The sequence below is a fragment of the Brachypodium distachyon genome, chromosome 1, assembly GCF_000005505.3.
Source record: "Brachypodium distachyon strain Bd21 chromosome 1, Brachypodium_distachyon_v3.0, whole genome shotgun sequence".
NCBI classification, from domain to species: Eukaryota; Viridiplantae; Streptophyta; class Magnoliopsida; order Poales; family Poaceae; genus Brachypodium; species Brachypodium distachyon.
This window is the reverse complement of record NC_016131.3, coordinates 20,897,433-20,999,938: the sequence shown is the minus strand read 5'-3', so window position 1 is coordinate 20,999,938 and position 102,506 is coordinate 20,897,433. Positions and strand designations below refer to the sequence as shown.

The window sequence follows — 102,506 nt, the reverse complement described above, 5'->3', positions numbered from 1 at the left end:
GATCGGTTGCGTGCGTTCTCCTCGGATAGCTTTTTTTCTTCTGGAATAACTGTTTTATTTCATAAAAGAAAGTACAGTATCGATACAATTGATATGAAAAAAGTAACAAAGATGCTTCATAAAACTAAAAGCTTCGTCACCGTTATTCGAAATAAACGCCGCATTCGCATCTTGATATTCCTCCATGTATTCAATCACGAAATTGCATGACTCCATCTTTGCATAGGCTAGACTAACCTTAGGCTCCCTTCTTTTCGGCTGCAGCTTCTCCAAAAACCAGTTTCAGATGAATTTCTGAGGGAAGCTGCTGCCACAAGAAGTTCTGAAAAGCTATCCTGATCTCTTTTTTTCGGCTTCTAAAACTGCAATTTATTGTCTGGTTTGAGTTGGAATTGTCCATAACACCCCTGAATTTTGATTGTTCCATGTTTAATTCATAATATCATTGTTATTCACTGTTTAACCAAATAATTGACCAATAAGATGAATTCTGAGCAAAATAAAGTGGTAAATTATAATTAAAAACATAAAGTGCAAAGAAGTTCATTGCATTCTTTCTGTTTACGCACATAGCACATGCACCGTACCTCACAACAAATCTGAAAATTCTCACTATACACACACAATCTCGTTATGCACATGCACTGCTGTTTTTATACACATGTATTTTGCATCCTTTTGAATCATATACTCCAGGCAGCAAATGGTTGGCTACAGAAAATACGCAAAGAGAGGATTGGAGTCTCATGATCTAGACCCATCCATTTTATTGAAATTCATCGCAATTTTTGCTACAACATCAGCAAATGGATGGCTACAGAAGGATTGGAGTCTCACGATCTAGAGGAGGCCACCTGAGAGGAGGAGGGGGGGGGGGGGGGGGCTGCGGGAGAGATGGGAGGGCGGCGGGAGAGAAGACGATGGGGAACTTGGCGAGGGGGTCGCTCGGGTCTGGGAGTAACGGTTCGCAACGGGGAACTTGGCGGTGGCATTTGGATGTAAATACGGTTCGCCGTGAGGGCAAGTCCAAAACTGCAGTGTGGTGAAGCCCAAGAAACTGGTCCAGACCAGTTACTCCGAGAAGCTCATTTTACACGTGAGTTGGGATGGGCTTCTTGTAGCAGCTGTTGGGAAATTTTTCCTTCTTTTGGGTTTCAGCTGCCTGGAACCTATAATCTGGTCTAGAAGACCAAAAGAAGGAGGCCTTATAGGTTTTGCGAAGCTGCATGAGTCGCCCACCTCAAACAGTGAAAACTTAAGATCGTTGAATGCACCATGACTGAAGACACACCCGTTGCAAGGCAAGCTGTGAAACTGCTGCTATGAATCGACAAGGAAAAAGACCAAAAACACCAAAAGATGAGGCATGATAATCACTGACTCCATGGAGTAGACCGCATCGCCTACATCAGAACAAGGACAGAGTCAGTACATCAATCTTCTAGACGACGTCATCTCCACGTCAAGATGCCACCGTGAAAAACACATAAACCTAATAAAAAAAACTAGATGACAGCCAGTAATCCATGGTTCCCATTTCTCAATGCCATATTGGTTGTTAGAGACGAAGGGAACCGATGGAGATCAAAACTTTCTTCAAAGACAGATAGGGTTTAGTCTTCTCCTCCTCCTGAGAGCATGTACAATGTAAGATGTCTAGGTGGGTGTTTAGAAAAATTAACTGGTTTTCGTTAAGCACTGGTGCTTATTTAGACCAAGTAGATGCCTAACTTGGCACCTCCTTTATACAAATAAACACAGTTGCTTAAGAAAGTGCTTGATTTATTTTCGTAATCACTTGTCTAAGCACCTTGCGTTGTATCTGCTTTGATCTAAGCAGACCTGCTCCTCGGATATCTTGTTAAATGAAATGTGACCAGGCCACAAATGGGCCTTTACATTTTCGAGTTCCCAAATTGGGCCTTTACTTCATTCACGTGGACATGGTTTTTTTTTTTTGAGGGATCACGTGGACATGGTTGATTTCTGATTGAAAAGGATTATTTCACTTGCTCCAATCTCTATACACATTTTGGCCATACGACATCTTTAGCGGAGAAAAGGGACGAATTCGTTATTGTACCAGAGAAATGCTCCACTGCTAACAGGTTTCACGTAGAAAAAAGTTCGTATTTCACCCTCAAATATATCTCAAGGGACGCATAACCCCCGGAATCAAAAACCGTTTATTTTTAACCCTGAAATTAAAAAAAAAACCCGGACAAATCACCCCATTAGACGGTTTTCATGATTATGTGGCCAATTTTGGACGGTTTTGTTGTTATTATAATTTTTGACGTGCTGATGTGGCTCCTGTTCTTCCCCTCTGCACGTTCCTCTCTCTGTCCGAGCTACCTCCCGTGCCTTGTCGCCTGGCCCCGTCCCCAGGCCGCGCCGCCGCCTGCCCTGTTGGCATCGCCCTCACCCCTGGCCGAGCTGGAGTTCGAGCCGAAATCCATGGCCTCCGCCCACGCCGCCTTCGAGTCTTCCCGCGCCGCCCCTGCCTCCAGAAGGCACGCTCGGACCCCACGTGCCTCCCTTCGCCCTCACCCGAGCCCGCGCCTGCCCAACTCTCCCTGTCTTCGCCAACGCCAGCACCACGCAACGCAGGTCGGCACGCCAGTCACCCGCGGAATGCGCAACGCAGGGCGGCATGCGGCCGCGCATCTTGGTGTGTGACCTGCGCACAGAAGCGATGTACAAGGCGGCGAGGTAAGGCCTACAACTGCTAGTGAAGCCAAGTGCCACCTCTGCTCGTCGACGGCGACCGTCCATTGCGACCGCGAGAGATCTCCTTTCTTCAATTCCTTCAAGCCACAGCACCACTGATACCTCATGGCTATTTCCCCTCCGTTGATTTCAGATTTGGAGCCCTCCGGCGATCTCGTGTCGAGCGCCATCGCCACTTGTCGGTGGCTGACATCGTTCCCCAGAAGCTGCACATGAGGACATCGTTGAACTGTTGATCCGTTCCTCCCCCTTGTCCAGGCTGTGCTCAGAGTCAGAGAGGTCCACGACGATGCCCTAAACAAGTTTCATCCCCGCCGCCACTAGCTTCCTCGCCGCCTCTATGGCTCTCGCGCTTGGTTGCCATGGCCGGCATCTCTCGATGCGCTAAAAGAGGATTTTTGGTCAAAAAAAGGAGAAATGAAACCAATAACTGCCGCGTCTGAGGTCACAATCCTAGTCAGCGGCAAAACCGTTCTAAATTGACCACATCAGCATGAAAACCGCCTAATGGGGTGAGGACGAGATATAGACTTCTGAAAGTCAGGTAAGACTCGGCCCTAAGCCCCTGACATGTGGTTCGACTGTTTCTAGCCGCATGCCCAGGCCCGAGGACCACTTTTGCACGCCAGATTTGGCTAGCCGTGGGCCATACTATCATATCAGAGCCAACGCATTCAAGAGAAGGCCTTTCTGTGGCCTGTGGCTTCCATACGGACCACGGACCAGTGGGCTACCTGCAAGTGAAGAAGCGGCCCTGGATGTGCCATGTGCGGGCTACCTATAAGGTTGGATCTGGGCAAGGCACGTACTTGGGCCAAATTGAGTGGCAGCACAAGACCTCACAAAAAACAAAAACAAATTCAGCGGCAGCACGTACTTTGTCGCTGGCCTACGTGGAGCAGGTGCAGACGTGAGGCTCCCAGAGGACCTGCAATTGATAATAATGATTGTCCACACATATTTTGACATATTTGGCTTTTGTAGCAGGAAGGAGGTGACGGAAAAACAATATGGTGTCCTGATGTAAAAAAAAGGGTTTTACTATTTATTAGGTGACTGAAAAATAACTATTTTTAATCGATGACAATAACTTTTTAATTCAATCTAGAGATTCATATAAGATTAGACATTGTTACTGAGAAATAGACACTTTCAAAAAAACAATATGGCTTGTATGTACTGTGCACGTGACATAGGTGATACGTCGTACAACAATCATGCGACGTGAAAGCATTATTGGTTTGGTCACGAAAATATCAGGACACTGGCGTGGCGTGACGTGACCACAAATCTCCAAATGGGGCAGTCGTATCATCAACACCACGTAAAAATAGCACGATAACTATTGGCGCGACATGATCTAGCTAGCTTCTACATGCTAGAAACGGAATTGTGGGAAGACATGTCTGCTACCAGCCTCGGCCAGCATCTTGTTTTGTCACCACAAAATTGGCAGAAAATATCTTGTGCCTTCGGGTGGCCACAAATTGGCGGATGGTGCAACCCACCGTGCGCAACCAGATTAGTGATCACAATGCAAACAATATTTATGAACGGATGGTACAACCCACCGTGCCACATTTTACTCCTCGGCTCATCTTCAATCCCCGGTGAAAGCAAGATATATGGCTGCCTATCAAGGGAAAATGCGAATTGCTGCAAGTTGTAATGCGAATCAAACTTACAAGTTCCCAAAGGAAGATATGACAGAGCGGCAGAGCCACTTTCTGACATCTTCGATTAATCAAAAATTTCTAACGCAAAAAACTTGTACGGAGTAAGAAACATAGGCCAAGAGATTTTATCTCTTCTGTTATCTGAAAAAGCCCTATTGGAAGGGACTTCTCTATCAGAGAAAATCTGTGCGGTGGCATGTTCCGAAGGTAGCTGACACCTGACAGTGGTTTTTTAATATGATATCGGAATAATATTTCGGATGCAGACAATACATGGTGGCCATGAAAATACCTTGGCTCCTGGATATAGAACTATATATAAGCGCTGAGCCAGTTTCTGCTTCATTCGAATGATTTTAAGCATATTCATGGTAAGTAGAATATCGTATTTCAAAACCTGAACGTTGTGCTCCGTTATGTCTAATTGTGGAGTATGGCCATTTTGGCGAGGGTTTAAAAAAAAACAAGTAGAAACCGTAGCTGTAACTTCAATGGTAAAAAAAAAAATCCATGTTGGTGCGTCCTGCCAGCATTTCAAGGGTCGCGCAATCTTTTTTCTGTAGAAAGCTTTCTGAAATCCGGGGTCACTCTCAACAATCAGATATGGGCCAAAAGCTGTGGCACAAATTTAACTGAAAGTGACGCTGCGTTTTTGTAAAGTCTTGAGCAGTGAAACATCTCCATTATTTGCTACCCAGAGAATTAAGAATGATTTCCTGTAATAAGATAATTAAGAAAGGTTAACTCACTATATTGTACATTTTCGCAAGTGGTGCGGTCTGCTCAGGATGATAGCAACTTCAACGGACCACAATTCATGATACATAATTTTAGATTTTGACAGCACGCAAATATCTCTCCTGAAATACTCTAGGTGCAGTAATGCCACTCAAAAAGGTGAGATGGACTTTGTCTGTTGTGGATGCAAGAATGCTGGAGCAGGTATATACTCTTATCTTTTGATTCAGAATCAGACAACACTGGTCGTCGCACACACAATAAAAGTACTATCAAATTTCGAATAAGAAAATAAATAATTCATGGTCATTGTATATTTGAAATGTTAGTGTAACAAATAACATTGCAAGAATGGATATCAAATTAAGATCCCGTAAGTTGGCATACTCGGCCTTGAGGGGATGTAGGAGAACGTGGATGCGTTGGACGTTTTCCCTCCCCGCACAAAAAAGACGGTGCTACTGGCAGAGCCTTCTTGGTTCAATAAAAGAGAACAGTGTTTCAGGCTCATCACGACGAATATGGTGTATTGTATACTCCTTCCGTTTCATAATTCTTGTTGAAATATTATATGTATCTAGTCGTTTTTTAGAAATAAATACAATTATTTTGAACAAATTTGAGACAAAAATTATGAAATGAGAGGAGTAACTGCTAAGTAGATTTTTCCAAACCGAATACGGAATTTACTCACGTGCGACGTTCTGCGGTCCGACGGAAGTACGACTTGACGTGGCCAAAGGTTAGTTAGTGACTTTGATGATTTTTCTTCTGAGCCGATGAAGGGCAGGGATGCGCATGAAACTAGATGAATTGATGTGTCTATACAAACATCGTAGGAAAGAAGTCGTACGTATAGCGGACCATATTGTATTCCCAGCCATACGGTACCTAACATTAGGCACTGCATGCCACATCCGGTGAAGATGCACTATCTAATCAGTGCGCTAGTTTGTTCGTATTGTGTAGGTCATTGTGCTATTTTATCCCTCCCAGACTATTTACTTGCTAAGGTTGACAACATCCGTCAAGCGCCCAGTCCGCTGCCATCCAATTCGTTCCCTCTGGCAAGCGAAAAAAAAATTGGCTTGTCATCGCGTCGTCTCCTCCAGGGTGACTCGGGGGCGAACCCTATCGCCCAAGCCTCACCTGTCCTCACACCCAACTCCTCCCTCGCCGCTGCCGGAGGCAGTCGCCGGCATGCCCGGGGCGCTGCCAATGGAGGCTGCCGTGAGCCCTTTTTCATGACCAGGTCAACCGCCTCCCGTGCGCGCATCGTGCTCGTTGCCGCAGTCGCGATCCCCACCAAGATCCACAGTCCTCTTCACCGGATCAGGCGACTGTCGGGCAAGATCAGTCACAGCGCCACCCCCAGCCGTGTCGCCAACCACCAATGGCTCGTCCCCTCATCCTCGTCGCTGGTGGTCACCGAGCGCTTGCCCATACGCCCGTCGTCGGTGACGGGGCCCTCCACGAGCGACCGTTGTCTTTCCACCCGCCACCAGCTGGAATCCAAGATCACCTGGTGAACCTACCAGCTAGCGTCCACCTCCACCAACCCGTCAGCAACCCTCTTCGAGCTCGTTGTCGCACACGCGGTCCCGGCTAGATCTGCAGGCTTCTTCCCGGATCCGGTGTCTGCCGGTACGGATCTGTGGACCCGGATTTCGCAACGCAACGGGTTGCGCTCGTAGTCCCCGCCAAAGCCGTCAACATCGCCCCACCCGCCGCATGCTGAAGTTCGTGGTCATTGTCCCTGCCCACGGAAAGACCCCACGTTCTCCTACCCGGATCTAGAGTCTAACGGGCAAAATCTGGCGGTAGCTCCGCCGCCTCTGCTCGACATCATGTCCATGTTGGTATCACCCTCCACCCCTTCCTTCCATCGCCGTTGTCGCTCAAGCCCTGCACCCCTCCCTACTCAGGTTGCAATTTTACATGATGATTCACGGTGATTAGAGTGATGTTGCATGCTCCTCTTTTCTCTCCCCGTCCCTCCCTCAGACGGTTGTGGCACTTCCATTTGTTGGGAATATGCCCCAGAGGCAATCATGTATGATGTAATTCCCAATGTATTCATAAATATTATTAAGTTGTCCTTGTTTGAACATCTGATATGTATCATTGAATATGTGATTTGATTGTGGAACTATGTATTCATGTTGTTCATACTAAATTGTCCTTAGTCATTGAGGTTGTGCTGGACACATAACCTAGACTAATGTGAAAGTTGGCTGATGACTCGGTTCCACTTGTCATGGGCATGGTGATGTCATTCCAGCTTACACGGACTCGGCTAAAGAGTTTAGCGAGTCGGACTGACCCATATTGAGATGCAACGAGTAGGTCGTCATTTGCATGTCTCAATCAATGTAATCCTTAGACCTGAGGTTATCGCACAATCCGAGTTGTGGATCACCAACTTAGGTTCTGTCAAACGTTGTTCCGTAACAGGGCAGTTATAAAGACAGAGTTCGGGTTGACTGAGAATCAAGCTGTGTGATGTGGATAACCAAGATGGGATTTTGCCCCTCCGACTGGAGAGATATTCTCTGGGCCCTCTCGAGTGATATGATTCGGGAAGCATGGCCATGCGCGACTTGGTTAACTGTTAACCGGGTCGATCGACTAAGAGTTAGTCGGATGAATCGTATATCACAGATCGAGAAGAGAGTTGAACTATTAAAGGGATGACGATTAATCGCCTATAGTTCGACAAGGTATATCGTGAGGCAAAAGGGACTAAGACGTATGTCACATTGGAAGGTACGTCGTCATGACTCGATGGTACTTAGGAGTCGGCACGTTCTGCTAGGAGCCGCTACCGATTGATCGATTGAGAGTCGGACTCCAATCGTGTCCAAGTCGCCATGAGCCTGCGGGGTCACACACTTAAGAGCGGGAGCAAATATTTGGTCGGGTTGGACCCGAACTGAAATTGGGCTGACAATGCGAGTTGGACTCGCAGGGTGGATGGGCCACAAGGCTTGGAGCCCACTTCCACTCGGTATATAAGCAGGGGCGTGGGATGCCTAAGGGGCACGGTTTTTTCACTCTCATGCGTTGAGAACCCTAGCCCCATTCAGTCCAACCGTCGCACCGGACCTAGCAGTCCGCCACCGGAGCTCCTCCTTGCACGTGTGGATACCGGCAGAGGTGCTGTACGTTCAGCACTTCGACGATCGCGGGATTGGATCGGCTGGATCGGATCGAGGGACCGCACTGCATCAAGACGCCGCATCGATAATCCGCAACTGCGCGTCTAGTGGTAATCCTCGTGGCCTTCTACCTCGGCTAGATCTTGGGAGTTTGCGTAGGAAAAGTTTTTGTTTATCTCTACGCGCCCCTTCACCATTCATGCTAACGGTAACCATAGTTTGCATATGGCAGCTGTGGCGGCGGCATCGTTAGTCTAACGGCTGTTGCTGTTGCTTGGACTTGGAGGACTGTATACAACTTGGTTGTTGTGCTCCAGCCTCCAAGATCCATGATTGTGCAAATGGCTGCCATGGAGGCGGCATCCTCCTGCCAGAGATGGCCGCGATAGAGTACGTGTGTGCTGCAAATGGTCGATCTGAGATCCATCCACCTCTAGTTAGCTCCTTCAAAATCTCCAACAAACTTCTGCTTGGTTGCCACCGTTGTCATCCTAATGTCGTCGTATGTGCCCTTCTTCTACACTCCTCCACTCGATAAACCACCCCCTTTTGGGGAGATATCTTTCATTAGTCGCTCTTCTCTTTCTCTCGGAAAAGCCACCCTCCGATGGAGGATTTGCGCGACCTTTCTGCATGCTCGACGAGCCTCCGTCGTCTATTGTTTCCCCCAATGATGACATCAGTGCGGCTTCCTAATGATGATGCTTCGGGTTTCCCACCTTAGTTTTCATGCTTTGTTTTGATCTATCTGGTTATCACTCCCCCACTCTCTGGTGATGTTTGCGATAGTCCTCCTCCTATTGCTCGTGGTACCCAGTTCGTTGATTATAACATAACCTATGTTGTAATGCTGCATAACCCAGCTCATGTTTAGTGGGTACACTGGCGTTGTGTTGTAATCATGTACTGTTTTTTTCCTATGTTTCTTGCTCCGGAAAGGAGTATTGCCCTCGGGGTTCCTTTTGTGGATATATTCAGGTGGGTCCCTCCCAATGATCCCTCGAAAAAAAAACATCCGTCAAGCTTTCTTTGGAGCGCAAAAAACACATGTACTAGGTGAAAATGTCTAGTTGCATGGATTGGAATATTCACAATGGCCTAGGATAAAAACCTTCAAAGAACATAATATTTGCCTACTTCTAAAGTTTGCCTATAACTATCTTCATTCTGGCAGGCGTCCATGGATTCAATGGATTTCTAGCCATTCACCAATAAACATGACAAGTGCCTCCACAAATTCGTGCGTGCCAAAATCATCCTCATGAGCATAAATCTTCTTTGTTGCCTAACCTATTTTGCTCCATTCATAGCAGCAAGGCTACATGTCACCTAACCTCTTTCTCCATCCATAGCATCAAAGATGTGCATACTTTTGGCGAAATGATGGCTTCAAAACGAGCATGGCAAATATCTTCTCTGCTCTACACTCCCACTATATGGCCGAATGGGTGTTAGCCCCGAGAGGTACTTGATGAAGGACTCGAAATGCGCCTTTGTAGCAGGCTAACTATTAACGCATCACATGTTGAGTTGTTGTGTCTCAAAGCTCTCCTGCAGGACTCAACTCTCTCAGACGAAGCAGCGTCGACATTTTCTTGACGAGCGGCCAATCTCTTCCATGAGAGCCTAAAATGTTGTGTTGCCGGCTCAACACTGACCTACCCTTCAAGCTATATGGGAAACATGTGTGCCCAAGACATACAGATTCGGGTTTGACTTCTATCACTCAACTGGTTGAACACAAATGCGAAACTCTTTCGTAGAAATATCCCCACGTGACATTACATGCTCGAGGTGCTCCTCCAAAAGAGAACATATGTTCTTCATTTGCCCTTCCTCGGTAGCTCTCTGGAAGCACCTCAGCATCGAACTAACTACTTTATACTCCTAGTCATCCTTTAGAAGATTTGGGATGCTCGAAATGCAAAGATACTTACCATACATTGTAATATTTATTTCTGACCTCACCCTTCGGACCATCTTTGGTGCCCGGATGTCCATTAGGGTGGTGTTGTAGATGCAGTTGCCAGGCATGAAGGTCATGGCGCTGTAATAAGAGAATATGGTGCTGGCGGCCAAGGAGTCCTGATAGTGGTTGTGGTCAGTTCTTGCATGGCCGTGGTGGAGGTCATAGTTGAGACCGGATCAACGGCTTCGCCAAATGAAGCAGATGAGAAAGAGGCTATGGCGGTACCAACTTCGTTGGAGAAGCCGGTGGTGCCACCCAGGCCGTTGTTTAGCAGCAAGTTGAAGACCATACATAGGTCCTCAATCTTGGAGGCAGAGCCATAGTCGACGATGCTTCTGACAATGTGGCGGCATCCGGTGTGGTGATGTTGCTACTGCCAAATCTGAGGTGATAAGCTAGGATGTTGTTTATTCCTATACCGTTGTCATTTTGTGTTGTAATAATTGATATTTGTTCACTATTTGCGACTTCAATAGTATTATGGTTGTGTGCATCGATTGATGCAGAGGCCGGGGGGAACATCCTCTTTTTTGAAAATAATAATCCCAGAGGACCGTTATGTCATCCCTCACTACTCAAATCACTAGCATGAATCAAAGTAGGCAAACTATGGGAAAATAACTGAAATTCTGGACAACAAAGTGCTATGTGTTGAGAACTTTAGTCGTTCAATGTTTGCTTGTTAATCACCACATTCGTAGGAGTGACAAGAGGCACAATGGATATGAGGGGAGATCGTGAGCTCTTTTTATGTTTGTTGGATAGTACTGTAATATCGGAAAAGTTGTGTCTTGTGTTCGTGACTTCTATTTATAGCCCACTTTAGAAGGGCATTTTCGGTAATTAACTCGCACATCTAGATCCCTCCTCCTTGCTCTAGAAAGAGCATGGCAAAATCGATTCGTAGAGTGACAGAGAATAATTCAAGTGCTTCAATTTGAGGAAAGACCACCCGAAATGAGAGAATCGAAGGGGAGATCAAGCAGCGGGGCTGGAGGTTGGCTAACAGAGTTTATTGACAGAGGAGGAAGAAAAACCACGTGCAAACAATTAGACAATTAAACACGGAACTGGGCCGAGCCATTCAGTCCAAGTAAGACAACCAAACACGAAGTTGTGTTCGCAGATCCTCGGTGAAGTTGGGCTTGATTTCAAAAGTTAACTTAGTCATGAAAAAATGATCTGGTGTTTCATAACATAACACTACTGTATGAGCTGATGGTCATTAATAAGCACAGTAACTCATGCCAAGAGACCACACAAAATATCCCCGATGAGTCCAAAGGCCGACACCTTCGGATCTGATCGCACGTACACACAACCACCGGATATTTGCCTGCTCCTCTCCTCTTCTTATACCCTGCCACCGCCCCTTATCCCCATCCACCCATCTCCAGAAACCCAAGAAACTTCGCACGGAACCAGATCCACCTCACCATGGCAGCCATGGCCACCTCCGCCTCCAGCCTCCTCAAGACCTCCTTCGCCGGCGCTCGCCTCCCGGCGGCCGCCGCGCGCACCCCGTCCAGCGTCGCCACCCCGCGCGCCGGCGCCATCTGCAACTCCATCTCCGCCTCCACCCCTCCCTACGACCTCAACGCCTTCAAGTTCAGCCCCATCAAGGAATCCATCGTCTCCCGCGAGATGACCCGCCGGTACATGACCGACATGATCACCTACGCCGACACGGACGTCGTCATCGTGGGGGCCGGCTCCGCGGGGCTGTCCTGCGCCTACGAGCTCTCCAAAGACCCGTCCATCAGCATCGCCATCATCGAGCAGTCCGTGTCCCCGGGGGGCGGCGCCTGGCTCGGGGGCCAGCTCTTCTCCGCCATGGTCGTGCGCAAGCCGGCGCACCTGTTCCTCGACGAGCTCAACATCGAGTACGACGAGCAGGAGGACTACGTCGTCATCAAGCACGCCGCGCTCTTCACCTCCACGGTGATGAGCCGCCTCCTGGCCCGCCCCAACGTGAAGCTCTTCAACGCCGTGGCCGTGGAGGACCTGATCGTGAAGGAGGACCGCGTCGCCGGCGTCGTCACCAACTGGGCGCTCGTGTCGATGAACCACGACACACAGTCCTGCATGGACCCCAACGTCATGGAGGCCAAGGTGGTGGTGAGCTCCTGCGGCCACGACGGGCCCTTCGGCGCCACGGGAGTCAAGAGGCTCCAGGACATCGGGATGATCGACACGGTGCCCGGGATGAAGGCGCTTGACATGAACATGGCCGAGGACGCCATCGTGCGCCTCACCCGCGAGGTCGTCCCCGGCATGATCGTCACCGGCATGGAGGTCGCCGAGATCGACGGCGCCCCGAGAATGGTGAGAAATGATTACTAAAGTTTTCGCAAAAATAGAAATAAAAAATACGGAGTACAGATCAATGGAATCCGGTTCAGTTCTTGGACTGAGGATTTGTTTTGGTTGCAGGGCCCGACGTTCGGCGCGATGATGATCTCCGGCCAGAAGGCGGCGCACCTGGCTCTGAAGGCGCTCGGCCGGCCGAACGGCATCGACGGGACGCTCAAGAACGCGACCCCGGCGCTGCACCCGGAGATGGTGCTGGCCTCGGCGAACAACGGCGACGTCGTGGACGCCTGAACAAACGGCCTGAGGCGACGCCCTTTAGGGGGTGGGTGACAATCAATAAGATGGTTGAATGAAACAGAGGAGGCTTCGAGACGAGGACTTTCTGTGTGCTTTGTCGACTTGTTTTAACTCCCCTGTTTGTCTCTAGCTTCGTGATGTTAGCGTCTTGTTCATAGCGCTGCCGCCGTGTGATCGGCCTCGTGAAACTCCATGGATCCTTCTGGGACTAGAGGAGCGAATAAAAAGGTTATTTAGTTGTTTCATGGTGCTGGTGCGCTTATTTACTCCGTTACTACTCTGAATGTTTGGGCTATTTCTTGCGGAGACTAATTGTTGCTCCTCCCTTCCAGTTTATAAGGCTTTTTGAACAATATCTGAAAAACCTGTGTTCTATTTTTTCCCCCTGAATTTCAACTAAGGGCCAGTTCGTTTCTGCCCTGGGAAAAGTGGAAATTCAGTTCAATTTCCCCAGATTCCCTCTCAATCCCTGCAGGAATTTCTGCAAACGAACAAGGCCTAAGCAATTTTGATATTTGGTGGTTCATGGTATCCCCTCTAAGTTATCTGAAAAAAAACGGTGATTTTGAAGATAGGCCTAGTAAACTGAAAGAGATGTGGTAGTATTAACCAACAATCTCAATTTTGATATTTGGTGGTTCAAGTGAACAAACAATATAATATCTGAAAAACCGTGTTCAATTTTTGCTCCCCGTGAATTCTATGGAGATGAAGGACAACTACCCTTTCTAAGATATGCCGTTCAGGCATGAAAGCCGTTTGGGTAAGTCGGATCACATGATGAACGATCACAATTATTCTTGTAAAAAAACCAAGTATATATTTTATCGAGTATGTATATGTAAAACAATATATGAAGAGAAGTAACAATGTCATGGTAGTCAACGAATTCAATTCAGAAAACAGCTAAACCCACTTCCTGGTTGCTCCTCTGCCGGCCCAATCGCTCAATTATGAAGTGAACCTATCGGAATACCATTTGTTCCCATTCAGAAACCAAGGCTTTAGGCTATCTAAACAATAAATTTTGTAAACTTTGGAGTTTTGAATACCATGTCTTAAAATCCGGTGCCCGCCCCTGACGATTAATACCTATCTTCATGAAGATTTCAAGACTAGCATTAAGTAGACAAATGGGTTTATATTGTTGTATCCGAACCGTACTTTTTTTAGGGATAAGGGCGATGACTCTAAAATTCGACTTAAACAAAGGCAGCTCGCTTGTCGAGGCTGAACAAACATTTCTATCGGATCGTGTTTTATAACCCGTCTGGTATTGGAGCCAAGATATGTTTAGTTTGAAAAATAGCAGCATGCACCTTCTTCTGCGTGAAGTCAGCTACAAGAATGTCATTTTTCCTCTTGGATAATTGCGCAATGTCTTGAGTTTGATCATCCACGTAGAAACATAGTTCAGGACGAGTGTCCCAAAATTCCTTCTACTCCCTCTGTGACTAATTAATTGTCGCCGGCCTTTTTGCAAAGAAATCCCTATAAATTTTCAAAATAAACCTGCAGTCCACATCTTCATTTAAACGTGGACTGCGCGTTAATTTCGAAAATTTACAGGAGGTTTTTCGCAAAAATTCTGCAAGTTTATTTCGGAAATTTACAGGGGATTTTTTGAAGAAAAAAAATGACGCCGATTAATTTGGAACGGAGGAAATACAATATTAATATTAAGAGATGTAAGAGCGTAAATTAACCTCACCAACGATACAGCAGTAGTCCCTTGTTCTGCTCGAGCTGGAAGATACTGTTAATTTCGAAACTACAGACACGAACTGCACTACTCTCCTAATTTTCGAGAGTTGCATGAGCCATGGGTCACAAACCATAAATAATATAAGATAGATGGACCCACAGTAGGCAGGGTCACATTTTTACCAGACAGGTTGCCCAACCGCTATTTGATTACCGAACTGATCAGAAACGAGACCCAAAAAATGAAGGCGTGAACTTTAAGAATTATTTTCTTTGTGCAAAAAAGGGAAGAAACATTGACTCCACGCAGTAGAGAAAGGCTACACTACAACAGAGATGAACCCTAAACACTTTTATTCCATATAAACTCCTCCATTTCGAAAAGAAAATGTAACCTCCTCTCCACCGCCGGCCAGAGCCACTGCCAGCTATTAAAAGTCAGGGATGGCAATGGGTACCCATTACCCGCGTATCCGGCAAGTAAATCCCCATTAGGGTACGGGTTTGGGACAGAATTTTAACACGTGGGTACGCAAATGGGAAATACTTCATTCCCATCGGGTAGAACGGGTACGGGTATGGGAATGCATAACCCATACCCTTGTACCCGTTCACCCGTATAATAAACTGTCATACATGTGCGATGTGCCATTTACCGTTTTAAAGATATATTATCTTTTTATGTGTTTTTGTTATTTATAGTGTGTTGATATAGTATTGTTGATCACAAAATTGTTGTGGTTTTGAGAAATATGATGATGTTTCTAAGGAACATGTTCTTATTGATCAAATTTTATTAAGGGTATTTTTACCCGCGGGGGTAGACGGGTGACGGGTATGGGAAAAAGTTATACCCGTTGTCGGGTATGGGTACGGGTAACGGGTAAGCTCAAAGAGGACGAGTAAGGGTATGAGAAGGTTCAACCCGTACCCATACGTTGCGGGTGCCATCCCTATTAAAAGCACGGTACAAAAGATAGATTTCTTTTAGAATAACCCGTAACTTTATTCAAACAAGAGAATCATTACAAGTACAATGCTTTGGATCATAGACTCTAGAAACTCTAAGGTAACTTTTATAATTAAGAACTGAAATTTCTTAAAGAAATCTTCTCTGTGATCTCATATTTTACAACATGAAATTCTACTGAGGCTTCAACATAAAGACTGCAATCGAACTGTAGCAGCCACATCATTACTATTATCCTTGCACGAACTTGACTACCTTCAAAGGTTTCGAAAAGCCCCTTGAGTCGCTAATCCAAAAAGACGAGAAGCCATGAGCGTTGAAAAGTATTCCAAAATTACAAAACATAAACCAACAAAAGCACCATGACACACTAACAAAAACTCAACAGATACATGTAAACGGATCTGCGAGTACACAAACCCAAGATCCACAAGATCGGATACACTAAATCCATGGGGATTAAAAATCTCTTGTTCCACAGCAACGTCCGTTGAGACACCACCACAACAGAGTAAGAAACATGGTACCTTTATTCCGCATCGCACCTTCCGCCATGTCGTTGCCGATCAAAACCAAACAATCGATATAAGCAAAACTTCTAAATAATCTTAGAAGAAACCGAAATTCCCCCACCTCGCAGCGCCAATGGGGCGGCCGGAGGCGAGGGAAACCGAAAATCTCCGGCCACTACGGTACAAAAGTAGATGTACCGACGGAAGACCAATCCAGAAGAGGGCCCGTGATAAATATATGAGACGAAGTTCGGCCTGTAACGTCCTGGGCTCGTATACGGTCGCCCGGTAGGCCGAAAATGGAACGGGAAACCTCGAATGAGAAACGAACGTACTTACAAACGGGCTCCTCTTTAGAAACAAGTTAGCCCAAAATAGATTGACTCTGAGCCCGTGTGGCAATGTGTAAGCTTTGTTTCACACGTTCTCAAGGAACCTTCTCGTTTCTTTGTCCCGCTGAAACTTTTCCATCTCGTCTCTCCTTTTTTTTAGGGATCCATCTCGTCTCTCTTGATCTTTCCTGGGCAAACGTTTCACAGAACGCAGCAGTAAAGGAAATCATCCTTTATTCCTTCGATCTACCTTATCAACATTGTCGTTTAAAGACCTAAAGACAGCCAAAGTATCCCATTAATCATTCAGGAAATAAATACTACTACTGAGCTAAAGCATCTCTTTAATTCTCCCCCACAGAAAAAAAGCATCTCATCTAACAGCTGTGCAATAGATTACAACTGCTTAAGCTAGAAACAAAGGTAAAGCATTTGGCTTGAATTTAGTAAAGTGCTGTTCTAATTATATTTGAGGAAGTTGAATGAGATATAAAAAACGGTTTTACTATATCTAGGTTGTTTGATTTAGATAGATATAAGTTGATTCCTCAACTGTTGAATATGATTTGTGCTTTAAGAATCAAGACAGGTGATGAAAAACGAAGAGTAAAATGAGATCTAGATACTAATCCAATGATTCTGATTTGTCAACTTAGATTTAAGAGTTGTGCTTAAAATCAGGCAACTTAGATTATAGCCACACCCTTAAAAAAGATTTTGCTATTTCTAAGGTGACGAGAAAATTATTATTTCTAAGTCGATGCTAACAATCATCCAATCCAATCACTGAGACTCGTGCAAGATTCGTACAAGCACAAATGATAGGAAAATCTTAATCGGATGGCTATGGTTGATCAGGGTCACGTTTGCATCAATTTTGTCTCACTTAATTGACATTTAGCATCATTTAGAGTTGATTTTGCCTCAAAACCGAATGCTATATGTAGAATATTCGACCAAATGAGCAAATTAATACCATGATTAATATGTCTTGCAGAACAGTGCATTAAGGCACAAATTCTTCTAATTTGGATAAGCTGCAGATGAAGAAATATTCTGGAGGACCTGAGCGTAAAGGAAACAAGAAACAATGGCTCATGTGAAGAGAAGAGGGACCAATTTGTGCAAGAAGAGAAAAGGAGAAGGGACCGAATGCAAATATGTCTTAGGGGTTGATCTGAGGATCATCCACGTTCTCTCATTTACTATCATTGTATTCAGATCCGATGACTAACATATGATCTCTAACTAAAAAGGGCAACTTATCAATGGCAAAACCGGAAAAAAAAACCCTGGTGTGACCGTGTGAGCTATGCTCGTATGCCTGGTTGCCTTTTCACGAGCTAAACTCATAAAGCATTTGGCTTGAATTTAATATGCCTGATTTGTACTCAGGATTAGTACTTTCAAGGAGCATAAATCATTATTTTTTTCATCAGATCACGGTTTGAGATAAGTCACCGTTTCACTTCTGATGACAAAGAGTAAACCTGTACCGACCAGATCCAATGCACACTTCTAGTCAAATTATTCCATGGACTAATCATTGAGTCATGCAGCTCTTCCTAGCTAAAAAATTATTCCAGGAGTGCATCCACACACCACAGGAGTGTTTTCCGTTGCATAGGCCCGCAGCGTTTCTCTGCAAGCGCACGATCACAAACCCGTGTCAGATGTTAACGCTAAATGCCAGCTACTACGACCAGGAGCGGTTCTGGCTTACAATTAACGCCAGCATCAGCCAATATTCGCGGACTCTTATCATGGACAGGAACCTGGAAACCCGGGGTTTAGCTAGCCCCTCTTCCCGTTTGTTTTGGACGCGGCCAAGCTAGCGCAGCTAGTAGTACTACTGCCCTACAAGACCCCGTCTCTCACGACATGCCCTACAAGACCCTGTTTTCTATTGCTTGACGCCGCTCGTCACATCTCAATAAGATTCGTGCTCAACCTTTATACGACTATTCAACGACAGTGTTCGTACCTCCACGAGAAGTAGGTTTCAGTGCTACACGAGCCACACATGCTTGGGATCAAAACATCGATGGATCAGACGGCAACTCTGCTTTCTACACTGTAATCCTGTCGGTCGTCTGATTACCTTGACATCCACGAGCCACACACACACACACACATACTGGCCTAGCATTTAAACCTCCTGGACTACTAGTGCAAATCTCTTGTCCGGTTTTCATGGCCCCATCGTCGCTCGGAAACAGAGCAAACAACCTTTGGCAAGCCTAGCGGGAAATGCAGAGTAGAGAACAGAGTAGGTTGGTTGGCTGGTGCCCTGCCTTTACTCTGTTTCGCTCTCGGCAGTCACGCTGCCTTGCCTTGGGTCAAGGTCTCCTAGTCAGATGACAATCAATCCACTCTCCCGGAACGAGCATGATAAGCTCATGCATGTGACAGCCACGAGCAGCAGACGGATACACTGACGATACCAGAGGAGGCCATCATCTCTCTCGAAAAGATGCCAGAAACCAGATCTCAAGCCCGTGCGTGGCAGCGAGTGCCCTGTATCTGTATGTATGCGCCTTAACGCCGCAGCAGTAGTGTATGTATACGCCTTAGCATCCTGTTTGAAATGAAAAAAAGCCGCCGGTGATAAGATAAAATAAAGTCAAAGAGGAGTGTAGTAGAGGCTCTCGAGAAAGGTGAGTGAGCCGCGCGCAACGGTGCGATTTCACCCTACGGACGCAACCAGAGGGCAACAATCCTGTCTTCTCTTCCAGTCCAGCTCGGCTACACGCTTGTTGAGGCACCGGCGTCACTTTAGAACGGCAGCTGCTTAAACAACTCCTGTCAAAGCGCTCTCTAGTTTATAAAAGCTGTTACGCGGTGGTCCGTCTTGTTTTGTGCTTTGCCCGAGACCAAAGCTAAGCACACACTCGTCCGCTCCGCTCCTCTGCCCGTTTGTGTGTGGCTTTGCCGTCGCCATTGCCGTTGCCCCTTCTCCTCTTCTCATCGACACAATCCTTTTTTTCTCTCTGGGTTTGTCGACGATGGGCTCGTGGAAGCGCCGCCCGTGCGTCGGCGCTCTCCTGGCGTGCGCCGCCATTGCCGTTTCTTGCTGCTTGCAGGGCGCCTACGCGGTGGCGGCCCCGTCGTTCGGGGACAACTTCGAGATCACCGGCGCCGAGGACCACGTCAAGACCTCCGCCGACGGGCAGACGTGGTACCTCTCTCTCGACAACAAGACAGGCAAGAGTCACATCACTGTTGTTCTCCAGTAGTACAACCAAACCAAGCTTCAACTCCTTGAGCCTGCATTAGGGAACAACATTGCAAATGTGTAGTCCTGTTTAACTCTCATTTCAGCTGTTAATTCCATTCTTTGGTCTCTTTCTTCCTTTCTTTCCTCAGGCGTCGGGTTCCAGACGAAGCAGAAGTACTTGTTCGGGTGGTTCAGCATGAAGCTCAAGCTCGTCGGCAACGACTCCGCCGGCGTTGTCACCGCCTACTACGTACGTGCTGAAGCTGAACTCCATGGATTTTTTTTGCTTAAACAAAAACTGAGGCGTTGGTTAACTGATTGGGTACTCTTAATTCATCATCAGATGTGCTCGGACCTGGACGCGGCGCCGGAGCGTGACGAGCTGGACTTCGAGTTCCTGGGCAACCGCACGGGGGAGCCCTACATCATCCAGACCAACGTGTACCAGGGCGGCGTCGGCGGCCGGGAGATGCGCCACTCGCTCTGGTTCGACCCCACCGCCGAGTTCCACACATACTCCATCCTCTGGAACCCCAAGCAGATCCTGTAAGCCCGCACACTTTCACCATTAATTCCTTCCTTCCGATTAAGCTGCTTCTGATTGCCATTGCACCAGCGTCATCTTGGGGGACGAGTCGAATTGAATGGATCCACCCACCCATCCCTGAATTGGGTCGCTCCGATAGATACCCACTAGGCCCACCCGCAGACAGTATGCCAAACTCGGCTTCGTTGTAGTACGTGTTGGGTACACCGCCTTGTTTGGACCAAACAAGTCGTGTCGCCGTGCACTGTTCTTCGGTGTACCGCCTTTGCTCGAATCTTTTCTCCCCTCTCGGATATGTACCAACCAAGAGGCTTTCTTTCGGCTCGATCTTGTACTCCAAACTGCGGCAACAGTGGTGGTCGCGCCCGCACGCACATGGGTTCGCTGACTAGACTAGCGCTTCTGTACAGTACACTGGGATCGAGATTCGTTTGCGCTTGCCAAGTTGCCACTGCATTCATTGCCGCAAGAGTAAAGTAATCCTGATTAGTCCTGACAAAAAAGTTCTTTATTTGGGGGTTGGCAGATTTTTCGTGGATAAGGTGCCGATCAGGGAGTACCGGAACTCGGACAAGCCCAACAACAAGTTCTTCCCGATCGCCAAGCCCATGTACGTCTTCTCCAGCATCTGGAACGCCGACGACTGGGCCACGCGTGGCGGCCTGGAGAAGACGGACTGGACCAAGGGCCCATTCGTCTCCTCCTACAGCGACTTCACCGCCGACGCCTGCGCCTGGGGCGCGGCGGCGGGGGCGGCGACGCCGGCGTGCGCGGCCAAGACCGGCGACAGCTGGTGGGACCAGCCGCCGGCGTGGGCGCTCGACGACGGCCAGCGGCAGGACTCCGGCTGGGTGGCCAGGAACCTCGTCATCTACGATTACTGCGACGACCGCAAGAGGTTCCCCACCGTGCCTGAGGAGTGCGCGCTCAGGACGACCGCCTCGTGATTCGTGCGTCGGGTCCTCCCAGGGTGATGTGCGGCCAGGATCGTCCGTCCCCTTCCGTATTCTTTTTTTGGGGGTCTGTCTAGCGGTGTAACTATCAGAGATTTGATTGGTGGGTGGATTATTATTTCTGAAATTTGCGTTCCAGAACACTGTGGGAGTGTGGGGTGGATGGCAGGATGGGCGATTTGTTTCGCGAACACTAGAGTTCGTATACACGAGCATGGGTAGCAAGCAAAAAATATATATTTTGGCTGCGTATACGGATTGACATTGTGCGAAATAGTTCAGACAAAAATTCTGAGAAACGAGAACAGACATGCTGGCATGTCAGGCAGAAGCGGGGGGGCATGGGCGAAACGAAACGCACGTCGAGATCTCATCTCGTTAGACACGCTTGTCAGGGAAAAATAATGGCTCCTGCCACAGATCTGGATGGCCTGGCCTGGCCGGCGCTTCCTGGAAAACCGACGACGTGTGGAGATGCTTCTTTCGTTGGCGCAGCGGTTCTGCCGGGGAAATTTGGCGAACACGAGTATCTCATCATCCTCAGAAAATAAAAGAGATAAAGTGAAAGGCTATTAGCTAGCGAGCATCTGCACGTGAAACTGATCGGCAAAGGAGTAAATGAGAGGACAACCCAGAAAGGACGCGGCTACATTTCAACGGCAAAAAAGTGGCAGCGGAGGGCAGACAGAATCGGGCGGTGCAGATTGATTCGATCGATTGCAGGACAAGACGGTGAAGGTCGGCATTCGCGGTGTTCTTGGAATGAAATTACCGTTTTCACATTTACTAGTATGTGAAAACTTGGATGGAGGTTTAACGGACAATAAAATGATGACTAAATAAAAAGTTAGTATACCGTACTATTTTTTTTGTTAATAGACGGTTCCGTTTTTTCTACCATGGATGTTCGGTTAAAAGCTTGACAATTCAGCGTGCGTAGGTCCGCAGACAACTCTCGCGGTCATGGATAGAAAGCTCAATTGGTCCCCTGGCCAATGAAATATCAAAATGGCCTGACAGGAGGGTCGGAAGATGCCACGTAGCACTTCGAGAAAAGTGCTTAACTCCAATTGTGATGGAGGAAGGGCCTTAGATCCAATTGCATTGGCGGAAGGCCTATGCATAGCACTTTAGGGCAGCCGTGCCCACCCGATTGATTTTCTTTTTCGTTTTCTTCTTATACTTACTCGTTCTGATATTTTTAAAATTTATTTGAAGATCCAAACTAACTCCGATATTTATAAAATTTTGAAATTCTGGGATTTATTTGAGTTCAAATCTTGTTTAATTCAAAATTGCTCCAAAATAATCGAAAATTTTACTACATGTGGGTAACACCATTCTAAACTTACCTTCAAAATTTCATAAAGATGGGAGTTCATTTGGATATTCAAATAAATTTACAAATATTAGAACAAATAAGTATAAGAAGAAAATGAAAAGTAGAAATATCGTGCAGACCCGTTTGCCCTTAAGTGCCCATGCAAATGCCTTCCGCCGATGCAATTGGACTTAAGACCCTTCCTTCAATGCAATTGGATTTAAACACTTTCCACTAATACCATTGGCACAATGTGTGACGTGGTGACTTCTGTGCTTTTCGTCAGATCATTTTTGGCATTTCGTTTGGGAGGGATCATTTCTGGAATTTCCGTTGGTGGGGCCAATGGTGCAAAAAATTCGGCGGTCATCAGACCGTACATTGAGATGTTCCATCGGATTAACAAAATCTGCTGATAAACTTAACGGCTACATTACGTGGGTGCGTTGCGTCTTAACCTAATCGATCTCGCCGTGTATCGGGGCAAGAAACACGTGCAGCCATGTTCAGTGGACGGCGGCAACGCTTTGCGCCTGCTAGCAGGACGATAACAACAAGAACACTACTTCTGACCACTTGGTGAGAAGATCAGTGATAATTAATTCAGTGCCGCAAATCTTCATGTACTGTGCCTAACAGGAAATTGATACTTCTGAAACTGTACCAACACAGTTCGAAGTATAAATATCAGTTGGCTACCAATAAAGCAAAACCGTACCCAATAACAGTGGAGTAGTACTGTAGTACTGTATTCACAGTTTCGAGTTAAGCTTGTTTCTGCGGCAAGCATAAATTGCCATAACGGGGCTACTGTATATTCAATGGCTGCTATCTGAAAAAAACATTGTTAGGGCAACTGGACCTCCAATAATTAGCGCATGTCACGAAGGCAATGTTTTTTAGTCACAAAGAGGCTACTAGGTGGCAGCAAACCGAGCTTGGCCTCCTAAACTGCGAAGTGATACGGCGAACAAGAAATTTGATCATTATTTTAATCCTGCCTAGGAGATCACTAGCAGTGACTTGTACTGAGCAACCCAACATCGGCATTGGGGCCGCTCAGGAAACATAACAAGTCATGCCAAAACCGAATCGAAGCACAACAATGAACGTCGCAAAAATGGATGATACGAAAAGATATCCCGCTTTAAAAAGCATCTATTATTATTCAACCTTGACGAGAGAGAGAAACGATCCATCTCACGATGGTTCCTTTTACAAGCTTCACAACGGTAGCAAGCATACACGCAGAGAGGTGGGCTATGCTAGGTTTGTGTCCTAGACTGGAACGTGCAAGCGCAAACGCCTGCTAGTGCTAGCACACAGCAGAAATATACTCCACCCCAGATATATAGCTGCGTTTGCATGCAGATTTTTGATGATATGGAGCTGGCAGTTGCTCAGAAACCATGAATCTTGATGTGTTCCTTTTTCACAATGCCGGCCTGAGGGAAACAGAGGAAGCCAAAGTTAAGACATCTACATCCATGTTTCCGAACAGCGATGTAACTGAGCGTGACCTGCGAAAACATGAAGCTTTACCTGGACAAGGAAATTGGAGACGTTCTTCCTCTGATCACCCTGAAGTTGAATGACCTAAAGGAAGGAAAACATACAGCATTAATCAAGATAACTAGCTTTAAAAATTATGCAAACAAATGATATGATCAGAGAACACAAGTTTGGTCGTTTCAACACACCTGTCCAAGCTCTGGGTCCTGGACAACAGTACCATTGCAGCAAAACTCTTTCTTAAGATCTTTGAGGATCTTACTGTAGCTGAATTCCTTCTTCAAACCCTGTACTGTGGTCAGACTCTTGCGGCCATTACGCTGCTGGATGCGTACATGAACGTAGTCCTTTGATCCTGCGGCTGCACCGGCTTCCCCAGCATTCGCCTCAGCAAAGGGATCTGTGCGTAGCAGCAAAACAAATCAGTTACACATATTCCACGCACTGCAAGTAATTTCAATGAGAAGAACAAATAAAAACTACAGGCATACCGAAGGCAGTTGGGATCTGAATGTCAAGATCAGACATGAAAACTCCTGGTGAGAGTGGCAAAAGCTACACCAAGAACTGTACAAAGCAAGAAGTGAATCATTAAAACGTGCAGTATACAGAGGTGAAATGCAGCTTTATAAGTTCCCGTTTCAATAATCAAGCAGTCATAGAAGGAAATGAATCATCAGATTGTACAGATATAGAGAACCTTGTTAAGTACAGAACAACCAAATGAGCAAAAGGTGCATGCTAAGGAGAAACACATCAACACAATTGGTAAATGTAATATGGTTTCACTAGTCCACTCAGGCACTCACACCTTCGTTCCATGTATTGTCAGAGGAAATACAGAAATGTGTAGAAAATACAACTATACCATATACATGGCCAACTCGAAACCTTCATGGTCATTCCCATCATCTAAATTATGCACCGCCTATATACTACATAATTGTTTTCTAGCAACCTATTCGTTTCAATTAATTAACGAAGTAACCACCTTTTAGGATTAATGCAGCATATTCCTAGGATTAAAGAAAGGTTGTTGGTTGCAGGAATAAGATGTTGTCAACAGTATGAAGTGCTGGAAAATTAGGGGAAACCAAGAAGCAATGCAAATCTAGCAAGATTCACATGATTGTAAGAATAAAGTGAACATGGGGCCAAGATCCATGACTTCTACTCCATCCCATGAATGGTGACTACTGAGTAAATATTTTGCCTCAACCATAGTACTTATTGTGAAGATTAACCCGTCAAATGGAGAGATACCTCTACCAGAATAGTCCGATCACACCCAAACTGATGACAACATACTTACGACACAAACAATGATCAGTGTTATATTAACATATACATATTACAAAAATTCCCCTTCTCTATGAAATGATAAGACGTACGGAGTACTTATTATTGTAGAGTCAAGATTAACAAAGATTAAATAATCAAACCGAGAGGCAACAATACCAGAAATCCAGAATTAAGGCCCAAAAATCATAGCCAAGATGACAACATACGACACTAACAATAACCAATGTTATCTTGATATATACAATCACTTGCACCGCTAGTATTGGCAAATTTATTTCCTTGCAAAAAATAACAAGAAAATAACTTTCTTTTTCTACAAAATGAAAAGACCTATATGAAGCTCATATTATTAAATTAGTGTTTTTTATGCGATGATCTCAACTTAGGTTCACACAATAAGTAGCATCAGGGTTGGATCTTTCCGCATATAATTTATTGTTTAGCAAATACTACTGACAATAGGAAAATACAGAAATAAGGTAGAATTCTTAAAAAAGGAATGACTACATATCGGCTCTTAATTCTGCTGACCAAAATAGTAAAATTTTTATCACCGTTGGATGTTACTACGGAAGAGAGAAAACATGACCAAACCTCCTTATTTTTTTAGATTACAGGCAATAACCATTCTCCTAGAATTTCCTGGACGATTGTATGTACGAACACATATCAAGGGATATAAAAAAACAACAAGATCCGAGAACACCTACACGGCTCAACCCTAAATCCCTGGACCAGGACCGCAAATCAAGATCAATCAGTACAGATCCTCTGACTAAAAGAGGATTCTGCTGCAGAACGACAACCATACAGATCAAGAATCGACGGGGTAAAGGGGGGCATACCCTCGGAGGTGGTCGAAGAGGAGATCAACCAAGAACTTTCTCGGTAGGATTTGGATCGCGGAGAGGCGCTGGTAGCCCTTGGTGTTCTCCCTCTTCTTTGCTTTGATGCCTCCTATATAAAGAGGAGGAAAGGAGGAGAATTTATAGACGGGCGGAGGAGGATGCTTCTCGGTTCCTTGCCTCCCCTTTCCTCTCCTCTCCCCTCTTTTCTCCACCGTCATGCGATGCTCAGTTCGGGCTATTTTGTGGCAGCCACTTTGTTTGTGTTTCTGTGCCCAAGGTAGGAATTGGAGCACGGGGAAAACACCTCTGTTATAAAACAGACTGCGGCATTGCTGCTTGCTATTGACAATAAAGAGTTAAGTAAAATGCATTCACAGTCGCTGAACTTTATTTCTATTCTTAATTTAGTGACTGTATTTTGAAAATCGAAACTTACGTTCCCTCTCGTCCTCATGAATTATTTTTCAGAGGCAAAATGCAAAAATACGATCTGAGTTGGCACATGCTACGGATCTGTGCGTACAAAATACAGTACCGGTGACTGTATGTGAAATATTTCGTCAAGTTTACAAACCGTAACTTTCGAAATACAATGACTAAATTGAGAATCGAAACCAAGTTCAGTGATCGTGAGTGCATTTTACTCTTAAGTAAATGCAATTTTTTTTACAGAAAAAACGCAAAATATAAAACTAGCAACGCTGGGGAGGGGATGGAGCTTAATAAAAAATTAATCTGCATTCCATACATAGATTATTTCCTTTAGCAATACAAAAGGTTAGTTTTGTTCTTTCTCTTTTACAATGGTGAATGTGGTCCATACTATTGTCCAAACATAACAAGCGTTTTGGCTCCGGTCCCCTCCCTTCTTTCTTGGAGGGATCTTCTCTTCCGATGTTGCGGCCTCTCCGCTGAGAGTCTATGCGAAGCTTCATCGGTGGCATGTTTTGCAAAAGGCGGCGAGACTGAGTTCTGGAAGACGCGTGGACGGCAAGCCTTGTCGTCGTGGCAACTTGAGTTCAAGGCTCTTACGCGTGACGATCTTCTTTTGTAGTTCATTTCCATGTGTACTTTAGGACTTGTAATTGTCTATTTTTTGTTTGTCCAAAATGTAACTTGACTGTAAATGGGGATTTTGACAAGCTAAAAGAATTGCCACGTAATTAAATCTGTACTCCCTCCGCTCATATGAGTGACGAAATGTTGCGTGTATCTAAACTATTTTTATAAAATAAATCAAGCATGTAATTTTTTTGACAGACAAATCTGTAATTTTCACATATAGAGAAAAAAAAGAATCAAGTTTGTGTTTTTTCGTCGCGGTGTGAAGAGAATTGTCGTCGCGTTTAATTCCAGCACGCTACGACAAGTACAACACGGAGAGTCGCAGAGAAAGCCGAGACACGCATGACCGGCGTCCTGCGCAAACGCAAATGTCAGTTCACAACGCAGTGCAGACGCGGTCTTCCGATATGCTATCTGAGATTAGGAGTTAATTTAATCCAGCAGCACAGCAAATGCCATCCGTTTTCTCGCGAATCGGGAACCAATCTCTACGCGGGCGGGCCCCACGAGGAGAGCCGTCGTCCGTCGACGCAGGGATACGATACGAGATTCGTGACGTCCCCCACGGCCGGCCAGCCTCCCAGCTAGCCAGGAAAGAGGCACGCATAAACGCATTCACGTGCCGCGCGTAGCCCACGCATCGGGTTCCCCATTTTGCGTCGAGGACCCCGCGGCGGGGGTTAGCGTTGGGCGAACGCGGCCGGCCACGCACGGCGGCAACTAGCGCCGACAGTGGCGCGGCGGGGGCACGTCGCCGTCTCATGTCGTTTCTGCGTTTGGTTGCGCCGCGGAAGCAAAACACTGCTGCACGCGGAACCCCGTGCGGGCGGGCCATCAGGAGGAATGACGAGGCCAGCCTTCCGGTGGTGACTCTCTGTCGGGAGTAGGCACGTTGAACCTACCTGCGCGTCGGTGTTGAGTGAGGATTCTTTTTGTTCTCACCGCACCGACGTTGTTCCAAATGCTCTTTTGATCGTAGCATCAAAACCAGGGAACAGGGCAGTGCAAATGGTGGCCTAGGTTTTCTCCATGTCAACATTGATGAACACAGGCTTCTACTAGGTGGCTTAACATCAACGACTGTGGTATAACATCCAAATCCTAAATCCGGTTGATTGTCCGGCCTCTCAGCGCTCCACCGAGGCTTGGCTGGCTTCCTTTTATTTAGACGGGCTGTTGTCAAAGAGGTAGCAGGGTGCATGCGCTGGACGCCGCTGACTGTGGGCTTGCGTTTGTTGTTGGTCCATTGTCAGAGATAGTTCCTTGCGTCATTGCGTGGAGGATTGTTGCCGGTTTGGACGGCTGCATGCAAGACGACACGTCTGTTGGCTTGATGCGCTGGCTGCTTGGAGCCTTCGAGAGCAGCTGTGTGCTGGCTCTGTTAAGGCGGTTACCGGCATTCTCGGAGCTTCTTTCTCAGCGTATTTAAAAGGCAAAACGAAGGCCATCCCCGGCGTTGTGAATCGGTGCTACGGGTTCTGTCGTCCACTGGTTGCGGAGGTTTTGCTTTGCCTGTGGTGGTGGTCTCCGTCGGCTGCCCGTTTGCTGCGGCGGCGGATTTTGCCGTTTGTTGGTTGCGGTAGTTCTGCCGTAGGTGCGTGTGATCTCTCCCTTCTCCTTCAGACAGAATACACAGTTCTCTGACAGATAAGCTACACGTGCTATAGCGGCGCCAGCGGGGCCAAGACATTTAGCGGATTTTAAAAAAACATAAAGAATATCAATAAATGAGGCATCATATGACAAAAATATCTTCTTCTTCGCATCAGTAGGAACTCCTTGACACTTAGAAACACTCCTTGACACTTAAAACACCATTTGTAATGCCAGCATGATGGTACCTAACCCTAATAATGCCAACAGTGCATATATTGGGACAATAGCAACATTTAATCTGATACTTTTTTTCAAAATCTAGAAAAACTACAATGAGCTGAGACATTGCTTGAGATGCGATGGAATTTAAGGCACACCTGTGAAAAAGCCCCAAAAATAATTATCGCAGGGACAGCTTAGCGCGCTAACGATCCCAAAATATAACGCTATAGCGTGATTAGCGGAGCTAATAACGTTTTTCTTAGGTTAGCCCTCTCCAAACGCTATAGCGTCCCTCTAGCAATGCTATAGCGCGCTATTTAAAACTAAGAGTCTAGCATTATTGTAATATAAAAAAAATGCTATTAAAATGCTCATGATAATTTCCTGAGGATGTAGAATCTGATGTTGTTAGTTTTAGTGTTGAATCTTTTTTTCTTTATAGAGATGGATTTTTGGTGCTGGCAACGCTTCAGGATGAGTTTAATCTGTGTAATACGCCGTGTGCCCTTGTTAAATCAGTTTTTTATGAAAATTGGGACTGTGACATCCGGCAACGCTTCAGGATGCGCCGTGTGCTCTTGTTAAATCAGTTTTTTTATGAAAATTGGGACTGTGACATCCTTATCAGCTCATCGCACTCTCTAAACTTAGTTGGAGTTTCTTATCAATCCACTCCATTGCTGTTAATTGCAACATGACAAGCTGCTTCATTTTCAGTTCTACTGCAGTTCTATTTCTTGACGGGAGTTCTTTTTCAGTTTTAGTTATTCTTCTTAAATTTGTTACCTTCAGATGTTGAGTTATATATGCTCTCCACCATGCATGTTCTCCAGTATGCTGCTATTGAAGGGCTGCTTAACATTGCTACGACACTGGTAGCTGTCAACAAGAAAGCACAAGGTTTGTGAACTTCTAATGATCCTTTGAATATGAACTTCATGTATAATTCTATTAAAGTGTACTGCATAATAGTTAGAGATACATGCATATTAATTAGAGATACTGCATGCAAGAGTGTCTACCGGTATCTCATATTGCTCAATGTGGACTTGTGAAGTTTCGTTTCCCGGAAGGAGAGGAGAGGAGCATGAACAGACTTGCAAGCGTACAAATAATCAAGAGAAGTTGAAAAGTTGATACTTTTGGTTATCGATGTTAGGACGAGAATTTTTGGATAATGATGTGTTCAAGAATAAGAATTGTATTTATGTAGTTTTGTATTTTGCACCGATTCTATCAAGTTGATTACTTCTGCAGTATATTCTAGTGGGTTGTTAATTGGACTTGTGGGCATGCTGTTACCTGTAGAATTTTTTTTAAGAATTTAGTTGTGCGTGGCTGATGTACCTGGAAGTGGCAATCTTATAGGTATGCGGGATAAACGGGCTGACCCTGTACATCAATGGCCGCTGCGGCAAGGATTGGTGGCGGCCGGTATGGTATAGGCTACTGCTTCCCGAAGGGCCCCGTTAAGGGAAAATCTTGTTTGCTTATACCTGGATGCGGAGCAGATCTTGGTTGGATAAACGTGCTGTGATGTTATTAGCAAAATGCATATCCTTTTGTATTATTTATATATGCGTTGAGTTCAAGTCCATGCATTTGTTTTGAATTTTTTCAGATGTTTGTTTTATCTATATATGTGTGAGTTCAAGTTATACATTTTGTTTCGACTTCTTCTGGATGGCGTACTGTTAAAAAACTTGTCTGTCGAATTCTTAAGTTGAAGTTCATGCATTTTGTTTTGACTTCTTCCAGATTTTATCTTTTTTTGAATTTCTTTCGGACGTTGTACTCTTGATACATCTTATTAGAAAAATATACATTCATGTGGAAAATGTTGCTTCATATGGTTGTTTTGTGTTTTCGATTTGATGATTCAGAACATATAACATTCAGTGGTACAGAATACCAGAATAATGTAATCTTGGTCAAGTTGGAAAGCATTGGAATTTCTATTTTGACCAACATAAAAAATCAATGAGAGCAGGCATGTTACCAAATTGATTGCTTTTCCTGTAAATAATTATAATTGATGGTGAGTCATCAATGATTGCACTTTTGATGATTAATATTCAAAGAATATTATGTTTGGAATAAAGGTAAAAATATGCACGGTTATGTAGAGATAGAAGCGTATGAAAAAGCATCTGCAAAACGTAGCAATTTGTTTCTGTGTGATTGCGTATGAGAAAATGGTTGCCTGATTGTTTTAGTTTGTCAACGGCGTAGCGAAGCGCGCGAACCGAGCTAATCATTGCTATAACCCATGGTAGCATTACAGTGCAGGAACTGCAGGTTAAATTGGCTGCAACTTGGGATGATACTTGAAAATGGCAAGTCAGACAGATAGAGAAGAAGAGTTTTCTTGTCAGATTTCCCCCACACAAGAAAGTTGAAGATCTGATGGGACTACCATCTATCAATTTACAAGAGGGAGTTGATCAGGAAAGTGTGACAATTAAAATCCTTATTTGGGATGGAGATTTGCCTGATGTGGGTGAACTTAAGAGGTGTGGTTGCAGATTAGAGGCATTCCTCCAAAATGGGTGTCCTCGGGTGTTATTGCTCAAATATCCAAGAGTTTTGGACTGCTCATTGACATTGACTGGGCAGAGGTTTTTAAATCTCTTTATGAAACAGTTAGGGTGAAGATTGCTGTAAGAAACCCTCTAAAAATCCCACCTGACCGAATGGTGGTCATGAGGAAGAAATTCTACCTGCTGCAGTTCACTGTTGAGTGGGATGGAGTAGACATTGACAGTATAATGGGACTGAAAGACAAAGATAATGAAGGGGATGACATGGATGATGATAACATCATGGATGATGAGATACAAGATTTGGAGAAATCCAGGAAAGATGGAAAGAAATCTAAGGATACACTTGCTGAAAAGGAACAGCCATCTAGCAGCTCCCTGCCCAAAACCAACAATGCTGCAAATTTAAACAGTTTACAGGTCCTAGCTGATGCTGGCTTGATTGATTCATATGATGATGAAGAACACACTGAGGAAATGACTTCAGTGCTGAAGTCTTGGTCTATGGCTGAGAATTCTGAAACCACTACTGCAGAAAATTCCAACAATGCTGCTGCTGAGATCCCCTCTGCTGCTGCTCCAGCTAACTCTGCTGGCAATGAAACTCATCTGATCTCTGACTCAGAATCTTTCCCCACCCCCGCAGGGCTCAAGAAATTATTGCTCAAAAAAACCTGGAGGTACCATTGAACAAAGGTAATACTTTTAAACACTCTTTTGCTGCTACTTGCAATGATTCTTTATCTCTTAAAGCACATGATGTTAATGTTTGTTTAGGGCCCACACCTGTTTTAGTTAATAAAACAATTGATCATCTGAAACAATTAGAAAATGCAAGATTATCTCAGTTGGCTGAGGACCACCCTGATATCTTCCTGCCTGTTGACCTGGATGTTACTTTAGAAGATATTTTAGAACATGAGGAACATGACCTGGTAACTGATAACTTCAACTATGATTCCCCTGTAAGTGACCATGATAATGACCTTGAGCAGGATGAGGTTATACATGTCTCTTACAAAAGGAGGAAAGATAGAAGCTATAGAGCCAAAAATTTATTTACTAACTCTGATGATGCAATTCATTATCTGGAATGTTAGGGGGTTGAATGAACCCTCAAAGGTGAAAAAAGTAAAGAGCTCATCATCCTGCTATCATTGCACTGTCTGAAACCAAAAAGCAGGACTTTAGTCCTATGTTTTTGGAGACTCTAGTCAATTTTGGTAATTTTGAGTGGCACTTCCTTCTCAGTACAAAAGTGGAGCACTAGCTCCTTCTATGTTTCTTGTGATTTTCAAAATAAAATTGATAATTTTGCTTGGAGATTTGTGGCTGTTTATGGCCCAGCTTATGATGAGTTAAAGCAGTCTTTTATAGATGATCTGACTAACTTATGTGCTGACTGCCCTGTGCCCATTCTAGTGGGTGGTGACTTTAACTTGATTAGACAGATAATAGATAAAAGGTCTGAAAATATACACCAAACCTGGGCTGATAGGTTCAATAACTGGATAAAGGCAGCTGCCTTGATGGAGCTGAAGCCAGCCAATCGAAGTTACACCTGGTCAAATAATCGGGAGGCCCCAGTTATGGCGGCATTAGATAGAATTTTTTTATCCACTTGTTGGGAGGCTCATTTCCCTGCTTCTTCAGTTGCTGCCTTACCTTGAATTGGTAGTGACCACACTCCCATCTGGGTGGACTGTGGTTCTCATGCCCCTCCACCTAAAAGAATCTTTAGATTCGAAAAATGGTGGTTGGGAGTTGAGGGTTGTGTTGATCTTATCATCAAAATTTGGGAACTTCCCTGCCCCTGTAGCAATGCCATTGATATCTGGCAGGTTAATATTAGAATGTTGAGAAAATTTCTGAAAGGATGGGGTGCCAACATTGAGGCTGAACAGAAAAAACTTAAGGCTAAGTTGATTGCTGAATATGATTTCCTTGACATCCTGTCTGAGTCCCAAAGTCTGTCCACTGATGATTCACTTAGGTTTAAGACTGTTAAGTCTGAACTTAACTTGATCTGGAAAAATGAAAAGACTAAAGCCAAACAAAGGGCTAGAGAAACAGACATCTTAGAAGGTGATAAAAATACTGCATATTTTCATGCAATTGCTAATCAGAGAAGAAGGAAGAAGAAGATCCTCTCATTAGAGGGGCCTCATGGAATTGTTCATGACACTCCAAATATGATTCAAATTGCTGTACAATTTTATAGACAGATATTTGGCAGAGAAGATAGGCTAGATATTAATCTAGATGATAACTTTTGGGACACTGAGGACATGGTGACAGAGGCAGAGAATAGTGTCCTGGACCAACCTTTCTCAGAGGAGATCAAAGAGGCTGTCTTCTCTTCATATGTTGAAGGAGCCCCTAGACCTGATGGTTTCCCCTTTCTGTTTTACCATAAATTTTGGGAGACCATCAAACCTGACCTCCTGAAACTGTTCCATGATTTTGATAATGACAAAGCTGATCTTTTCAGGCTCAACTTTGCCATGTTAACTTTGTTCCTAAAGAGCCAGATGCAACTTCTTTGAAAAAATTTAGACCCATAGCACTGACTAACTGCAGTTTCAAGATCTTTGCTAAAGCCTGCACCATTAGGATGGGGACGTGTGCTGACAGACTTATCTCCATCAACCAGACTGCTTTCATTAGAGGCAGATACATTTTGGATAGTGTGGTGATAGCTCATGAGATAATTCATGAAATCCACCAAAACAAAGAAAAAGGGATCCTCCTCAAACTTGACTATGAGAAAGCCTATGACAGAATTAATTGGGACTTTTTGGATCACATGTTAACACATATGGGCTTTAGCCTGAAATGGAGAACCAAACTAAAAACCTTGATTTACAAGGGCTCTGTGGGGATTAGAATCAATGACACTGAGAGTGACTTTTTTGAAACTGGTAAAGGCCTGAGACAGGGAGATCCTTTGTCCCTAATCCTGTTTAACCTTGTTGCCAATGTCTTCACTCGGATGCCGAACAAAGCTGCTAGGCACTCACACATCCAGGGCCTGCTGCCTGATTTCAGACCTGGAGGGATTGTCAGTCTACAATACGCAGATGACACTTTGATTCTCCTAAAAAATGATCTGAATATGGCACAAAATTTGAAATGGTTCCTTACCCTCTACGAACACATTTCTGGTATGAAAATCAATTACAATAAATCTGACCTGATCCCCCTCAACTTGGAGGAAGAGGAGACCAACTCTCTTAGCCAAATATTTAGTTGTAAATGTAGTGCCCTTCCCATTACTTATCTGGGGTTCCCCTGCACCACAACAAATTGAGAAAAGAGGATTTGCAACCAGTCATTGATAAAGTGATTAAAAGAGCTGCTCGTTGGAGAGGCAGACTACCGTCCTATGCTGGTAGACTGGTGCTCATTAGAGCTTGCCTAGCCAGCATTCCAATTTATCTACTCTCCTTCATAAAATTCCCTAGCTGGGCAATTCAATCAATAAACTCACAGATGGCACACTGCCTGTGGGACAACTATGAGGGTCACAGAAAATATCATCTGGCAAACTGGGATATGATGGCAATGAAAAAGGAATATGGAGATTTAGGGATCCCTAACCCGAGAGACTTAAATGTGACACTGCTGGCCTCTTGGATTCATAGATATAAAATGGACTCTAACAGACTTTGGAAACAAATTATAGAACATAAATATAATGTTACTAACCCAAATATCTTTGCTTGTGATAGTAGAATGAGCCCTGTTTTTGGGAAAGGTGTGATGTGGGCTAGTAAAGTAGCTATGCTGGGATACCAATGGCTGGTGGGAAATGGTAGATCTATTAGGTTCTGAGAGGATCATTTGTTTGGTGGCACTAGCCTTAGTTTTGAGATGTTTATATTATCTGCAATGAACAATTGGCTTCTATGCCTGAGGTCTGTGTTGATGGGGAAATTAGATTATCTTTTAGGAGAAATTTCAATCCCAGATTATTGGAACAGTGGGATGCTCTATCCCAGATCCTCTCTAGTGTGGTTTTCTCCACAGAGGAGGATCAGATGATGTGGAGGCTACACAAGTCTGGTGTATACACCTCCCAATCTCTCTATGCTGTAGTAAATTTTAGAGTAATAACACCTGTGTTTGTGCCTGCTCTATGGAATATTCATGTGCCCTCACAAATACACATGTTCTTGTTGCTGCTAAGTAATAATAAACTTCTCACTAGAGATAATCTTGCCAAGCGACAAGAGCTAGCAGATAAGACCTGTCTCTTCTGCTGTGAACCTGAATCTATACCACACCTTTTCTTTGAGTGTGTTGTAGCCAGGCATTTATGTCATGAATTATCAGAGATTGTTGATAAACCTGCTATAAACTCCTTTGAACAAATGGCTACCTTCTGTCTATGTAACAAAAAGCATGGTGTTGTTAATATACTGACTTCTGGCCTGATTTGGACTCTCTGAAAATTCCGTAACGACTTATACTTTGCTCGGCATTTGTGGCTCAACGTTCAGGTCCTGTGGAGACGATTGCTGCGCTTACTAGAGCGCTGGCACCACTCTGCCCCGAGAAAGATATCCCGGTCTGGGACAAATGTCTCTTACTCATCGAGAACAAGGCGGTGGAAGCCCCTCGACTGCAGCTCTGAAGAAACGGCGCACTACTGTCACGGGCCCTGAAACTCCTCTCCTGCATGAAGTTGCGCTGAAGCTGGCCTGAAGACCCTGAGAGTGAGCAACCTGGGAGTGCGAGGACAAAATTTTCTGCTCTTTTGGCAGATGTTTTGCAGTGCTATTACAAGGTTGTATCGTTTAGTCTCCGTCAAGTTTTAACTCTTTTTGAGGATGTTAGCCGTTTTTCGGTTTCTTGGTCATATCACTGTACCGAACTATGTGGTTTCGTTTCGTCTGAAATGGAACAGGGCAAAAGCCTTTTATCTAAAAAAAAAAAACCAGGGAACAATATCGAACATCCGGCCCCGCCTCACGCCAAACTCAACTCGCGGCCAGCCAGAGCATGTTATGAAAGTACGAACCGAAGACCATTTTTCATTCCAGTAACTTTTCTCTGAATCAGGATACCCAGCATCGTATTCTATTGTTTGTTTAGTCAGTAGCATGCTCTATGTGTGGTTACTTTCGTAATGGGAACGACCTTAACAAGCAAAATTATAAATAAACCAGCCAGCAAACGTGATCCCAGAGATCCCACCAACATATGCGGTACAACGATAATACAGATTTAAACAGACGGGTGCATAAACAGCACAACGGCAAGCACCAAATGACATTAGTGCACGTCTCAGTATGCTGAAAATATCCAATGCTCCAACAACCTCTTCTTAATCAAATGTTCCATCGCTTGTAGTTTTTTTTTCCTCAGAATTGACAGAGCGGCCAAGAAACAGACTGGACGAGCAATCGGGTCGTACTGAGTATTTGACCACTGCTTGATAAAAGTACCACTGGGTTCATGTCCTCAGACCTGAACACAGTTAACAATCATTGTCAGCACACGGCTTAGCTAGCCAAGCTAGCCATGGTGCCACCAAGAAACAGGGAGGATGAGCAATCAGGTCATATATGTTAATGATTTGACTAGAGACCGATCAATGTACCACTGGATTTGTGTCCTTCGACTTGAACACGATTAAGACTCGTCATCGGCACACAGGTAAGCTAAGAATGGCGTGGCCAGACTGCACCATAAACATCCTTCTTCGTGTACCTCCGGTCCCATGACCATGGTACATCTGAAAGTTAAACAACATTTTAGGTTTCACAGCTCAAAGCATACTAAATATTATGACAACAGCTAACCTTCTGGTCCATAAAGCTGTGGAGGGAGTTGATATGGCACTGGCAATCTGATAACTTCAGCAGATGGTTCCTTTTCTTCATCATCTTTCCAGCAAAGTGTGACCAGCTTGGTCTTGATGGTTTTACCAAGGGTCAGGTTACCCTGGGTACACGTGTGAGAAATGAAGGTGAGATGAAAGAGAAATGTTTCCATAGCAATAATAAAATGACCAGGGGTGATTTTCTACTACCAAGTTTGAGTGATTCTTCTCCGTGCATGAAAATCGTGATACAGACTGGAGAGTTTTGGGCAAGAACAGTACACCCAACTGAAAGCAGGTCAAATGAAAAGGTATAGTCACAATTCCGTGATGACTGGTAGTGAAAGTTGTTGGTCTATAGATGCCTTATCAACGCAAGTTCTATAATCTAGAGAAAATATCATAAAAAAAAGAAAAATGCATCCGAATTGTGTACCTCGTATGACCGTATCATCAGCTGCGTATTGTTCTTCTGCAGTGCGCCCCAAGCAGCTTTGCTTAAATTTGATGAGGTAAGCAGAAACCATCTGATGGGGGAAATAGACAAGACTTTAGATACTACATGTCCGACTACTTAAAACTCTCAACTTTGAAAATAAGTACAAATCACCCACGGACGGTTATTGCTGTGTTAGCCACTTTTGTGGACTCGGTCAGTGTTAAGCCAACGAACTAAACTGGAAGCCACAAGGAAAAAGTTGATTGCGCTTTTAATATTTAATTAATTAACTGCCAACTTAATTTGTGAGGTTAATTGGTGGCAGTCGCATGGCTCAGTATCTTCCTGACTAAGAGATTCTAGCCCAGCCAAATACCATGAAAGCAAAAAAACTACCAAAGTAGTGTGAAAATCGCAGTAGTTTTAAAGTTAAGGATGTTCGAATAACTGGTGTGGTAATAGATAGTCTAAGCTGTACTTTCATGGAAGCAGAGGGGGGGGGGGGGGTAAAGCAGACATTTTTCTTAGATAATGATCATCCAGTGAACTATTACAGTTATTTGGTCATGAAATGGTAAGAACTATATAGGGACAATATAAACTTACGCAATATTTTGACCATTGTAACGAGCAAAAGTTTTTATGTGAGGCATAGCATGGCTGATGAAAAAAAAAGCAAGATCAGAATATCAGTTTGCATCAGTCATAAAAAATATATTGACAGAAGAAGAAAAATGTAAGACCCAAAAGGGACAAGTATGCCAATCTTTTGCAGGCTATATCAATAATTGATTGAGCATAAGATGATGATGCCCACTTGGACTGAGATTACAAATATGCAGTGATAACCATTAGTACATTACATGGCTAATACCAGAGTGCTGTTGTTTAGATTATAATGAGGATTTCAATAGACCTTATTTTGCCAAAGAAACCAGATCAGATGATACTAGTTGACAGCCATGCAGAAACAACATACTTGCTTTAGCAGTGTGGTAACAGAGAATGACAGGACTAAAGGAAGACATCTCCATCCTTAGCTCTTTTAGCTATACTACCCCATTACTTGGAATTGAATGCTATCTCTTCAAAGGCTGTATCTTAGCAAGAGTTTTAAAAGCTACAGTACATAATTAAAGGACAAATAACAGCAAGTATGACACTATTATATTTTGGCCACAACTAACTAGTCTTGTATTCATGGATACCATGAGGCAAAACCAAACAGCCCAACCAAATCGTCTTGTGACACATGGCATATTACACCACACAAAAAGGATTAGATAAATTACCCATTGTGATAATCTAAGAAATAGAGAAATCTACAATGTGATACGATAGTAGATAATTTGCACAATGAGTCAATAACTGGTATATAACATCCTATTTGTTAAGAACTATGAAATTTTATTTGAACCGATATATAGCTTTTCAGGTAGCTGCAGAGAGAGAGAGAGGGGGTGGGGAGAGAGATAGAGAGCATACCAACGGCCTACATGATCTGCTTTCCACCTGGACCAATATTTTCTCAAGAAATCTTTCTCAACATTCTTCTGAGGACTTGGAATGCAACTACCAGCTGCATACCCCTAAAATGATATATCAAGCACAAAAAAGGTAGAATAAGACATTAACAATCAAGTACAAAAGGACCCATCAAATTCTGCCAGCATTGATCTGAGAAGTTAATACAAATTTATTTAAGCTCGTATGCTTTTAAGGCCAGCACTGATCCCTCGTGGAATATCATAACCTATTACCAAGTATTCAACATGTCAAGAAATTACAAGCATGTATTTGGATGTTGTCCAAAGTCTACCTTACCAGTTTTTTGACCACGATCAAAATTTTGGTGTTTGCTTGGATGGTGACCAACTTTTTGGCAAGCCAATGCCTCCTTATCAATCCTAGTTCATTTTTCTTGCCAACTTTGGCCAACTCATGGGCAAACAAAACCTCCACCAAAATTTTGGCTAGCCAAATATTTGGCATGGCAAGGTGGGGCTTAAACAAAACATACCGCAAATGCCCAGGGTCCATTCACAAATAAAGCATGCACTTCTTGATGACACGGTAAGTACAACTGTAGGCCATATTTATACCTCTATTGAGCACCTAACATCCTCCACTGTAGGCCAGACAATAAGTGGTTTCCCGATCCCCAACGGTGATCCATCATCTGCTTTACCAGCTGATAACGAGCATGCAAACTCAGTCATCCATTTTTCATCAAGTGATCCCAAGGAGGAAAACTGCATGCAAGAAGAAACTAATGCTAAACATCCTTTAAAAAGTCAAACATGAGAAAGAACGGACAATGTCTAGTATGAATGCTCGATTTGGAGTCCCATTAACTGGGTGCAGTAAGTGATAATATAATTGCTAAGGTACCACATTACACTAGTTTGGTTAGGTATAGATCCTGCATTCTGCACACCCCTGTGATACAACATAAAAATGAAAAATTGCTATACTGCTTGATTATTCACTATTCAACAATCACCAGCAAGACATAACTAACAGCTTGATGACATTCATATGCCATGAAATTGTAAGGTTCATGTACTGGCTTTCTTAAGGTCATCATACAACATAGCTGCCTGGTAGCAGCAAGTTTGGCATATCAAATCAATTTCTTAACTTTAAGCATCTAAGGATAAATACAAGGCTATTAAGTTCGCTTATCAGTTATCAATGTATCTTGGAAACTAGCATGCCCTGACAAATTGATAGATGCATGAAAAATGAAAGGTACCTGATAAATAAGTGGGGACTTGCAAAATTGTTTTTCAAATACACATCCTTCAAGAACACTCCTAAGCTTCATATGGCCCCACTTTTTAATATTGGGGCCCACATGATAACCAGGAACGGATCCAATCAGCCTGACCTGCAACCGGTATGAACTTGGTTGACATTTTTTTACGGAAACAAAAAAACCACATGATAACCAGGAACATTTGTAAAAGCATGTACAAGTAGCCGCCCATCCTGGGTGAACAGTAGTGAGTCTTTTGTGTAGGCAATGGGAGAAAACAATACATCACACTTAGCACATCACACAGTCACTCTAGCAAGACCAAATATGCTAAATCTCAATGTTCAGCTGGGGTCCCTCATAGGGCTGGCAATTCTCAATTTTGGTCTGGGCTGCTACATGTTAAAGATGTCTTCTACAGTCTTTGGAAAAAAAAGGTTGTGGAAAAGCAACTAGATTTTGGGAAGATTGGTGGTGTGCTGACAAACCTCTTAAGCTGCTTAATCCTCTGCTTTACAACATTTGCTTTACTACCGAGGTTTTAGTTGGAGATGTAGTTGAACCACAAGGGAAAAATGTGTTACATTTCACAGAACTTTAAAAAGAACTGACTGGAACTATCCTCACCATCTTCTTTGGAAGGTCAAAATTCCTCTTAAAATCAGGATTTTTCTGTGAGTTGTGCTAAATAGAAGCATTTTAACTAAGGATAATTTGAAACATAGAGGACGGAAGGGGGATACTAAGTGCCAGTTATGTGGGCGCACTGTCCCCTTGCAAGATTTCTGTGGTTTGTACTCCGTGTTGCCTTTGATCTGCCTCATGTCCCTGACACTGCGCCACAGCTGTTTGGTCAGTGGATGGAATGCATTGGGGTTGTGGGTGTGTTTTTGGGCCACTTGGAAAGCTTGTAACAATGCTTATTTTCGTAATAATCGGGTGGATGCTGCGGCATTACTCCGAGACCTCGCAGCGTTTTCCACGTCCGACATGGTTATATGTACAACCAGACACCAATAGAGCTCTTGAAGATAGCTCAAGAGCTCTATTGGTGTATCTTCAAGAGCTCTATTGGTGTCTGGTTGTACATATAACCATGTCGGACGTGGAAAACGCCGCGAGGTCTCAGAGTAATGCCGCAGCATCCACCGGTGGCAGTGGCAGTTCAATCTGTCTGTAGTAGTTCTTCAGAGTCCAACGATCCATGCCGTGGATCATTGCCATCCACTCCCCCCTCCCGCCCACCCAGTTCTTGTCAGCACCCGCCCCTTCATCTCCTGGATCCATGATTGTGACCACTGCTGGTATCATGGGATTGTCTAGTGGCATCAGCTTGGCATGCAACATCTGCAAAAGAGATATTTTCACAATCTGCATGCACGCTAGGTGTGATCTTACATGTACGAAAAAAACCATCTGCAATCTTACAAGAGAACATCGTTCGACTTGGAACTGAGGAATAAATATGAATGAGCGAACAAGAAAAAAGAGAATTGACTTGCAGTTGATGATGAAAAAAACCATCTGCAATCTTTCTCTATCAAGATGAAATGATGAATAAATGAATCAAGCAGGAATGTGATCTTTACATGTTTTTCGTGGTCTCCATCCGGCAATAAGTTGGGGTCACGGTGTAGCAGGCCTAGCACGCCGAACGGGTGGCGGTTGGGGTCGTCCCGGATCGCGGTACGGCAATGAGGAAGGGCGCGAGCCAACCTGCAGGTGCTGAGGATGTCGAGAGCGGCGGTGGTGATCCCCATAGTCCCTTCGTCGAGGTGCTTGGCCGCGTTTCGCTTGTCCGGCCAGGAGTCACAGGAGCGCCAGGAGGAAGCCATGGCGGTGGGAGGCGATGCTAGCAACTGAGCGCGAGGAGGCGGGGATAGGAACTGACGCTTGGGAATACTTAAGGGCACGTACAGTAGTTTCGACGCTGGGCGGCGCGTGGAGGCGGGGCTAGGTACTGACGCTTGGGAATAAGGGCACGTAGGCAGTTCGTTGCTCCTCATAGTACGTTACCTCTAATCCAAATGTGCCCAGACAATGGTCTCTCTTCTTGTACTTTCCTTTTCATTTTATGACAGGCCATAAATTTAAGAAAAAACATATTGATGATTCAGTGCGGCTCATAAAGCTTAAAGTAACTTGAGATTAAACAAATATACTAACCGTTGAGCTACTATAATCAAATTTTCTAAAGAATGCTGCATTGATGTTGACATCACCAGCAACCGGGAGTTTTATCCTGAACTCTGGCCACTGCATTGTCAGGAAGAGAACAATTCAGTTCATGACACAGCGTAGATGAGATAGACTTTTAGCAAAAATTTAACTGCCGATGAAACAAACTAATACAATAGTAGCAACCAGAGTGAACTATAATGTAATGTGGGAAATTACCTACCAAAGGAGTGTTCCTACAACAGCCATACCTTAAGCTAAGACCGGATTGCTGCGTTAGGGAAGAGGCTTCTAGTTAGGAAAGAGACACAGATGTTCTACTTTCTAGAGTTCTAGTTGCCGAGATTAGCTAGCCTCAAGTTGCCTATACAAGGCCCTCCAAGCTGTATGGTTGTTTACGCTATCAATAAGAAATCTTTGCACTAATCTCTATTCTCTCTGCCCCCATTATCTTCTGATGTGCTCTGAACACAACGGTTCCTCACTGAATCCTTGTTGGCCCTATAGCGCCGCCTGGCCACAGGTGCCCCTTTCGGTCCACATGCTCTAACATATAAGGAGGGGTTCCCAAAAGGCTAAAAGCTAGATCGTTCCAAGATGAACTATGCATATGATGTTTATGAAGGCTAGGTACTTCCAAGATACTAAAGTACACTAGAACTGATCTGATAACAGGATAAAACTTGCTACAGAACAAAGTTCTATGGAAAATCAGATCATGCTTCAATTGTTAATTATGAATGTATGAACGATTATTTGAAAACTTGTCAAAAAAAAAGATAATTTGAAAAAATGCACATAACTGCTTGCTCCATTCTTTTGCTGACAAGTTCGAGTGGCTGATGTTCTTTCAAAATGGTGATAGTAATTTTAAAATTTAAGACAGAGATAGCAAACAACAATTATTAAACAACAGTATGTGAACTGAAAGAACAGTGGATTATATATTTTTAGTTTTATACTAGAAGCAAAGAGAGGATACCCTGATACCTTAAGTGCACTGAGATAATCAACCAGGTCGCTCTCAAAAGAAATGTTTTTATTCATATCCTTTGTATCTTTCCAGGGAAAATCTTGTGTCCATAGTCCCTGACTCTTGTTATTCCAATCAACATGTATCAAATTTGCAGTGTGCACCACAACACGAATCCCTTGAGGATAAACAAGTAGCATGGCCTTTGAATGATGTGTTCCAAATGTAATTGGAAGTGGAGGCTTGTGAAGGATCCAATTTGCTGGTTTCGATTTCTATATCACACAAGCATGATGTGAAATGAGAAAAAAGTATCAATAAACAAGATATCAAAAACTTTAGGCAAATTTGCCACCTTCAAATGCTCCAATGAAGCACCATCTTCTCCATGTAAAACTAGGACATGTGGAACTTTCCTTAGACTTGGACATGCTGCAACATGGAATAGCTACTTACAATGATGCATTAAAAGATAATGTAGATAATGAGAACAAAAGGCACAATTGTATTTTACCATATAGCAACACAACAATCTCAGAATATATTGTAAAACAAATTGCTAACTAATACTCCCTCCGTACCGAAATTATTGTCACGACGACATTTTTGTAAAAATCCCCCTCCGCTTTCTACAGCCTTGCTCCGATGTCCTCTTCTTTATTTACGTCTCTTTCTGCACTCGTCCCCCATCTCCGCCCCCTTCTCCTCGCCGCCGCTCTCCCTCTCGCCCCCGCCGCGCTCCGGCCGCCTCCGCCACGCTCCCCTCCACCTTCCCCTCTCTTCTCCACCGCCGCGCGCCAAGATGGTTGCTCTGACAAAAAAGGAGGCACTATTGGTCCGGTGGATTCAGGGGCTGCGAGGCCGGATCCGGTGGCCCACTGTCGTCACCGCTGCCGCAGCCCGAGGAGGAGCATCAGCAGCGAAAGAGGAGGAGCAGCAGCAGCTACTCATGGCGGCGCGACGAGGAGCAGCTACTCAGGTGAGGTTTTTACTCTGTTTCTGTGTTCGATTGGCTAGCTACTGCTGCGGCGGCGACGGCGGCAGATTGATGGTTTTTCTCTCTCTCCAGGGGAGGCGACCTGGAGAGGGAGGGCTGGAGAGGGGAGGCGACCTCGAGACGGAAGCGACCTGCAGAGGAATGGCGGAGGCGACCTGGAGTGTGATATGAATTTGAATGTTCTTGTAATTTTTGTAACTCTGAGGATGTTATTGTAAAATGTATTTCCTGAAGAGGCTGCGACAACAATCTCGGTACGGAGGGAGTAGCATGCTAAGATGCAATATTGGGAAAGAAGACAAATCAGAGTCATAATCTAATTATCATAAGGGTGGGTCCAAGGCAAGTGCCTCATTCATTTGTGTAGCCCTACATTACCACTGTCCACTGTATTCACATGCATCAACACATATAAGCTTTACTCTTAAATATCAGCAGTGGCAGTAGCTCAACATCAAAACATTCAACACTCATGCATGGAAAGAACTTAGGCAAGGCCATAAGGCAATGACCCAACAATACACATGACTCAAGAAACCAACAAACGTGACCACTCTAGCTGTCTGAATAATAGAAGGCGCCAAATGAGTTAGGTTACTAGTAGTACTCTACTCAGTACCAATGTACTGTCACTAAACTTTGTCAGAAGTAACAATTAGGTCCTTGAACTATGAAACGTAATACTTAGGTCCCAGTACTTCAATAAGTGATTCACTTGCGTCCTTTTGTGGTCTGACCGTGCCACTGTGACCTTTGACTGGCGCAATGCTGGCCATAGACCAACCAAACCAACTGGAATATTTTCTTCCAGGTCTCTGTGTCCTGTGGAGAATAGAGTCCCACTCAGCCCTCATCTATTCCTCTACTTTTCACACGACATGTGGCGGCAGAGGTGATTCACACTTCATAGCTCCAAAATCTGCCTGAAACCAGCTAAGAGCACGCTCTAAAAGCTGCAACTTGCCCAGTGATTTAGGCATTTGAAGCACATTTGTTGGGGTTCTTCTTTCACTTTGAAACGAGTCAGAAGCATTGTCCTCTAGGAGCAGTCAGGAGCACAGGGCACTCCACGAGTGGGAGCTTGGCCTTAGCCTGGTTCATTGAGAGAGAGAGAGAGACAGAGACAGTGCTCAGATTCATGGCTCCTGGTAGCTGGAGTAAGAAGATAGAGGGAGAGGGAGGGGACGAATGGGGAAGAAGAGACATGTGGGCCCTTATATAGTTTCACGGGTGTAATCTATAAAATGCCCGACCGATGCTGGCGTCAACACTTCTGGTCTGACGTGGAGCCGGTCAAAGGTCACAGTGGCATGGTCAGACGAAAAAAGGACGTTAGTGAATCACTTATAAAAGTATCGGGGCCTAAGTGCTATGTTTAATAGTTTAGGGACCTAAGTGTTATTACCAACATAGTTCAGAGACCTCGGGTGCATTTCACTCATAAATAAATATATAATCAAAACTTCATGTTTAACAGAAATAAGCTACGAAAGGATGACAATCCACAACCTTACTTTTGTAATAAATAACTTACCCGTAAGCAACCAATCCATGTCCACCATATAATTTGAGAGTACAGCAAGGAGCACTTCACCCTAAGAATTTATTCATCATGTAAGAACTAGTGTACTTCTCAGTCCAATCTGACAATGTAGGAATAGAGAGTGAAAATAACAAGCCGTTTATTTGAGTATCTTTTTGTGATTGTGAACAAACATAGAAGAAAGGTTCACTAAGTATAAAGCAGAACTTTGTGTGTATAGATTGCTTTTAACATTTTTACTATATAGGGTTCATTTGGGGTGGGGAATTGAACATACAGCTATGAGCCCTTTTAACTACCAATAAAAGGAGCCAATTCATCAACAGTCTAGACGAGTATAAAGCCAAGTGATCACTGATCAGTCATAAAGGGCTCATGGGATCTGAATTACCGTGGGAACGAGGGCATGATGAACATAATTAACTGCTGCTCGTGTAACTTCAACCAAAGAGTTCATATTGAATGTGCACTACCTGTATGACATCCTGAATGGTAACTGCTGAAGTATTAGTCCATGATGGAAGACCTTGGACACGCATGAGTCGAAAAGTCAATGGAAGTACATCTTTCAAAGAACCGGCAGAATGCATTCTCTCGTTATTTCTCTCAGAAGAACCAGCACTATCAAGTGAACTTGATACTTGAACACAAGCCATGCCAGTAGCAGACATAGTTTCTTCTGCAAAGCTTTCCTGATTAATGTTCAGCAAAGGATCAACATTCAACACTAATCCTTTCATGCAATTCAAACTCTAAACACAATTTTTCACACAAAGAATTATTTACTGTACAACAGCAGAAGGATCACCATTCACATATACAAGGGGGTGATTATGGGTATAAAGTACAAACACTTAGTTCAAGAAACTTTTTGATCGTTTTGTTTTTCTGCTTCCTCATCATTTATAGGGTAAGTGCTGAAATATTGTCATAAAGTGCACACAAGAGAAAACTTTTCTGCCGTGGTGGAATAGACCACAATCATTGGCATTTGAAGAACATGAAAAGTAATATATGAAGTCTTTTATGTACAAGGAGTCAAGGATAGATAGATTTCTCATAAAACTTATAAATTAAAAGAACGATAGCAATATCACCATAGTGTTGTTGTCGGCTAGTATTACTACATCTTTGATATACCATCACTAAGTTTTAATATTACCAATATGAAAATTACAACAATTTTGAATATTATTTTGATATTTTCTACAACTGAGTGATCGTTGAAATAACAACAAGAGAAAATATAAAGAAATAGAGGCTCGTTAAGAAAATGCAAAAGATTAAGAAACACTTCCTTTGTATGGTTGGTGACCTACATCTGCATGTAAACCAACAGTCCTGGCCTAATTTACTTGATTGTATCATACTAGTATTAAGGCGTTAAGATTACCTAAGCATTGAAAAGATTGTTCTTTTTTAATTTGCAATGCAAGTCACTTGGATTGGTTTTAGTGTTTTCGTACTCAAGCATTATCCAGATTGAACAGCATGGTGTTCTGCAGAGGCAGCTAATAACTATGGAGTCACACAAATATAATTTTCACAAAGATTGCCTAGACAAAATTCTCATAGAGATCATGATAATTAAACAATGGATGCACAACAAATAGGGTCAACTGACCTGTAATGTTCTTGCCAAAGCCTCATCTTCCACAATCTGTCGATTCCTTTTGGCAACCACGCATTCTTCCTCCCTATGCCGCTTCCCCTTCTTCAAGTCATTTGAATCCACCGGTGTGGAACTTTTATGCTCATCGCCCATATTCACATACTTCACAAAATAATCACCAGGAATGAGCTCCAAGACATCATCATGGATAATCTTCGCTCTCTCTTTAGCACAAACCCTTCTCCTCTGCCCCTCTGATTGTACAACAATAGGATTTGGCCCTTCCTGAAAACCCATTGACATTTAACTACAACAGCTCTTTTTTTTTAATTAAAAGCCATCAGAACACAATTATTTGGCATCATCATCAACTATCCTTGGCATCTTGCATACTCACCACAACTACTTCGATGGAGCCATCAGCTGAGACGCGCAGACTCAGGTGCTTGCGACTGACTCTCTTGTCAACAACCACCAAATTACTCCTGCCAACGACATTGGAGCCCTCAAAGATGGGAATGCTTGGCAGCGAGGCACCCAAGGACCCAGCTTTGCCTTCACCAAAGGGAACCAGAGTCCCAACCCTTACCTACATACAGAACAGAACCAACACGCCACACACCGGTCGAACAGAATGTACACATCAGTAACGCGAAATGAGCAACCAGAATCATCAAATCCCAATGCACAGGAAAACGGTAATTAGGAGAGAAATCGCTGGACTGAAGTTTGATCCCATTCCAATCACGCCCTCCACCGCAATAACGACTCCAAAACGAAGGAGGGGGTAAACTTACTCGAGAGGACGACGCCATGGGGGAGGTTTCGGAGGGGAGTTTTGACTCCTTCCAACCCTAAACCCTACAAGACAACATCAGGACTCACAGGAGAAAGAGAGGCGAACCAACAGAAAATAATGGTGAAGACGAAGGGGGCGGCGCACGTGTAAGGTTTTCAATTTACCCCTGGGAAATATATATTATTAGATGTAACCCCGTTGAGGGTTAAGAACAAAACAAAACCTTGCAATACAGGGTCTTTATATAGTTATCCTCTTTCCCATGGACAGTCCGGTGAAACAAGGGTGTTGTTCCATCTTCCGTTTGGAGCAGCCTGCGGCTGTCGCTTGGGAACTGGAAGGTGCGTATCCATAGCGATAAACTCCCTCCCCTAATTTTCTTCCCAACAGTTTGTACTAGCAATTATCTGTTTCTTATGATATTCCTGTTATTACGCCCTACCTAGATCATGATTTCTTCCGGTTTCTCTGGTAGCTGCAGCGATGGATTTAATCTAGAAGTTTGTTTGAATTTAGGATTGCTGGTCCCGTGAGAACATTTAGGGATTTCGGGTGTTCCTTGAACTCGGGCACGGTTGAATAAATAAATACCAAACTAGGGGAAATCGTGCTGATGATGGGATTAAGAATCTAGGGTTTGACATCGTACTATTCTTCTAGTCCTTTGACATCTAGTTAGATAGAGTCATCCGAGCTTGCTTTAACATTTGTTCAATTCAGTACTTGAATACAATCTTCTTTCGAATCATTAGGTTAATCTAACAAGAGGGTTGTATGATGAAAGAATTATGATATGACATGGATGTAATCATTATTGTTTTTCGATTTGTGATTCATGGGCCCTGGTATCATATAAACTGCAGAAATATAGAGCCATAGTTATTCGAACAGATGCTACCTCTCTTCTTTGTCAAAGTCAATACTGTTCCACGATGTCGCCTGTCGGGTTGACTAGTGAAGGAGTTGAACTATGTTGTGACCCCTTCATTTTTGTATATGGTGTTTTCAAAGTTCTGTGAAGTCTGATTGTCTAAGTTTTAATGAACCATTGTATTTGCTTCATTTCGTGTGCAGCAACATGTAGGTAACTTATTGCAAAGTTATTACTCCCTCCGTCCAACAAAAGATGTCTCAAATTTGTCAAAATTTGGATGTATCTAGACATGACTTAGTGTATATATGCGTTCAAATTTAGTCAAAGTTGAGACATCCTTTGTTGGACGGAGGAATATCTGATTTTTCTCTTTTCCTTGATCATTGTATTCATCTAGTTACTTATTGTGCAGCCTTTTCTTTTAGCAGATTTCTTGGAATTTTACATATTTTTGGGAAACTGCATATTGCTCAACAATTTAGACTTTAGTTCGTATCATGGATCAACAACCCAAAGATGATGTTGATTTTCTTGAACCATCGATACTGTTAGATGAGACACACTATCAAGAGGGTTATAAAAATGGTTATGATGATGGCTTGGTATCTGGAAAGGAAGAGGGAAGGCAGGTTGGTTTAAAGATGGGTTTCCAGGTAGGTGAAGAACTGGGATTCTATCAGGGTTGTTTGGATGTGTGGATGTCAGTAATTCGCCTTGAGGAAGGTGCATTCTCAGCTCGGGTCAGGAAGAACATGGAGCAGCTAGCTGTACTGCTGAGCAAATATCCTTTGTCTGATCCAGAGAATGAGCAAGTGCAAGACATGATGGAGAAGATAAGGCTGAAATTCAGGGTTATCACGGCAAGTTTAGGAGCAAAAATGGAGTATGAAGGTCGCCCCACATCATCTAAGCAGGACGTTGAGGATCTGTAGCTTATGTAGTAGTATGGATAGGTCCCTTGTAGATTATGAAATCTGAATTACCACTTTGAAATTGATATGTGGTGCCAATATGTTTTGCTTTCATTTTGGATCTGTGATGCCTTATGCTACTCCCTCCGGCCGGAATTGCTTGTCACTAATTTAGTACAACTATGTACTAAATCTAGGACAAGTAATATGGGTTGGAGGGAGTACTAAAGATCTGCATGAAATTATGCTGCCACCAGGATAACCGAGGAAACCTGGACCACTGTATCTAAGATCTATTCGACATGAGGGGATTTTGGAGTAATGTTGTTTCTTAGCCTCAGTCCTCTCTCATCATTTGTAGTTGTGCCTTCACTGTTACCTTTTCACTTGAGATTTGAGGTTATCTGGTTGATATACTTGTTGTGAAAAGATGTTTTATTCTGTATATACTACACAAGGAGCTCTTATTATGACATATTTCAGCTCTAAGAAGTAGGCTTGTTTATCATAGTACTCCTGGTGTTATATGCCAGTCACATATATTGCTTGTTTTTTTAGGGAAAGAAATCAGTACCAGTTACTGTCCCATGGCACAATCACTCGGTGCCATTATCATTCCCTTTTCTTCTCATGGCAAGGACCTCCCTTAGGCCTTACTCTAGAGACATCATTGCAGAAATCAGTACCAGTAGAGATGGTATGCTCAGCTTTGGTATGAACTAATGACGTGGGGCATTAGCTCTGATCTTGATTCTTACTAATGGGTCTTCTTCATGGTTCCTTCCTCTGTTTATGTAACTGTGCCCTTCTTTTTCCCAACAAGATGCAATTGTATACCTTTGCATATATGCTCATAGGCTTCGAGCTGACTCTGATGGCTGCCTTGACTGAGCGTTTGATCTTAGTTAGGAGAGACAGTAAAATTTGCGTCTACTCGAGGGTAGTAGCACCGAGCCCAGGATAACACGGAAGAGACGAAGACCAAACAACACACAAGGCTTCCAGTTACCAACGGCGACAACGCTGCAGCACGGAACGGAAGCAAGAGTCGAGACTTGAGAGTTGAGCCTTCTCTGGTCCAAATCCGTCGGCGGCAACATGGCGTCAGGGAACCAAGGCACGCCATGTCAACGGAAAACGCCACCGCGCCGCGCGAAAAGGTTGCAAAGAACGACCCGAATTCGCCTAAAAACGGTCACACGACTCCGTTCTCACACGGCACAGCAGCAGATCGTGCTCCTCCCAGCCCGACCCCATGATAAGCGCGACGCCGACGCCGCTCCTCCCGCCCTCTCCTCGCCTCCGCGGCAGCCGCCTCTCCCCCACGGCCGCCTCATGCCTCCCCGACACCGGCACCGGCCCGCCACTGACCGCGGGCACGGACCAACAGCGCTCTGGCCCGGTGGAGCAAGAGGATGCCGGGACGGGGACGGTCTCCTCCCCGCCGCGTCCCACTTCCGCCCCGCAGCGCGCGAGCTCGCAGCTGAGCCGGTGGTCGCGCGCGCGCGCGCTCCGGTCCGGTCGGCGTCTGGTACGGGGGAGCGCGGCGGTTTCTGTGCCGACCAAGTCACCGCCGCCGTCCTCCTCCTCCTACTCCCAGGAGGAGGTCGCGGCGAAGACGGTGACGGCGGAGGAGGACGGTGATGGCGACGAGGCGGTTGCGGCTGGGGCGAACACGATTTACATGGTGTCGGACGGGACGGGTTGGACGTTGGAGCACTCGGTGAACGCCGTGCTCGGGCAATTCGAGCACTGCCTCGTAGACCGCCGCTGCGCCACGAACACCCACCTCTTCTCCGGGGTAAAGAACCATCTTCGTCGCTGCACTTTATAGGAGTACCTTAAATCCTTAATTCTTCACTTCGGATTCCGGCCACCGCTCCGCTCTCCAGTGCGATGTCTGGTTTGCACGAAATGTTGTTGTTCTCTGCTATTTAGTGTCGGCTCTTGCTAGTAGAAAATTACCACTGCGCCATTTTCAGTAGTCACTTTGGCAAATGTTCTACTTTCCCATCAAACTAGGGGGATGTGAATGTTTGGACTGTAGCAGTAAATTTCCGATATGGTAATTCGAAAGTACAGTAAATAATTGGGTTGTGCATCATGCGATATCAAGACAAGGGACAAAAAGAAAATCAAAGATATTTAAAATCAATGAAAATCAAGTTTAGAGATGAAATTTATCATTTTATGGCCATAGAAGGGCAACCCTGCAATTTTGCTTTCGGGTTAATTTATACACAGATATGATCTCTTATTAGACTGATTACCGTGATGCCTGTGGCTGCAATTCCCCTTTGGCTTGATGTGCAATGTCAGAGGGGGTTAATTGGGGTACTTCAGTTCGTCATTATCTTTAAGTTTTGGCCTTCAAGCACTACAATCTATTTCTCAAGACTTTAAGTTGAAACTCATCAACTGTTATGTGAATGAAAGCTACGATATCCATTTTACTAGTTATACGAGAGAAAAAATATATTTTACTAGTCGCAATTAGTGGGTTATAGCTGTGAAATATGCTCAAAGTTAGAACAGAGGAAAAATTCTCCCCACATTAAAGTTTGAATGAATTGTGCTGATTAACATTTTAAAAAGTAAAAAAGTAATATGAATCTGTGTGAATCATGTAGTTGAGTAAGGCCGAATATGTGTTTTCTTGGTACAAAATGGTATTGACTGCTTCACAGTTCACACATGAGGTGGTTGGGATATTCAGAGAAAAAAATGGGGATGCTTGTTGCCAATTGGTCACGGCTAGTTTTTCTTTTATCTGTTTGTTTGGATCATATTATTGGCTTTTGGTCTTGCCATCTTGGTTTATAAATTATTTATTGGGTAGTATTCAACAAGCATAGGCTATGAGCTAAAGTTAACTGCATATCACTTCTCAGTACCAATCATGTGTCTTACAAGTTGATTACCAATGTTGTGTCTTACAAGTTGCTGCTAATTTGCTTTAGGTTGATGAAATCGATAACCTTATTGAGATAGTAAAGCAAGCAGCAAAAGAAGGGGCACTGCTTCTATATACACTTGCTGATCCTTCAATGGCTGAGGCAACTAAGAAGGCTTGTGATCTTTGGGGTGTTCCATCCACTGATGTTCTTCGTCCTACTATTGAAGCCATAGCTTCTCACATCGGTGTTGCTCCATCTGGGATTCCCCGAAGTTCTGCTAGCCGAAAAGGTCAACTTTCTGAGGATTACTTTGAAAGAATTGAAGCGATTGATTTCACCATCAAACAAGATGATGGTGCTCAGCCAAAGAACCTTGCCCGTGCACACATTGTGCTTGTTGGTGTTTCACGTACTGGGAAAACACCACTGTCAATTTATCTAGCACAAAAAGGATACAAAGTGGCAAACGTCCCAATTGTGATGGGAATTGATCTTCCGAAGGCTCTTTTTGAGATTGACCCGGATAAGATTTTTGGATTAACAATAAACCCAGTGGTTCTTCAGGCAATTAGAAAGGCAAGAGCCAACACTCTGGGGTTTCATGCACAAAATAGCAACTATGCTGAAATGGAGCATGTGAGGCAGGAGTTAGACCATGCAAATCAAATTTTTGCTCGGCATCCAATATGGCCAGTCATTCGTAAGACCACTTCCATTGTCTTTATGGAGAGTTGGAGACTCCATTTTGTTGTTTCTCATGTTATAACAATATTACTTTTCTCGTACAGAGGTTACTGGAAAAGCTATAGAAGAAACAGCTGCTGTCATTGTTAGGATATACCATGACAGGAAACAGAAGTGCTCCATGCCACGCATATCAAAACGGTACTAGCACCATGTTCTATCTCTTCTACTGTGCCTTGTAAAGTATGTGTGCTTTGATAAGCGCCGTGTCAACAGTACCCCAGCCTTTGATAGCTCTTACTTTGTGTGACCACTAACCACCTTCTAGGTGGTTTATGTATATAAAATATATGGGTTCGCAGTATAGTGCAGCAGGAAATAATAATGTATAATGCATGCTCTGAGTTTTCACTAGCTAAATTGTTTTTTTATTGGAGTATTTTTAGTTAGTTACAAAACGACACACATTTAGGTGCATGCTCGAGAAAAATTAAGTTCAACTGGATTTCTGAAATCTGTTAAAAATCAGTGATATATTCCTCTCAGTAAAAGTTTGGTGTCCTCCTTTATCCTCCTGAACCAGCGCTACTAAGACGGTGTCCACGGGAAGTCACTACGATTTCGTGCTCCTAGGATTGACCACTAAGATCATTTGCACCAGGATATGTTCACTGTTATAAGGATTGTTCACTCCTAGTTTAGGAGGCCTTCTGAAAGTAGTTTCAATCATAAGAACACCATGCACTAACTTGCGTTATTTTCACTCTTTCCTTTTGTTTCTTCGTTCTTTTGTTTATTTGTTATTGATTTCATTTACTTAACGAGTGCTATTCAAATTTCACAAACCTTGTTGCTTGGAACTATAATTCTTTCAATTTTACGGTTATGTTTGAACTATGCATCTTACCATGTGGAGAAGACCGCAATAGATTTCTGGTCATACGTGCGTCAACAAAAATGTAGGGTAAGGGCACCCTGAACCAAACCTCAGGTCCCTGAAGTCTCTTGGCCTCCTCGCCAAAAAAAAAGGTCCCTGAAGTCTGATTGAGCTGATCAGAACTTGGTTATATGGAAACTGCAGCAGCAGCAGCAGCAGCAGCAGCAGCTAAAGGGCTGATATAAGGGCTCATTAGATAATCCTTGGTTGGACTGGTAAAAAAAAGATAATCCTTGGTTGGTACTCCCTCCGTTCCATAATTCTTGTCTCAAATTTGTCCAAAATTGGATGTATCTATTCCTAAAAAGTGTCTAGATACATGTAAGATTTCGACAAGAATTATGGAACGGAGGAAGTACTTGATATTTTGTTTCAATTTTATACAAAGTGAACATAAATTTGAAAGTTGATATTTTCAATCCACAAATTGCCTATATGTGCTCTATGTATCCTGCAAAAGAGGTTTCAAGCTCACGGCAGCTGTAGCTGTCAACTCCAGTTACATGGTTTCTCTCTGAAATATCCTGGATATGATCCATGATGTTTCCATTGTATTGCAAGTATGATGCTTAGCCGAGGTCCTGAATTTGTCTGCATTGAAATTAACAACTTAAGAAATATGTTTCTGTTCTTGCAGGGTTGCTCCAATTAGAGTATACGATTATCTGTCAGAGATGGTTAGCCCTCCTGTTGAGCCTGAAAAGGTTCTGGCTAGGGACCTATAAGTCTATTCTGCGGCACTGAAGCGAACCAGAAATTCTAGGACCTACTGTATCTGGCATTTTTCACCTGTCCGGCCTCCCTGATTAGATTAGCGTCGTTGTGCATAGAGGTCCCAAATGTGTTGTTCCATGTTCTTTCTTCGTCGTTTATTTTTCGTTTTCTTTGTGTAGCCATGCAATCATGTACAGCCTCTTCTAGAAATGTTCCAGACAAAGACAATTATTTCGGAATAAATGAGTGTGTAATTTTTGTATGATTATATTGCTATATCTGTAAGGAAGAAAAATCTAGTATCATCGCTCCAAAGCGACATGTATTCTTTTCAGCTGCCAGAGAAAAAATAAGGGTAATCTCTTCTCCATCACAGGAAAGAGAAACAGAAAAAACCAGCACAGGAAAGAGAGGACATACATCACAAACTTCTCCATCAGACCCCCAACGAGCCTAATCTCTTCTCTGCGATTTACTATGTATCCTTTTCATATGACCACCCATTTTGTGCCGGAATACGGGTAATATCAGTCCCTCCAATCACAATCTCTGCAAATTGTAGGTTCAAAACTCTCCGCTGCACACGAAAATCTCTTTGGGCTCCAAGGCCGGTGTTTCACCGCGCATCGCTGTCAGCAGCGCCCGTGCCGCTTCCAGCGCTGTCCATCTTGCTCATGGAAAGGGTGAAGTAGAGCAGGATCAACGTTCCCACGCTGGACCTGCATAATAAAAACAGTGAAAGATGTTCAGAGTTTTTCTTTGGAGAAGAACACCTTGCTGAGCATTAACCCTGACAATCATTTCGTAAGGTTACTACTCCTAGATGAAGATGAAGATTTGATTCAGAATCAAATCTGTTTTTTTAATGCAACTTGTTGATTAACCCATTTGATATATGGATACTACACGTAGATGAATCGACAATCAGTTCAGAAACAACAAATCCAACTTGTTGAATCCACAGTGCCGTACTAGTAGACTATTAGTCCACGGTTAAAATTAGCATTTTTACAAGAAATCCTCCTCAAATGCACGAACAAGGATCTTCCCTAGTGATAAACAAGACCGGTGGTTCACCAATCGCCATCGTTTTACTCTCCTATTGCTGTAGGCAAGGCAAAACTGGCAACTAGTTCTGAAACGGGGACTTGCCAACAAAAACCACGGCCGGTCCTGTTTGGCATTCGATCGCCGGGTCACAAGGAAAGCAAATTCTTCTTCTTAACGATCCTGAACAGTGCCCTGCACCTGCAGTTGAGCACTCATCGCATCAAGAGGGGGATTTCTCATTTACTGGTGTCACGTTAGGCACGCCCGCTTGAATGTTCTGCCTAATGGTTCGTGCGGTTCATGAATGGCTCCAAGTACCACGGGTTCTTGGAGGAGTCATTAGCAGAAATGACAGATGAGGAGAGCTCGTACTCCTTCTGGCTACGCCACCTAAGTTACCTAACATGAGCAGCTACCAGCAAACAAGTGACACTAGCTGCCTCCTAGTTGACGCTCTGCTGCTGCATAGCTGGTTCCGTGATCGGATCTAATTAACAATTACTCCAGTAATTAAAACCGGGGGGGGGGGGGGGGGGGATTTTAAGATGTTCTTACAGCGTAGCGAAGAGGAAGACCACCCTCCGGGGATCGAGCCACGGCGCCGGTCGCCGCCCGAGCCGCCGGGACTTGCCTCCCGGCGTGCCGACGGCCCCCGGCGTGTGCGCGAGCCGGAGCCCATCGTCGGCGGCTGCCACGTGGACGAAGAGCGGGGACAGCGGGGGCCTCTCGCTGCCTGTCCCTGCGCCGCCGCCACCTCCTGCACATGGACGGATCAAATCAAAGTCAGCAACTGCGATCCTCCGGGGATTTGACGGCAAGGTTACACCTCAAGCAAGCTGCCCCTTCCCATTCGCCGTCAGAGACGTGCAGCTAGCGTAATTGTTACTGGTCTTTGGTCAGTTGGTCACTTGTGACTAGCTTAAGTTACAAGGTAAACTGATCTATCGAAGTCCATAGATAAATTTCCAAGGAGATGTCGACATGAGAAGAAGGAAACAAAAAAAAAGTAAAATTTGGTAATATTTATTCGAGATAGAATCGAATTGGGGGTTACTCGAAGAAGACAGTTGAGGATCAATTGAGGAGGGCTAACCTGCAGTGCCATTGGTATCGCCGTCGGCCTGCTTCCGTTCTGACCCCTTCCTCGAGAGCGACCGCACCACTCTCTGTTCACAGCACAATTAATTATGACACCATATCGAACTCTATCACGACGAGCTAAAGGAATCTGCCGGCGGCCGCCGGCCGTCGTGTTACTCGACTTACCGGTGTCCGCGGAGTCGCCGCCGCTGCCGCTGTCGTCGTCGTGTCCGGGCCGTCGCCGGCGAGCGACGACAGGGCGCCGACGTCGAGGGCGATGAACCCGCCGGCGTCTGAGTTCGATTGCCCCAGACCACTTGCTGGTGCAAGAACCTAAAGAACCAAAGTGTTAGCTATCTCTGCCGCTAGGCGAGATCGATGAAACCGAGGTGACCAGAGAGAACAACAGAGAATATTCATATAGCCTTAAAAAAAGAAAGCGATTTCAGGCGTCGCCGCTGCCGAAAACCCAATTCCTCCCAACCGCCGAAAACACATGAACAGCGCGTCGCGACTAGAGCCGATTGACTTGGCAGAAAATCGAAAGAGAGATGATGATGATGAGGCTTACGGGATGGTTGGAGGTGGCGTCCCCCATGCCTCGGTGACGTTCGCCTTCGGCGTGTACGAAGTGCTTCTTGTTCCTTCTCTTTTGTTGTATCCGAGTTTACGCCTTGTTCCTTGGAGAAGGAGGAGGAGAATTGAATTGAGGGGGGAATACTACCAAAACGAGGAACCGGAGGGAAAGAGCCGGCACTTTGCTCTTTTTGTTGTTGAGGGGCCAAAGATTCCTCGCTCTGCGCTTGATGAGCGTGTGGAGAGAAGATATGATGGTCACAGTACGGTGTCTCTTATATATTGCAGGATTTTTCATAGGGACCCACGGAATTGCTTGGAAATTACAGTGATCTTCCTGCTGCCAGCAAGACTTGGACCCCACTCTGGCTCAGCCAGTAAAATAGAGAAACAAATGCGGAAATAGAAAATAATTCAGGAGGATAAATCTTGGTTTGTTAAATCCTGCCGAAAATAAAACCGGGTGAGTTAATGAAAAGATGCATTTGCATGTATCTGATCATCTAATTTTTTTGCATGGATCTTCTAGAAGTCAGAGCTCATAAATGGTTCCACCCTACTCCTAATATATTTTGGTATTAGAAGGATATAAATAGATTTCTTTTCAATAAATGATTCCAATGACACAAGAGTAATAGTCTTCAATATTTTTTGGTTTTCTTTAAATGCAATATCCTAATATTGGTATTAGAAGAATGTAAATAGATTTTCTGTAAGCTTTTTATTCTTTAAAGTTTTCTTTTTTCAAAAAGTGCTCTCGACTTCTAGCATCAAGAGATCCAAGTTTCCAATTGATGTGATGCTTAAAATTCCTTTCAGGAAGGTAGTGTCTTGGTACTAAATCCGCGCCAATTAATACGGAGGGAGTACAAGACAAGAAAAAGAAAAATATAGAAATAAGAATGAGAATTGGAGTTGCTTGGCAATTAAAAACGCAGAAAAATATAAAAATACGACTTAGGAAAAAGAGGAGGATTTTGGAAGAAGACTTCAATTGAGGAGACATTGCCTTGAATTTTTAGGAGTCCAGAATCTTTTTCACGATGTTTTAACACTTATATTCCCTTCAAATGTAGAAAAGAGGGCATATTTATAGGAACTTTGGGATTGATCCTTTGTTCCAAATGAGCACGCAAATTTTTCTATATAGCTTAAGTTCTACAAGATTTCTACATTTTCACTTTCTTTCAAGTGGGGACTAAGCTTAGATTAACCTTCGGTCAATGTTAGGAACCAAAATAGTTCAAACACATTTAGTGTCCTTCAAATGTACAAAAGAGGTGATTTTTCTTAGGAAATTTGGGGATCATTTGTTTATTCCAAAGGAGCAAGTAATTTTTTCTTAGGACTTGAATTCTACAAAGAGATAAGTGTATTTTTCGTCCCTCAACTATTGCTATAGTGTAGGTTTCATCCCTTAACTTTTTTGTGTGTCTAAACTTCACCCTAAACTTCTAATACTCCTACAAGTTAACTTTTGCACCTGATAGCGGTATTCCAAACTCGGTTTTCACCACATAGGGTGCGGATGTTTTCTATCACATCAAATACGTGGCGTTCTGTATGCACCGCCAGCCACCTTTGCTTCATTGTGTCCACCGCCAATAGGTGACTAAGAACTCACATGTTCCACTGGCTGCGAGGTAAGCATGAGTAGAGAGAATGAGAAACGGGGGACGGATAGACCCCAATTTTAGCGTGGCGTGGCGAAAACAACCCACCAAAACTAGACACGTCCATGCAAAAACATGGTTTGACTTACAAATAACGCAATTAGGACGAAAGTTATCAGGTACCCAAAATTAGGGAACCAAAATTCTCTTGGAATCCAAGAAACCGACATAGATTCAAATGTGAATCAATGCAGTTAGTTCACTTAGGCTCCTAAATAAATGTTCATGGCCTTATATATGAAGTTTTACTTGTTTCTTGTGACAATTTTCTGTTTAAAAATCCTATAAATTTAAATGCTTGATGAAGTATATATATTTCTGTGTTCAAATATGGCGATACTTGTCAAATATTTCTTAGACCCTACTCGTTAGAAGAAATTGCTTCAGGTCTGCAAATTACAATGTTAGCTGGGGATCCTTTAGAAAGAATGTTACCCATGGAAGCATAGAAAGGGTGAAAAGGTTCCAATTGTATATTCATACGAGGTCTTTTTCGATTTGGCAGGCGGGATATCCTGAGGCACTTGATCGCGCTGCCACTTTCCCTGCCTTCCCTTTTCCTCCAGCGAGCGTGCGTGTGGTTGTATTTCCCCCAACTCCACCAATTCCCCCCTTTCACCGTGTCGCTTTTTGCCAAAACGAGGAGTGAAGCATTCGGTCCTAGAAAGACAAGGTGATGCACAGATCTCAATCAGAATAGCGTTGATTAACGGTAATGATCAGCTGTTGAATTCGAGATGCGTGACCTTAGAGAATTTACTAGCTTTGATGCGATTTAGTGTGGATTATTTTATCTCTGTAGGAGTATCCTTTTAAGACACTACAATAGTTTGATTGTGATTCCCATTTCGCAGCCTTTTAGTAAATATGCACTCAACCGTCGGCGTTACAAAATACTCCGTACACTAGATATGTCTCTCAAATAGGACTCTCTCCGATTCATAAAAAATGTCGCCCATTTTGTACTAACTTAATACAAATTTTGTACTAAGTGGGCGATATTTTTATTGGATCGGAGGGAGTACACTGTAAGTTATGCTGTTTGAGACACACATTTCCTAACGATAAATATATGTTGCTAAAATTACACACTATCCGATTTGAGACTACAATTTCGAGCAACCAAGAATGAGTAAAATTGTTAATTATGTTTTGGCGTAACACAACTCATGTCCACTAAAAAAGGTAGCATGGTCCCAAATATACAACATTGTGCATCAATCACTCGGTGTACAATTGAGCGGTGCACAATTGGGAAGCGTCTTTTTCTAGATCCACTGAACTTTTCTATTATGTAGCTTTAACCTCTATTATGTGTAATTAGTATACCTGAAACCACACATAAATTCTGTAACTCTATTGTGCCCTCTCACAAAAACTCAAGCAAGCGGATTTTCTTTTTGAACAGTAATTTAATAGAACTTGATCAACTTAACTAGAAGTACTGCTCCGTTCCCCTTTTTTTGTAAGACATTTTGGCAAGTTGATTTGGCTTGCCAAAATGTCTTTAAAAAGAAACAGAGAAAGAAAATAACTATTTATTAGACAACTTAAAAATAGCAAACAGGTTGTAAGTTGTGACTGAGACGGACGATTTTGTGATTCTACGCACTAGATGAAGCCATGCCAGCAGCCAGGCCATCATCTTTCCGATAGCAGGTGTTTTTTATGGGGACCAATAGCAGGTGTGTTAAATGATCCATAGGATGATAGAATCGGTGACATGCTAATTATATGCTACGCCGAGATGGCCGTGGTCCGTGGATGCAATCCTCGTTAGACCGATCCACCGATCGATTCAGCGACTTCCTTCGAATCAAGAGCGCAAGAATGCGCAGAACTGCAGATATATCAGATATATGCACTGCACCGATTGATTTGCTGGGACCGTGTTTGTAGTATAATCCGATATGTATTTCGAGTCATTTCGTCTAGCACTCGAGCTCGGTGGCCTTTCCGAGGGCGAAATGATGACACGACACCGGAGGCCAATCTCATTTTTCATCAAGTATTTTTTTCTCTCTTTTTCAGAAGGAAATCTGCTGGCCACGGTCTGAACCTCTCTAGACTGTATAACTTGGCAGTACGTTTTGTAACTTTTGTTGAAGAACAAAGGAAGAGTACCAAAAAAAATACGCAAATGTAATAACTGTAGTATTACTTCACGGGAAACACGCATGCTTGCTTAGTGGCGATCGATTGACCGAAGATCGAGTCGCAATATGCGCATGCACATTAGTATTTGAGTATACGATCGAAGACTTGGTTCGCGTAGACCGGACGTACGCTGCGCGGGCACCGCTAGCTGGCTAGCAAGCCCTACATCTCCAAGTTCTAGTTCTAGTTTAAGAAAAACAACAATTTATTCAACACACACCTTGCGAGATGCGCCACTCATCACTCATCACGGGAAGTGACACCCAACGCAAGCCAAATGAATCGATCACGGGCGTGTGCTTTACAACTGTAGTTTGCAGGAACAGAAGAGATGGCACAGACAACGCCTCAATCACTGCATATATCCATGGGTTATCACTTATCCTGATGATAAAGTAATCTGGATCTAGCTAGCAATGTGTTGCGATCCATGGAGTAGAATAATACTAAGGAACTGTCCCATGTTCCATTCGGGGCGGCGCACATGCATGCGCGAGCAATCTCGTCGCGTCGCGGCGCACACACCCAAAGCTTGTGGCCGAGTACTATAGTCGCAGAGTGGACAGAGCTTTGACCTCCCTCGGCCGGATCTCTTCTCCCCGTCGATCTCCACATATCTCTGCCTCTTGCCCGATGCATCGGCCAGTAATCTGGAGAATGCGAGCCGGCCAGAAAGGTTTAGAGAATCTGCAATTGCTGGTCTACCGATAAACCACTGCCAAGTGCCAACTTGGTGCTTTTCTGTTTTCCTGCAGCACGATCGACGATAATTGCCACTGATGATCGAATACGCACGCGCTCCGCTGTCTTTGTCGTATGGGCAAAACTCAAAAGGGCCTTTCATGCAAGTGGTCGTTTCAACAACGTATGCCAAATGGAATGTTCAGACCGGCCTAGAGCAGTACTAGAGCACTTGGGCATGGGCAGCTGCAGTGTTTGCTGATTGGTAATGCTCCTAGTAGTGTTTGCTGCTTTTATCTCCTCTCTTTTTTAGTACGGTTTGTTCAGTCCGAAAAGAGATTGTAATAGCTGCTTAATATATACCCACTTTGCCCGCATACCCAACGCAAGGAAAGTGGCTTCAAATGCAAAGAGATTGTAATAGCTGCTTAATATATATGGATCTGCTGTTGGCACAGTGATATGAGAAATAGTACTTCCTCCTACTCATACCTACTCATATTAAATGACTTAAAGTGTCTACATTTAATATGGAACGAAGAAAGTACGTATAGTAATTTATAAGCTGATGCTTAGCCGTCAATTTATGTGCGGGGATCCGCGCACTCCCAAATTTGTTTGTGCTTGGGAATTTCAGCTGGCTAGGCTGTTTGTCGGCCTTGAGAAGTTCCAGCAAGCCGTACAGGTGGGCTGGCAAGGGGAGTTTTCTCAGTTTTGTTTTTCTAATCCTGCTTTTCATTTCTGTTTTCGGGCTTTTCAGATGTTCTTTTGTTGTATCTCTTTGGATCTGGGCCTTTTTGTTTACAATTTGGAAACCAGCAGTATGCAACTTGTGTCTTTTAAGATTTGTTTTTATGCCTTCAATTACAATTGTTCGGGGCGCTTACTGTTTCATTTGTTCTAAAGTTGCACATCCACCTCATGTGCAATTCACATGTCAACAATGTGCACTTAACTAGTGTCCTTTCATCTAAAAAACTATTCGTACTTTCTTTTTAATGACCCTTTTTTATTTTACTAATTAAGTTGCACATTTGCTGGTATTAAAATTGCACAATCTGCATATGTGAAACTCAGAGAACAATAATATGCAAGTGAACTTCTCTAGATTTTTCTTTAATGAATGAGCAAATGTTTGTGCGATGTATTTTTTTAGAAAGTTGCACATCCAACTCATGTGCAATACAAGTCACTTCGATGTGCAAGTTCAGAAAAATCCATTCAAAGAATTTTGTGTGTGTTGTTGAGTATGCTATTTTTTCTCCCTAATTCATTTTTGCACTCCTTAATTATGATCCAGCCCAGCACAAGAGAACTGAGATTGTTTTGGGCCTACATGGGCCCAAGTAGGTAATACAAAAGGAGAGACACCAAGTATAAGCCCAAAACGAAAGCATGAGAGTGTTTTTTAGGAATCAGTACGAGGGTTGAACTGTTTTCAGTGATGTAATTTAGAAAAGGAAATCGCACTTACGGTCCATTAACTTAACGGGTGGAAACATTTTAGTCTAACAACTTAGAAACATTGCATTTATACACGTAAACTTGACGGGCGGAAACATTTTGGATGCAAACCGCATTTCACAACTTAATTCTGCTGTTTCGGAAATCTCTTCTTCAAGACTGGGGTGTAATGGTTTCCCAGCTAGCTGCTTCTTTGTAATCTGTTTCACTTGTATATTGTGCTTCCCCCTTTTGTAAATACTCCGTGGCAAGTACTCCCTCCGTTTCATAATTCTTATCTCAAATTTGCTCAAATATGAATGTATCTATTCCTAAAATTTGGTCCAAGCTGGCCAAAAGCCCATATTAGTTACCTAAAAAATTAATGACGAATCCAAAGGATGATTTGTCGTCTGCAGCATGCATTTGCCTTTGCGTTTGCCCAAGGGCGAAGTTTCGGCAATTGTTTCCCCCATATCGGCAAGGACACTATAAGGTATAATCAAAGAATTAAAAAACAAACTAGTCAGGAACATCAGAACCTCGGAACAACACTTGCTTCTCTCTGTATAAAATACGTACCGCCTTTTAACAGGCAGCGGGACTACCTTTACAACATAATAGATCACGCGTTCACAGAGAAATGACGCGGAGAATCATACCGTGAAAGAGAAACACATCCTTAAACAAGCAAAAAGATCGAAGAATACGAATATAGTTTGGGAGACCAAGGATCATCGATCAGCTTACACACATTCGGTTTCGCTTTCCAGCACAATCCAACTCTATCAGCAGGGACTCTCGTCTCATGGGAATCAACGGCCAGTATGCTCCTCAATATTATTTGCGTGTTGGCTAGCATCTCTCACGTTGGCGCGAGGCAAAGAATATTACTGCCTTCTACACCGCTACATGCATATCGCATCATATGCACCTAGTATAAAATCTCACACGCAGTATGTATACAGCACCGGCGTTCGAACAAACAGAGCACAGGCACCGGCCGATCGACTCAGCCTTCACAGACAGCCATCATGCCGCGGAACTACCGGCTGCCGATGTACCACCGGCAGAGCCCGGCGATCCGGTGCCTCAACTTCCTCTGCGCGGTGCTGCTCACGATTGTCTTCATCGCCGGCATCATCTTCTTCGTGCTCTGGCTCAGCCTGCGCCCGCACCGGCCAAAGTTCGCACTCGCCGACTTCGCCATCCCCAACATCAACCGCCAGACCGGCGCCGCCAACCTGCCCGTGAAGTTCACCGTCAACGAGCACAACCCGAACCAGAAGATCGGCATCTACTTCGACGCCGTCTACGGATCGGTGTACTACGACAACAACGAGCTCATCGCGTCCGGGCCGGTGGCTTACCCGTTCTACCAGCCGCCCAAGGGCGACCTGCCGGTGCAGGGCGAGCTCACCGCCTCCGGGCCGACGCCGACCGACCCGTCGTGGCAGCGGTTTGCCAGCGAGGTCGGCGCCGGGAGCGTCGAGATGAGGCTGGTGCTCAACTCCACGGTGCGCTTCAAGGTGAAGCTGTGGGACACCAGGGAGCACCACATGAAGGTGGACTGCGGGTTCAAGCTCGGCGGGGACGGCACACTCCTGAAGAAGAATTCGCCCTGCGACGTCTACTTCTAGTACTGGATCGTCATCATGCTATGCTAGCAGCTATTTTCTTTCCTTTTTCCTTTCCTCGATTTATTTGGATTTGGGGTAGTATTGGGCGATTCTTTTATCTTACTGCTGTTGATATTACATGTACCGGTGACTCTACATTTCATACAGACCACTTTGTAATTCTTGTACTAATATCTACAGAATATCTCATAAAAAGAAGGCTATGATTTCAATATCCATAAACTGAAACGGGCAAGACTGCCAATACTGCCTTAACATCTCTTGCACCATGTAGGAGTACTACTTTGGAGTTGTAGTCTAATTATACCTCTTGCTTAAGAAACAAAATAAATCGAATGAATAATCACATGTGTAACGATATAAAAATGACAAGACTCCTACTGGAGCAGCCAATGTTTGTTATTATGTGTTAACATTAACGGATCATAAAGTATTGTATAAATCTATAGCCAAGCTTACATGCAATTGTTCTTGCGAAGCACATGCTACTGATTCTGTCAAACTGCAAACAAATTTACAGCAAAACTGCGGCGGTCATTTCCACGTATCCCATACTCACTTAGGACAATTAAGGGATAACACATGTGGCTAAAGGGTAAATGCCTCTATTAACCAGGAGTCCAGGAGCGGAAGAGTTGACCAACACCTTTTTAGCTTTCCTCTAGTCTCTTCAACACCGATTCTGCAAATATGCGCTGCCTGAAAAATTGAAAAGCTCATTGGATATCATGTCAACTTAAAATGGTTAACATACTAGAGAGAAGGAAGGGAGGGAGTTGACGCACTTCTCCTCAGTGTGTTTGGGGCTAGGACGGTTATGCTTCAGATACCCATCCCACAGAACCTTCTTAAGACCGGCTCGAGCAGCTATCATGTCCCTTACTCTGTACAAAGCATTTCACGAAGAATCAAAAGATTTCCTGACCCTTGGTATTTTTCTTAAGAAAGAAATAGAATCCAAATTTAGGCTACCTTTCAGTAAATGCAATCGATGTCTCTCCTTCCCTGAGATATTGAGGTTCCAAGAACCAAACATCACACACTACAGCCCATGATGTCATAAGCCGACCCAAGTGCATTGTGAAAGATTGCCTGGTAAACATTCCAAGTGAAGCAATACATGAAAAAACAGAATATAAAAGTGTGACCAAAGTAAATTCATGTAGTTATGTGTACTCCTTACTTCTTACTATTCCAGAAGGCATCAACAAATATTTTATTATACTTGATAGCTATCGGACATACAGCACACCCAAGCTCAAAAGCACCCTGAAAAATACAAAAAAAATTTCCAACTCATGCTTAATATAAATATATGTGTGATCATGATCAACAACATCAAATGTCTCAATATACGCAATGGAAAAGAGTGGTTTTTGCTCAAGAAAAAACGAGAAGAGTGATTTTTTGCTCAAGAAGAAGCTGACTGATTTCCAGCATCTGCTTGAAGCCTCAAACCAATCTTGTCTATGAGCGACATGTTTTTCTTTCTTTTCTAAACTCAGAAAGTCTTTATGTTTGCTTTGCATGCAAGGAACTCCGATATATGATCTAAATATACAGCTTAGAAAACCTGACGGTTTATTGATACCAATACCACATTGCATGACCAAAGATCTGGATAGTTTTGTTTAGAATCCCACAAAGAATTGAACTCTGAATTCTCTCTCGAATAATGTAGTGTATTCAAAGTCATTTATATGGCCATTAAGGAAAAAAATTGGGTCAAGTGGTTAACCATTTTACCTTCTTGAACATTACAGTGTACTGGTTGTTAACACAAGTTCCTTCTGGGAAAATCAAGAGAGGGTTGTTGTCTGGACGTTGAACATGATCACGTAACCTGGCAAGACAAAATCTCTGAATGAAATGAACTTTTTAACAGATACATTTGCAAAGGCACAAACTTACTTTCTGCCAACTACTTCACGATCCTTAAGATCATTACGATTAAACCAGATGCAACCCACACTTTCCAAAATAGTCTTCTGAATAAATCCTGCAAGGGGAAGAGAGAAAAATAATAAGATAAGAACAATTCAAGATTCTAGCATTGAAAACTAAACTAAAACTAAAAGATAAGTTTTTGAAGAATGAGAAACTAACCAACCCATCCAGGATGCTTTTGCATAATGACAGCAAATGCTGTCATCTGCTCCAGAATAATGAAATCTATCATTGATGTATGGTTTGCAACAAATACCTGTTGGATGAAAGGTATCAGTCCTATTCAGAATTTTCTAGAAAGATAAGTACTTATGCATAAGGAAAGCATGGGTCCACAGACAGGGATAAGCTTTGGCGTATACAATGGAACTACAAACATCTGATGATCTGAAGTTAAATTTCAAGACGACAAATAAGGCACAGATCTTGGATATGTTCCCTCCTTCCCTCTCTACTGATCGCACAAGGGTGCAAATCGCTCGGACATGAGTGAACAGAACAAGAAAAAAGACAACCTGATAAGGCCGTGAGCTTGGGCGTGGTCCATGGTACTTGATTACTCCAGTCCAAGAAGCAACAAAAACACTGCACATCATTTCAACGAGCTTTCTCTGCACAAAGTTCAAAACGAATTAATGTAACTCACTAAGAACTCACGAAGTTTCTAGAAACCTCACACTATTGTAAGGATAATGGGCCAAACAACCAATTAGGGTACTTGAAAAACCTGAATAGATTATTAAAATTTAAAGCTACACAGCGCCACAAAAAATAATGGTGGTACGGCCAAACAGCTGCACGAAAGTAGATGTGAGTGGATAAGCCCAATTAACTCAAAAAACTTTGAAGGGTCATTTAACAAAGCTAGCTCACTAGGCTTCAAAGACAAAACCAAGAGTAGTCTAACCACAATAAGGTTACTTACAGTATAAGCATAAAACAGAACCTTTTTGTTGCTTTTAGGAGCGGCTTTTTATACTGCAGATTATTGGCCCAGGGCACGCCCCCTTAAACACAAACCCCCTTAAAGAGTTGACAAAAGGATTAACTGATGGAGTGCTAATAATAATAATAAAACTTAAGCATGCACTAAGTAATGATCTCTATACCTAAAGTTCAGCATCAAGATCCAAGACCCATATCAGCATTCGCCAAAAGCTGGAAAACATCTTTGCGATAGCATGTTATTAGCTCATCACCACATCATTAAGATGGCAGTGATTTACCATATTCATCTACCCAAAACCCCTAAGCAAGGACATGAATGCTCAAACACTACCACATGCACACGCGCACACATGAGATGCTCAGAGCCTCAAACAGAAATAGTCCCAACAGAGGGCAAAATTTGCGGAGCAGGACAAGTGAACTCCTCAATCCTCATACTGGAGCAGATGAATCCTTTCTGCTGTAGAAGGTTCACAGGCTCAGTGTTGCGCAGAAGCATTTTTATAACCGCATTATATTAAAGTTGGTCAGAAGTCGGAACCAATTGCAACCTAATAAAGTGCCTAGTGGCAGCTATGTTCTGTATCATGACACTGAATGAAACTATCCATGGAATCATGCGCCATCTGAAACAAGCAGTTGTCATCTTAACCAAGAGTCCAAGACTCCAGTTAAGTTTCGTCTCAGAACTGTCATGAGGTAATTTACACTGAGGTATGCACACATCCACAATCAGAGATGATTTAAATGCATGAACATATAATAGCTCACCTCTATTTTACTTCTCAGTTTATTTTGCCCTTTCAATAGGAAATGCACGGGAAAAAAGGCAGCAAAGAATACCATCCATCCTAATCCAAGCGTTAATACCCTGATACATAATTGAGTTATCAGATGATGATGATTTCCAATTCAAAGTTCAACAAAAGAAATCAATGAAGTCAGGAGATTCACTGGGTAAGTTTCTCTGATTTTTGTTTTGCATAGAATCAAATTAAGATCTTCAAGAAATAACTTGTAATCAGAGTATTTAAGTACTTGTAAGAAGTAAGTCCATTTTACCCCCCTGGACTTATCATAAAGTTCAAAAGACACCCTGAACTATGAAACCGGGCATAAACCCCCCCCCCCCCCGAACTGTCAAAACCAGACACACCAATGCCTGGCTGTTTTCTTCGAGTTCAAGGTGGTTTTGACCTGGTTGACTGCCATGGTGGCAAGTGAAACAACCCCCCTCCCTGCGCATGACTCCCTCCCTCTCTCTCCCCTTGTATTCTCTTTTTTTCCGCAATCTTTCTTCTCCGGTGGAAACCTAGTGGAGGCCTGCACGGCAGTTGGGCTGCTCCTCGCGGCGGCAAGGCCGCCTCCTGCCTCTGCCGGCTTCATTCGGACGGCAGCAGTGGAGTTTGACCCTGAGGGGTGGGCACCGCAGCAGGGGGCTGCAGTCACCACTGAGCCCGAGCTGGCGCTGGAGAGTTCACCATCTCTGCAACAAGTGCTTCTCCGGGGCGCTCGATCTGTGCCAGCAGCTGCTCCCTATCCCGCTCGACGCCCTCCTTCAATTGGGGAATAACAGGGAGAGCATCTCTCTCTTCCTGACGAGAGGCAGTGATGGCGGTGGGTCCTGGCAGCTTCCTTCGATTGGGTAATGAGAGGGGAGAGCGAGCTGCTCCCTGCGCCACTCGACGCCCTCGACCCCCTCTTCTTCCCGATGAGAGGCAGCTCCAGCGGTAGTGACGGCAATGACTGGATGCCGGCGCTGGGAGCTTCGGGGTCGATGTAGGGGGGAGAAATGAGGACCAAGTGCGACAGAGTTGACCAGCAGGCTGGCCGGCGGAACAGATTCCACTGCCGGCAGTGCGGCGGTGACGAGCTAGGGTTCCATCAGGTTTGCCGGAGAAGAATGCAAGAGGAGAAGAGAAAGCCAGAGGAGAGAGAGCAGTCAGGCATGAGTGGGGTAAGAAGTGTTCGGCTCATTTGACAGCGTGGCATTGCCAGCATGGTGGTAACTTAGTCAAATCTGCCTAAACCAAGGGAAACAGGCACAGGGGGGTCACAAAGAAATGTAACCACACACACAAGGCAATGATTAATAGACCAAGGGGATTGTGATGGATGAAATAATACTTGTACCAGGGATAAAAATGTGTAAATCCTTGGTGAAGTAGTTTCTATATATGGATACCCACAAACACACCCCGGAAACAAAAGGCAGACCCCAAAGCATCTTTTGAAAGATCTAAATTTTTTTGAAGCTATAGCCTGTAAACCTGGTTTCTTCTACTGCATTACACTAAAGTTCACGTTTTTAGGTTTCTCATAGTGTTGAAGATGGTCATGGAAAGAGCGCCTCATCGTCACGCTATTGAAAAACTGAAACTGAGTTGCACTAAAACTAAATTGAGATTGAGATGTCAGTAATTTGCAAAACGTGTACTTCAAAAGGTGTGCTGTCCTTTTCTGGCAACACATTCAAGGACTTCCCAATCTGCATCGACAACAAATCAACAGGGAAGAATAACAAAACTGCCCATATCAAAATAAAAGAGGAATAATAATGTAAACATTTAGGATAAGACTTAGCAACCCAAAGCTCGATATGAAGTTTTGAATCCTCAAGTACCTGAGTGGAAACAGTAGTCCGTATCTTACGACTACTCCGAAGCACCATAACGGGAACAAATAAATGTTCCAGTTCCATGGCTCTGGAGAATTTGACTTAAAGCAGCGTGTGAACGAATCCTGCGTAGATGCACACACAAGAATGAAAAAATAGACACCTACAAACAGATAGACAATATAATAATGGTGACTGCACTGTATATCCCATACCCAACAAAAGACACATATACAGTAGTCCATGACCATGAGACATGTCATAAAGATGTTAAAGCTTGGACTTTCAGAATAACAGATTAGACCATGGTCATGGAAAGGTCGTGCATCTATGGCTTGTAGGCAGGTGGAAAGGACTGCACATAAAAGGAAAAATTTCCTTCTAGTTCTTTGCTGGTCTCATATCACGGGTGGCTCCTTTATTATGTCAAGGGCTGCCTTACAAGCGAGACACAAACTGAAATCGCACATAACTCTTTAATTTATTAGAATACATAATAGACCTTGATAGTAGTAACTCTCCTATCAATAGGCATTACAGCTCAAATATGCCGTACTTCCTAATTCAGAAATCCAGTTGGACTCTAAGCAAGTTTGGGCTCCTCCTGCACTGCCACAGCTCATGGACTTGGGCAATGATGCCGGCTGCAGCCATGACACTTATATGTCTAGCCTTACATAAGACATAACAAAATATACGGCGGATAATAAGTCCTGAAGACAAAACAGCCACACGCTCAAATTATGTGCACCTCAGACAACCGGTAATTTACGTTGTAATCATTTCCTGACAATGTGCATGTATGTACACAAAAGATGCTCAAGTTTATATCCTTGCGGGACAGGAATCAGATTATAGTACAAATATTTAATATCTATTTTACACCTAAATTATGGGAGAATTGCCTGCAGAGCTTACTAATTAATATCGACTACGCATTTCAATTAGTTAATCAATGTGACTGCATTACGTAAAACAAAAGGATCAACAACTGATAGCTGTTGTTGTTTCTTCCAACAGTATGCTTGGACTAGCAACAAACAGTCCATTCAATAAAAAAAGTAAGTTGAATTTCGCAATGCCAACAACTTCTGTGATCTATAATGCAGTCAAGGAATCCAAGAAACATTCAAGGAATCGTCCTTGCAGCACTTCGGCCCCTGCCAGCGCTCTCTGATTGGACCAAATACAGAGCCAAAGTAGGCTCGGTTTTCCCCTACTGTTAAACCTCGGAGATCATAAGCCTAGAAACGACTTCTGAGCTCGTACGTCCTCATAAGGACACTAGGACAGCATCAACTAACCCGAAAATGCATACGAAAGAGGAGCCACTCACATCCACGATGGCGCCCGCCGCTTCAGTGAGCACTGGCGAGATGTCCAGCAGATCGCGCCTGCATAAGTGCAGAAAAGGGCAACAAACGCCTCAGAAGACTCACTGAAATCGAGAATTAATTCACACTAGGGTTACGAGATTAATAAGCAAGCAAGACGCACAGACAGGGTTAGGGCTATTACAGATTGAGGCTCCTGGGGGGTTCCTGCGGGAGCGAGTCCGTGGGGAGGTAATCATCAAGGTTCGGCGCGTCGAGCGACGACGCCATCTCCTCCCAGCGGTAGACGCCGGCGGCGACGACGCCGAGGCGGGGAAGAAGGGGGACTAGCAGGTGAGATTGGGCGTAATGATGAGGCGTGTACGTCTAGCAAATGTGTGGATCATACATACAGCGAGAGGGACGGCTCATAAACAAGTGGGGCCGCCCTAACAGGTAAGGTAAGACACCCATTAGCTTACTGACAGGTGGGTCCGGTTTGCAAACATGGGCCAAAGCGCAGGTAAGTTATGGGCCGGATCGATTTGCCCACGGGCCGATGTGGCCCATCTCGGCTTATATGATCCATAAAGGCGAGGTGATCTATGGTTTACTCGATAGTGTCGATACCCTCCTCGCCGCCACTGCACCCTAGCCGCAGCCGCCATGGCGCCGCCGGCCAACCTCAAGGGTTCCAAGAAGGCCAAGAAATCCAGCTCCAAGGACGAGAAAAAGCTCAAGAAGAATAAGCATGAGCGTCCCACGGCCGACGAAGCCCCGCAACGCCATGGCGCCAAGCGCAAGCACAAGGACGGGCAGGAGGAGAAGGAGCACGGGAAGAAGTTCAAGAATGAGAAGAAGGCGGAGGCTGAGGCAGCTGGAGCAGGGGCGGATGAGGCAAAGCGGGGAAACGACAAAATGCGGCGCGCGATGGAGGACGAGCGGTTCGCGGCGGCGCGGACCGACCCGAGGTTCCGGCCGATCCGGCGGAAGGAGTCCAAGGTGGCCCTGGACCCGAGGTTCAGCAGCATGCTGACGGACCCGATGTTCGATTCGTCGGAGGCGCCGGTGGACAAGCGCGGCAGGCGCCGCAAAAAGGGCGCCAAGGAGAACCCCATGCTGCATTACTATCTCAACCAAGAGGAAGGGGATGAAAAGGACAAGAAAAAGGAGAAAGAGAAGTTGATTGGAGAAGAGGATGGTGAGATGGAAGAAGAGGATCAACAAGATGAGGAAGATAGCTCCAGTAGTGATGACGAGGAAGAGGAGGAAGAAGATGATGATCAGGTGATATTACCCTTCCCGTTATGTGACGTTTCACTTTCGCTTGATTTGCTTCCTCCGATATATAGATTGCAACGTTCTCTATGCTTGCTCTAGTGAAGCTGGCATTTTCACATAGCATAGGTTTGCTTTAGAAATTGTGTTTTCCAATTCTTGGGAGCATGGGAGGACTCCGGTATGTTAATATCATAACATGTGAAATAATAATATATGTTCTGGTTGGTTATTTCTAATGATTCGCTATGAGATGATCTTACATGTGGATAGCAAAGATCCATGTTTTTACCCCTCTTGGCCAAACTTCAAATTTCCGTTATTCTGCCCTATGTTTGCTCTTGGTGACTTGGCGTCGCGTTATTTTTCTTGTAAAGCATGAAGTTTATTGAGCAATGCATGGTATGTAGAAATAGATGTGTATGTTTCTGCAACTGCACATTTCAATATGTGACTAGGAAAATGATTTCCAACTACAACTATTGGCCTTATTTTTGTTTTTTGTTTTTCAGTAACTTATGTGTAGTTAGGTTTGCTAATATGAGATGTGTAGGAGTCGCTAAATTATCTTGATGGAACACTTCTTGGTGGTTATATTTTTCTTGTCTTCAAGAGAAAGGAATGATTCTCTTATTGACAAGGCGGTGCTCCTGCCAGTTTCTTGAGAAAAGAGAGGAACAGTGCGTTACTACATTTTTCTCGCTACTTCTAATTGGCACTCTTTTTTTCTGCAGTACTCTGTTGGCAGTGACATTGCTCATTATCTGATGGCCCAGCATGATGATACACCTATGATTGACAAGGAAACTCACAGGCTTGCTGTTGTTAATATGGACTGGGATCATATTAAGGTGCGTGTGCTAATCAACAGTTACTTTTATGTTGGGAAGTAATCCTCTTTGCCTAAACAATTTCCAGCAATGCTCAAACACAATTTGTTATTTTGGTTGCTTGAGAATCACCTTGAGAGTATGTTTGGGGCTAACTTGTATTTATTTTCTGTGCGGCTAACATGTATTCCGTTGCTGTTTTTGCCTTCGTAAATTCATTTAGACTTCTAATAAAAACTCAAGGAAGTTTTTGTAAATCAATTTTGGCAAAACATTTTTAGCTAGGACTTTTGAAGAAAAAATGCTTTGTTTTGCTTGTTTGTTAGGTTGAAGTAGCACCTATCGGTCATGCTGTTTTGCTTAAAGTTATTTTAGTTTCTGTTCTTTATGATTTGTTTAATTTAAAGTAGGTGAAATTTCCATCCGTAAACCTCACAACTTTGGAGATAATTGTACTGAATGCAGTTATTATAGATTATGTTTTTCAAGACCACTCAGGAGAGCTGCATGTATATCATTAGGATAGTGAGTTGACAACACCACAAGAAGGCATGAGCCACATGACCCAAGGAAAAAGAAAACTTATCTAAATCGCTTGCTGATGATAATTAGACAGTTAAAAATAACCTTATCTAAATCGAATTGCCACAAGTATCTTCACTTGTGTCTTATGTGCTAATTGCCAAGTGTCAACCAAGAGGAGGTGCTTCATTGTATTTGCATTTTGATGTGTGCATTTTGTCGTCCTTGATTATTGAAGAACTTCCTGTGGTGTTATATTGGTTTACAGCAATCCAACCCAATGTTGTGTCAGTTGATGGGTCCAAATTTAACTTAATGAAATCCTGTTTTTGCTAAAACTGAAGATCCAAGCAAACACCTTAGCATTTCGATGTTTCTCCTATCAACTTCTGTTTGGCTATTTGGGTTAAATGTTTTTATTCCTTTCTTTTCTCTCTTTGAACAGGCGGTTGACCTGTATATGGTGATGACATCTTGCATTCCAAAAGGTGGGCAAGTTCTATCAGTGTCAATCTATCCATCAGAATTTGGGCGGAAGTGCTTGGAAATTGAGACAACTCAAGGCCCATCTGCTCTCGTTGGTGCCGATGGTGATGGTGATGACAACAAGGAGGAGGATGAAGATGTTGATGATGATGAGGGCGATGACGATGAGGACGGCGATGATGAAGACAACAGTGAACCTGACTCTGAGACTGAGAACAACAAGTTGCGTACTTATGAGCTTAACAGACTGAGGTTAGCATCAAAATGGACAGAACTTTTTGCTGACTATTATCCTTTTTCTATCTTTTTGTTAGAACTAACTGAAATAAGTATGAATGCATTTTTTTAACCATAGTCCATAATCTCCACAGGCTATGTGTAATTGTACTTATTGTGGCTTCTGATTGTCATGTTTGGGATTGTCTGCATATGTCCAAAGAGCCTTTGTCTATGCATCGTCTTACATATGAAAATTTTACTACTTGCCATAGGTTTCTCAATTTGTTCTCTTGTGATTCTTGCTGCAGGTACTACTATGCAGTTGTTGTGTGTGATTCCAGTGCTACTGCAAATCACCTATACACGACTCTTGATCGTACTGAGTTCTTGAAAACGGCAAATGTGTTTGATTTGCAGTTTATTCCTGACTCTATGGAGTTCAAACATCCTGCTCGTGATGTAGCCACAGAGGTATCTTTAATAGAATTGTGTCTGCAGTCATTTCTGTTGGTAATTATATCGATGTAATGGCAGTTGGCAGCATCAAGTTACTCTTTTTCCAAAAGTGGCTGATAATTATGCTTCTTTGTCTCTCGCTTTTCATAAGTTATGATACTATGCTAAGCACAACTTGCCTTTCCGTTCTGCTAGCAGAACCCTTTTTGGTTCATAACTTGTTTGATTCACGCAGGCACCTCCGAGTTACAAGGAGCCTGATTTTGAGACTCGTGCTTTGCAACATAGCAAAGTTAAGCTCACCTGGGATGATGACGAACCAGAGCGCAAGAAGATCTTGAGGCGGAAGTTCAATGATGATCAGGTTAGCAGTGTTATCTTAATAAATTGTTTTATTTGCTAACACTAAAACATTCAGTTGCTTATTAACATTATGAATGTGAAGGGGGGTGATTTACAGTGTCATATTAGGCATTCAGCATTGTAATCATATTTTGCAAGGCATCTCTTGTATTTTCTTTAAATCTTCTCGGAACAGCTGTGAGTTATATACTTGCTGCTCTTTCAAGACATGATTTCATAATGATGCGATGCTTTTTTTAGCTTTTTTTAAGGTAAAGGGCATCATTTTATTTATTAACGACACTTTTTAGCTTTGTTTTCTCATGAAAATTTTATTCTTGGTTATTGCTCCTTGTCCTTTGATTTACTTCGGTTTTACATTCCTTTGATTTACTCCGGTTTTACATCTTTAATGTTTATAAATTTTCTGTTGCAGTTAGATGACCTTGGTGTTTTCTTAGCAAGTGATGACAGTTCATCCGATGATGATGTAGATGCCCATGGTGATGAGTCTCTATCAGGTGCTGTGGTGAAAAGAAAGTTAACAAATAAGGAGCGTGTCGCTCTTTTACTGCAAGGAGATAAATCTGATGAGGAACAAACTGATGACCAGGACATGGAGATAACATTCAACACAGAGCTAGAGGACCTCAGCAAACGTATCATTGAGAGAAAGAGCACCGAGAAGAAGACTGTCTGGGAGAAGCACCAAGAAAAAATGAAAGAGAAACGGAAAGCTAGGAAGAGAGTGTCGAAGGATGATGATGACTATAGCAGCGAAGATGGCCCTGATGAAGACGATGATTTCTTCGACGATGACGAAAAGTCCGATGATGAAGTAAAGCCAAGCAAGAAACAGAAGGTGAAGCCCAAAGATAAAGGCAAAGGGAAAGGAAAGGACAAGCTTCCAGAGGAACATTTTGAGCCAGAAGCAACTAAAGAAGAGTTGGAACTCTTGGTTGCTGCTGATGAGGATGCAGCTAATGGTGCAAAGGGTTATAACTTAAAACGCAAGAGCAAAAAGGGCAAGAAGGGTAAAGAGGTTTCTGTCGAGGATAAAGTCCCTGAAATTGATCTTAGCAAAGATGAGAGGTTCTCAGACATGTTCACATCTCATCTGTATGCGATTGATCCTACCGATCCCCAATACAAGAGGTACCACCATCCATTATCATATTTCCCCCTATACTACTCTTGTACAATCTGTTTCGCCTACATAGTGTTAGCCATGCTGACTGTTGAATGGTTTTTGTACAGGAGTGCTGCCTTCTTGCGAAAGCAAGCTGGGAAGCAAGGGGCACATGCAGGCAGATTGGATACTGAACCACCTGTTGAGGACTCGTCTCTGGGAAGTACTTTGGCACCTGATGATGCATCTCCGAAGAACGCTAAGCAGAAACGTGATGGGGCCTCCACGGAGAAACTGCAGATGCTGTCTGCTGTCAAGTCTCTCAAAAGGAACCTTACTGCATTTAAGAATGCAAGTGCTGGTGACCGATAGATAGAGTAGAGTTCTGTGTGCCCCTGATGCAGTTTTGATGTAATGTCTCTCAATGAACAGACATTGGATTCCCCGTTATTTGACAAGCAGGGTTTAGGCTCTGTGAAGCTTAAAGGTTTGTGTATTCATGTGTTCATCTTTATGCGGGTTCTATAAACATGCATATTGTTTAAACATCCATTGAATTTTATTGGTTGAATTGGCATGCACAAAAAAGAGAAAAATCGGGCAAGTTGAAATGCATACCTCTCGATCGCAAGGCGCGTGAGCGCACACACGGATATACTCCCTCTGTCCAAAATTAACTGGCGTGGATTTGTATAGCATCTTAGACTGGTCATAGTGGGAATAACAAAGGTAGTAACTAAAGTGTCAACTAAGCAATTTGGGTGATGTGTCATGTTATTAATGAGGAAAGAAATGGTTTGGGTAACTAGATATGTTACCATGACATCACACTTCCCAAGATATAATGAGTCTATAAAGCTAATAAATGAGACTTCTATGTTATCATAAATATGTTAGACTAGTAACATATGCATGTTACTGGCTTATGTTACTCCCCATTATGACCAACCTTATACAAATCCACGTCACTTAATTCAGGACGGAGGGAGTATATATTATCCAATGAAAAGTGGAAACTCTATTGTGCAACTTGCTAACTTATAATCATCTGAGCGTACTTTTATCAAAAATATCTCTTAATGACCAGCCCCGCCTCATTTCCTCCAAAACGTGTGACGCTTTGATCTTGGTCGTTGTCTACTGATCTAATGCTAAACAATACTACTCCATCCATCCAACAAAAGATGTCTCAAGTTTGTCAAAATTTGGATGTATCTAGGCATGGCTTAGTGTATAGATGCATTCAAATTTAGTCAAAGTTGAGACATCCTTTGTTGAACGGACGAAGTACCTCCGATCCAAAACTCATGAGCTTAAGGTTTTGAACTATTTCAAAACTGTGACACTTATTTTGGATCGGATGGAGTAGAAGTTTTCACCCTGCACAGTTTGCATCCAATCAAACGATTCTGTGGCCACATTAGCAAACGACGAGCTTATTTTGATTCCTCTTCAGAACATCAAAATGGATGAAGCAAGATCGAGCCGCCTCTGATGCATTTATGTCTGTTAGTAATTCACTTCCAATTTTGGCTCTGTATTCTTTCATCGTAGTTTGGCAATAATGATGCATCTGTTGACTCCATTGTAACGGTTTGCAGCAGTTTACAGCGCAAACTCGGGGACGGCGGCGGCGGCGATGGGCGTCCACAGTCCGCACCGGGACAACTCGGGGGCGGGGCGGCGGAGAGACTGGTCGGCGGCGATGGGGGCAGGAGTTGGGGTCTGAAGTAATGGGAATGGGGGGAAGGGGCGACTTTGTTCTGATCACGGGTCACTATAAAGCTAGGGCGGCGGATGAGACGGCGCTCCGTGCATGGTCCGGGTCGACGCAAACCCGCCAAATTTGGAACGAAAATACGTCGTCCCGCTGGACTGTGGTTTCGCCCCTTTTGCCGGAACGGACCGCGCCGGTCCAAACGCGTCGTCCCGCTGGATGGCTGGAGTTTGCTCACGTTGCCTAGCTCGTCCACCGCGTCGAAGTAGCTCCCTCCGCCGCGGCACGGCGTACTCCGCGCCCCGCCCGCAAACCGCATGCAGTCCCGGGCGTGGCACGAGGACGACGCGGACGTCGTCAACGTCGCCCAGAGCCTCGAACTCGAAGCAGAGATCAAAGTCGAACGGCGGGCCGCTCACTGCTGTCAGCACGTACACGCCCGAAACATCACAAAATCTGTACATTTGTCGGCCGCTCACTGCCGTGTAGAAAAGAAAAAAACTACGGCCGGTGAACTCGACAAAACTTTACAAAATCTGATCGACAGCACTATACCGAAAAAAAAACACCTAAAGAAGCCAGGTACGCATGTATGTACACGGATATCTGTGCATTTGTCGTCAGAGCGAGCTGCACACGGCTGGAGCAAACGACAGCGTCTCCTTCCGAACGTCATAGAGTACGTGAATGTTCTGCTGCTGGTAGTTGCCGACCATGCTCATGGCCCCAACCGTCTGGTTCCGCATCGCCAGGCACCACACGCCGGAGCCCAAGATCATGTAGTTCTCCACCGGCAGCACCATGTCCGCGCCGCCTTCGAAGTGCAGCGTCATGCTCGGCATTGCCGGCGGCGGCGTCGACGCCTTTAGCGCGAAACAGAGGTCGAGGCCCGTGGAGTGATCCGGCCCGTGGGCCAGCGGCAGCCGCGTCACCAGCAGGGACCGGACCGCGGCCCGCACCTGCTGGTAGGCCGAGTCCACCAGCGTGGTGATCGTCGTGCCGGAGTCGATGATGAGCCCGCCGGTGCCGTCGGCCCGCAGGGAGAACGCGTCGGGAGGGATGGCCAGCGCCGTCTCGCCGACCGATATGCCCGTCAGGTTCAGGTAGTAGTAGGTGCTCATGGGCGCCTTGGATGGGCCGGCGACGAACGGCGTCGAACGGACCGGGCCGGTGCCCTTGAGGGCCGCCGCCGCTGATGGGCCGAGGAGGAGCGTGCTCGTGCTGTTGGCGTCCTGGAACGGCGTGAGGCAGTAGGAGAACGCCCCGGCGCCGAGCTGCGAGACGAGCGACATGCTCCCCCTACCCAGCCCGACGAGCCCCGCCGAGCCGTTCCAGTCGTTGCTGCTCGCGTTGCTGCAGCCGAAGGCGATGTTGGGGACACGGACAGCCGGCGGCGTCGAGGAGGAGCCGAAGGTGAACGTCTCCACGCTCTGGACCCCCGCCGTCCACCCGGTGCCGTAGGTCTGGTTGTACATGCACGCGCACCCGGGCGGCGGGCTCGGCCCGGCCATTGCGGCGCACATGCTCAGCGGGCTGTTGCAGGGGAGCACGCCGAACGTGGTCGAGCTGGACGGGTTGTACAGACACCCGGACTGCTTGAAGCACTGGTTGTCGGTGTCAGTGACAGTGTCGCCGCAGGGCGCGCACTGCGTCCAGATGAGGTCGCTGCCCGTGTCGGCGATGGCACGGTAGGACAGCGGCGGCGTGCCGATGGAAAGCGTCATGATGTACTCGCCGCCGTTCCGCAGGTCCTTCTGGGTTGGCGCGCCGACTGTCAGGCCCGCCGCGGCCGCCGATGACGGCGCGAGCTGCTCCCGGGCGAACCGCGCGTGCCGATGCATGTCGCGGCGTAGGGCGCCGCGCACGAACTCGGACGCGGTGACTTCGGGGTCGGCGTGGATGCGCGTCAGCCCGACCCGGACGGCGGCGGCGGCATCGGAGGCCAGAATTGTACAGGCGAGTATGAGAAGCACGGAGAATGACGCCATTGATGATTTGTACGTATGCTCGATCGATGTCTAGCTTAGCTGCAGTATACATACAAGAATGGCAATAGGGCATTGAAATGGTTTGGGTTATATATATGTTGCAAATATTTTGCGCCGTGCTGTGATGCTTCTTTCTTCGTACTGGGTCAAGCACGCCATGTGTTGTGCTGGTCTTTTTGGTATGCTTCCTGGAGAGAACTGCAAAAAATTTATCCGTTGATTCTTGTCGGGTCACACCAAGAGAGTGAGATATACGCTTATGTGGAAGCTAAATTTTTATGAGATTAGGTGAGGTATTTGTTCGGCGTGCAGGGAATAAGATAAGAATGCAAACTTTGCCTTCTAAATTGGACGAGACTTGTGTTTGTCAAAGCCGTCATGGTCCAAAAGTAAGTAAGATGGATGAACTGACTGAATGAATCCAATCACACAAGAAAGGACCCCGTACAGGTAGAGCTAGCCCCAGCGCCTGAAAATTCCTGAGTGTAATAAATTTGAAACGGTTTTGTTATATCTAAATCGTCTGATTTTTATTTAGAAATAATTTGATTACTCAGTCATATTCAATTGAATATGGCTTGTCTTTTAAGATTCGAAACGAACGATGGAAAAAGAAAACTAAAATAACATCTAGATACTGATACAACAGTTATAATTCGTCAACTTAAATTTAAATCTTTTGCTTAAAAATCAGACGATTGAGATATAACCACACTCAATTTGAAAATTATACAACCAATTCTAATGATAACTTTTTTTAGCTAAGCATCGATGCATTTTTTTTAAAGAAAAACGAGGCGCGTTTTTTTCTCAACGACCCCTGCTTGACCGCTTCATCTCCTGGACTCTCTTTTTCTCCCTTTCCGGAAAAAAGTTTTTCCCCAACAGTCCTGCCGGTGTGGCCAACGACGCCGGCTGGCTCGCTCCCCAGTCACCACTCACCGGTCGCGCCCGCTCTCACGATCCTCGTCTTCACCTGCCATCGCAATGTCTTCGTGTTCGGCCACTGGCCTGCCTATCCGGATTTTTCACGGGTGTCGCTGGGTCGCTCCTCCGCAAACCTATCTAGCCGGCTTCTTGTTCAATTCACCAAACCCTTGGCGTGGCAGAGGTGATGCTGGCGTGCCCCCGTTTTGTCCACTTATTACAGGCGTCGTTCACCTGTGCAGTGCAGGGCCTCCATCTCTAGTCCAATTCTCACGGCATATAGCGCTGCGTATCCAACCAATTACCACCATATCTGACCCTTTGTAGGAGCTATTACTTCAGGTTTTCTCATGATAGACTGGGAATATACCTGAATCTACAATTTTAGAACTGAATGAGTCTTGTTCAAACTCTAGCTTCACATTATGTATGTGGCTGAAATTATTGTCCTCAAGTTCATAGCAAAGTGAATACTTTTTGTCCATTGAATTGTAGATTGTTTTGATATGGTTTATCAAGAGGCACTTAGCTTCTCATGGATCTCTCAGCATTTGTGCCAAAACAAAGGGTCAGTGTGCATTTAGCTAGAACAATGCATGATAGTTTATTTAATAGCCGAATTAGTCTGATGTGTTAATTTTGTAAGCTGGGTGCTTACTGATTAACTATTAGCATCCAGCACATGAAAAGGTGATATTTGTTCTGCACAATCTTACAAAATGAAGCAAGATGAAAGTATTGACGATATTGATATTAAAAGTGTTGTGGTTTCTGCACCTGTTGTAGTATGTAGTATTTTTGACAAAATTGTTTTCGTTGACGTACATTTCCTTTCTGGTTGCTGTGATGATAGATTCTTTTTTAGGAAAAAGTAAAACAGTAGATCAATGATCTACTGCAAATATATTAAAAATGTAAATGTATGTACAAAATGCTAACAAAGGTGTTAACAAGAGTCTATCTAAAATTCTGAATCCAGTCTCTAAATCTGCCCCGCTTCTTTCTTTTTACCCCATGGAACACAAGGTTGAGCTCCTCCTTAAAGATCTTTCTGCACCTATAGAGAGAGGGATTCACCCCATTGAAGATGTGATCATTACGAGTTCTCCAGATACTCCAGCATATTAGCATGGCAATTTCCATATGGAAAGGAGCATTAAGCTGCTGCTTGATAGCCTAATCCCTAATGATAGATTTTCATCTCAGGGTGCTGCACAACGCTGAGTTCCAACAGAGAGGCCTCCCATTGGCAGTGTCTTAATTATTTGGCTTAAAACAGAGGGTAAAACTGATACAATTAGATGCAAAGATTAATATAAATTGAATGTAAATGAATTATTTGAAAGATGTGGAAATGAACTGTTTTCTTTAAGCTGCAACATAATTACTATAATCACAATGCCCGTAAGCTACATGGTTGCCCACATCAATTCATACCACCTATCCTTGTCTTGCAGCGAAGTTTACTCTGCCCCACAGGTAACCTATTGTTTTCTCGTCTTGGTTTGTGAACCCCTAATTAGTTTGGACACTCCATTTTTGCACATGTCATAGTTATTGATATGTTAGTTGTGTATTGGACCATCTTTCGTCCTTGCCTTCTATATGACACTCATTAAGTAGTTTGTAAGTTTCTTACCTCTTGATCCATGCCACTATTATTATTTTCATAACACAATGGTGATTTTTCACATAGACTTTCCACATAGACCAATGTTTTCTTCATACGAGAGATCACATCGTACTTGACTCGAACCCTAGAGGTAGATTCCATCGACCCGTTTGGGATCGGCTCCTTCCTTTTTGAGTCCTTTTAAGGAGAGAATGATGGTTAGCTAATTCCTGACCTGATCTAAGTTGAACCTGGTCAACTTCTAATGGTTCTTCAGGGAAGTAAAGAAACTCATCATCATCCCCAAGCACACCAATAGTGAGAATGTTGAATTCTTCACTAGAGATCTTCATGCGCTTTGGCATGTGCTGATATATCTTCAGAACAAAGCGGAAGGAGAGATTGCATCAATCACTCAAGGTAGTACACGTCGTTTTCCTGATGTTGCCCCTAGTCTTGGGACCTTGGAGGATCTAATGAACCAGGTCGTGTATCGTGGCTGAAGGGAATATAGGCCTCTCCTTTATGCTGATCTTGCGACTTGGCAAAACCTGAAATGATCATAGGAGTGAATTTATATTTTGGGATCACCGTTGCATCATCGCAAGTTGGCCTCATATTTGAAGATGCACAACTCATCGAATCATTTCGAAGGGTGAAGACATTTGTTGCAACCATCTTCTTTTCATTTTATATGCTTTTAAGGAGATTTGCATCAGCAGTTCACTCATCACGAGTTTTCTAGATGATATTCTTTATAACAGAGCAGTCTTTGAGTGTATGACCTAATATGCGATGGTAAGGACATAAATTTGACTCATTGAACTTCTTCTGCCCTTTTAGGCTTAAGAAGATTTATAAGATTTATCTCTGTTACGGATATAAAAAATAAATAAGACTCTTGGTGAGCGTCAAAATAGAGAGCTCAAGTCTAAAAGGCCAAAAGAAGCTTCCAAGTTCACTGAGCCAATTTTTAGTTCTCACCATCGCAGTTTGGGTCGTAAGCTCATAGATTGCTTTGTTATAAAGAATATCATCCAGAAAATGATTGATGAGTGGACTATTGATGCGGGTCTCCCCAAAAGCATAAGGAATGCAGAGAAGATGGTTACAACAAATGTCATCATCCTTTGAGATGATTCGTTGAATTCAAATATGAGGCCAACTTGTGATGAAAATTAAATACTGATTTCAGAATATAAATCCACTCCTATGATCATTGAAGGCTTTGCCAAGTCACAAGATCAACATAAAGGAGAGGCTTATATTCCCTGCAACCACAATACAAGACCCAATCCATCGGTTCCTCGAATATCCCATGGCCAGTGGCAACAACGGCCAAAATGTCGTGCACCATCCCGAGTGATGGAATCAATCTCTCTCCCGCGCTTCGCTCTGAAGATATATCCACACTTGGCAAAGTGCATGGACGTCTCTAGTGAAGAATTCAATGTTCTCATTATTGGTGTGTTAAAGGAAGAGGATGAGTCTTTTTACTTCCTTCAAGAGGAACCGTTAGAAGTCCATTAGGTTCAGCTTAGATCTGGTCGTCAATTAGCTGACCCCCATCATCTTCCAAAAAATGAAGAGAATGAGGCAGTCTCAAATGATTCTAGTCAAGTACGATGTAATCTCTCATTTGAAGAAAATTCCATCTATGCTTTCTGTACACAATGAAAAGTCTGGTGACGAAGTAAAGCGAATCAATAAATAGAAGGTGAAGGCCAGAGATAAAGGGAAAGGAAAGGACAAGCTTCTAGAGGAACGCTTTGAGCGAGAAGCAACTAAAGAAGAGTCGGAGCTCTTGGTTGGTGCTGACCAAATGCAACTAATGGTGTAAACGGTTATAACTTAAAATGGAAGAACAAAAAGGGCAAGAAGGGTAAAGAGATTTATGTTGAGGACAAACTTACTGAAGTCGATTGCAGCAAAGACGAGAGGTTCTCAGCCATGTGCACATCTCATATGTTATCTGTATGCGGTGAATCCTACTGTCAAGACCAAGACCAAGACCGTTGCTCCAAATCACTGGAATTAGCAAGTAAGCCCATGCCAAATCGTGAAATCACCAAAATTACCAAAGGAAAAAGTTTCTGCGCCCCGGGCCGCGGCCCCGACTGCCTGGGCTTGTCTCCGTCCCTAACCAGCACAATAGGTATCAACATCCATAATCTGCTTTTACCTATGGTACTGCTCTATAACCTATTTTTATGCACGCTGACTATAGAGTGGTTTTGTACAGGAGTACTGCCTCCTTTCAAAAGCAAGCTGGAAGCAGGGTGCGCCTGTGGAGGTATCATCAATGGCAATTACATTGCTAGTTGCTGATGCATCCACTGAGAATGACAAGCAGAAACGCGATGGACGCCCGCCCTCAGAGAAACTGTGCTATGAAGTCTCTCGAAAGAAACCTTACCGCATTAAAAAAAATGCAAGCACGAGTGACCGGCAGAGAAGATGCTCAATTTGTTTTGCAAAGTTTTAAATTTTTTATTGAGAAGATGCTCATTTTGACCTGATACATCATCCGTTGACGAATTGGCGCTAAACGAGCAGACTTTGCTTTCAAATAGTTTCACGCTTTGGTGTTTTATGTGCTGTTAGACTAGGTAATGATCCTGGAAGTTTTCTAAGAGTGGTTCCCCACCGTGCGAAGTCAAAGACGCCATCATTAGGTTCGCATTTGCACGGCTTGAATACTCGCCGGCTGACCACACCAATCTTCACACCTGCGCCTGTCAAGAGCAAACCATGCGACTCTGTTGCATTCTGTCCAGATCAATGTACAGTTTTGGTACTACTCCTTTTCTTTTCTCTATCCGTTTGTCAAAAGCACTGCCAGACCGCAGATGCTTTGGTACACGTACAATGTAGTGAGTACATGTCAGGTAGCAGCCAGAAACATCTCAAACCCAAACGAAGAGGAGGAGAAAACACGGGTACTCCATTAACGATCAACGGATGCCGTTGCTGCTCGCTACTACCTTCCTTCTTGGATGGTGCTGATGGTCACGTCGTTGGTGCTGCACGATCCGGTGAAGTGCGACCCCGCCCGCACCACATCCTGACCCGACCCGCCCTCCTCCTCGTCGTCATCGTCGTCGTCGCCGCTGTTGACCCGCAGGTCGAAGTGCGGCGGCCGCCTCGGGTCCGGCAGCGGCACCCCGTGGTTGCCCAGCATCGCCGTCGCCTCCGTCATCGTCGGCCGGTCCGTCGCGCTGTCCTGAACGCACAGCAGCGCCACCTTGATACACCGCATTATGCTCGCCACCTCGCCGCATTCCCCCAGCGTCGGCTCCACAAGCTCCAACCCTCTCCCTTCCATCCACATCTGCCATGCCTGCACTCACACCCAACCCAAATTAACACGTACGCATCACTAGTTAATATTCTACTACTACTAAGGTTCCAGTCTGTAATATATAAATCTCTGTCGGTTGACGTATGTTGCCAATGTAAACGCTAGGAGAGAAAAATCTTGACTGATAGTCGACAAGGCCGGCGGCGATCGTTTTGTAGTTAGTTTTGGAATGAGATTGTGAAAGGATTTAAGAAATGTGAAGGTCGCAATTAGGACGTGTCGTGTTCTTGTTAAGTTCTTGGGGTTAATTAAAAATTCTCGGATGAGAAGAAGCTTACGTAGCCAAGGAGGTTGACGAATTCCCCGTAGTGTTGGTGGCCGCTGTTCCTTTTGCCGCTCACGATCTCAAGCAGCAGCACACCAAAGCTGAACACGTCAGACTTCACCGAGAAGATGCCCTCGGAAGCGTACTCAGGGGCCATATAACCGCTGTACAGGAGTACATCCCAAAAACAAGATTTGGAGCATCATTAGTGGTCAATCCGCACGCTCCTTTAATCGATGGATGGAGCACTGCTGTTGCCTGTTGAGCATTGTGAGAAATTGGATGTTTAATTTTGTCTTACTAGGTGCCGACGACCCTGTTGGTGTTGGCCTCCGTCATGTTGGAGCCGAAGATCCTGGCCATGCCGAAGTCGGAGATCTTGGGGTTCAGATCTCCGTCCAGCAAAATGTTGCTGGCCTTGAGGTCCCGGTGGATGATGCGCACGCGGGAGTGCTTGTGCAGGTACAGCAGCCCCTGCGCGATCCCTTCGATTATGTGCCGCCGTTTCTTCCAACCCAGCGACGGCCCTCTCTCTTGGTCTACATGCCAGACACGCCACTCAGATTATCAGTAAGAACAATCACAGAAGAACTAACCAAAATGAGACTATTGGGATTACTAGCATGAATTAATTTAATTTTACCGAAGATGAAGAAGTCTAGGCTTCTGTTGGGCAAGTACTCGTACACCAGCATCTTCTCCTCCTCCTGCACGCAGCACCCCAGGAGCTTCACCAGGTTCGTGTGCTGCAGCTTGGCGATCAGCTGGATCTCGTTCTTGAACTCTACCAGCCCTTGCCCGGACTGCGCCGACAGCCTCTTCACCGCCACCTCGGTTCCATCAGGCAACGTACCCTGAAAACGGAAAACAGGAAAATGGGATCGGTAAACGTAGAGGTTAGCGTTTGATCTATCATCTATTCATCCGGCGCATTTTATGCAACATTGTTCGCTGGTAATGGATTATAGCTTGCCTTGTAAACAGGCCCGAAGCCGCCTCTTCCGAGCCGGTTGTCTTCGGAGAAGTCATCCGTGGCGGCAGCCAGCTTGGGGAAGTCGTACAGCGTGAACTCTGAGCTGCTCTCCTCGATCTTCCACAGCTTCAGCGCTTCCTCTGTTTTCGAGCTGCTTCTGGAATGTGGTTGTAGATGGGGTAATTTCGTCTTCCCTGGATTGGAAATTCGCCAACTATTTAGACAGCTGGGAGAAAAGAATACATGATTTTCTCGCATCGTGTCGTCGTCTTTTACCTCCTCCTTTTCTTACTCTTCTGATGATCAGCAGAAGGCACCCGACTAAGAGAGAACAGAGCACCGAAATCGACACGCATAGAACAATTATTAAGATCATCTTGTGATTGCTTCCTGCATGACGCAGAAGAAAACATAATTAAGCCATATCAGCAGTCTAGCACACCTGAAAAAAAGTTTAACAAATTAAAGTCGCTCCATACTGCACATTCTCCCTTACCGTTGCTTCCTTTAGCTGTAGGCGAAGATTGGGGAGCATCAGAGAAGCCAATCTTGACAACCGGGGAACCGGCGAAGAACTGGTAGGCCTCGTAGCGGAAGTTGCAGCGGACGCCGAGGATGCGGCCGCCCTCGCGGCCGTCGTACCACTGGCGGTTCAGCGCCTCGAGGCCCTGGAAGCAGTGCCAGCACTGGGCCGGGGAGAGCGCCGGCGTGCACTGCGCGAGCCCGTACACCGTCGGCAGCGTCGGGTTGACGTACATGGCGGCGGTGGCGAACCGGCGCGCCGTGGAGTTGTAGGCGCCGTACATGGACATCTCCGAGAACAGGGTGCCCACCAGCGACAGGAAGGTGCTCCGGGACGTGGCGTTGCGGCTGTCCCACCCGGCGTACGTCGACCCGTTCACGTCCATGGCGTTGATCACGGGACCGTTGTCGTCGGGACGCGCCGGGAAGTCCTCGCCCGAGTAGCGGAGCGTGCAGAGGTCTTGGTAGAACGTGGCGTCCCTGATGCCAGCGCAGAGGCCCCGCAGCTTCCTGAAGGCGTCATCGAGGCAGCCGGAGCATGCCCTGGCGTCCGTGATGTCGCCGCGGCAGAGCGCGAGGCCGAAGACGGTGTCAGGGCCGGTGCCGACGGTCGCGGACGCGAAGAGCGACGGTGCGGCGGAGGCGTCTGCGGGGAGCGCCGCGGTGAGGCGCTCGAGGTTGGCCCCGAAGGCGTCGCGCGCCGTGTAGTGTCCGCTGGTGCCATTGCAGGAGTACTCCGAGTAGGCGTCGTCGGCCGCGAGCGGCCTGGATAGGAAAAGGAGGAGGAGGAGGACGACAACCATGCCGATGCCGGCCTCTTTCATCGTGAAAAACTGAAAACTAGAGAAGTGTCTGGCACTTCATTTCCATGGTTATTGCTCTACTTTCCCAATTTTAAACGCATTGGCAAAGTCAAAGGATACAAAATGGTGGTTGCTATCTGATTTTTTTTTCCTCTGGCCATGCCCCGTTCTTCTTCTTTTTTGCGAGGGGTTCTTTCGGTCGAGAACTTTCTTTCGTTAGTCATTGTGCTGCAACAAAATCAAGAATTACGGAAGTACCAGGACGGGCAAGAAATTGATCTCGTAGATAACCACGAAAGCAGAGCAGAGCAGGACAATTTATTTTTGGATTAAAAAAGCAGAGCAGGGCATACACGAGGAGAAGTCTTTTTTTTTACCATGCACATGTGAAAACCAAAGCACTAGCTGCGTGCCGGAACCGCCGGGCTGAGTTGAGAGTTGAGAGTGAATGTCATTCTCAGCGTTTCTCGGTTTAGGCATCAATCAATCGTCGTGGCCGGCTGATGTCGACCAAAACAGTAGCGAGGTTATTGTCCGATGACGGCTTGGATGGACACATCACACTAATCATGTCTACCAGAATGCATGGTTAGCACATTGACTTTGAGGCCCGTATTACAGTTGCCTGGCTGTTTTTCAGCTGTGGAGACGTTGATCTTGTGATTGTTTCAATCTAGGAGAAAATCAATGAACTCCACCGGGAAACAGATGCGATGCTGCTCGCGATCAGATAGCTCAGGCCATTTGACATTCTCACAAGCCACTTGTCTGCTCCCACCAAAACCGCTCTATGTGTGTCTGGAGATTTCTCACATCGAAAGAACAGTACTCCATGACGGTATTTATAGACTGGTCTCTCAATTCTCAAAATTTGAAAGCTAAGCTCGTTGCTAAACCCATGTACCAACACAATTGCTCCCTCCGATCCATAATAAGTGCCGCAATTTAGTACTACCTCCGTCCCATATTAAGTGACGAAATATTATATATATCGACGTTTTTTTGGTATAGATACATTCATATTTGGACAAATTTGAGTCACTTAATATGGGACGGAAGGAGTACAATGTTAGTTCGAAGGGACGCTAAAAATGAAATGTAAGGGTACGCGATAGTATAATCTGATTCAATAGTGTATTCCATTCATCAAGGCGATGTAACTTTTTCACAGTAAATAATCTCAACCAGACTTCGAAAAGAATCCATTTTAAAAGGTTAAGTATAAGCTCCACTATGCAGGCTATTGGATGCAGCCGGCTGGAGATGGTATCTCGGGCTGGCTGACGGTGTACTAGACACCTTTAATTATAATTTCGTTATGATTGATGTTTTTTGATGGCTTATTATTGTATCCACGATCGCAAACCGATGATCGGTAAGACCTACTTTTTATAACTTTGCAATGAAATTGGTTGTGTGCATCGATTGCTGCAGAAGAAGATGGGGCTTCCACCTTTTTTCGAAAAAAGGCAATTTCTAACGGCAATAGAATATACTGACAACTCTGAGACATTCATGCTCTATGAACACATCACAACGAATTTCAGCTTCAATGTCAAGATACCCTCATGCACAACAAAATTGGGTTTACCTTTAAAAAATAAATAAAATAGAATTGGGTTTCAAATAAGAAGGCAACGTAACCAAACCCTGGGTGCTGCTTTGTGTGAATCGTTCGCCGTCTTGTCTCTAACACCCGATCTGACATCAAGAGACGAGGGGAATCACATTCAGTTTCAGAACCTTTGTTGGGCTGGGTGTTTTTTTTTTTTGAAAAAAAGTTGGGCTGGGTGTGTCCTTGGTAGTGATGTCTTGATGATAAGAGGCATCGTCCGAAATAACGTTTCGACTTTATCTTCGTCATTGTGTGGGGTATCACGACCTACTCTATGTAGTAGTTGTTCTCACGGTTTGTCCTTTTGTACATTTAGTGTTTATCCGCGTCAACCAAAAAAGCAGTGCTTTCAGAGCCGGACACTACTGTGTGTTCAACAGTCTAAGGTTTCGGACTTTCGAGGTGAGAATAGCTTATGTGGTTTTTAAAACTTCTAAGGTTGGTCCAAGTTTGCATAAACATGGTATATCATATAGGTTCATACTGAACTACATGGAAGAACGTCAAGATGGGAAGAGTGGATCTGGATATGTCAACATTCGAAGGACCCCTTTTTTTATCTTGACCACTGATCTGCATAAAAAAATCATAAATATTTGAAAAAGGTGTATCAAAACACTTATCGAACCGTGTCTATGGTGGGTTTGTGACCCCTAGGCATGAAGGCATCCTTAGGGTCACTACTATAAAACTTGTCACCCTGCACGACCACCACCGACACACATCGACGAAGCGTCAAACTAAATGGTCATAGCTACATGGACAATATTCCATAAGCCATGTAGACAAGTCATCTCTGACACGTCCACAAGAGACGCGTTAGAGAAAACGGTATGTGCCACCTCCTGGCGCACCGCTGGTGGTCCAAGAAAAGGAGACCTCTAAAGCTCATTATGGATGACCCGTCAATGGTGTTCGCTAACGCTTCAGGAAGTGACACTGTCACCATTGACACATAGTTACTGGCAGTTCCCCTTTTTGTCGGAGTAGATGGTTTAGAAGGCGAGATTAACTGTTCTGTAGTAGTGCCAAGAACTCGACTTCATGGTACATTCATATATAAGTATTTGTTTAGTTTTGGAATGTTTGTTATGTGTTACCAATTGATTGGTGTGTGTTAGCTTACTGATCATAGACTTGCACACTATACATGAATGAGGCTCCTGGTTATCAAACTTGGTCCCACTACATGATAATTTGAATTTAACTTAGTACTGTCGACATTGGACTATGATAATCTAATAATAAAATCTAGTAATTCATTCAAGACTCAATGATCCTCGTCCTTGGAGACTTGGACTTCCAGCAGAGTTTGTAAGCTTCTATCTCTAGCTAATCAACAATGATACTACAGTACGTATAAGAATTGGGATAAGATAGCTCTAACCTATGGATTACTTATCGGCTAAAAAAAGTGCTCATTATGGACATAACATTGCAATGTCAGAGATGTGTGGATCGATAACTAGAAGGTACCTAGCATAGATTCGAGTTTATCCCGTAATACGGTAGCAGTTTGGTCTCTCTCTTTTTTGTTTTTTGGAGAAAACAGTTTGGTCTTGGTTTAATTTAAGAGTGGATATAGATCGATGTCCTAACTAAAAGGCACAGATTAAAGAACCACAGAGAGTCCACTCCCGACAGGTAGAATGATCGATGCGTTAAAGAGTCCCATGCAATCGGTTTTCAAACTGCCTTATCTAAAGTTTATCAAGTTAACGTGCCAAGGCATCCTATAAATTGATCAGCAGGCCCAATGCATCGTCGTACCACAAAACGCAAACGCGACAGATAAACCCCCGGCCTCGATCACGCAAGCAAACAAACATGGAGATGGAGCCACCCAAGCAGCTCACCGTGGCTTTGTTCCTCGCCTTGGCCCTCCTCGCGGCCGCGCTGCAGCCATCGGAAGCCATCAGGGCCCAAGGAGTCCTCAACCCCGCAGCAGATGATCAACAAGCCTCCAGCACCAACGCCGACGTCGCACATCCATTGACATGGCCCGGCTTCCCCAACATCCCGGGCTTCCCGCCGCTGCCGCCATTGCCGCCACACCCCGGCTGTCCACCCCTGCCTCCGATCCCGGGCCTCCCAGTGCCTCCGATCCCCGGCCTCCCAATCCCAGCCGTCAATCCGCCGCCTCAATCCCCTCCTCCCCCAACTCCAGTTGCAATCCCACCGCCATCGACCCCATTGACGCCTCCCCCTGTGTCAATCCCACCACCACCGACGACGCCATTGACGCCTCCCCCAGCTGTGTCAACCCCGCCTCCGTCATCGCCGTCGCCATCGCAACCGAAGGAGTGCCTGCCGTCGTTGATGGGGCTGAATCCGTGCATGGGCTACCTCACCAACACCAGCGTGTCGTCGCCTCCGACGGCGTGCTGCGACGGCTTCAAGTCGCTCGTCGACACCGCCCCCATCTGCCTCTGCCACGGCCTCAACGGCGACATCAACACGCTCATGCCCGCGCCCATGGACTCCATGCGCATGATGTCCCTCCCGGGCGACTGCAACGTCCCGCTCCCGCTGCAGGCGCTTGCCCAGTGCTCATGTAAGTTTTTTCAGCCAACTCCTTGTTCCCATCCACTGTTTTTTTTTTGTCAGAACCTTATTGACTCCTTTTTAATGTATGAATCTGACAGCGCCAAATGTACCGCCGTTGAGGGCTCCTGCTCCTGCGGCACCTCCATCTCCAAGTAATCAATTCTTCTTCTCCCACACTATCGAATTTGATTGTGTTTGTGCTCATTACGTTCTGTGTTCTGAACTCTGTTTGGTTTTCTGCAGAGTCGTCACCGTAAAAGGCAACAAGATGCACAGATCGGTTATATCCAGGCAAGATTCGTAATTAGCACTAGATTCGAATGTATACTAGATCAGATATGATTCAGTCGTTAGAGCACATATGCCTTGGATTCGAATGTCTTCTGTACATTGATACAGATAAGTAACGAAATTTGTGAAGTCTCTTTTCCTATGCACTTTATAAGTATTAAGCTTAGCTCCATTCACAATAATCTATCTTTTGACATCCATGAGTTATTATTCTACATTCTAACACGTGATCCCACATTTAACTCGATCTGACTGCTAGTTACACCATGTATGTCCGGATGACTTGCTGGCGAACAAAACACTTAAAAAAACAATTTGCTCATGTATAAACTTTAATTCGAGCATCAATAGAATAATCACATAGAATTTTTATTTCACATTATAATTTACTACTACCTCCGACCCATATTACTTCCTAAATTTAGTACAATGTTGTACTACATCAGTGACAAGTAATTCCGGCCAGAGGAAGTATCATAAAAATATTACCTACTAATATAATGTGTGTACATGTGTTCAATTCAATATGTCAACTATAATTTTGTGTATAATTGTGATTAAATATCACGTATGGTTAGCGTCTCAACTAAAGATCCGTGGCTGAAAGGTGAAAGGTGATCTGAACTTAAGTTCTATATACATAGATAATATTATCTCAAATAATCAATCTGCAGATGCAAACGTTAAACGACCTGCTAGCTCATGTTCTACACATTAACCGTGGATTACAATCTAAAACCAAATTATAATAAAACATTGTCACATGTTCAAAACATGATATACTCCCATATTTCTAGGCATGGTGCCTACTTTTTTAGATATGGCTTAGATTGATTATTTATACATTTCTAGCGATCAATATATGATGCTCGTGATCTGAATTTCATTGAATGTATTACTCTAGTATCACGTCAAGCGTAATTCTTACAAACGGTTTACAATGGCCTGAGTTTTAATATTTTATACTGATATAATATTACGTATAAATAACACACATCCTTTAACATAGTATAACAATACGTATCTACGTGATTAAAAAGAGTAAAGTTTTTTTTGGCAATGCGCTAGCAAAACTGATAGACGAAATAGGATGACTCAAAGTCTAAAAAAAGAAAAGAATAAGTCCTCTGCTACGACCAGACGTCGGCAGATGTCGGCCATGCACCAGCTCAACAAATTTGCTTCTTCTTTTTAAAAAAAAAAATTGCTAAACGAGCTGCCTCGCAAGGAAGCTTAATGAGGAGCTGCCTCACAAAAAAAAACTTAACGGTAGGCCTGGGCTTGAGTCTCAAGCAGAGAAATAGCAAGAGCTGGTAGGCCTGGGCTTGGGCCTCAAGCAGAGAAATAGCAAGAGCCGAGAACAACAGCCGCAAAGCACGGAGCCATTTTTTTCCCCAAGACGAGCAAGCAGAGATTTCAATTTTCAGTCGATTGTCATAGAGATCTCATTGTCATATACAAAGTCCCGTAAATTAACATGTCAGCCTATTATTATGTTCCCTCCTTTTGGTAAATCTGATCATGACATACTCCTATACAGTTACCAAGCTTGTATAAATTACTTAACCACGCGAGATTAACTCCCTCCTGCACTACCTGCCGTCCTCATCCGTCAAGGTGACGCTGCTAATGTACGACATCTCGCCAAAGGAACTCGTGGACTCCGGGAAGCTGGAGATCCTGACGTTGAAGTAGGCCGGCTGCCTGGGCTCCGGCAGCGTCAGCCCCTCGCTGCCGAGCATGGCGACGACGTCCCACATGTTGGGGCGGTCGTCGGCGCTGTCCTGGACGCACAGCAGCGCCACCTGCACGCACTTCATCACCGCCGCCACCGGGTAGTCCTCCCCGAGCACCGGGTCGACCATCTCGTGCCATTTCGCCTCTTGCCACAGCTGGTACGCCTGAAAAAAGAATCACATATAAGTGACTGTTTGTTGCAGATAAGGGGTTCTTGAGCAATTTTGCATCGACTTACGTATCCGGTAAGGTTGAAGAATTTGCCGTACTGGTAGAAGCCTGCAGTCCTCTTCCCGCTTATGATCTCCAGAAGCAGGACGCCGAAGCTGAAAACGTCGGATTTCGTTGAGAAGAGACCCTCGGAAGCGTACTCCGGAGCGATGTAACCACTGATCATAAGTAATGCACAAAACATTCAGTGTCATCCAGGCTATGTATGGACGCTGAAGACAACCATTCCAATTGGGACTAGGTATGGCTGAATGAATTCAAGTACTTACTGTGTGCCGACGACCCTGGTCGTGTTGGCCTCCGTCACGTTGGAGCAGAATATCCTCGCCAAACCGAAGTCGGAGATCTTGGGGTTCATGTCGCGGTCCAAGAGAATGTTGCTTGCTTTAAGGTCCCTGTGTATAACCCGCAGGCGCGAGTGCTTGTGCATGTAAAGAAGGCCCTGCGCGATGCCGTCGATTATTCTGAATCGCCGCTCCCAGTTCAGTATCGCCCCCTTGGCACTGTCTGTGAATAGCAACAGTTAAAACACAACAAAAGGAGGATTTCGCCGAGGTAAAATCGACGAACGGAGAATGCGTACCAAAGATGAAGCAGTCCAAGCTCTTATTGTGCATGTACTCGTATATGAGCATCTTCTCCTCGGCCTGGACGCAGCAGCCCAGGAGCCTGACGAGGTTAGTGTGCTGGAGCTTTGCGATCAGCTGGATCTCGGTCTTGAACTCCATCAACCCCTGCACCGAGCACGAAGACAGCCTCTTGATCGCAATCTCAAGCCCGCCACTCAGTTCGCCCTGGAACACAAATACGACAACACGTAGCTTAGCTTATATTTGCAGCAAGCAAAGCAAATGCACTGACGATCTTAAAAAACCCTATAGCTGTATCAGTAATTCAGTATCCCTTTCCGAAAAGAAAGAAAAAAACTAATTCAGTATCCGGAGGCTTGCCCTTCCTTTTGAGTGTGAAAATTTTAGTTACCTTGTAAACAGGGCCAAAGCCACCCTGGCCGAGCTTGTAGTCGTTGGAGAAGTTACGAGTGGCGTCTGCAATCTGGTCGAAATCGTAGAGCGAGAACTCGGAGTCGCTCTCCTCGTTCTTCCACAGCTTGAGCACCTGCTCCATCTCCATGGACATGCTTGCCATGCCCACCCTCCCTGATGACAGATTGGTCGCTGATTGCACATGCACATTCCGTAAGTTAATTACGATCGGAACACAGCATTTTAATTTCACTGGCTGGAACTTGTCGCAGGTACCTCTTCTCCTCCGCTGCCTCATCCACAGGAAACACGCCGAGAAGCCGCAGAGGAGCACGGTTAGAGGGACCACTATCGCGACGATCCAAAGTGTGCTGCTGCTGCTGCTCCTGCTCCCTGTACGAAAAGAACATCTATTGTTGGATTAAAAGGTTCCAATTCTTTTTGGCGTGGAGATTAAAAGGTTCAAGTTGGAGGGGCAGAATTCGCCATGCATGGCCGATGAAAGTAGAAACGTTTTGGCCAGATCAAACCAGCTCGTACGTAATCGGTCTCCTCCTTAGTCATTACTATTGGCGACTATATGCATACTCCATATATAGGATCGTGACAATCAGAATTACAGACTAGAGAATGAATCCGTCGTCTTCACGGGGCCACCCGGAAGTTGCTAACTGAGACAAGCAAGCATGGCGGGTCCGCTGATCTCGCGACAAAAGTCTTGTACTCGATCAAATACTCACACGTACCAATCGGGCGATCAAAGACGACCCAAGCAGAGTCAAACATCGGGGTCTCCCGGCCTGCCGGTCGCCGCCGTGGGGCCGACATGATGTGAACATCCAATCCCCAACGAAGCAAAGCAGCGAACGTACCGACTCCTTGTCCATAATCAAATGCTTAATTTTGTCGGATATATACGTGCATGACATGCACACATGTGTGCACCCGGATTCTTTATGCATGGGAGTGCGCGGCTCTGCGAGAACAGATTATAAAAGGAGGCAAGGTGGCCCGGCCGGCCATGGCTGTTCAAAGGAAGGAGGGGAACAAAGAGGAGGAAGGAAAAGGCTAGATCTCCAGAACTTCTCGATCTAGGGGGAACCGCCGGAACTAATCAATAGCCAGGATATGGTGGAACCCGTCTCAGGCCAAAGCTAGCGCCTCGTGGTGCACGTGGATCCGGCTGTGGACTTGCCTGCTAGATAAACTGCACAAAGGCGTGTGGGCAGTGTGGAAAAGGAAACAGATCGAGCGGTGGTCAAAACAGCTCCCTCTCTCCACAACTCGTAGCGCCAGCCTGTACCCGTACGGAAACAGTACTCCATCGATGATTGTAATTTGTAGGAGTAAGTAGGATTACTTCTGTACCTTCTCCGTTTTGTGCAAAGAACGACAGAGTACGTACTACATAAAAAGGGGATGAACGTGTGCGTGCATGCCGGTTAGGAAAATTCAATATGCAGTGCACTCGTTCCTGGTTCGAGATGCAATAGGACATTGCATGTTCGATGTTTCAATCATATGATTGAGATGGCCGGATTAGATTTGCACTAGATTTTCAATTTATTTTATATAATGCCAAGTTGGTGCCGTTGATTCCATCGCATGCACGAACGCTTTCAAGAAGGATTTTATTTTTGAGAAAAGGCTCTACAGTTTTCAAAGGAGGGGACCGAAAGGGCCCGACCAAATGACCGGATTTGGTTCTAATATTTTTCTCAAGAGAGAAAAAAAGGATTTGGACTGACAAAATACTTAGATCGAATATCATCATCATCTTTCTTTTTTATTTGCAGGAATGATAGATCTTGTAAAAATACTTTAGCCAGATTCGTACTCTTATATATATGGGCACGCACCAAAGTCATGCAAGCGGGTCCTACTTTCAGATTTTTCTGGAAATTGCAATTGTGATAAATCTTGGAAATCCACATTTTCCAAGGTATATGTTCTAATTATTGGGGTAATTACATACTGAAAAAACATGCTTGGGTTGAAAATTACTCCGAAATTAAAGAACCGTTTTAGCTAGAGCCACAAATTAACTGAATATAAGTCTTACATATAAAAATAATACTATCAAAGTTATACTTGCCGCACCATATATGATGGAACAACTCAAAATTGTTGAAGTCGCTTCTAATTTTGGTTCCAAGAACACAATCTCTAGAAGAAAAAATAAAAATAATACAGTTCATTCTAATAAAAATAGACGATGTAGCTCCAACATGGATTGAAGTAGCTTATCCAGCATTGGTATTTTGAATGAAACTAAATTTTGCAAACAAACTGGTTGTGAACATGCTAGTGGGATCACAAACAAAGTATTTTTTGTATCGATTGTCACGTTGCCACATAGAATAATTCATTTTGAAGTGGACACATAGAATAATTCTTGTCTTCTACTCCCTCCATTCCCGTATATATCTCGTATAGACTTTTTTTCTCTTCTATTTACTCCATAATATAGCTCATTTGCTCATTGATTCCCGCCGTAAGCAAATAACTCCCATATGCTATATCCTCTTAAACCAATTTGGTTGCCCACACACTAGAAACAAGGGCTGTTTTGGTTGAAATGGACACAAATTATATGAATTGTATTATGGACGATAATAGTAAGAGAAAGACGGGAATAGACAAAAACATATTTATCTTCTCTTAACTTTTCTTTACGTACGCGGAAGATAAGACATCCACTCCTATTGTACTAGGTTACATCTTTTTGTCACACATTTTTCTATAATTATCGTCATTATAATAAATTTTTATATACATATGAGCATTTTTCTAACAAAAGATGGCGTTAAGAGATATACTGAGTCTCTCCGTATATTACATGTTAAAAGATTTTTTTATTAAGAAGTCATTTGTTTTTTAGTTAGAGATCAGTCGACGTGCTTGGCCGTTGGATCCTAGTCCAACAATAGCACGCGGTAGAGTGGAGAGTGTGGATGGCCCTCAAATTATAATCCAATGGTTGTGATACGTCGTCAACTAAGATTTAAGTCATTTTGCTTAAAAGTCACGCTACCTATGTTAAATTATCTTTTTTGAATGGCATGAAGGCTCGTATGATAATTAAGACAATCTTTTCTATCATTAATTCTACTGACCCTGCTAAAACAAAAACAAGTTTATTGGGAGAAAGTGTCTTACTAAAAAATCCCAATAAAAAGGTTTTGACTGATGTAGACAAATTTTCACTTACCAAATCTTCGAATATTTGAGAAAATGCAAGTGCGCATACACTACTCCTAGAAGTTCTCAGTAACGTGCGTTGATAACTAACTAAGGCATATATTATTCGTCGAATCATGCATATCAAACTCAAAGGAAAGGCAAACCTAACACTAGCTAGCATGAAGGAAGCTCTTTGGGGAAGCTTATACTCCAACGCCCAAGGCCACAAGCTAACACACTAGGAACGTACGATGCATAAAAATGGAGAAAGTAGTACTGCGACTGGATTAGAACAAAGAATGGATTTTTCAAAAGGAAAAAACTAGAGCAAGCTAGATTCAGACGTACTCACCTGTGGAGGAGCTCACCAGCGGCGTGACCGTCACCATGTTCCCATCCCCGGTGGAGAAGAAGATCTCCTTCTCGTACCTGAAATGGCACCGCACCCCAAGAATCCTCCCGCCCAGCCTCCCGCTCAGCAACCTCGGCATCTGCCCGATGATGCCGGCCAGGCAGCCCCGGCACTGAGCCGGCGCCAGGTCCGGCGTGCACTGCGCCTGGCCGTACACGTTCACCTTGTCCGGCGTTACGTCGAAGCCGGCCTGGCCCGTGGCGTACCTGCTTCTCGCCGCGCTCGCCCTGTCGGCCACGGCGTTCACCAGCCGGGCCACCAGGATGTCGAACGCGGCCACGTTCCCTCGGGACACGTTGTTCATGTTCGGGGCGAATATCTCGGGCGCGTTGCCGGCGCCGGCCAGGAAGTCCCTGTCGTGGAACCGGACGTGGCACTGGTCGTGGTAGACGGTCACGTCCTTGCTGTAGCCGCAGAGGCTCCCGGCGTCCTTGAACTCCCTGGCCAGGCACGAGGCGCAGGCGTCGCCCGTGTAGTCCCCGCGGCAGAGCGCCAGCCCGTACGCCGTGTCCGGGGCGCGGCCGAACGCGCCCGCGGAGAAGCCGCCGCCGGACGCCGAGGCGTTCTTCGGGAGCGCCGCGAACATGAGTTTCAAGTTGGCCGCGAACGTGCTGTTGGGCTCGTAGAACCGTGGGTTGCTCGTGGAGCCACAGGAGCGGGAGAAGTCGTTGGTCACCGGCAGGGCTCCTTCGTCGACGCCGGCCGCCGGCGCCGGTAATGAAACCGAGGTGGCGACGAGGAGGAGGAAGAGGACAAGCATTGTAGTAGGTGTTGAGTGAGGACACTTTGGGGGTTCTGCTGTGCTGCCTGTGCAAAGGCTCGTTGGCATTGCTCGGCACTCCCTAGTTATCTGGTTGTATTAATAGGCATCAATCCGTGCTGAACTAACGAGAACATTTTTTATGCATACAGAAGAAGGGCGCTCGGGGGTGGCCTGAGCTATGACATTGAGAGTGCGCTGATTTTCGCTGGGGAGGGTTGACTTGGAGTACCCGGCTGGCGTGATCGTTGATCGAGATTGGATGATGAAAAAAGAGGAATTCGGTACGTAATTCCTTGGACTGTGCTGATGCCTCTGTCTTTTCCGGGTTTTTTACAGGAAGATGCTATATGGATGGGTGAGAATGACGTGTCTCTCAGTTGTTTAGGAGTAAGTGGGGCCCCGAAGCTCGCCAGATCTGGTTCAGTCCTCTGGATGTTCAGGTAACATTTTAGAGCCATGTTTCTTTCACTGGTTCGCCCAATAATGAAACTAGGGCGAATGATCGATCATTGCAGAGTTGCAAA

The 102,506-nt window shown here is 44.6% G+C and overlaps 16 protein-coding genes and 1 non-coding gene across 21 annotated transcripts; 9 read left to right on the top strand and 8 right to left on the bottom strand.

Annotated features, from left to right (window-relative positions):
• The first annotated feature begins 11,634 nt into the window (after nt 1-11,634).
• LOC100841709 (thiamine thiazole synthase 2, chloroplastic) lies at nt 11,635-13,126 on the top strand. The gene is made up of 2 exons (XM_003562953.4): nt 11,635-12,596; nt 12,705-13,126. The coding sequence occupies exons 1-2, from the start codon at nt 11,709-11,711 to the stop codon at nt 12,873-12,875; spliced, it is 1,059 nt and encodes a 352-aa protein (XP_003563001.1). The 5' UTR covers nt 11,635-11,708; the 3' UTR covers nt 12,876-13,126.
• Nucleotides 13,127-19,071: 5,945 nt separating this feature from the next.
• LOC100840798 (probable xyloglucan endotransglucosylase/hydrolase protein 8) lies at nt 19,072-21,370 on the top strand. The gene is made up of 4 exons (XM_003562950.4): nt 19,072-19,603; nt 19,766-19,866; nt 19,960-20,162; nt 20,690-21,370. The coding sequence occupies exons 1-4, from the start codon at nt 19,405-19,407 to the stop codon at nt 21,108-21,110; spliced, it is 924 nt and encodes a 307-aa protein (XP_003562998.1). The 5' UTR covers nt 19,072-19,404; the 3' UTR covers nt 21,111-21,370.
• Nucleotides 21,371-23,562: 2,192 nt separating this feature from the next.
• LOC100840498 (protein translation factor SUI1 homolog) lies at nt 23,563-26,407 on the bottom strand. Its single transcript, XM_003562949.3, has 5 exons — nt 26,097-26,407; nt 24,441-24,516; nt 24,138-24,349; nt 23,980-24,033; nt 23,563-23,882 (listed from the first exon to the last, which is right to left on the bottom strand). Exons 2-5 carry the CDS (start codon nt 24,475-24,477, stop codon nt 23,838-23,840), a joined length of 348 nt encoding a protein of 115 aa, XP_003562997.1. The 5' UTR covers nt 24,478-24,516; nt 26,097-26,407; the 3' UTR covers nt 23,563-23,837.
• Nucleotides 26,408-27,506: 1,099 nt separating this feature from the next.
• Nucleotides 27,507-30,484, top strand: LOC112269852. Its single transcript, XM_024457213.1, has 4 exons — nt 27,507-27,534; nt 28,420-28,758; nt 29,775-29,882; nt 30,351-30,484. The coding sequence occupies exons 1-4, from the start codon at nt 27,507-27,509 to the stop codon at nt 30,425-30,427; spliced, it is 552 nt and encodes a 183-aa protein (XP_024312981.1). The 3' UTR covers nt 30,428-30,484.
• Nucleotides 30,485-36,571: 6,087 nt separating this feature from the next.
• Nucleotides 36,572-48,806, bottom strand: LOC100840189 (tyrosyl-DNA phosphodiesterase 1). Of its 3 annotated transcripts, none has more exons than XR_002962499.1 (17): nt 48,647-48,806; nt 48,247-48,438; nt 47,862-48,134; nt 46,711-46,929; nt 46,229-46,289; nt 44,053-44,129; nt 43,715-43,972; nt 42,713-42,802; nt 40,544-40,678; nt 39,891-40,040; nt 39,274-39,377; nt 38,395-38,448; nt 37,786-37,876; nt 37,560-37,637; nt 37,330-37,471; nt 37,128-37,262; nt 36,572-37,042 (listed from the first exon to the last, which is right to left on the bottom strand). XR_002962499.1 is itself a non-coding variant. In XM_024457891.1 (16 exons), the coding sequence occupies exons 1-16, from the start codon at nt 48,662-48,664 to the stop codon at nt 37,189-37,191; spliced, it is 2,016 nt and encodes a 671-aa protein (XP_024313659.1). In that variant the 5' UTR covers nt 48,665-48,806; the 3' UTR covers nt 36,572-37,188. The 3 variants fall into 3 exon arrangements, 1 of the variants encoding a protein (XP_024313659.1); XR_002962498.1 differs by having other exon boundaries at nt 36,572-36,994; XM_024457891.1 differs by having other exon boundaries at nt 36,572-37,262.
• Nucleotides 40,627-42,556, bottom strand: LOC106865908. Its single transcript, XM_014897642.2, has 3 exons — nt 42,136-42,556; nt 41,710-41,893; nt 40,627-41,500 (listed from the first exon to the last, which is right to left on the bottom strand). The coding sequence occupies exons 1-3, from the start codon at nt 42,550-42,552 to the stop codon at nt 41,400-41,402; spliced, it is 702 nt and encodes a 233-aa protein (XP_014753128.1). The 5' UTR covers nt 42,553-42,556; the 3' UTR covers nt 40,627-41,399.
• Nucleotides 48,807-48,857: 51 nt separating the features above from the next.
• On the top strand, nt 48,858-50,767 carry LOC100839674 (oral cancer-overexpressed protein 1 homolog). 2 transcript variants are annotated; one of them, XM_024457893.1, is made up of 2 exons: nt 48,858-48,989; nt 49,951-50,767. In XM_024457893.1, exon 2 carries the CDS (start codon nt 50,020-50,022, stop codon nt 50,452-50,454), a length of 435 nt encoding a protein of 144 aa, XP_024313661.1. In that variant the 5' UTR covers nt 48,858-48,989; nt 49,951-50,019; the 3' UTR covers nt 50,455-50,767. The 2 variants fall into 2 exon arrangements, with proteins under 2 accessions (XP_024313661.1, XP_024313662.1); XM_024457894.1 differs by having other exon boundaries at nt 48,906-48,989; nt 49,935-50,767.
• An 847-nt stretch (nt 50,768-51,614) lies between these two features.
• Nucleotides 51,615-55,927, top strand: LOC100839068 (probable pyruvate, phosphate dikinase regulatory protein, chloroplastic). 2 transcript variants are annotated; one of them, XM_003562944.4, is made up of 4 exons: nt 51,615-52,234; nt 53,394-54,030; nt 54,119-54,215; nt 55,589-55,927. In XM_003562944.4, the coding sequence occupies exons 1-4, from the start codon at nt 51,689-51,691 to the stop codon at nt 55,674-55,676; spliced, it is 1,368 nt and encodes a 455-aa protein (XP_003562992.1). In that variant the 5' UTR covers nt 51,615-51,688; the 3' UTR covers nt 55,677-55,927. The 2 variants fall into 2 exon arrangements, with proteins under 2 accessions (XP_003562992.1, XP_010237547.1); XM_010239245.3 differs by lacking the exon at nt 55,589-55,927 and having other exon boundaries at nt 51,616-52,234; nt 54,119-54,445.
• On the bottom strand, nt 55,909-58,644 carry LOC100839374. Its single transcript, XM_010239246.2, has 5 exons — nt 58,367-58,644; nt 57,982-58,128; nt 57,809-57,881; nt 57,271-57,472; nt 55,909-56,384 (listed from the first exon to the last, which is right to left on the bottom strand). The coding sequence occupies exons 1-5, from the start codon at nt 58,391-58,393 to the stop codon at nt 56,282-56,284; spliced, it is 552 nt and encodes a 183-aa protein (XP_010237548.1). The 5' UTR covers nt 58,394-58,644; the 3' UTR covers nt 55,909-56,281.
• Nucleotides 58,645-65,278: 6,634 nt separating this feature from the next.
• Nucleotides 65,279-66,220, top strand: LOC100838761 (NDR1/HIN1-like protein 26). The gene has a single exon (XM_003562943.4). It carries the CDS (start codon nt 65,360-65,362, stop codon nt 65,963-65,965), a length of 606 nt encoding a protein of 201 aa, XP_003562991.1. The 5' UTR covers nt 65,279-65,359; the 3' UTR covers nt 65,966-66,220.
• Nucleotides 66,221-66,317: 97 nt separating this feature from the next.
• LOC100838156 (glycerol-3-phosphate acyltransferase 9) lies at nt 66,318-73,189 on the bottom strand. The gene is made up of 12 exons (XM_003562941.4): nt 72,996-73,189; nt 72,814-72,871; nt 71,484-71,602; nt 69,632-69,731; nt 68,428-68,523; nt 68,072-68,168; nt 67,877-67,964; nt 67,712-67,808; nt 67,149-67,234; nt 66,938-67,057; nt 66,751-66,849; nt 66,318-66,664 (listed from the first exon to the last, which is right to left on the bottom strand). Exons 1-12 carry the CDS (start codon nt 73,079-73,081, stop codon nt 66,616-66,618), a joined length of 1,095 nt encoding a protein of 364 aa, XP_003562989.1. The 5' UTR covers nt 73,082-73,189; the 3' UTR covers nt 66,318-66,615.
• Nucleotides 73,190-73,412: 223 nt separating this feature from the next.
• On the top strand, nt 73,413-78,616 carry LOC100837852 (pre-rRNA-processing protein ESF1). Its single transcript, XM_003562940.4, has 7 exons — nt 73,413-74,077; nt 74,803-74,919; nt 75,866-76,158; nt 76,434-76,596; nt 76,817-76,945; nt 77,360-78,078; nt 78,181-78,616. Exons 1-7 carry the CDS (start codon nt 73,457-73,459, stop codon nt 78,422-78,424), a joined length of 2,286 nt encoding a protein of 761 aa, XP_003562988.1. The 5' UTR covers nt 73,413-73,456; the 3' UTR covers nt 78,425-78,616.
• Nucleotides 78,617-79,473: 857 nt separating this feature from the next.
• On the top strand, nt 79,474-79,551 carry LOC112270281. Its single transcript, XR_002962676.1, has one exon. It is a non-coding gene; the product is annotated as a small nucleolar RNA snoR60 (small nucleolar RNA).
• A 773-nt stretch (nt 79,552-80,324) lies between these two features.
• LOC100837545 (aspartic proteinase nepenthesin-1) lies at nt 80,325-81,899 on the bottom strand. Its single transcript, XM_003562939.2, has one exon. The coding sequence runs from the start codon at nt 81,755-81,757 to the stop codon at nt 80,390-80,392; it is 1,368 nt and encodes a 455-aa protein (XP_003562987.1). The 5' UTR covers nt 81,758-81,899; the 3' UTR covers nt 80,325-80,389.
• A 5,133-nt stretch (nt 81,900-87,032) lies between these two features.
• Nucleotides 87,033-90,397, bottom strand: LOC100835611 (cysteine-rich receptor-like protein kinase 10). The gene is made up of 7 exons (XM_003562932.4): nt 89,392-90,397; nt 89,172-89,285; nt 88,896-89,089; nt 88,566-88,776; nt 88,224-88,461; nt 87,936-88,086; nt 87,033-87,636 (listed from the first exon to the last, which is right to left on the bottom strand). The coding sequence occupies exons 1-7, from the start codon at nt 90,239-90,241 to the stop codon at nt 87,277-87,279; spliced, it is 2,118 nt and encodes a 705-aa protein (XP_003562980.1). The 5' UTR covers nt 90,242-90,397; the 3' UTR covers nt 87,033-87,276.
• A 3,229-nt stretch (nt 90,398-93,626) lies between these two features.
• LOC112269830 (proline-rich receptor-like protein kinase PERK2) lies at nt 93,627-94,805 on the top strand. The gene is made up of 3 exons (XM_024457105.1): nt 93,627-94,389; nt 94,481-94,534; nt 94,626-94,805. The coding sequence occupies exons 1-3, from the start codon at nt 93,663-93,665 to the stop codon at nt 94,637-94,639; spliced, it is 795 nt and encodes a 264-aa protein (XP_024312873.1). The 5' UTR covers nt 93,627-93,662; the 3' UTR covers nt 94,640-94,805.
• Nucleotides 94,806-96,067: 1,262 nt separating this feature from the next.
• LOC100835918 (cysteine-rich receptor-like protein kinase 10) lies at nt 96,068-102,203 on the bottom strand. The gene is made up of 7 exons (XM_014896477.2): nt 101,160-102,203; nt 97,901-98,017; nt 97,623-97,816; nt 97,225-97,435; nt 96,911-97,148; nt 96,649-96,799; nt 96,068-96,574 (listed from the first exon to the last, which is right to left on the bottom strand). Exons 1-7 carry the CDS (start codon nt 102,046-102,048, stop codon nt 96,266-96,268), a joined length of 2,109 nt encoding a protein of 702 aa, XP_014751963.2. The 5' UTR covers nt 102,049-102,203; the 3' UTR covers nt 96,068-96,265.
• Between the last annotated feature and the right edge of the window lie 303 nt (nt 102,204-102,506).

What these genes read in the sequence shown, in the direction of transcription:
- LOC100841709 (XM_003562953.4), top strand. Translation starts at nt 11,709, where the DNA reads ATGGCAGCCATGGCCACCTCCGCCTCCAGCCTCCTCAAGACCTCCTTC. An exon ending in TCGACGGCGCCCCGAGAATG is followed by an intron (nt 12,597 to 12,704) that starts GTGAGAAATGAT and finishes TTTTGGTTGCAG; the next exon opens with GGCCCGACGTTCGGCGCGAT.
- LOC100840798 (XM_003562950.4), top strand. Translation starts at nt 19,405, where the DNA reads ATGGGCTCGTGGAAGCGCCGCCCGTGCGTCGGCGCTCTCCTGGCGTGC. An exon ending in CTCTCTCGACAACAAGACAG is followed by an intron (nt 19,604 to 19,765) that starts GCAAGAGTCACA and finishes TTCTTTCCTCAG; the next exon opens with GCGTCGGGTTCCAGACGAAG. An exon ending in GCGTTGTCACCGCCTACTAC is followed by an intron (nt 19,867 to 19,959) that starts GTACGTGCTGAA and finishes ATTCATCATCAG; the next exon opens with ATGTGCTCGGACCTGGACGC.
- LOC100840498 (XM_003562949.3), bottom strand. Translation starts at nt 24,477, where the DNA reads ATGTCTGATCTTGACATTCAGATCCCAACTGCCTTCG. An exon ending in TCAGATCCCAACTGCCTTCG is followed by an intron (nt 24,350 to 24,440) that starts GTATGCCTGTAG and finishes TGCTACGCACAG; the next exon opens with ATCCCTTTGCTGAGGCGAAT. An exon ending in AGGACCCAGAGCTTGGACAG is followed by an intron (nt 24,034 to 24,137) that starts GTGTGTTGAAAC and finishes TCCTTCCTTTAG; the next exon opens with GTCATTCAACTTCAGGGTGA.
- LOC112269852 (XM_024457213.1), top strand. Translation starts at nt 27,507, where the DNA reads ATGACCGGCGTCCTGCGCAAACGCAAAT. An exon ending in TTGCGGTAGTTCTGCCGTAG is followed by an intron (nt 28,759 to 29,774) that starts GTGCGTGTGATC and finishes TGTTACCTTCAG; the next exon opens with ATGTTGAGTTATATATGCTC. An exon ending in TGTCAACAAGAAAGCACAAG is followed by an intron (nt 29,883 to 30,350) that starts GTTTGTGAACTT and finishes GCAATCTTATAG; the next exon opens with GTATGCGGGATAAACGGGCT.
- LOC106865908 (XM_014897642.2), bottom strand. Translation starts at nt 42,552, where the DNA reads ATGAGGAGCAACGAACTGCCTACGTGCCCTTATTCCCAAGCGTCAGTA. An exon ending in ATGGAGACCACGAAAAACAT is followed by an intron (nt 41,894 to 42,135) that starts GTAAAGATCACA and finishes TCTCTTTTGCAG; the next exon opens with ATGTTGCATGCCAAGCTGAT. An exon ending in CTACTACAGACAGATTGAAC is followed by an intron (nt 41,501 to 41,709) that starts TGCCACTGCCAC and finishes GTCTCGGAGTAA; the next exon opens with TGCCGCAGCATCCACCCGAT.
- LOC100840189 (XM_024457891.1), bottom strand. An exon ending in CTTTGGCAAGAACATTACAG is followed by an intron (nt 46,930 to 47,861) that starts GTCAGTTGACCC and finishes AACATTAATCAG; the next exon opens with GAAAGCTTTGCAGAAGAAAC. An exon ending in TACAATGGTCAAAATATTGC is followed by an intron (nt 37,877 to 38,394) that starts GTAAGTTTATAT and finishes TTCCCCCATCAG; the next exon opens with ATGGTTTCTGCTTACCTCAT.
- LOC100839674 (XM_024457893.1), top strand. Translation starts at nt 50,020, where the DNA reads ATGGATCAACAACCCAAAGATGATGTTGATTTTCTTGAACCATCGATA.
- LOC100839068 (XM_003562944.4), top strand. Translation starts at nt 51,689, where the DNA reads ATGATAAGCGCGACGCCGACGCCGCTCCTCCCGCCCTCTCCTCGCCTC. An exon ending in TCCAATATGGCCAGTCATTC is followed by an intron (nt 54,031 to 54,118) that starts GTAAGACCACTT and finishes TTTCTCGTACAG; the next exon opens with AGGTTACTGGAAAAGCTATA. An exon ending in ATGCCACGCATATCAAAACG is followed by an intron (nt 54,216 to 55,588) that starts GTACTAGCACCA and finishes CTGTTCTTGCAG; the next exon opens with GGTTGCTCCAATTAGAGTAT.
- LOC100839374 (XM_010239246.2), bottom strand. Translation starts at nt 58,393, where the DNA reads ATGGGGGACGCCACCTCCAACCATCCC. An exon ending in ACGCCACCTCCAACCATCCC is followed by an intron (nt 58,129 to 58,366) that starts GTAAGCCTCATC and finishes TTGGTTCTTTAG; the next exon opens with GTTCTTGCACCAGCAAGTGG. An exon ending in GTCTTCCTCTTCGCTACGCT is followed by an intron (nt 56,385 to 57,270) that starts GTAAGAACATCT and finishes TTTATTATGCAG; the next exon opens with GTCCAGCGTGGGAACGTTGA.
- LOC100838761 (XM_003562943.4), top strand. Translation starts at nt 65,360, where the DNA reads ATGCCGCGGAACTACCGGCTGCCGATGTACCACCGGCAGAGCCCGGCG.
- LOC100838156 (XM_003562941.4), bottom strand. Translation starts at nt 73,081, where the DNA reads ATGGCGTCGTCGCTCGACGCGCCGAACCTTGATGATTACCTCCCCACG. An exon ending in CGGCGGGCGCCATCGTGGAT is followed by an intron (nt 71,603 to 72,813) that starts GTGAGTGGCTCC and finishes GCATCTACGCAG; the next exon opens with GATTCGTTCACACGCTGCTT. An exon ending in GCCTTCTGGAATAGTAAGAA is followed by an intron (nt 67,058 to 67,148) that starts GTAAGGAGTACA and finishes AATGTTTACCAG; the next exon opens with GCAATCTTTCACAATGCACT.
- LOC100837852 (XM_003562940.4), top strand. Translation starts at nt 73,457, where the DNA reads ATGGCGCCGCCGGCCAACCTCAAGGGTTCCAAGAAGGCCAAGAAATCC. An exon ending in CTCGTGATGTAGCCACAGAG is followed by an intron (nt 76,597 to 76,816) that starts GTATCTTTAATA and finishes TGATTCACGCAG; the next exon opens with GCACCTCCGAGTTACAAGGA. An exon ending in ACCGATCCCCAATACAAGAG is followed by an intron (nt 78,079 to 78,180) that starts GTACCACCATCC and finishes GTTTTTGTACAG; the next exon opens with GAGTGCTGCCTTCTTGCGAA.
- LOC100837545 (XM_003562939.2), bottom strand. Translation starts at nt 81,757, where the DNA reads ATGGCGTCATTCTCCGTGCTTCTCATACTCGCCTGTACAATTCTGGCC.
- LOC100835611 (XM_003562932.4), bottom strand. Translation starts at nt 90,241, where the DNA reads ATGAAAGAGGCCGGCATCGGCATGGTTGTCGTCCTCCTCCTCCTCCTT. An exon ending in GCTTCGGGCCTGTTTACAAG is followed by an intron (nt 88,777 to 88,895) that starts GCAAGCTATAAT and finishes TTCCGTTTTCAG; the next exon opens with GGTACGTTGCCTGATGGAAC. An exon ending in TCGTCAACCTCCTTGGCTAC is followed by an intron (nt 87,637 to 87,935) that starts GTAAGCTTCTTC and finishes GTGTGAGTGCAG; the next exon opens with GCATGGCAGATGTGGATGGA.
- LOC112269830 (XM_024457105.1), top strand. Translation starts at nt 93,663, where the DNA reads ATGGAGATGGAGCCACCCAAGCAGCTCACCGTGGCTTTGTTCCTCGCC. An exon ending in GGCGCTTGCCCAGTGCTCAT is followed by an intron (nt 94,390 to 94,480) that starts GTAAGTTTTTTC and finishes TGAATCTGACAG; the next exon opens with CGCCAAATGTACCGCCGTTG.
- LOC100835918 (XM_014896477.2), bottom strand. Translation starts at nt 102,048, where the DNA reads ATGCCAACGAGCCTTTGCACAGGCAGCACAGCAGAACCCCCAAAGTGT. An exon ending in GCTTTGGCCCTGTTTACAAG is followed by an intron (nt 97,436 to 97,622) that starts GTAACTAAAATT and finishes TTTGTGTTCCAG; the next exon opens with GGCGAACTGAGTGGCGGGCT. An exon ending in CTTGGACTGCTTCATCTTTG is followed by an intron (nt 97,149 to 97,224) that starts GTACGCATTCTC and finishes TGCTATTCACAG; the next exon opens with ACAGTGCCAAGGGGGCGATA.